The sequence below is a fragment of the Epinephelus moara genome, chromosome 3, assembly GCF_006386435.1.
Source record: "Epinephelus moara isolate mb chromosome 3, YSFRI_EMoa_1.0, whole genome shotgun sequence".
Lineage (NCBI taxonomy): Eukaryota > Metazoa > Chordata > Actinopteri > Perciformes > Serranidae > Epinephelus > Epinephelus moara.
The window spans coordinates 28,247,266-28,391,444 of NC_065508.1; the positions used below are offsets into that span (position 1 = coordinate 28,247,266).

A 144,179-nucleotide genomic window follows, 5' to 3' on the forward strand; every position below is an offset into this window, starting at 1 on the left:
AATCCCCTGAGCTGTGTGATCAGCCCATATGGTGTGCATGGGAGCCAGAGGGACAGTGTGCATATGTGTGTGTGTGTGTGTACTTATATATCTATCTTTGTGGGAACCAATTTGAGTTTTAGACCTTGAAGGTGAGGAGATTTTTGGAGAGTGTGGACTTTCAAAGGCCTGTTTGAGGGTTCAGACTGGGTGTAATGTTCAGGTTAGAATAAGGTGTAGATCAGGGGAATGCATTATATCAATGAGTGTCCTCACAAGGGCAGATGTACAGGGTTGTGTGTGTGTGTGTGTGCGTGCACGCATGTGTGTGTGATTAGGTTTCTGTGGCTGAGACAACTGATCTGTGAGCGAGGAGGCCAATTTGTGAAGAGAAAAGATAAAGTTATCTGAGCAGAGCTGAGTGTTACAACACTAACTGTGCTGCTCCAACAACACTGTTATAGTTTAGATACACACAGTCAGTGGGATTAATGCCATGTTAGCCGTGCATACCAGGGTTTTGGGTATTAATAATCAGACACTAGCCATTCGATTAAAATGTATTTGAAAATATTGTGAAGTTTGGTTGATTTAATGTGGAGGTCTTTGCTGTTACATCAACACTGAGACGTCATATCTCATGATAAATCACGGATAATTAAGTCAAAAGTTTGATTTGACCTCATATATTTTAAGCTATGCTAGAAGCACAGCTCTCGCAATGTCACTTACACGGTCCAACATATTCACTAGTGGATGGATTGCCATGAAATTTTATACACACAGTCATGATCTTCAGAGGACACATACGGACTTTGGTGATCCCCTGACTCTTCCTCCAGCTCCATAGTTACGGTTGATATTTTTGTTTTTGTCTCAACAAATAATACAATTACAAATGCATACATCCAATAGCTTATGACTTTCATGACGCAAGAAATTCAGATGGAGGGCAGGAAGTGATAAATTCATTTACTGCGTGAATTGAAAATAGAGGAAAATGAAGGGGTTGGCTGAACCTGCGAGCCCAGTCTCTCTCCAAAGTCGTCGAAATCTGCCGCTTGGGCAGGGACTTGCGGCATCAGAAACCAAAGAAAAACGGCGTCCTTTAACGTCAGTATGATACGCGGCCGGTTGCCGTTATAGTTTAATGACGCCTGGCAGCCTGTTGGATGAGTCCAACAACCACTGACTTTCACCTGGAAGAGCAGTGTTTGTGTCCCGTAAGATTCTAAAGCTAAACCCTGTTCTCTTTTTCCTAAACCTATCCACATAACGTTAAAACGTCAATTTGCGTTGTACTGAAGTAGTGCATTTATTTTCAAAGAGACTGTATGTAAATGGTACATTTCCTGTAAAAATGGAAGTGTATTTTGAAAACAGATGATGCATGTAACAGGCTGAAGTTGACACGGCGTCCCAGAACGTTGTATCTGGACGTGGACAGTCTATGACCAAACGTCAATATGTGACGAGGTTGGAGTGAGAATGTGTGTCGTTACAAATGACCTTGTCCTCCAGAGCTCCTAATTTAAAGTTACATGGTGAGCTGATGAGAGCATACAGGAGTCCAGTGGGCAATAACTATTTTGTGTGCAGTTGGGTCCACGACTGAAATGACTGCCATCTTGATTTTGGACAGGTTTGTAAATGTGCTTGAGTATAACTGTCCTCAATATTTCAAGTCCGTATATGGATGCACCGCTGTCAGGCTGATTTACTGGGTAACATTACTAGCTAACATTAGCTAACTTAAGCCACTATTTTGTACCCACTTGGTCAACCGTTCCCACAGGTCGGGTTAAACGCTGTTAAAAACCTGGATCGTGGCTAAAAACATGGAGAAGTTGTCACAGCACATTATAATTGTATCCAGCTCCAGGCATGTTTAACCGAAAGCTTTAACAGTAATGTTAGACATTAGTTGACTCCGCTCCTCCAGATTGAAGACGGAGGTTTTTGGTCTACATCAGAATATTGCGCCTTTATGCCGCCTCGCCGTTCTGTATAAAAGGTACGATTGCAGAATGGAGGGAGAGAGTTGTCTTGCCATTAACCCGGCAGCGGAGGTAGTAACAGCGCCAAATCAATGTCTATGTAAAAGGAACAGCTGATAGGACGGGTGTGACATTTTGACGTGTCATGAGTGCAACCCACCACAGGAGATTTGAAAAGAAGCTGTTAGCAGTAAGCAGCTAACTTGAGGAAGAAGGAACAGCAGCTGAAAATGTCTGCAAATTAGGAAAACAATGAGGTCTGAACTCCCTGAAATGCCATAATTATTGTATGGAAAGGGCTATCGATGCAAATAACAAGCATTTTTGCAGTGTCGGTAGTCGTTGCCTGCAGCTGCCTGCCCACCATCTGGACAGCACACCAATATATGATCTCATAGGAAAAGAAGCAATAACAAATATAGAAATATACACTCACTTATAAACTCTAATGAAAAATATTGTTACAAAAAATGGTCATTTTAAATTTGATTTTCATTCCTTTTTTGTTTTTTTATCCTTGCAGGTACATATAGCCAGGACGCTTCCCTTCTCCAACACACACACACACACACACACACACACACACCCACATACATTTCTTTGCCCCCAGGCGTTAACAAGCTCAGTGGCTCAAGGATAAGTGTTTCCTCAGAGGGAAGCGAGAGGAAAGATGGGGGTGGTGTCCACTGTAAACCTTTGGTTCTGGGTTACACTTATTCATTGGTTTAATTTTACTAAATTACACTACATTTTGTCCCTTATAGTACACTGTACCTTTTTAAATATCAGGTATGCAGTTGTTATTTTCTACCCTCATCTTTCTAAAACAGAATCTGAGAGTCAGTTTATCTGATAAGCCGATGGACTCGTGTCGAGGTCCTGACTACAAAAAACAAACAAAAAACACCTTCAACAAATATCAGCATTGGTCCACACCAACTCAATCTATGGGCTACACACTAACACCTCTTCTGTGTCCACACACACTTCATGACCACAGCACACAGCTCCCTCTAGTGGCTGTAGTGTGAAACCAGCACCTCTGTCAGATGGCCTTGTTTTAAGTGGGTCAAAGGTGTTTCTGACATAAATCCACTCCAACCATAATCTGCTCATTTAGCCTGGAAGTTCACAGATGGCATTTCACACTCAGTGACCTCTACTTGTTTTTCTGGCTATGTGCAGGACTGGTGATTAATATAGGAAATAGCACATTTTTAACTTTTGGTGTGTTGCTAATACTGCACAAATTACCAGATAAGGCATAGTTGAGGTTTATTGTTTTGTTTTTTTGTTTTTTTACATCACTAGTCAGTGTTATTATACCATCAGCTGGGTTACATACCATTATAAAGCTGCAGTTTATTTTATTTTGTTCAGGGTTCCAACACATTTTCATGGACAAAATTAAAGAAATGTCCATGACTTTTCAGGAAACCCACAATAAAAAATAAACAAATGTGTTTGCCCCACTTGCGCTGTGTCTTTCAAACATATCAGATTCAAACATATTTTCAGCTTGTGGGTATACACGAAGGAAGAGACAGAATGCAGGAGAAACAAAATATTGTCACACCGATGCATATTAGAGCTACTGTACTTATGTTGATTAGATTACTGCAACAATCTCTTTACACACAACAAAACTCCACGGCTTATCCAACACTTGGAGTGATTTTTACTAATTCCTTGACTTTTTCCAGGCCTAGAGGATGTGATTGGGAAATTCCATGACTTTTCCAGGTTTTTAATGACTGTGGGAACCCTTTATAATATCTATTTTGTTTTATCTAATAATTCAGATTTGCCACGTCTCATTAAGCCATTTAAATGCTACAACTTAAAGCTGCAGTAATTAATATTTTTAATATTGTTCCATTAACCAATGGGTGACTTCACTGTGTGTACTCAAAAAGGTGTCACTTGTTGTGATGAACCCACAGAGAATTATCATCCAAGAGTTCCACTCAACAATATGAGGCTTTTGGTTTTAAATTTTCAGTCCACAACTATGTTCCAATTAACCTCATTTCAACAGGCAGCTCTGATGAAAGGTATACTTCACCCACAAAACAACCATATATATATATATTTATAAATTACTCACCTTCACTTACGTTGAATTCGTGAAGAATATCTTGTTTTCCTCGCATGCATACACAGTCAGTACGTTTACATGCACAGCTTAATCGAGCTATGCTCAAAATTCGATTTTGGCGTCTAATCGGATTTCGGTTTCCGGTTGTCCTATTACGTCACTTAATAATAAACAACTGGAGTCAGGTGGCAGACCGGCATTTTCGAACAACAGCAAGATGGATAATCGTACAGCTTTGTTCATCTTGTACGTATTGTACGCGTTACTGATTGTGCAGATAAGGTGCACGCTATCCCTCGTGGTCATGGTGATTTCGAGAGGCAGACAAGAACGTTGTATGCTGTTGGAGGGCTACAACAATAGCATGTCTTGTCTGTTCCGGGGTCATACGCCAGTGCAGGGTGTGTGGAGCATGCACACATGCATTGTCTAATTTAACTCCGATTAAGGCGTATACATGCCGGAGAAAATCGAATTCCAGTCGCATTATCTGGGAGTTGGAGAACTCCGATATTAGTCGGAGTACCGCGTTTACATGCACTTCAGTTGTCCAGTTATAGTTGGATTAAGGCAATAATTCGTTTTTTTTCAAGTGTCATGTAAACGTACTGAGTGAACGAAGAATCCAAAAAGGCGAACATTCTTGATGAACTGAAGTTGTAGGGGTCTGTGTTTAACAACGGCAAAACTATATCAAAACATCTGTTTACAAGCTCTAACACAACTCATGCAGTGTAATCCAAAAGTAATTTGTCGTGTGCTCAGTACTGCTCAGCATTTTGCTAAAATCTTACTATTTAAAACACGGAATAAACAGATAAGTAACGCCCCTGCGCACTTCAATGGAATACACAAGCACCTTGAGTTAGAATACACCTGGCTACCTGTGTGTGCTACTCATGTAGAAGTTTTGATATGGTTTGACCCCCTTTACTTCAATTAACCAAGAATGTTTGCCGTTTTTGGATTCTTTGTTCACCATTGAGGCAGGCGAGAAATAACAACATAACACAGGGAGAGAAACTGATATACAAATGGTCATTTGATGGACGAAAAAATCCTTTCACAAAGTGTACAATATCTGCTCAGTAGCAAATACCAAACAAAATTAAGGTGAACATAATGGAGCATTTAGCCACTAAAGAGCCAGATATTTCTCTCAGGAGGTGGTTGAGACCAAAAACAGAGCTAAAAGGAGAGCAAATACAGGAATTAAACTCCATCATGAGGCCAGAAACATGACTGTACAAATGTTATTGTTGCTTCGTGTCTGCTGGATATATTCGCAGGTAACCATTTAAAACCATGTCAAATGTTGTGTTAACAGTTTGTTCTGCTGCCCCCAGGTGGCCAAAAAACCCCCAATTAATATTACTTTTAACAAGCTCAAAGTGATCGATAGTTTGTGTTTAATTTATTGTAGTCTTGAAACAAATTGTCTCTGAATTAGCTGTGTTTTTATTTATATTTCATATTTTTACCTCATAAACTCCTCCCAAACTTTTATTTGGCTGGCTGGATACATAATGGTTAAATAAAGTAATAAACACATGATGCAGAGTAAGTTAACATATAATTTTATTCATTCATATACTCTTGAACTGACTTACATGTCAAGTCAGCAACATTATTGCTGGGAAAGAATTGTTGATGCATTTTTATACAGCAGCTTTGGTAAGTCTGGCTTTCCCACAGTCCTCATCATTGGCGGTAGCTCATGATAGTCCCCCTGGGGCATCCATTTTGTAGGTCTCAAATGGCTGAAGAGAACAATTCAACAACCACAGCCACAAACTTTCTTGCAGTGTGGGCATTGATGTGAGGTGCTGGAAGTGGAATATGGAGAGTCTTTTTGGTGGGGACTCTTCTTTTGCTGCTGCTCAACTCTGGCAGCATTTCGGAGATTGTCTTTATGGAATGTGGCTCCTTCATGTAAACTGTTCATGGGGTTCTGTTTTTAGCATAATCTGTCCAGATAGTTTGATCTGTTTATGTGATTTTTGAGGCTGATCAAAATGTTGTTCTTGAAATGCCTTTTCTGACCTTGGGATGTTTGTTGGCCAACATTTAGTTGTGAGTTATAGGACAGTTTCTGGAGGCGTGTGTCCGATATTACATGGCCTGTCCATCTTGTCTGGTGTCAAATAATGTCGGTGGCAATTCTGTCAATGGTTGCTTCCTAATGAACACTGACATTAGTGCGCTTCTCCTTCCAGCTGATGCGCAAGAGTTTTTGTAGGCATCTCTGGTGGTAGGACTTAATGTCTCTCACGACTCTTATATGCTTACTCCAGATGTCACCGTATAAAAGAGTGGGCAAGATAACTGCTTTGTAGACCTTTACAAGCAAGTCAGAGCTTTCAAATACTCTTCTATGGAGCTTTGCAACAGCCCCACTGGCACAGCAGATGTGCTGGTGTACCTCATGGCCAATGTCTGCCCATGAGAAGAGGTGACTTCCAAGGTAGAGGACCTGGTCCACATTTTTTCTTTTCTTTTTTTTTTTTTTTTTTTTACAGAGATCCCATGACTGGGAGGCAAGGAAAACCCTTTACTATGTTGGCTTTGCTTTTTTACACAGAACCAAAAAATGCAAGCATAATGCAGCCCCACTCTATGATTTTAGAAAGCATTCCAGGGTTCTGCTGTTACTACCTTTGCTGCCGGCTTAAAGGCCAGACAACTCCTTCCCCGCATTCTGAGACTGAATGGCAATGCGCAATAATGGAGCAACATTCCCACCTTGAACAGGTGGTGTAAAAGGAGCTACTGTCGCTTGGTATTGTTGGCGGGATGCAGAGGAGTCTGGTGGGAGTGCACTGAAGATCTTTAATTGTGTGGACTATAATGATGTTATCGTCTGCATACTGCAGCACACGATGGATATGTGAAAGATCTTGGTCTCAAAAGAGCTGAGCAGCTTGCCATCTGATTTATAGATGATCTGGACACAGGGGGGAACTGTGATAGGTGAGGAAAAGGCTATGGGCAATGATGCGTCCTTGTTTAATGGCAATATCTACCTTGAAAGGTTTGGTCTCTGTGCCATGACATGCTGACGTGAAGGAGCCTCAGAATCCTAATGGAGTTTCTGGACATCCACACTTTGACAGGAATGTCCAGAGGGCCTGACGGTTCACAGAGTCGAATGCTTAGGTAAGGTCGATGGAGGCCAGTTCTATTGGTTGGTTTTGTTTCCTTTCATTTTTTTGTAACTGTCTAGCTTGAAGGATCAGGTCAGTTGTACCACAGGCAGGACGGAAACTGCACTATGATTCAGGGACGACTTCTTCTGATAATGGGAGGAGTCTTATGAAAGAAATGTGGGCATTAATCTTCCCAGTTGTGGACAGGAGTGAGACGCCACTGTAGTTTCCACACTCTGTCATGCCTCACTTTTTACAAAGGATGACATCTCTGAGGTCTGTGGGTATCGCCCTCTCATGCCAGATCTTCATGGTGAGTTATTTAAATCCTAATCATTCTCTGAATTGACTTGGATGTAAAATCAGCAGCATTATTGCTGAAAGAAGTCTTGTTGATGCATTTTTATACAGCTGCTTTGGTATGTCTGGCTTTCCCACAGTACAGTTACATTCACTGTGCTGTCCATAAATACTGTACAAAAATAATATGTGCTCTGACATAAAACATCCTCACTCCAGTAGTGGATTTCCACTGTTCTAAGAGGAAACCATAAGGCTTTGTTCAATGACATATACAGTATGCACTTTCAGTTACTGGCATTATGTTAAATAGAATAAATTAGGTCTTGCAGTTGCTATGTCAGGCAAATCTCTGCAATGTCATCACACAGTAATGTCCTTAAGGTTAATAGTCCATGTTCAAAGTACATTAAAAAAGAAAAAAAAAATCCACTCAAGTGGGTGTAGATTCAGGTCTAGGCACAGCTGTAAAATGTCTTTTCTTAGAGTGAAGGTGGTCTTCTTGATGTCCAAAAAGGCATTTTAATTGGACTAACAGCTGCCTCTTGAGCTGAATTTCCACACCCTTTTAACAGTATTTTCCCAGTGTCACTTAAGTTCCATTCAACTTATGAGCTCAGCTTGACATCCTTTAGTTTGAATGTGCTTTCACATCCACCCTTTTCTCAAAAACACACTGAGTGGAAGGTCAGATGGCGTTTTGTTCTCTTTGTGCTCCATATTCACAGTCTGTAATGGCAGGACTCTCTCCACCAGGAGGAGCTCCCTTGCAGCAGGCAGTGTCTGACTCCATTCTTGAGAGCAGTTCAGTGCAGCTTGTCAACTCCTCCACGGCGTCAGAGTCGACACGTCTGATATTTGCTGTGTGGGGTGGGGGCCAGCTCGTAGAAGAGGACGTAGGCGTTGCTGCTGCGAACCTGACTGGAGGACACTGGACTCACCCTGCACAGGACACACAGTACATACTGTAGTTAGTACACAAAATATCACAGAGCATTTTTCTCTGATAACAACCACAGGCACACACAGGCACTTACGTGCATACACCTAATGTGCACATTTGCCAAAGATTTGACACCTGTATGCAGCTAGAATGAGGTCATTTCCATTTGACAGCAGCTGCAGTCAATACAATTCAACTGCACAGCTTTCTGCCAATCTGATAAGAGTAACATGATGATATACAAGTAGATGTGAGAGGTGATACCTGGCGTCGTTGTAGTTGTACCACTCTCCCAGCGCCGGGTTCTTGCAGTAGGCTGTGTAATGGCCTCCCAAAGCGTTTCCCGTGTGGTTGGATACTGCGTACAGGTTATACACAGCACGCTCTGCAGGGAGACACAACACTGTCAGTCAACAAGACTGCAAACCTTACTCATCAGATCCAGCCGACCTTGGATGAAGCATGAAATGTCCTCCTCTGGTGACAGCGTGCGTCACCTTCGGCGAATACTTACCGCCACTCTCTGAGGCGAACTCCCGCAGGTCCAGCTCTTTGAGAGGGAAGTTGACGTACGTGGAGAGTTTGCTGGTTCGGATGTTGGAGTCTGAAAAACGCTTCAGGTCTGAGAGGAACACGGAGTCAAGGAGTCGACAGAAGCTCAAAATAACATTAATGTGCTTTAAGTGACATCACTAAGAAGCGATGACACATTTTAAGAGTCTGGAGAAGACAAATTTCAATGGTAGTGAGTTTTGATTTTCTTTTAGAACATTTTTTGGTACATTTTTATGTCAAAATCTTCTCTGTCGAGCACAACATACTGTATCCACCCCATCATGCAAAAACCATGGGAATTTAATTTTTAAGTTAAATCTTTTTGTATAAAACATAATTTTTTGATTTCGCTGCATGCTAGGCGTGGTTTTAGCTTTGACCACAGAGAGAATTTTGGCAAATTACTTTGAATCTTTTCACCCTGTCACAGGCTGATCTCTGGACATAATAGGTAAAAACTAGAAATACCGCCTTGCAGTTGTACGCCTCTGTGAACCAGTCAAGTTACACTTTCATTTTACGTCCATGTCTGTGAAAACATGGACGCTTCACACACATCTTCCCACCGGCAGCACAGACGATCTATACAATCAGCACACTTTCAAGGTGGACACTAAAGATTAGTGTCACCAATTCAGTATCTGATCAAATGACCTTTGGATGTAAAATGTAATCACTTTATCGTTTTATCCTGTTGGACATTTGTGTGAAATTTTGTCATAAGTCGCGAATGAATTCTTGATGGCCAAAACATGTTTTATGAGGTCACAGAGACCTTCGACCTTTGACCACCAAAATCTAATCAGTTCATTCTTAAGTCCATGTGGACAATTGTGCCAAATTTGAGGAAACTCCCTCAAGGTGTTCTTGAGATATTGTGTTCACCAGACTGCGACAGGCGGAGTCACAGTGACCTTTGACCACCAAATTGTGATCAGTTCATCCGTGACTCAAAGTGAACATGTGGGCCAAATTTGACCAAGTTTACTCAAGGTGTTCTTAAGATATTGTGTTCACAGGAATGAGACCGATGAGGTCACAGTGACCGATGAGGTCACAGTGACCTTGTCCTTTGACCAACAAAATCTAATCAGTTCATTGTTGGGTCCAAGTGGATATTTGTGCCAAATTTAAGGCGTTCTTGAGATATCATGTTCATGAGATGGATAGGCAAACGAATGGATAACCTGAAAACATTACACCTCTGGCTACGGCTCTCGACAGCATGGAGGCATAAAAAAGTGCCTTATCTTGCAGGTCTAACGTATTCTTCATGCTATCAAAAAACACAGTTCTACATTTGGTTATGATAAAAAATCTTAGAAATCCAAGGTCCAACAGTTTCCATGGAATGACCCGCCTACACTTTATCTTATCAATATAACACTCAGCCATATATTTCTGGTGTATCACTGCTGTCACTTACATGTGTACGTTCATGCTGTAATCTTTAAACAAATGGCACAAAGCTGAGAGGAAAGGATACGAAGCACGAGGATCTGAGGGAACTTCTGAATGCTGAATCTTTTGGTGCATTTCCTTCTGGTTTTGCATCTGTTGCACGTCTGAGAGAGAAAGAGATAAAACCACGGAGAGGGCGGTGAGATAGTGCAGCTGTAAAACCCATATATCATCTTCACAAAGGAACGTGGAGGGGGTTGTGTTCAGCGAGGCCTCTTACCGGTCTCTCTTCTCCGTCCAACACATCTTCTTTTGTAAAGAGCCTCAAGCAGTCTTTGAGAGTCACTTCGCCTGTGCTCTTCTGTGGAGACACAGAACATGTCTGATCAGGAAACAGCTACATTATATTTATAGTACACTATATGTCACAGCATGACGACACTGGCCTTTTTGTCTGTTTACCATCAAAGTATGACATGGTAACCAAAAGTAACCCTTCTGAAATGGTACCTAGACCCTTATATGTGTGTGTTCTGACCTGTGCAACAGGTATGGATAGGTCCCAGAATGGATCAAACACAGTGGAGCGGAAGCCACAGACAGTGCAGGTCACAGAGCTCTTCAGCTGACCAACAAACAGATCTTAAGGCAGAATGAAGAGATGGAGAATTATATTTAATATGCACCCTAATTCAAGGATGGTTGAAGGTAATAAAGCAGCCAAACAAGGTAAATCTCTTACCCACTACTTTGCTGTCTTCTCTCTCCAAGTACATGTTCCACATCCGCTTTCCTTTTTCATCGTCCCTGTGAATGAAGTCAAACAAGTCAATTATTTTAAATAAAAATCCAATGAAAAGTTTTTCTCAGATGCAAGCCACTTTAAAAGGGACATTTTGAGTTTGAGTTGCAGAGTGTCAGACTTATCGGCCATAGAGATGTCTGCCTTCTCTTGAATACAATGGAATTAGATGGCGCTTGGCTTGTAGTGCTCAAAGTGCCAAATAAATACACTTGAAAAACTCAGCAACAGCAACGTCTCTTTCCAGAAATCATGACTCTGTAACTAGGGCTGGGCGATATGTCCTGAAAATTATATCACAATATTTTTATCGTATGAACTGTCCCTTTAAGACACCATAAAGTTCCTTTCTCAGGGTTGGAATTCCAGGTATTTCAGTATGAAAAGGACTATTATGAATATTTAACATACATGGGGTAATGGTTCCTCTGCGGAAAAGTATGAGGTTCAGAAATGGCCACTAACTGCAAAATCTTGAGTAATTAATTACGTTATAATTATAAATGATTACACAGCTTATTCCCACCTCTCAGGTATGCAGCTTGGTTTATTGGCAGAGGTCAGCGACAGGGCAGGTTATGGGTGACTTATTGGGAGCAGAGGTGAGAGGTGGGGTTAAGTGCTGACTTACGAGAGGTGGTCAAAGTCCTCGACAGACACCTTCGGTCGCACTGTCACTCTGTTCACCTCGTTATGGAGGCCGTCCAATAGGAAACGCAGGAACTCCTGGGCATCCTGCTGACTGCAGAGACAAAAGCTTGTTACTTTCTGTTAGTTGAAAAGCAAAACTTTTGCCTGCATGAGTTGAGAGGTGTCGGAGAAGACCCTGGGCCAACTATAGTAGAACAAAGAGCACACCGTCTGCTACACTTGCAATTATAAGAGATTTAGTGGGAACAATGTTTGGGTGCAGAGGCCTTTGTCATTTTAATCAGGTAAAGCACCCTGATCAAAATCTCTGTACCAAACCTTGTTACCAGTAAATCTCTTTTAATTGCAAGTGCAGGAGTTCTTTGTTCTACTTTGTTTACTCTGAAATCAGCTATAATTCTTGAACGAGACTGAATGAAACAATCTGCTTGCAGGCAGGAGGATGGGGAGGCTTACTTGCAGCCCACAAATTTGGGAGCGTATCTCTGGATCTGGCTCCTGAAGTCAGAGGGACTGATGGCCTCGTTGTTCACAGTCGTCCACAGGCTCTGAGTCAGCTTGGCAAACTCTGAGGTGAAGGAAAGACAGACAGAAAATGAGACCACGATAATGCAACACCAAAATTTAAAGGTAAAGATTTTACTGATAAAATGATGACACAGACTGGATCCTCTTACACGCAGAATTTCTTTCCTCAGAATCAGCGTTTTGCTCCAAAGTCACAAACAGGGTTTTCAGAGAATCTGTGGTCTTTAGCTTAAGATGCAAAGCTTTGACCTTGACCAGGGCATTTCTTTACATCAAACTGTGCCGCAAACCAGCCTGAACTCGTGGGAAATTTGTACTTATTTGTACGAAAATAAATGTTTCATCTCACCCTAACTTAAAATGATTATTTAAAAGGCATCAAAGGGCATACCTGCCTTCAGCTCAATGTCCACTTAACTACATCTCAAGGTCTTCATCAGCTAATGGAGCTGGCTCAGGTGTCATGGTGTAAGAGTGATGTAACACAGTTGAGGTAGGTCACCTGAGGACACCTGAGCCACTTCTGTGCACTGATAAAGAGTCAACTGAGACTGATTGATTGTGGTTGAAAGCTCTGGAACAGCTAAGAAGTGGGACCTTGAGTTGAGAATATTTTGTTGCATAAGTTAATTGCAAAAAACACTAAACTAAATAAAAACTAGCTGAGGTAACTTTTTTGTACGAATCACAGAGACACACAACATATGGCCTTTTGTACTGAGCTTTGGAAAAGTAGGATTTAATTAGGATATGCAAACACTGGAGTCAGTGACCTGTAAGAACATGCTGCACAAACACACCCTCTAAAAAGCCCTGCAGGAGGACAGTAGTCCCTTTCATTTTGTGCCAGCACAATTCTAATTCTGCTGAAACTTATAATCTCAGTTCTGTATGATCTGATTGCAGTTTTGTCACTTCGGTGTGGTCATTCTTCCCACGCCAAATGATGATGGTTTAGTCGTCATATTTTTAGCAGTGCAGCATAGCAACATGTAGTTTCAGGATTATAAAGTACATATAAACTGACAATATACAACCTACTGCCGAGCCATAAAGTGACTCATCACTGACAAGTCACGGCACAGTTTCACAGTATTCCTCGTTATGTTTACATGTGTTGTCACGTCTCTCCCCTACCTTCCATGAGAGCGGCGTTCGTCATGCAGTTGTTGTTGAGGTCTGTGCGATGGACGTTTCTCAGGCAGTAATCCCTCAGCTCGGGAGTGTTACTCAGGCATTGTAGGATGGAGTTCATGAAACACTGGAAATCGCATAAAACGCAAAAATTGATTAAATGAGGCTCCAGAATCAGCAGGTCAAAGTGCAGCATGCTGTACGATTACACCACAAAGTGAATAGAAAGCACTTACTGTGTTGCCCAGGTTCCTCAGTCCCACCAGGCCTTGAGGACCTTTGTGCTATTCAAATAGAAAGAGAGGAGATTTTTAGTTTACAGCTGCATTTTTGGGGAGTTAGAAATTAAAGAGATAACAAATGAAGGTGTCACACAGCACGACAAAGACCCAGCAGAAACATCTGACAGGCAGCTGGACAGTAGATAACAGAGTATAACAAATTCATTCAAGGATTAAAGTTCTTTATATTATGCAAGCTGTTCTCATGCACTGTTGGTTCAAAAATGAATGTACCAGAATTCATATGACCTATGTAATAATGAGCCAGTAGTTCGTATATAACCCACATAATCGGAAGGCTGTAACCACATGACCACTGCACTGACGGGTGTAAAGAAGAAAGTAGCACAAAAAACGAAAGTCTATCTAAGTAGGCAGGTTTGGGGTGGTGGATTAGTCAAACAGATATAGGACTTTTCCCCACGAGAACAGTGTTTGTGTCCTGAGTGAAACCAAGTGAACTTTGAATTGTTTTCAGGTATGTTATCACCATGTTTCTTTTCTTAAACCTAACCTACATAACTTTACTTGCCTAAACCTAACCTGAGTAACTTCACGACGCCATTCATAGGGCACTAATTGGTTAGATATCATATGAACCGTATGAGGACACATTAGATTATGTGAGCGTGCTGCAAATCTGAAGCTCAATATGTGCGTTAATCCTTTATATATCAACACTTTTAAAAACAACAAAAGTGTTGATACATGCTGCAAAAATAATATTGCAAACATCATCACAGGGGGCCCAAATGGGAACAAGTCATACAGTAGTCATACATACCATAAAATAACTAATATAGTCTTTCTGAGCTGTTGTTTTGTGAGTTAATACAATCATACCAACATGTCAAATGATTATGTAACGATGTCCTGATTCTAAAGAGACACATGAAGCCATTTTCTAAAAGTGTCCACACAGATATTTATTGTTCTTTCCCTCGTCAGTGCAGCCTGCTGTGGGCGCCAACAGATCAGCCTGCACACGCTCCCAGTATGATGTAACTACTGTATGATAGCAACCCTGTTACTTTCTTTAAGTGTGAAAAAGCCTCGAAGGACCGTCTGGCATTTATTCAATGCACACCATCTGATGGTCACATTGCTGGCAGCACTGTAGCTGTGGATATCAGCTACTCTTCCACATGCTCAGATGAAATACCACAGTGTGTCCTGACCAGCAGCCACCACTCACACCACAGTGACATCACACCGGGCATGTGACACAGACCTGGAGAGAAAAGCTCTACTGAGAATCTGCAGAACACAACGTGGTGTCGTGCTGTTTGTGTGAAGAGTTTCACATTGCTGCCTGAGTCAAGGATCAACGAGTTATACAACATATCTGGAGCCACCAGCAGCGAAGTGTTAATCATCTGTAGGGCTGACTGATGCAAAGCTCTGAAAGCCATCTGCTGATGGATGTATGACTGAGAAATTACAGAGCAATCTCAAGCATCTGGCTTTTTCTTAAACTCTAGCTCTTGTCAGAATAATGCCTTCAAACAGCATTTAGATTAACTCAGTCATATCTATCAAACCTTTATGGGTGTAATGGATCTGCAGTGGATAATGAGATTATCATTTTAGTTAGAAAATTTGACTTGTGGATCAAAAGATGTGGAGACACCAGGATTAAAACAAATTAAATGTAATTAAACATGTCACTGGGACTGCTTCATACTGAAATACTGTCACATACAGCCTGTTGCTGCCTAGGTATTTAACATGCTTTTACACTTCAACCAAATTCAGACTAGTTTTAACCTCCATGTCAAAAAACAAGTGTTAGGTTTCAGTACAGGAAAGTGCCAAAAGCCGCAGTTCCTCTAATGGCCACTAGAGGCTGGCTCCACGAGCAAGTCAATCCCCATAGGCTCAACTTACAGCAGAAAAAAAACGTGTTTACAGCCTGGTACAAAAAACGGTTTTGGTGTCTGTGACTAATTTCCATGTTAATGACAACTTTACGGGGATGAATTTTCATATATGTCACCTGTTTACATTTTATTACGGCTTAAAGTTACGCACAATTAAGAACGTGGCCGCTTTGTGTGACAGGTGGATGACAAGTCTCTTCCCAGGCAACAATGTTGGATAGCTAATGTAAGCATGGAGTATAGGCTTAGCCGTAGCTGCTGTTATTTCTGTGCTGTTTCATGTCGTGAAAGTTATTTTTAACATTCTGGTCACCTAAAAAAGTCTTGTTCAGCGTTTGGTTGAACTAAAAGACCCTTAAAGGAGTCAGACGTTCAGTTTTTTTTAAGTACATTTTGTTTGAATGGTTTTAAGCCTGTCTTCTGCTGGCTAAAATTAGCATTAGCATTATCACAGTTAATAGTAATAGACTGTGAATGCATTGTGCTAACCAAGCTAGCAGCTACTAGTGTTAGGGTTATCGCCACCCTCTTGTCCAAATACAGTCACTTCTGACTCCAAAAATCCAAGATGGTGACTTAAGGCTTTGAAACGGGAATCCACAGACCAATGGGTGACATCATGATGGCTACTATAAGAGTTTACTATATTATTTATTCTGATATTACGGCAGAGAAAGCAACAGTGGTGCCATCGCAGATATGCAGGCCCCTAAGTCAAGCTTGCTGCGACCATGGCGAGTATATTTCTCACACTAACATCTGCCGCTCATGTGAATAATTGTTGTTAATAGATAAATACCGTTGTTGACATTGTTTTCTTTAGCAACACTGGTATCTGAGTATCAACAGGTGACACTCTGGCTTGTGACCTGTAGCTCATCCTTAATGAGGGAACAAAGTAACAGTGCAACGTGATCACCCGGTGCCAGTCAGCACCGTCATGCATCAACGCCTCTGCTGACAGCTGAAGAGCTGCATGTGGAAATATCAGCGTTGAGGAACAGGCAACAGGCAACACACTGACAGAAGCATACATGGGGGCACAAATATGTACACTGAGCAGCACTGTCAGCTACCCGTAGATCATGGATATCTACTGCAATCTATTCAAAATGTCTGCTGTATCTGTTCATTTGGTATTTCTAGGAAGGAAAAAAAACATGTCTCTGCAGAAAAAGGTGTGTGTTTGCTTTTTATTTTCCAGTGTGCCTCTCCTGTGGCACTTTATCATAGCCAACGCATGATATCAGTGTAACCGCTGCCAGACTTTGAGATATGAGGTGTGATTTGCAGCTAAGCAAGCCACATACAGCCTCTTAAAGTAAATATGGACAGGTTTGTATATCCTATGTGTTATCAAGACTTTCAGTGGAGAGGTTTGATGCCTCGTGATGGCCGTCATGTTGTTCCAAAAGCTTTCCAACCCTGAAAATAGAACTGTGACAATATAAACTATCAACAGCACTCCTTGGCTGAAATCTCTGATTTTTTTTCTCCCCTTCTTCTTCTCTGCAGCATTTGAAGGTGACCATATGGTGTTGAGTCCCAATCTGCTGTGCTGCTCTTGTGAATACTGACCAGCGGGGCTCGGCACGCTCAGCAGGCGGCTCCTGATTTAAAAGACCCGTCCAGAAACCGAGGAAGTGATGCGTTCAGGTAATCTCCGCGCTCTGAGCAACAACGCTCTCAACTGGTTGGCATGACTTCAGAGAGAAAGGAGAGAACGCTATGTCCTCAACCAGCTTTGCATGCCTGCTCAAGGCCATAGGGCACGTGACGAAAAGGAAGCAACGCTCCTGCACACACATGGTGCCAGCCATGCCACTCCCTCAGAGACAGTATAAACATAAATCTCTGCTACATACCAGCAGGGCTGAGAGAGGTCCAAAGTGCCAGAGCCAAGCAGAAATATTAGTAATCTCCTGAAACTGTACAAACTATGCAGAGGTTAAGTTATGGAGTTCATTTTTATATCACTGCCAATGTTTATACAGCTTGAGAAGACACAGAAATGTTCTTGTCTCAGCTGACTGCTCCTTCACTCATTGAGCAGCTTCAGATTTTTAAGGAGAGGTGAGAAAAGTTTCCCCTGATGTACGAGATGTGCTAAAGTGATGTTGTCAATGCCTCAGTTATCATTGACTCACTAGATGAGCTGGTGACAGAGCCAGCTGGTGTCAGACAGACATTCATAACGTGCCATGAAAGCACGTTCAATTTTAACACAATAAAAAGAAGACAAGTGGGCAAACGAACAGATGTAGTGACAATCGTTCGTCAAATCTTGGCGATAATGCTCAGCTCGGTTGCAATTTGCCAAGCAGAAGAAGAAAAGCTGTCAAATCTTGTGACCGTCACAACGGCCATGTTTGATTTGAGACAACAATACCCTGCCAAAATTTGCGCACTACATGATTAAGCTAAATGCTAATATCAGCATGCTAGCATTAAAAATAGAAACACCAAGATGCTCATGTCCAGTAGGTTATCTTGTTATCTTGCTTTGAACCTTGGGATCACGTCTGGTGTCACACTGCCTGTTTCAACTGGTCAGAATCTTTGGTCTGAACTGGGCTTTACCTTCACTTTGACTTTTCAGAATATGAGCTGTTTGATAAGGTGTGAAGCCAAAATCTATTTCTGTTTGCAAGCAGAGGTTTGTGTGTTAAATGAGCCAAGTCGTAGGTGAGCAGGTATGTTCGGGCTGCAGGCCAGCGACTGAAGGGTGAGGCTAATTTGCATATTGCCTGATCTGCAAATACTAAGTTAGGTAAAGGAGTTATACCCAAGCCATTCTAAGGCATGAAGGGATGTTTTTTATGACAAAAAAAATGTGTTTTTAGATTCTGAGATACGTTTTCAGGGGTTTGATCAAAGCGTGGAGAGGAACTTTAACACAAAGAGCAGCTGGGAACTGCCCATTGGTTCGACATCCCATTGGTTCGACATCCCATTGTTCCGACCATATTAAACTCATTGTTCCGAAGTCCGTTCCGAAATCATCATGATGCCCTGTGGTTAAGGTCTGGTTAGGTTCAGGCACAAAAACCACTTGGTTAGGGTCAGGAAAAGATCATGGTGTGGGTTAAAATGAAAAAGAAAGTGACAAACACATAAGCCGTGAGCCTGCTCCGCCTCAAGCCGGTCGCGGTGCACCATACGCCCGCCGCGAGCCGTTCAGCACCGCGGACAGTCGGACTAATGGGATGTCGAACCAATGGGCTGTCGAACCAATGACATGGACCCGAGCAGCTGAGGCCAATGGGAACGCCATCAGCTGTGCAGAAAGTTGGTAGTAAAACCAAATATCATACACATTGATGGGCACAAATTGGCTACAGTTTGATAATCGCTCAATCTTTTAAATCATTTTTCAAGCAAATATGCCACATTATCCTGGCTTCAGCATCTAAAATATGAGGACTTGCTGCTTTTCTTGGTCTTAAATGATGGTAGACTGAATATTTTCGGATGACGGACTCTTGGTTGGACCAAACAAGCTATTTAACTACATCAGATTGGCCTATTGGGACATTGTGACGGGAACTTTTTCGTAGTTTCTGACATTTTATAGGCCAAAAAATAAGCTGATCAGCTATCAGATTTATTAATAACTCTTCTGGAGTTTCGATAACTGCGAAATCTGTAAAACAATTGGAGAAATATGAATGACATGCACCTATGTATATATGATTTATTAGTAATACTTTGCAAAGAATCTAAATAAAAATGTGTTCACAGAAAAGCTGACGATGGTGCCCGATGAAAGTCAGAGGGTCACCATCATCACCATGAATGTCTTAACCAAATTTCATGGCAATCTATCCCATAATTGTGGAGATATTTCAGTCTGGACCAAAGTGAGGACCAATCAGCATCACCAGGAAGCACTATAAACTACAGTTACACTGAGTGCTGCAATCATCCACTGTAAACACATGTGTGCACACCACTGAAGGACCAGTAACACCCCCTCAAGGACAAAGACTTGCAGCCTGTGACCTTAAACAAACTCAGTGCTGTAAACACTCCGGACACGAGCATGTGCTGGCTGAGTGTTACCAAAATGTACTGTGCTGATGATGAGGCGACAGTCTGGATACATTCCTTCTCCGCAGCGCTCCCTCCTGTGACGCAACTAACGTCACACTTGAGTTGTCACACTGGAAGCATCAGTTTCATGCCACTGCCTAGGTGTGTGTGTGTGTGTGCGTCCAGCCCCCATCCTTCGCCACTTAAGGGCAGATAAGGGCTTAAAGGTCAGTCAAACCTGGACCAGGCTCTCTATAGTGTTACATAAGAGGACAAAGTTTGTGCCGGGGGGTGATTTAAAGACTGTGATTACATAATTTTGTCTGAGAGGCTGCACACAAGTGTCTGCACTGTATTTCATGGGGGCTATTTTTTTCTCTGCTTAAGCACTGCTGCAATATTTTTTAATATGAGTAACTGCTTATAGTTTTACTGCCATATTTGCACAGATATACCCTGAAATATTGGTCAGCATGCTATTTTATTAAAAACAAAACTTACAGGCACATGACACAAACTTTCACTTTCCTCTTCTTAAAGGGGAACACCACCCAGATTAGGACTTTCAATATGTTGTTTCCAGGGCTTAGGAACATTCAGTAAATATTTGTGAACATGCATCTCTTAAGTCTCAGACGTATCTGTATATAACATTTTTCTCAATTTATTGTCTTCGGAGCAGTTTGATATTTCAGATTTTTATCAGTTTTTGGATTTTGGGGAGAGTTGGTTATATTTAGTGATATTTTTGAACTTTTTTAGACTATAGAAATAACATATTTGATTTTAATCGTCCCCCTTTAAGGAACGAAGGTTTAAATATCTGAGTTAAATACATATTTAAGAAAACAATACCACTGTAAATGTTCAGACTGGGTGTTCATACTTGTCAGCTAAATAATGCCCTCCTGAAAACTACTTTCCTCTCGAGGGTGCAGGGCCCAGACCCTCTCCTCAAGGCTGAGCCACCTTACAATAAAACAGGCTGCTGGTATGACACACACAAGTACATATGAACTTTACAAACTCTGCACACCCAGAAAAAAAACATGCATTAAAAAGTTCCCAAATGAAAAGGTGTGAGGAAGAGGAGGATGCTGTGAGACAGGTGAGGCAGACAGGAGCAGGGGTGCAGGGGTGCAGCGGCGGGGGACTCACCTTGGCCTGGTTGATGATCAGACCCATGAACGTGGACACCAGTTTGGACCGGGACAACGACGGACTCTTCCGCCGCAGCTCGGGCTTGTCTGTGGGGAGAGCGGCCGGCTCCTCCGGTACCGTCACCGTGTACGAGTGTCGCAGAGAAGGCATGGCAGCGCTGTTGAATGTTGTGTCCGACACCGGGACGGTAGTGTGATCCAATGCAGTTGGACACAGTGAGATCCTGCTGACAGGCTCAAGTCACTAATCAATTAGTAATCGATCGATAGGCAGTCAGGCCGTGTGTCGTCCTGCTGTGTGTGCGGGTTGTGGGTGTCTCTGTCTCTGTCCCGCACCTGTGCACTACCTGTCTGTGCTGGAGGAAAACACACGCAGTTGTGTGTGTGTTGGAGTTTTTACTGCGTGTTATAAACACCCCCCTCCCACCCTGTGAGGACCGGCGCTGCCTTCAAGGGCTGTGGGAAATATCATAACTGCTCTTGGTGCATTGACAGGAACAAAGAAGATGTGGAAAGGTATATGTAGAGGAAGTATAGATTGTTTATTTAACCCGTTCACAGCCAAATTATGTTCGAAAACAATATAGTACTGGTAGATTTCTACTCCAAATGCAATCATAAATCAATCACGAAAATAATTTATTATTATCATTATTGTTATTATTATTAAATAATTAAATGAATCAATAAAAAAGTGATGCTTTAAAACACATCATGGGGGTTGTTCTGCATGGAGCAGCAGGTGGTGGCCTCCATCAGTGAGACCCCCTTTTTATTTATTTATGTCTAACTTTTGTTATTTTTTAATACTTTAATTTATCTATTCATTTTTTATATTTTTATATTTTTTTAATTTATTCATTTATTCAATTATTTATTTATTTTACATTATGTTTAACTTTTGTGACTTGTATGTATTGAATGTATTGATTTATTTGTGACGTTTTAAAAATGTATTTATTTTTAATTCTGTGATATTTAAAAAATTTTTTATTTATTTTTAATTTTGGGTTTTTTAAAAAAAATGTATTTATTTTTAATTTTGGGATTTTTAAAAAAAAATGTATTTATTTTTAATTTTGGGTTTTTTTCTTTTAAAAATGTATTTATTAAATTATTTTTTTTACTGTTGTTATTCTTAATTTTATTTATTTATTGAATTATTTGTTTATTTCACATTATGTTTAACTTTTGTGACTTAAAAAAATATATATCTATTTATTTTCTTCTGTGATTTTTCAAAAATGTATTTATTTATTTTTCTCTTTTCTTTCTCTAACATTATTTTACTTAATCTATTTACAACCCAGACTCTTCTCCTTTCGCTTGTTCCAACTTATTTACCCTTTTTACTGCTTCATCAACACAAACACAAACACAAACACTCAAAACGCCACTCAATGCTGTCGCCATACGTTATGCCAATATGCCTGTGTTTGTCTTTTCTGTCAGTTGTTTGTTACACCTGTCTTGTCTCCCACATTGTTCCTGTCATGTCTTTCACCTGCTTTATGCCTGCATCACTTATTACAAAAAAACATGCATCACGTTTCTATTTTGTGATAGATTCATCATCACAACTCAAAATATTCTTAATTTCTGAAGCATCTCCACAAAACAGTATGTTAAACCTCCTGAGATGAATATTCCGTGAACACAATCAATGAGATGCCTTATCAGCTGATTGAATCATAGGAGAATCAAATCAGAACAGTATTTCCCCTGATTCATTTCTTATCATGCATCTTTTCCAATGAATGATATATATTTTTTAATCCTGAGTAAAAAGCTATAAATCTTTTTATATTATTTTTGACATGTATCAGTAATATAACACCTCATATTTACTTTAAACGCAGTTTAAACACACATAATGTACTTTAACAATATGATTTATAGACAAACAAACCTTGAGGTCCTCCTTACCTCATGGTCGGCCATGTTTGTTCAGAAAAGGGGGCGTGGCTATACTGCAGTCCACTTTTGATGATGTAGTACACTGTGATTGGCTCATAAACATCGCATTAGATAAGTCTGTGGGTGTGTTCTGAATGCTGACTTTTTCTATTTACTTTTAGTAGGTGCTGCAGCTGCCTTTAAAAATTATGCAATATACACACAGACCTACTTTCTCATAAAATTACACCCTGAACTTTGACCCTCTTGCTTTTATATCCATTACCTTGCAGATAAAACAAACGCCCCTTACAGAGTTCACCAGACACGGAGATCAACCCAGAGAGCTCTGCTGTTGTTACTTTGCAATGTATGTAGTTTAACTTTTAAGTTATTACTGTACAGACTGTAGATTCTAACAGATTTGTGACAGTGAGGTTTTCTGTCCTTGTTATTTTCATAGTTACGTCCTTTTGTTGTTTGTGATATTTATGATTATTTTGTTTACTTACAATCAATATTTCTATTATTACTATTCGACTGATCATCAGTTGCTTGAATGCACTGTCATCCATCACTGCGGCTTCTGACAGAGGTCAAGCTATCATCTGAGCCAGGTGTTTCCCATGATGCCTTGGGTCTTGCAATCGAGGGAGAGCAACTGCGGCGTCTGGCTCTAATTCTGAATCTTTCCGAATCTTCTCGCTCTTGCTAGATTATCGCTGTCCACATTTGTATGACGTCAGAGCAAGTCGGGATGATGTCAGACACAAAACTAACCAGCATGCATTGTGCAGGGATGGCCGCTGATCCAATCTGCGCAGGCCTGGCTCATCTCGGACAAGCCTGATGTGACGAATCTTCCGCTGCGCAGAGGATTATGGATCAGAATAGCCAGAAAAGCATGCTGGCTTGGATGTGGTAGAACATCCTGGTATTATTGGCATACTGCATTTGACCTACGATGTATTGGGCCATACTAAATCTTTTTATGGCATACTATATAGTACGGTAGTATGGGTATTAGAACACACAAAGTTTTGTCTTTGGTTGATTCAAATTTATACTTGTACCTGTAGGACAATAGTTTTTAAGCACTTCTACTCTGATTGTTTGACATTTGTCTAGTTTTGCAGTAAAAAGATTCGGTATGGTCTTTTCCCTCTGAAGTTTAGTGTCAAGGGCACAAGTGTAGAGTTCAGGTTTACTCACCTCATCATTCAGCATGAAAGTGCTGATAATGGAGAAACAGAATAGGAAGTGTTTTAGCTGAGAGACCACATGAGCATTATTATCAGTGTGTTCTTTAAGGATGTATTAATGTCTCCAGCTACAGCACCAAAATGAGCAGAAGGAAATGTATCACAGTTTGCAGTTTTATAATCCACTCAACAAAGGATATTAACATTTCACTGACAATATGGTGTTAAGAACAAGGTGCAGTAAGCCTGGTCCTCTCTGGAATGAAATCTATTGTGTCGCTATCACTGAATGTGTGGGTGGTTTTTTAAAAAGGGTATAAAAATAGAAAGCATTGGCAGAAAATTAAAGCTCTCATCAGGTTTGTTCAAACCTCAGCCCCGTGCAGAGGGACATGCTGACCTTGACTTTGATCCTTAGACTGTGGTTCTGTCTTGACACAGAAACTGAGTCTGATAAGAAGCTTGATAGCCGGCCTTGTAAACATTTTACAGGTCCTCAGAAATGACTGAGTCCAGTGCTTTCAGAGTCATGTAACACTCCATACTAAGCTGATGAATCAGACGTTATACCTATGTATAGAAGCGTACATGAGGAGGGGTGAAACCACACAATATGTCTTGAAAAGAGCAGAAACCTTGTCGATTACATCTCGATTTCTCTTATGTAAAATGGGAATTCTGGCTTGATTGTGGCTCTAGAAGAAAAATCATTGTGTCACCAATAAAATTAGGGTCTATCCTCTGGAGATTGGGAATACTAACATTAAATTTCATGGCAATCTGACCAGTAACCGATAAGTAGGGCATAACATTTAAACATGCAATCCCATTCACACCCGACTGCCACACCATGACATAACTACAGTGTACACAGTGCGTCATTGAGGAAACACCTAAGCTATAGTCGGACAAACCCATCAGGATCACTGGGTGAGGGATTCCCTCTCTATAAACCCCATAATTAATCACCCACATGCACAGAGGAAGAATGTCACTAGCTAACTTCAACACATTCCTCTCGCTGCAGGTTGGTACTGTTTGTTCTACAGCAAAGATTATTTTGTAAGATCACATTCCACATCTGTCACGTCAGGAAGAACTTGTTCGGGAGCACGCAGTGCCTGTATTGTGGCAGCGAGCTGCTGACAAAGCTTGACATTTTGTTCAACCACGCAATGAGGCTAAGGACAGATGGTCAGGAGCTGGTTATTGTCCCATACAACATGTGGGTCTCTGGTCAACCACACTAGCTGAATGCTAAATGTGAGCATGCTAACATGCTGATGTTTTGGAGGTGTAATGTTTACCTCAGTCATCATGTTCGTGTGTTACCATGCTAACCTTTGCCATTGACCACTAAACAAAAAGCAGGGACAAATGTTGATAGGACTGCTCTTGTATAGCACCCTTCTAGTCTTCCAACCACTCAAAGCGCTTTTACACGTCACATTCACCCATTCATACGCACATTCACACACTAGTGGCCGAGGCTGGCATGCATGGTGCCACCTGCTACTCAGTGACAAATCACACGCTCTCAGGGTTCTTTCAGACCTAGAGTTGTCTTACTTTGGTCTGAATCAGGGACTTATTTTGTTACAAAGTTGTATAATTGCCTAGAGTTGGTTCATGTTCTCACGGCAGCATTTACAGGAGGACCAGATCAAATGCCTTGAGTGAGAAAGCTGCTCTTGATTGGTCAGAGATCAAATGCCTTGAGTGAGAAAGCTGCTCTTGATTGGTCAGAATTTCCATGTGGGAATAATCCAGTAAGTAAACAAATCGTTGAAGAAGAGTACACTTGCAAGATAAATGTGACACTTTCTAATGTCACAATGGAGGGACAACTACGCAGGTTGATTTTAGCGCTGCTCATCGTGGACTATATTGCTGTCATTGTTCATTTTAGTCAAACCATACAGTTTGAAAACGAGGCGCGGCTCCAACTAGAAAACAATGTTTTGATGCATTGGATGTGCTGAATGTGCATATTAAGGCAGTACAGGAGGAGGTGCACATTAATAATCCTCCAGGACTGTAACATGCTCATGTTTAACCTAAACAATGTGTCATGTGACTGCAGCTGGTTCAGATCCAGGTCGGAACACCTTCTCACCACAAATGAACTGCACCAGAGTTCATTTGTAACTGGACCAAGACCACCTCTTCAAGAAGGTCTCGGTCCGGTTGTTTTGTTGCGCACCCGAGTGTGATTGCTGTGTTCACACCTGCCCAAACAAACTGCCCTTAGGGGGCAAACGAACTTGAGTTCCATTTAACCAAGCCAAACAGGGCAGGTGAAGTTTGGACACTCAAAATTGCCCAGTGTCCTACGATATTTCAAAATCGGCAGATGAATGTTTTTAAATGACCTCTGTGGCCTTTTGTTTTAACACCTCTCTAAAACAAACTTGACTGAATCATTAATCATTAATAAGTGATATCAATAAACTTAACAAAAGTGACATTTAGGGGGGATTGAACTCAATGACAGAGATATGATCAAGATAACAGCCATGTGCCACACACGTTGATAAGAGCTGTTGTTAATAATCACCTCTGAGTGCCATGTTATGTAACGAGCCGAGAGTACATGCATGCAATGACCATTAATCATCTCACAGACACACAGGTTCCAAGTTGCTACTATTTGTGTGAGAGAAAATCTCTGTGAAAGCACTCCACCAAATAATTACAGTGATGACAACTTTTAACACTTTTTCCATTGTAAAAAAGCCAATCCCTTTTTGTTCAAACATGCAAATCTGCGAGTCCACTTTGCTCCTCCGCCCTCAGTCGGGGTGAGGCAAGGTTGCACACATACACGTCAGTGAGGGAATACCTTAAGCAGCATTAATGACTGCACAAACAGGGAACCCTTTTCTATAAACTACACCTTCCCTAAACTTTACAGTGAGTCACCCACTTAGCTGCCTATATAAAGAACAGTGAATCATGCTCGTGATGACGAACACCAGCAGCATGACGACATAACAGATGCATTGAAACCACTCTTTGAGAGTGGTTTGAGCAGCACAGCTAATTACAGTAATAATCTATGTTAACTAATAATTGTTGCAGTCTTATTGTGAAAAAACATGCTTCAGTAGATACAGGTATGTAGGTAGGTACTGCAGGGCTACCTCGCTGCCCTGCTCAAGGTTACCAGTGACCTATTAATGGCTGCTGTTGACGGCATGTGCTCTGTCCTTGTGCTCCTGGACCTTAGTGCAGCCTCCTTAGATACAGTCGATCACAGCATCCTGTTTGACAGACTGAGGCACTGCGTGGCGAAATCCGTCACAGCGTTAGAACGTTTTTCATCTTCTCTGACTAACAGGAGGTTTTGTGTCTCTGTAAATGACCATTTCATTTTCTTCTCTTAAGTATGGTGTGCTGAGCTGAAAGGGGAAGCTTTCGATTAACTGGTCCATCTACATCCCAACCCTCACCTAAGGTCATGAGTTCTGGGTAGTGACCGAAAGAATGAGATCACCCATACAAGCGGCCGAAATGAGTTTCCTCCATGGGGTGTCTGGGCTCAACCTTAGACATAGGGTGAGGAGCTCAGACATCCAGAGGGAGCTCAGAGTAGAGACGCTACTTGTGTCGAAAGGGGCCAGTTGAGGTGGTTCGAGCAGCTGATCAGGATCCTCCTGGGCGCCTCCCATTAGAGGTGTTGCGGGCATGTTCTACTGGTAGGAGGCCCCGGGGCAGACCCAGAACATGCTCGAGGGATTAATGAAATTTTCATTGACTGTATCAGTATGCTGTGCCCACCCATTTCTGAATGGGAATTACAAGTGTGTGACACATCAAAAGCTCTGATTAGCAGCCATTGTGAGGGATAATACACTTAAAAGGAGTGGTATGATGGATCGCTTTATTGTACAGAGCAAATTACAACAAAGCACCAGCAAAGACGACCTACCACCAAAAGAAAAGAGAAAAGGAAACTGTCAGTAGACAGTATCATGAAAGCTACCTATTTAATTTTTTCTTATTTTTATTATCTTATGTTGTGATAAGAGTGATAACACACATTATTAAAGCAATTGTTCACAGATATAAATACAGGTGTGCCTTGAGTTTCTGGCTTGCCTTTTGGTGTGCCCTTTTGGGACAAAAAGTTTGAAAACCACTGCTTTAAATAAATGTTGCTGCTGATGGCTTTCACACCTGCCCTGTTTGATTTGGTTCAGTCAAACTCAAGTTAGTTTGCCCCCTCAGTGCAGTTTGTTTGGGCAGGTGTGAACACAGCAATCACACTCAGGTGTGCACCAAAACAACAGGACCCAGACCTTCTTGAAGAGGTGGTCTTGGTCCAGTTACAAACGAACTCTGGTTCGGTTCATTTGTAGTGAGAACGTGTTCCGACCTGGATCTGAACCAGCTGCAGTCACATGACACATTGTTTGGGTTAAACATGAGCATGTTACAGTCCTGGAGGATTATTAATGTGCACCTCCTCCTGTACTGCCTTAATATGCACATTCAGCACATCCAATGCATCAAAACATTGTTTTCTAGTTGGAGCCGCGCCTCGTTTTCAAACTGTATGGTTTGACTAAAATGAACAATGACAGCAATATAGTCCACGATGAGCAGCGCTAAAATCAACCTGCGTAGTTGTCCCTCCATTGTGACATTAGAAAGTGTCACATTTATCTTGCAAGTGTACTCTTCTTCAACGTTTGCTTTACTTCCTGGATTTTTCCCACATGGAAATTCTGACCAATCAAGAGCAGCTTTCTCACACAAGGCATTTGATCTGGTCCGCTTGTAAATGCTGCCATGAGAACACGAACCAACTCTAGGCAACTAAATTAGTCCCTGACTTGTTGTGGAGTAATGTTAGGCTGAGCCTCTGCCACTTACACTGAATATCTGAATACTTCCTCCACCACTGATGGTAATAACCTTAACGTGGAGAAAGTCTCATTTAAGTGACAAATATTTAGGATGAGTAGTAGGTGACAATGACCAACAGTCTGACACACACACACACACACACACACACACACACACACACACACACACACACACACACACACACACACCCATAAACACATTTACACCTACATACTTATGTAACCATAGATACACAACAGAGCAAACATTCACCACGAAGGGAAGGAAACGAGGACAGGGGACAATAAACCAGCGTGTCAACGGAGCACATTTGAAAGGCATGTATATAATCAGTGGCCTGACTGCCCTACATGTAACACAGTATGACTGAATGTTACTTGCATGGTCTGGCATGTAAGTGTGTCTTCTGCTTCAAGAGAGGAACAATGTGTTACATGCTGCTGAATACTGCAACTACTATGCAGTCCTATCAGTAAGAAGGGTTACTCAGTGTTTCCCAGGTCAACCTGCCCTCTACAGACACTTTGTATTTTGTGTTCCGACAGAAATACACTTTAAATCAGTCTTAATTAAAATAATGACAAGAGGAAGTTTCATTATCAGCTGTAAAGTGCATTTTTGATTGTGTACTTTCTCTTCTTCAACCTACTTCCTTTCACACCCCCTCTCATTTCACATAGCATCTATCAAATGTCACTGACAGCTGATGGATGACTACAGTGTACATTAACGCTTTGAAGGTATGTCTCACTGCGGAAAGAATTTACTTGAATAGATTTTGCAACTTCCAAGTGCCTGAACACAACCACAAGGTGTGGACTGAGTGACACAGATCATTTAATCGGAAGCTAGGTGACAGCTGCATTGTTTACTTTACTTCCTGTCAGCTACTGAAACAACAGGACATACGTTGGGCACTTTTTGGTGTAATGTAATAAAACTTTGTGCCAAGAGGTCGGGATGAAAGTCAGCAAAACCAAGTCTTGCCAAGAGGTCGGGATGAAAGTCAGCAAAACCAAGTCTGAGGCCATGGTTCTCTGTCGGAAACCAGTGGATTGCCCCCTCTGGGATGGGAAAGAGTTCCTGCCCTAAGCGNAACTTTGTGCCAAGAGGTCGGGATGAAAGTCAGCAAAACCAAGTCTGAGGCCATGGTTCTCTGTCGGAAACCACTGGATTGCCCCCTCTGGGATGGGAGAGAGTTCCTGCCCTAAGCGAGGGAGTTCAAGTTTCTCGGGGTCTTGTTCACGAGAGAGGGTAGAATGGAGCGTGAGATGGATCGATGGTTTGATGCAGCGTTTGCAGTGATGCGGGCGCTGTGCTGGACCGTCTTGGTGAAGAGGAAGCTGAGCCAGAAGGCAAAGCTTTCGACGTCCCAACCCTCACCTATGGTCATGAGCTCTGGGTAGTGACCGGAAAAATGAGATCGCGGGTGCAAGCGGCCGAAATGACTTTCCTACGAAGGGTGGCAGGCTCAGCCTTAGAGATAGGGGGAGGAGCTCAGACATCTGGAGGGAGCTCGGAGTAGAGCTGCTGCTCCTTCGCGCCAAAAGGGGTCAGTTGAGGTGGTTCGGGCATCTGATCAGGATCTTCCTGGCCGCTTCCCGTTGGAGGTGTTCTGGGCACTGGTAGGAGGCCCCGGGGCAGACCCAGAACACCCTTGAGGGATTATATATCTCGTCTGGGAACACCTCGGGGTCCACAAGGAGGAGCTGGAAAGCGTTGCTGGAGAGAGGGACGTCTAGAATGCTGTGCTCAGCCTGCTGTCCCGTGATCCAACTTCAGATAAGCAGTTCAAAGAGGGATGGATGGATATACTGACTGTGTTCACTGAATGGACATGACTACAAACTACGCAACAAATAAACTAGACTCACATTGACTTTGAGAACTTCTTCATTTATTCAAAGTCGGGTGGTGCTGCTCTCAAAGAATATTTATTCAAAGTCGGGTGGTGCTGCTCTCAAAGAATAAAACATCTTTTGGTCGTGTTTTTAAACATAAAAAAAAACCATAGATACTGATTATTTAAAAAAAAAAAAAAGTCACGACATAAACCACCAAACTGACAAGGACTGTACATTTGTACATAGAAGGTAGCAAAACAGGCCTACCTATGAAAAACTGCTACTCACTGCATAACTTACCCAAAACTGAGAATTTCAGTGGGCTTCAGTGAAGAACACTGAAGGGTTACATAAGATGTTTGATGACATATATTGGTGCCAAATAGAAAACCAGGGACCATATTTAGAGAACCTCAGTCAATGTCTTCAAATGTCCGACCTAAAAGGCAAACTGTTGTCCAGAATCAACGTCAGAGCCAACAGTCAATATTAATCAGAACTGATTAGGATAGAAATTCAATATTTTAATGGCACAACTGATTGCATATCTTACAGATCTATGACACCAAAATTTGAGTAGTATTAATTTCACACTGCGCTCTCCTCACACATTAATACTCACTGCATTCATAAACTCCACTTTGACATCCAAGATAAATGTAGGCCACCCATTCACAATATTTCTCCCACTGTTTGCATCATTAAACACACTATCCAGTTTTCTTCTTACATGAATGATGATGTAAATTTTGTGGAGGTCAAACAGTAAGTAAGCTGGCTGGTGTGTTAAGTGTCTAACTGACAGTCAGGAGAATTTATATTCAGACACTTTTAATTCCACAGCAGAACATGTATTATATTCTTGAGGATCCAGGTCATAGTTTTGTCTGTAAAATGTCCAAAAGTCATAATACCCCAAGGCCCAACAACACCAGGGATGCCCCCGGAAATCTTTCACAAGGGTGGCTAGATGGGCCTCTGAAAATCTAACCAAAAAACGTAACTGAATTTCAGGCCAGTTTCCTTTATTATGCTACTGAAGCATATTGGCTCGTCAAAACCTTTGTGTAGAGAGTTAAGGAATCGCATACTGATATACTTTGGTTTCTTATTGGTTAATATTACTAATTATCAGATGTGCATGATATCGGTATAGTTAACATTCTGAGTTCCACAACAACCCGATTTTCTTGTTTTTTGTACTTTTACCTGTGAAGCAATTCATTGTTCTTTACATAGACTGGTTGGTCTTTTCCTGAAAAAGACAAATGAGTTTTAATTTGAAGATCTACTCTGGTCGTAAGGAACAAAACATTTACTGAGAACAAGTTTTCACAAGTTTATGGGAGACTTGTCAACAAAGTCTCACTCCGACAGTGTCACGTATCGACGTTTGGTCATGGACTTTCCACGTCCAGATACAACATGAAAGGTATTGTGGGTGCATTGGTTGTTGGTGTTCTGGGACGCTGTGTCAAGTTCTGCCTGTTACATGCATGTCTTCTTTCAAAGTAAATTTAACGCTGACCAACAACTAACGCACGTGGTTGGGTTTATAAAGCCAAACCCTGTTCTTTATTCCTAATCTTGCGGGATGCGAACGCAGCTCTCGCGGAGGAAAGTCAGTGTTTCTTGGACCCGTCCACCACCCTTACACCTGACCTACTCGGACTTTTGCCCACTGTGTTTCCCCCCGATGCAAACGAGCATCGTTAAACTATAACTGTACGTTCAAACCAACCGTGACCAGAGCTTCCAAAACAGCGCAAGTCATTAATTTTCAATGAGAGCCCGGCAACTTGGGCGACTTGGGCGACCTGGTCATCAGCCGCACATCTTGGGCGACCAAAGCGACCAGAGTGGGTCTGGAGGGGAGTTAAAACTCGTTTAACTTTATGGTAATGAGCTCTGACGCGGTTTGGCGACAACTAATTGGAATGCTGATGTGCTTTGATGAAGCGGGTCCCAGAGAACCAGCCATGCAACTTTAGTTCCTACAGCACACTTGTTCCGACAGTGGATATCGAGAAGTTGATTACTTGTGATCGCGCCCACTCAGTCCTTTATAATGTGTCGCTGTTCAGTTACAAAGACCAAAATAAAAAGAAGGAGGCTTGGGACCATGTCCCGGAGGTAGTTGGTTGGTCTGGTGAGTTTTAAAGTGTGTAATGTTAGTAAGAGAGGAGAGAATTGCAGGCTAATGTTGCAACGTAGCATGCAAGTCTTCCTTGCTTGGTTTGAATGGGATGACATACTGCAAAGCAAAGCATTTTATCAACACAGCAGCAGCTACGCTGCTTTCAAACCAGTAGTCCGCTTTGCGGCTCCTTTAAATTGACAAGCATGATTGAACGTTCGAATGAGTCACGTGATGAGCGACTAGAGCGACCAAAGCTGCCACAAATATTTTTGACAGTCATGCTTCTTGGGCATTCGCGAGAGACTTTGCCTCTTTGGAAGCTTCTGGTTTGAACATACAGTAACAGCGACCGGCCGTGTATCATGCAAATAATAAAGGACAGCTTTTTTTCATCAGTGTCTGACACTTCAAGTCACTGCCCAAGTGCCGCATTTTGACGACTTCGGAGTGAGACCGGGTTAGAATCATGGGTATCTATAGAACCCATTTCCATTCAGATATTTTGAGATGAGAGTTTAAGGGACCCCTTTAAAAATGACCATGCCTGTTGTTCCCTCGCCAATATTTAGCCTAAATTTGGAGCGTTAATTGGCCCTCTTCCTGACAGGCAATGCAGACATCATTGGTACCAATGAAAACCTTAGGTAGCTAAAAAAATGAGTGCACCACAGCATCTTAAAGATAGTAATATTGGCCTGGACATCTTTATATTTCTTGTTTTGACTAACAGTCCAAAATACAAAAATATTCAGTTTACTGTCACATTAAATGAATTAAAGCAGAAAATCCTGTTAGTTGAGAGGCTGGAACGAGATCATCTTTGGCCTTTCTGCTTAAAAATGATAAATTGTTTAACTGATTACCACATTAAATGGCAAATCATTTTTCTGTCAGTCACCTGATCAAGTGCATGACTAACTGTTCACAACAGTTTATCTTATTTTTTGTGCATTTTGAGATCAGAGCACAATGTGGGCAGAATCAGGATAAGGAGATTATTAATGATATCAGGTGTAAATGCAAAGCCCTGTAACCAGATGTCAGTATCCAGATAACGCTGATGCTGACCATTATGCAACTTCAGTGTTATTGATTAGTTCTAATGCAGAATATATTGTGTTCATAGCAGGGTGATGTTAGAGTGTGGAGGTCAGGAAGTTGGGTCAGATGTTTGCCTTCAACACCAGTGTTCTTGGGTCAAGTTGACGTTGAATATGACTCAAACCAGCCAACATGTGTGGGATTATAAAATGTCCTATTCTGGTGCCATCTGGTGGCAATATAGAAAACACTCTGGCAGACCTACGCATTCATTTTTCTACAAACAAAAACCACCAGATAAATTTGCAATGTGTTGTAATCACGTTGGGGTGAAACTTACTTTTTTTGTTTAGTTACGTACATTCAGTTGCATTATGAATATGTGGTCACTGTGAATGTACAATTTACTCTGTCTACATCTTCTGACTGGAACGCAGCTGATCTACTCTGACCTACCAACGCTGATAAACTTTGTGCATCTTCAAGTCTTTTCTGTGTTTGATTCTGTTTGATGTGTTGCCCTCCTTTGCTTGCAGGGTGTTAGGAGAGGAGAGTGTGAATACGAGCCGGGAACATGGAGATCACAGCACTGATGCTCAGCAGAGAAACGGCAGGTGTGAGGTTACAGCTCGAGCTCACAGCTGGGAAGAGAAGAAAACATTTATTATGTAGGATGCGCCATGGCATTTTTTTTCTCACATAACATAATGTGTTAGATACATATATTTATTGTGTTGTTTCTTTATTGTTTATATATTTATGTTCACAAATTCCAACCAGATCCAAGTGTGCATTTTAGTTAGTTATTATTGTGGGTCTGTTGAGTTATTCTAAAACACTGGAAGGCAACAGAGGCCCCAGGATTGAAAGAATGTGTTAATGCAAGGGTGGAAATAGCATCTTATGGATGATGGTTGCTCAGCAGTATAAATGGCAATCAGGAGAAAGGAGAATCTCCTTGGGACTGGTACTAGACTCAAATCAAAATGGAAGATAAGCCTACATAAGTATTTATTTAGACTGATATATTTATATGATTTTATGCTGTTAAATATATATTTTATATAATTATATTTCCATACATATGCATGACAGTGATGTGCAAAGAGGGTCACATCGCTGTTTAGCACCTGTCAGCATCATTAGCTCATTCCTACCTGAATAAAGAGTTACTCATATGTAAATTAACTCTCTAATGCACCCAAACTCAAACTGAAGGGCGCAGTCCATGACAAACATCCTGCACTAGAGGCCGTGTACACACTGGCAGTAGAGGTGACTGAGATAAAACAAAAAGACTAATTTCTTTATCACATCTCAATCACAGTAGTGTTACGACAGCAGTGTGTAGTGACGCACGTCGCAGGTTTTTAATGCCGTCTCTCTGCATCAAATGTCCAGCTTGTGTTACTTATTAATCAGCAAACGTCAGATAGAGTTGTTCTGCCTAACTCTTGTTAAATATCCACAGCAGTGAGGTGTCTCATAAACAGACTGAGACAAGCAGGAAATTCACAGACAGCCACAGAGCAGCACAAGTTAAAAATATGAAACACAAGAGGAGATTAATTCAGCACTCATTTTGTTGCATTGTTCTGCCTTTTAAACGGGTCGTCTTGGATTTTGAATTTTAACCCAAGAATAAATAACTTTGAAGTACTCTTTGTGTCTTGTGTGTACATGTGCTCCTGGGGCTTACTTCGGCAGCTTTTCCCATCCCGTTGCAACATCCCAGTCACACAGCTGCAGACCGGTCCGGTCATCTTACTGGTGCAGATCTGCTCACAGCCTCCGTTTTCCTCCTCACACCAGTCTGATTCTAAAAGGAAGCGTCACAGATGAGGCACGAAACCCTTAGAGAAGCTTTGGAATTTGACTAAATAGCTCTGGAAATGGCTCGACTTTTGATTTTGGATATAATAACTTCTGTAAAGTTAAATACAGTGAACTTGGTTAACATCATTCCTGTTTTTAAAATGTATCTCAAGGATATTAGAAATTCACTTATGAACTGTTTTGCTCGAGGTAAAACCCAAAGACAACTATAAAAGAAACTAAGAAAGTAAGTACGTCAGGACCAGAGGTGGAAGTAAGTCACACATGTGCAAGTCTCCATCAAATCCCAAGTAAGTTCTTGTGGTGAAAATCAAGTCAAGTCCTTGCTATAAGTCATTGGTCAGGTCACAAATCAAGTCATACTCACAAATTCATAAAGATAATAGAACATAAGCTGCACCCAGTGATGGAATGTAACTGAACACATTTCCTCAGATACTGTATGTACAAATCTCCTCTCCTCCAGTACATTTATCTGACAGCTTTAGATACTACTTACTTTACAAATTAAGATTTTGACGACAGAAAATAAATTTGCTACCATTTTGATCATCTAACTTGTTTTTAATGCAAAAACATTTCCTGGTTGCAGCTTCTCAAATGTGAAGATTTTTTTTTGAAGATTGAAACACCTCCTGCTCCGAGCCTTCTGGTCAGGGTGAAAGACTCCACACACATAACACACCTGCTGCTGTGAGAGAGCAGCTGAGATAATAACGCACTGTTAAAATCCCCAAATGAGCCGAGCAGGAGCGGGAGGTAAAAAAAAGTAATTGGAGAAACTATATCATGGCATGTCATTAACCCTCAGCAGACTGAGGGGGTTTCAGGGTACTGTGATCATTTTGGCACTCTCTAATGTTGTTGTACGATTTTATCAGCATTGTCAGAATCACGTGACTTTTAGGGAGAATATATTTCTGCATCATACTTAAGAGTAAGAGTAGAGTAAAAAAAGTAAAGACAACAGCTGAAGAAAGTTCTAAACTATCATTAACAGTATGAACACAGACTCACACACACAATCACTGCAGTTCCAAAGTGTTCCATATTTTATGTGTGTGATACACTATTTTACAAATCTAATTATTCGGCAGTGGACACGTTGCAAAGTGTAGATGATGAGGTTTCTGTTAATACTTTTTTCACTCTTGTATGATAACTCGTGGAGATATTAATCCAAATGAATAACATATTAATCTAAATCCTGCCGAGCTCCGCTGGCACAGGTTTCATTGAAGACGCCCCGCCTTCACTTCCAGCAAATTATGCGCAAAGCATTGTGGGGATTTTCTACCAGCAGAGGATCCACACATGTAGCCTTGGAATTTCTCTGAAAGAAGGACTCAGTCCTTCATGAAACTCGGAAGGATCCTTGACATTGGAACAGTCCTTCGGCGGGGGTCTATGACGTAGCTTCCTTGAAATTTGGCCCTTTGAGGATCCTTCCTTGACTTTGAGAAACACCCAGAGTGTCACAGGTTGCAAAGCACGGTCAATACTAAATGAGTTACACTTAACTGACATGTGTCATGCAGACAGAACCGAATGAAACCACGCTGTGAAGCTCATGATGTAGCCATACATACTGCCTTTCCTCCGAGGGGTGCTGCAGGCAGGAGGACAGAGCTGTGGCAGAGTGGGTCCTCCCCCGCAGCAATATGTGCGTCATCATATTTTAAAAGCAAAACGTGACTTCTCAATAACTAGAAAAATATAAATATTAAATTTAAAAAGTCATCTGCCACAAGTCAAATTCAAGTTGAGTCTTTCATCAGTGTTAGTCGAGCAAGTCTCAAGTCCTCAAATTTGCAACTTGACTCACACTTGGGTCAGATCATGTGACTTGACTCAAGTCCCCCACCTCTGGTCAGGACTGGACTGGACTCACCTCTCCTTCTGATGGGGCCCACAGTCAGTATGTGCTCTTTATGGTCATTGTCCTCCGAGTACATTCTTCTCTTGTGCGGACAGTTCTGAATACACAGCACACGTATATTAATACAGCACATGTTGTTTCATCGCTGCTTTGACCTTAAAGGGATAGTGCACCCAAAAATGAAAATTCAGCCATTATCTACTCACCCATATGCCGTATTTGCGCGCGAGACCTGCGAAAGCATGTGAATGCACATGAACGCGGGGCCCATGTCTCACGGTCTCGCGCAAGTGCACACACGTGAGCGTGGTGCGCAGAGAGGCAGTTAGAGCTGCAGGCTGCAATGAGGCTAAAAACAGAGTTCAAATGACGTTTTTCCAAACAACTTTTTATGTCGGGGCTTCAGGACACTTGGATCACTATGGACGAGCAGTATGGAGATATTTTGTGGTTTCAATTATGTGTTTTTGGACGTTTGAATCTGGGGCGCTGTAAGCCTCCATTAGGTGGAGTTGTGTTGCTACCCCCTCTCCCCTTGGATCTCCGCAAGTGATGTGAGGACTCTAAAACTTCACCTGAGCCTCCATCAGCATGAGGGTGAGTAGATAACGGCTGAATTTTCATTGTTGGGTGCACTATCCCTTTAAAGATCGTAAGATTTTCTCACCACTTTGCAGGCGTTTGTTTCCGAGTCACACAGGGAGACGTCACAGTGGAGGTGCACCTCGTCGTAATCCCCGATGAACTTGAAGACGGTGACGTGGAAGCGACAGGTGAGGGACACGCCGTTCTCTGCCATGCCGATGGTGTTGTCCTTAATGTTTGGACACCTGGAAATAGTCATCATTAGTTTATGTCATTTCCCAAGCAAAAATTCACCAGTTCCGGTTTCTCAGGTGTTTGGATTTTCTGCTTTATATCATTTTGAAAGGCAATTTTCACCAGCCTACCCTCTCTCTATGATGATGTAGCGAAGCCGGTCACTGCTGTAGCGGGATGGTGTGGCCCAGCACATGTTCACAATGAGGATGAGCTGGTTTTCATCCGCCCCTTCCACAAAGACGCCCACGAACAGGATGTCTCGCGTGCTGAGCACCACCTCCCCCTCCCTGTACGGGTTTCGGTACGAGGAGTTCTTATACAGAGCCATCTTGGTGATGAAGTTTCCCTCCTGGGTCGGTAAGGTGAGATTTATCACACTGGAGGAAAGAAGAAGGAGAAATGTAGCCAGGTGTTTTATTTGAAATGAACATTTTAATCCACTGTGTCGATGTGTGCTCCGTCTGACCTGAGCATGGGCTTGAGGACAGTCTCCAGAGAGATCTTCAGGTCCAGTTCGTAGGCGCAGGAAAACTCCACGTTGATGGTTTTGTCTCTGGTGATGATGTTCCCGGTGTTGTTCACACTCTCGATCCACACGGTGTTCTTATACATTATGTGTGTGCCGTTTGACTGCCAGAGAGATGTTTCAAAGATTCACAGTCAGTAAACAAAAAGGCAACAAGGCTGTAATTTGATATTTTGGTGTTAATAACTAAAGGAACAGTCACAATTTGGGAAATACGCTTGTATTCTTCTCATAGTTAAATGTTTTGGGAAACATTTCTGTATTCGCTTTGTTTGAGTGAGATGAGGTGATCAATCAATCTCATGTCTGTGTTTAATACTGAACTAGAGTCAGGACCTGGTTAGCCTGGCTCAGCTTACACCTCTGAAACTCATTAATCATTACCTCTGCCCAGTGGTGGCCTGAGCACGTGTTGAGCCGCTGTGGAGGCATGATTGTACAAACTTGACAACCCCACTGTGACTCGCTGTCACAGTGGGCGTGAATTAAACAATTCACAAAGTCAATGTAAAGATGGATTAGATGCGAATTGCTGCTGGGAGGTGAGGTGGACGCACCACAAATAACGTATAATACAGGAATTAAGTAGTGCCAGTGAAGCGAGTAGCTGCCAAAAAAGTGTAACAAAACTGAACTTCAGCAACCTATTCGTGCCGCAAAAGCCAATCAGCATTGAGATCTTCCAGGGACGTATGACGCCGATGACCTATCTGTGGAAGTTCATTCATAGATTCAGCGATTTCACGCATGTATGAAGCGAGTCAGCACAAAATATTCTAGCATTCAAACTCGTGCAACAGTGTACTGTTGTGTTCACACCAGGCATAAATAAAGCAATTCACACTAGTGAATGACATGTAAAATCATTTCAAAGATGCGATTAGATGTGAATTCCCCCCAGGTGGCACGATGGGCACGACGTGAATGATGTGAAATACGCAAATTAAGTGGCACAAAGTAAGCAAATAGCTTGATTTCGTGTCATTTGCGAGAGTTGAAGAATCTGAACACATCTTCCAGGGACATATGACACGGAGGACGTATTGTAGCGTTCGAGCTCACACGAGTAACGCAACGCGAAAATTTGCTTTGCGTTTGGTGTGAACACACATCATTGTTAGAGCTCCTTATGAAATATATTTTTTATTCCAGATTATAAAACAAGTGAGAGGACAGAGGTGTGTTTAGGCAGTTTGTATTTTACTTTTTTTTAGACAGAGCCAGGCGAGCAGTTTCCCTCTGTTCCCAATCCTCATGCATGCTGCGCTGACCAAATTCCAACTTTGGAACAGCTATTGAACTTCTCATCTAACTCTTGTTTGTTAAAAGTGTAAACTATTACTTCTTCTCTTATAGAGATGGAGTATGGAGCTTGTCTCCCCCTTCTGGCAGTGAGAGAAATTACACTCTTAATGCATGCTTATGCCTCCAGGGGAGCACACTGCATTTCTCCCAGAGGCGCAAAGGTGGTTAAATGTCAGAAACCAAATGCAGGGTGTGTTTGTGTGCAAAGGAACTGTTTCCAAAACAACCCATCTAGAAATCAAAGTAACCAGAACAGTCAACACGCATTCATCCAGTAAGAATGGGGGCCGAATGTGAACTGACCAGTACGATGGAGCCACAGTGCCCCTTGGTGTTGTTGATGCGGAAGGAGATGAAGTCCTCTCCCTCGATGCCTGCGCAGTGCTCATCGTTGATCCTGACGTCCTCTCGTTCAAAGCCCAGCTGGAAGAGCTTGCACTTGGAGATGGAGACCTCCATCTGAGCGTGCTTACAGGTCACCTCCGCCTGGATGATGTCATCATCACCTGCCAGACACAAGGACAGATATCAACGACTGTACATGTCAGTGTCAGGCAGATATTCATGATGCTCGTACCCAGAGGCTATCCCCACCATTTACAGCTCCAGTGTGAAGGATTTAGGGGCAGATATGGAATACAATATAACAATTTAGTTTTCTTCAGTGTGTAATCAGCCAAAAATAAGAATTGTTGCGTTTCAGTTGCCTTAGAATGAGCTGTTTATATCTACAAAGGGAGCAGGTCCTTGCCTACAGAGACTGACGTGTTGCACCGCCATGTTTCTACAGTAACTGAGAACAGACAAACAAAACACTGGATCTAAACAGGGTCATTCACGTTTTCACATCGGCAGGCAAGCTGCCCTCGCTGCCCCAAGCGAGGGAGTTCAAGTATCTTGGGGTCTTAAATATAGTCTATATAGGTGATTATGTTAATACATCTGAATTGTTATTAATTATGCAAATTTAGCAACATATGCAAGTTAGCATCCGGCAGTTTCTACTCGTGATACTCCTCACCAAATTTCATACTTGTGTGACTATTTATGTCATCATAGTGCCCTAATATTTGCATTAACATCATTATCATTTCGCCAGAAACATGTCCCCAAAAAAGGGGTTTTGGGCCTCTTGAGACCAGACGGCCCCGAGTTGGGGGTGCTCATTATCAACTTGTGATGACAATGCCCAATGTACAGGCTTACAGGAAATGATAATGAAAAAAAGGTAACATCATTAGGGCTGGACCTAGCTCCCGGCCTATTACTATGAATTCCAAATTCAAAAAAGGAAATCTTCTATCTTGTATATAATCTATCTTTACCTGAAAAGTTGACTGAACTCAGCTGAAGTGCGACCATATTTCAGAATGGTAGTTTGTTTATATCATTTACTGCATACTGGGAAAGGATTTAAAAGAGGTGGGGATGGATGACATGGCGACATTGTTGCCCTGTGAAGCGCTCACCTCCAGTGCTGGTGGGTAACTCCGGGCAGCCACACAGGTCTCCTCCGTTCTCCAGCTCACAGGTGAAGTTTGTGCAGATCTCTCCTGCACAGGGGTCGTAGATCCATTCTGCTAAAGACACGTCCACACACAATGTTAGCTGTCACACACACTGTTAGCTCAAAGAAACATGCAGATTCAGTACAACGACTCAACCAGCCAAACTATGACCGATGAAAAGCACTGGGTGAAATTTCTGCCAAGGATATGTCACTTTCAATGTCCTCTCAAATTTCATAGTTTTAGCTTATTTTTCTCTCCTTAAATCTTACAGTGTCCTCTTACTGTCCAGCCAGTGAAATCCAAGTGAGACAAGAGGAGTTGAAACATCAATACACTCATCTGAAACTATTCTTGTGTGTGTGCCATGTGGCTGAGAGAGGCTGGTGCCTCGCGGTGCCCTTACAGCAGTTCTCCTGGGCGATCCACTTGGTGGTGAGGGTCCCCATGGAGCGGCAGGCCTCTGCGTAGGCTGCCAGGGAGCCGCAGACCTGAGCCTTGCGGTGATTATAGCAGCCGTCCAGGTAGCAGGACTGGTAGAAGGGCCGGGGATCCAGCAGGCCATGGCACGGCTGGAAGAAACCCTTCAGCTGGGTAAGCTTCTGACAGGCGTCCTCACCTTGCAGCGCCAGCACCGCCGTGTTGTCACAGGACTGAGCCAGAGCCACGTACTGGGTTTCATCACAGCTGGAGGACAAAGGTAAACATCCGTCACAGCTCAGTAAATTCCAGCTGGTAAATCTGAAGCCTGTTTGTCTAGACTAAGGTCAGTTACCATGTATTTGGATTTATGTTTCTGTTCACCTGACAAATTTAGGTCCAATAGCCATTTCCCACCAACATTAGTGGATGAATGTTGGCTGATGAAAACTGGCTGATTTTTTTTTCATGGATTATCTGTCTTATGTACTTCTGTCTGGATAGTAACAGTTTCAGCAAATACAAAAAAAGTTATAAAAGATACCAATTACAGCTTCGATGTTAAACGTATGAGGTGATCTCCAAAAGATTTTAAAACGATTGTACAATTCTGTATCTGTAAACCTGACCCACCTGTTCTGCATACCGTTGGTCTTCCAGCTCTGAGCCAGCTCCAGGGCGCTGACAGCCGGCTTGCCCCTGGACGTGATGTAGTCGTCACTTGGGTCTCCGTTGAAATTCCCACAGAGTCCGCACACCTTGTTCTGAAGCCGCTGGCCCATGGTGATGCTGAGGGTGTTAAAGCGGTTGTATCGAACCTGGATGTCCTGGGGCGTGTCGATGACAATGAAGCCCTCAGATGTGGACAGACGTGTCATCAGTCCAGTTAGAAACGGTACAGATACTGGTGTACCATTGACCTGTGAAGACACAGGAGATGGAAGTCTTTACATCTCTGAGATAAGACACACAGTCATTTGTATTTCATTCATTTTCAGTGACCAGCATAACGTCAACGACATTTCTCAGCTCTCACCGAAGGTTGGAAATGGAATTTCAAATCCACTTTTAATTGTAGGTGCTGATTAGTACCTCAGTGTAGATTTACCATTTTACTGGCACTGTAAATCCCTAAAAATTGCAAGATTTTGGACAGCAGTAAGTAACACAAAACACAAATAAATATTTTTGTGGAGTCTAGTCCAATGTTTTATAGCTGGGGTCGCTGAAGGCGGATTTATTCTTGTGCGTCAGCTCTATGCAGTATCTAAGCTGTCGCCTACGCAAGTTGTGAGCATTTATACTTGTGTGGTGGCGTGTCTGTGTCACTCTGCAGTTACACCTCCAGAACACTAGTCGGTAGCGGAGGTTTCTGTGAAGTGCTGTAAAGTTTAGTCGATTCAAAACACACATTAAACACACATTAAACATGGCTTAGTAGAGACATTTTCAAACACAAGTACACAAATCAGCTTCACTATAACTCGCAGCATTCACAGACAAACACTTGTCTTTAACTGGACACATTTTCCCCACAAATTAGGCTGACCAAACGTCCTCTTTTGCCCGGACATGTCCACTTTTCACGTCCCGTCCGGGGCGTCCGGGGCGTCCGGGGTTTTTTTATAAACTGATGATAATGTCCGGTTTTCCTTGTGTGTGTTTGTGTGTGTGTGTGTGTGTTAGAGTGCGGCATGGGCAGCATATTTCTGTCCGAACCCGAACCGTGCCCGACATTATTTAATGACCAAAGCACTGAGTTTGTGTCACACAGTGGTTACAGGCTATTTAACAGGCCGGGCGTGCGCCGTGGGTGCTCAGCTGCGGAGAGGGAGACCTCCGTGTTTGAGACGGGAGCGGGAGGCGGGAGGTCCGACGCTTCTAGCGAGAGGAGAGGGAGAAATAAAACAAAATAAGATAAAATAGGAAAAACCTGTCTCCCTCTTTTATTTTATTTTCAGCGTTTAATCAAGGCGGAGGCGGGCGGCTGGAGGTCCGAGACTTCCAGCGAGGGGAGAGGTAGAAACAAACAGCCAATGTGTGTCTGTGTGTGTTATGTTCAGGTGTTGTCACGTAAATAACAGTGCCCAAGCAATAAACAGGACAGACAATAGGATTTTATTTATTTTTACACTACATTTTCACTGAAAGCTGACCGAATCCGACCCGAGCCCGAATACAATTTATAGCTACATTTTTGACCAAACCCGGCCCGACCTGTCGGGTACCATCCGGCTCGGATCGCCACACTCTAGTGTGTGTATGTGTCCCCTATTGGGGCCTATCTGAATTTCTGTCTTTGAGAGATATTATTTTGTAATATAACTGAACATTCTATCCATACATATAAATTTTAAATGATAAGGCATCTTTGAGTAAACTGCGAGTATCATTTAAGTAGGCTATGTCGTGGCCGGCCGAGTGTCCTCTTTTTTGGAAATCAAAATATGGTCACCCTACCACAAATACAACATGCTAACTTTATAAGCACAAGCATATGGCTTTTTACATTGTATAAATTAGCCTAGCAGCTAGCAGAGATTTCCTCTTCTCATATAAAACCAGGGACAACAGCAACATTTAACAAAGGTAGCGTTACAAAATTCATCTCCATGACAACTCCCAGTGTTCACTGACAAAACAACTGTCTAAACCTGTTTTCCAAACAAATACAACATGCTAACGTTATTATAATAATGTTAGCATGTATTTGTTTGTGCTATAGCACAAACCTATGGCATTTTACTTTGTATGAATTAGCTTAGCGCTAGTGGAGATTTCCTCTGCTCATATGAAGCCAGGATAGATCACACAAGACATATAACGGTATTTTGTGCGTGTGTGTGGGGGGGGTTGTCCTTACAAGTTATTGTTTGAAATTAAAGTAAATAAAAGCTTTGTTTTTCATCTTACATAAATAGCCAGAAAGTCTGCATCGCCGTGACATTTCTGGGGAGGTGCGTGTCAGGCTACGCTGTAGGTACGGCGTCAATTCAACACGGGGGTATAAATCCAGCTTGAGACTACAAACAGTAATGGACTTTTAAAATATGTAATTTGGTCAAAATTATGTTCAGAAGCCATTCTCACGAAGTTAGGAAACATCATGGAAAAATAATTTAAGTATGTTTTTTGAGTGGTTAAAGAGCGTCAGAGCCTCCAGGACCCTGAACAGAACATTAGGATTAAGAATTAAAGCCAAGGTTATCCTACAGTGTAGTACTACAAGTCTGACAACAAGATATTACACATTTTCACAAAGATATCACTGAGGGGTAGCAGGACAGAAAAGAAAGGAGAAACAGACAGCCCAAAGCAAAGATTGTGACAATCTGAGTTGGTGCTGTAATGACTGTTTTTGTGACCTGAGCTTATTGCCACTGATCCCAACACAGCTCTTAAGGCAGTTTAGAAAAATGTTGCTCATTCAGATCAAGTAGGATTAAGACTCACTGAGAGTTAAGAGCAATCAGCGAGTCATTATTTACTGTTATTTAGTGCACTTTCAGTGGAATGATACGGCCTTAAGCCCGGAGGTGCTCTACCAGGCTATTAGTGATAATTGGTAAATTGGACTGCAAGTACTCTGGCAAGAAAAAGGGAGGTTTAAATTGGATCTGTTTGTTTAGTTTCTTGAGGGAAGCTTTGATAAAGGCATCTTTGACGACAGACGGCACATTGCCAGAGGAAAGTAAGATGATAACATAAACAAAAAAAACATACACTGATCAGCCAAAACATTAAAACCCTTGGTGAGTGAAATGAGTAACACTGATTATCTTGTTACAATGTTCTGCTGGGAAACCTTGGGTCCTGGCATTTATGTGGATGCTACTTGATGCGCTCCACCCACCCCAACACCGTTGCAGACCAAGTCAAGGCATCGACCTGACCTCCAAATACCCCAGATCCCAATCTGATCGAACATTTGAGGGACATGCTGGTACCCCAGAGGTATCCCGATCCATGGTGGGTCTTCCTTGGACTGGAATTGGCTCTGACCTGTTAAGGCATGGACACAGGGCCTCTGGGTGGTGTCCTTTGGTGCCTGGTATTGGGGTGTTACCATCAGATCTTTTGAATCCTGTGGGCTGTGAGGTGGGGTAACAGTACGTCCCATATATGTTTGATCAGATCGGGATCCAGAGAATATGGAGAACAGGTTGACGCCTTAAGCAATTTGTCACGTTCCTCAGGTCATTCCTGAGCAGTTTTTGTGGCGGGACGTGGTGCATTATCCTGCTGCGGGGCCACAGCTACTGAGGAGTGCCATTGCCATGAGGGGGGGTACCTGGTCTGCACTGATGTTTAGGGGGGAGCGTGTCAGGTGGTATCCACATGAATGTCAGAGTCCACGGTTTCTCAATAGAACACTGCACTTTAACAAGATGGTCAATGTTGTTCACTTCACCTGTCAGTGGTTTTAATGTTTTGACTGATGAGTGTAAAGCGAAAAGCAGTAGTGACCCATCGTCCAACATCTGCAGACGTGAGGACGGAAACAGAGGGCTCGGCGGGGACGGAGCACCTGCTGCAGCAAGCGAACATGCCATCTGCGGTCATTTTGACCTGACCAACGAACTTCACTACAAGCTGATTGGCTGTTGAAACAGGTGATGTGCTTTAAAACCAGCCGGCTGAGTTGCAGGTGACACCATCAGCCGGCTTGAGTCGAGCTCAGATCAGCCACCACTACAGCTTTTCTTCACAACATTCTAAAACGGTTTTGTCTTGTCGCGAATGTTTGGTCTGAACTGGGCTTAAGACCTTATTATTCAAAACACTTCAGATAAACAGTATCAAGTACAGATGAGTGGTGCACTGTGGCAACTAAACGAGAGTGAAGCAGTAAAAGCGAAGAGAAAGGTTTCCAGGTACACAGTTAATAAACCATCCCCAGGTGATAAACAGGTGTTGTTACAGTAGGCTGATATACTGACAAACCAATGATGGTCCAACGCTTCCCTCACCTTGACAGTGCTGCCAGAGATGAGGATATTCTCCTCGTTGATGTAAAGGTAGACATGAGAGATGGTGGTGAGGTTTGGTGTGCTCCATTTATCAAAGTTGGCGATGAGCTGGAAGGAGAGGTCGGGCAGCTTGTGACAGTTAGTGGACAGGACGAAGGAGCAGGAGGCCGGGAGCCGTAGGGACGCCCCATCGAAGGTCCTGAACACCCCGCCGCCGGATGCTATGCATTGCTGGGAGCGCCGCGCGAAGCAGCCCCTCACTCCGTAGCGCAGGGTGCACTCCTCCTCTGCCTTACAGCGCCTAGGGTCACACTGGATCAGGTTTCGTCCAATGCACTGGCAGCGTTTGGTGCAGTCGCTGTTCCAGAACAGCTGTTTGGGCTGAAATAAAGACTTCTGTTAAAATCAGAGCTGAAACAATCAGTCGACTGACTGATTAATTGAAAAGTGTTTGTCAAAATGTGAAAAAGACAATCAGTCTAATCATAACCTCAGATTTATTCAGGCTGAATAAAGTTTCCCTGCAGGTTTGTAACACCAGCCTGATTTAGTGTTCAGTTTTGCTTCCATACATCAGTGAGTTTATTCCGTGTGGTGCTGGATGTGAGACTGACCTCATAGTACTTGCCATCAGTGTAGCAGCCACAGTTCTGAGGCAGGATGCAGCTCTTGCCATTGAGCACGTAGCCCTGGTCGCACTGGCAGCCCTCGACACAGTCCTGGCTGCAGTCCCTCTGGCCGCGGGCTGGGGCACACTGGGGCGGGCAGACCGACACACAACTGGAGTAATGGCTGTTAGGTGGACAGCTCTGGACTGGGAGGAGGCAGGTTGGCAAAGATATTAGCTAACGATCGCACCGACTCCACTGTGCATATAGGACATATTTCCAGTATACATAGGTGTTGATTTTTCAGGAGTAAATATTTGTGGAGAACGGTTGACTGGAGAGTACACTCCGGAAGCTGTTTAAAGGGATAGTTCTACATTTTGATGACGAGAACATCAATATCAGTTTGAAGCCCCATTTCCACCGAACATCTTCAGTATGGTAACTTTGGAACCAAAACTAACCCTTCAGACATGGTACCTAGAATCTAGGTCCATTTCGAGTTTTCACCACAAACAGTGCTGTTAGGGTTGTTGTCACTCACTGCTCCGTCCAGCACTCACTGTATTTCCTCATTACAGGTGACACAGCTGGAAGTCTGCACCTCGTTTAGCGTCCACAAAACAAAGTTGCATGCCGACATTTTCAGAGCAAAATAAAACAGGCTGCAGTGAGAGTCTGTCTCCATGGAATATTTAAAAATATCATGTTTGTGCATTAACGTTCCACCTTAAAAGTCGCCAGCAGTCGGCCCAGTGAATTAGGTTATTTTTTCTCAGTCTACAGCTGCCGTGAGAGGCAGCAAAACATCCTTTTATATTTTAGTTAAAGTTTACTTATGTATGTAGACTTGCCACGGTATGAACAGTGGTTACATGAGCCTCAAAACCAGCCACAACTCAGCCCTGATCAGAGTGACTGTCCTCTATTGACCAGTCAACAGACTGCAATGTTCACAGCTCCAGATCTGTGTGCTAGGTACCCCAACAGAGGGGGGACCAAAAATGGGGACGGTACGTAATGGTTCCATTGGTACCATCCACAACTTCTCACAGTGGAATCAGAAAAAAAAGCGTACCAAACTGATTTGTGGAAACAGGGCTTAATACTTGCCTGTTAAATACGGAGCTGGAGTCAGGGTGCGGTTAGCCATGCTTAGCATAAAGACTGGAATTAAATGAAAACCCTAACAACACCTCTAAAGCTCACTAATTCGTTTAACCCGCACACAACCATAAATTTAAACTAGAATAACCCGTGCAGATGTCCCCGTGCACAAGTCAAGTTTGTCATATAGTTTACATCCATATCTGTGAATACATTGGTTGCTTCACACACATCTTTCCCCCAGCAGCACAGAAGATCTATACAGTCAGCACAGTTTCAAGGTGGACACCCAAGATTAGTGTCACCGGTTAAGTGTCTGATCAAATGTGTCCACTTCTGTTCCTGAGATATGACGTTTAAAACCAGCCAAGTACGTGTTTTATGCAGAACATTATGATGTCACAGTGACCTTTGACCTTACGGATATGACATGCCATTACTTGATCATTAAATCCTTTTGGACATTGATGATAAGTTTTGTCATAATTAGCGCAAGAATTCTTGAATTATGGACAAAAACATGTTTATTGAGGTCACAGTGACCCTGACCTTTGTCCTTTAACCACCAAATTCTGATCAGTTTATTCCTTAGTCCAAGTGGTCGTTTGTGTCAAATTTGAAGAAATTCTCTTTCAGTGTTTTTGAGATATCCTATTCACAAGAATTAGATGGATGCAAGGTCACAGTGACTAAGACCTTTGACCACAAAAATCTAATCAGTTTATCTCTAAATCCAAGTCAGTATTTGTGCCAAATTTGAAACAATTCATTCCAGTTCTTGAGATATGGTGTTAATGAGACAGACAAGGTCACAGTGACCTTGATCTTTGACCTATGGCCACTAAAATCTACTCAGTTCATCGCTGAGTCCAAGGGGATGTTTATTGCCAAATATGAAGAAATTCCCTTAAAGTGTTCTTGAGATATCGTATTCATTCACAATTAGATGAATGCATGGTCATAGTGACCTTGACCTTTGACCAAAAAAATAGAATCAGTTTATTTCTGACTGCACGTGAATATTCCATCACTACATCATTCCATCCTATTAGACATTTGTGTGAATTTTCTTTTTCTGAGGGCACACTTTTTTCTGAGGTCACACTAACCTTGACCTTTGACCACCAAAATCCAATCAGTTCATTGTTGAGTCCAAGTGGCCCTGAGAGGCCTCACTCCAAATTATATAACAGATCTAATATTGCCCTGCGTTCCTTCTTGCACCCTGAGATCCTCAGATGCATCTTTTCTCCTTGTTCCTAGATTAATTCCCAAAGGTGACGGAGCCTTCGCAGTCAGAGCTCCAGGATTTTGAACGACCTGCCTGAGGAGGTCAGGGCCACAAACTCAGTCTCATCTTTTGAAACAAATATCAAAACTTCCTTTCAGTGATTTTAACTGCTTTATTATTGCCTGTTTTACTCTGCTCTGTGTATTCTGTTTTTATTGCTTTTGTCTTTTATTCGGTTTTGTAAAGCTCTTTGTAGCTGTGTTTTGAAAGGTGCTATATAAATAAAGTTTATTATTATTATCAACCCGAAAACACAACGCCTCCGGCTTCGGCTATCGCCAGCGCAGAGGCATAAAAACACAGGGGGAGTTTAGGGGGAGTTGAGTGATGGAACTATTTTCTGCAGCAGCAGCTGGCGCAGTGACTGTGCCAAATGTTTATATTCATATCTCCTCATATTGCTGTTTTAGCCAGTTCACCCAAATGAAAAAATGATATGTCCTCTCACTTTGGGTTTTATGTGCCCAGGGTTTGAGATACACTTTCCACCTTAAACCAAATACAATGGAGCTGACTGGATTTGGTTTTTGGTGCTCATTGTGCTAAAAATTGCATGAACATTTAACTGTAATTTCAACAGTAGGGTATTTTCACACTTGGTCCCGCACTGCAGTGCCACGTCAAAGTAAAAACAAAACCATGTCAATATCTATCATATATTATATATAGGCTAGGCTATAGTGTGAACAGAAAGAGGGCTGAGGCCCCATCAGAGCTGAGGTTGACCAGGAAGAGAACTGAGTCCTCTTTCAAATGACCTGACAATGTGAGCACAAAAAGAACTGAGTCCCTTTTCTGTTGGTCCACTTTTTGGTGCACTTTAAGAGGACTGAGTTTGGTTCATTTAAAAAGGACTATATGTGAAAACACCCTACGAACAGTCAACAATGGGCCCCTTTGGCGCAGGTATACATAAGGCCCCACCACCTCTCCTACATAGAAGCAAAGACACACAGACTTGGTGGTGGTTTTGCTTCCCTTCTTAGTCGTTATGCATCTTTTTGTGGTCTTTAGTCTGTTTTAGGTGTTTTCGTGTAATTTTTTATAGTTTTGTCTCTTTCTGATTGTTTTGTGTCTTTTGTAGCCGTTTGAGTTTCTCAAAGGTAAATTTGTGTCCCATTAAGATAATTTTGTGTCTCTTTGGGGTAATTTTTGTATCTTCTTGTGGCTATTTTGTGTCTTTTTGTAGCCATTTTTTATTTTTGGGTGTTTTGTGTTGCTTTGTAGTTATTTTTTTTTCTCCCTGTGGTTGTTTTGAGCCTTTTTGTAGCAGTTTGAGTAATTTTGTGTTCTACTGAGATAATGTTGGGGTTCTTTGGGGTAATTTTGGGTCTCTTTTGGTTGTTTTGTGTCACTTTGTCGACATTTAGTTTCTCCTTGTAGTCGTTTGGTATCTTTTTGTAGCCGTTTGAGTTTCTTAATGGTAATTTTGTGTCCTATAAAGATATTTTTGTCTCTTAAGGGTAATTTCAGGTCTTTTTTGTTGTTTTCTGTCGCTTTTTAGTGATTTTGATTCTTCTTGTAGTTGTTTTGTGTTTTTTTGTAGCCGTTTGAGTTTCTTTAAGGTAATTTTGTGTCCTACCGAGATAATTTTGTGTCTCTTTAGGGTAATTTGGGTATTTTTTGGTTGTTTTGTGTCACTTTGTAGTCATTTTGTTTCTCCTTGTGGTTGTTTTCTGTCTCTCGTAGTTGCTTTGTGCCACTTTGTGGTTGTTTTTGCCTGTTTTGTTATTTTGTCTCTTTACTGTTACTTTGCAACTCTTTGTGGCGTTTTCGTGTGTCCTGTAGTATTTTTCAGTGTCTTCCTCACTGGTGCATGTTAATTTGAAATGTAACAATTTGCAGGTGAAGGCCGAGGGGCTCCACTGACACTTGTAGGCCGGTTCAGTAATCCATCCATGCCTTCGACAGAAACAAAGTTCTTGTTACTGTGAATAATCAACAGACTTTGCTGTCCAGTTTTTACCGGAACTTCTTTTTACCAAAGAAATAGTCCCTATTTATGCTGCTGACAGTGTGCTCTGTGGATTTTTTACAGTAACGGACATTTTCCTAGAGAGGCATGCTGCTGTTGATATTTTAGTGACATATCTTAAAGCCTGGACAAATGAAACTAAAATGTCTGCATGAGTAGATACCACCAGAGGTAATAACATACGTTCTGTAATACAAGGGGAGACCTTTGTACCACTGCACACATCATCAATGCATATGGTGAAATTACGGTGAGCCCAGACTTGCACTCACCACACGGCGTGTCGCTCCTCCAGCCAGTAACAGGCACCCCTTGGGTCTGACAGGTGCCGGCATAGATCTGCAGCCAGTTACAGATTGTATCCTGAGCTCCCTGGTCCAAACAGGTGTCCTGCAGGCAGCTTTGATAAAAGAACGCTGGCGCCACCTTGCTGTGACAACGTGCAAACACACCTCCTCGATCCACAATTAGCCCACACAGCCTCACTGCCTCGGGCTCCACAAACACATACAGTCCATCCCCGATGTGGAAACGTATGCCATTGCTGACTTCATTAGCTCCATTGTCTGTGTCTATGTTAATGTTGGCATCGGCCACCATGAGAGGGGCGTCATTTAGCACGCTTGTCTCTCCCAGGCCGCAGCGTGGGCAGGAGTCTCCACAGCCCACCTGGCAGAAGGTGTCCCTCTCGGCCCAGGCCATGCCCCAGTCTGTGGTGGTGAGGGTGGGAGGGGATAAGGGCATGCCCTGGCAGAGGCCGCACGAGGTGTTGTAGAGGTCACGGGGCAGAGTCAACAGGAGGAGGGTGTTCCAGTCAAAGGCCACCTTTAGGCCAAAATCTGTCTCCAGAATGAGCTGCATGCCCCAGGTGAAGACGTTGACCTTCCCCGGGCCCAGCTTCAGAGGAAGGTACAGACGCTCCTTATTCACCTGGTTGAAGAGAAATTTAATAAAAGGGTCATTCCTGTTCAGCAACATTACTTTGGGAAAAAAATGGTACACATATTTCATGTTTTTTTTTACACTAAATAAAAATAGTGACATGTTTAACTTTTAGGAAAACATATTGATGATCAGTCTATTAATTTTTTATTATTTATATTCCTTTATTCCACTGAATAAAAGGTTACTCCGGTTTCCTCCCACAGTCCAAAGACATGCAGGTTAATTGGTGACTCTAAATTGTCCATAGGTGTGAATGTGAGTGTGAATGGTTGTCTGTCTCTATGTGTCAGTCCTGTGATAGTCTGGTGACCTGTCCAGGCTGTACCCTGCCTCTCGTCCAGTGTCCCCCAACAGAATAAGTGGTTACAGAAAATGAATGGATGAATGTAAAAAAAAAAAACATTAGTAAGCTTTATGCTACTTTTTTTTTTTAAGATTTTTTTTGGGGGGCATTTTTAAGCCTTTAATTGATAGGACAGACAAGTGTGAAGGGGGAGAGAGAGAGGGAGTGACATGCAGCAAGGGGGCCACAGGCTGGAGTTGAACCCGGGCTGCTGTGGCAACAGCCTCGTACATGGGGTGCCTGCTCTACCACTAAGCCACCGACGCCCCATGCTCACCCTACTTTACTCGTTTCAGTTCCCTCCCAAATAAATATGTCACTTCCTGAAAATGGTTTCAATGGAATTCTAGTCTTTTTTTGGGAGGCGAGAGACTAAAATGACTTCACAGTACACGCTGTAAATGTCGAAAATGATAGAAAATAACTTAAGTTCTTCAAAATACTTTAAGTATTTTGTAGAGGTTGATTACTTTGCACTGGGGACATGGGAAAATCCACTGTCCAAAAAAGACCTCAGTTAAGTAAAAAAAAGAAAAAAGAACATTTTAATGTGCATTACTGTGTGTTACTTTGTTAAGAAGACCTGAATCTATAATTTAAGCTATGTGTTATAAATATTTGACAAATTTTAAGAAAAAATATGTAAAATATGTCACTCCTATGGTCATGAAACTGGGCTGTCTATGCAGTAGAAACACAGATACTTTTGAAATTGGTGCGACATGACCAGTGAAAACAGTTAAAAAATCGAAGGCTGTGGCATTTGCTTTAGCTCAAGAGGTAGAGCACCTACAACTACCAGAATGCACTGCGCTGCACAGGTATGATAAACACAGCAGCTGGTGGACGACAAGATGTGACAGCACTATCTGGAAACAATATGGTGGCTTGGTGGCAACAAATGATCTTGTATAGAGTGCCCCAGGGATGTTTTTCTGTCGGCCAACACGGAAATAATGATTTTTGAAGCCCAAATGCAATCGCCAGAAGTAAAAGCTAACTTTTGGTTGTAAACAAACTACACCACGGTTGCATGACCTAATGTGACCACTATGACAAAACCATAAAGCCATGCTCAGCATGGTGACATTCTGTAGTCTCATTTTAACACTTGTAGCACAACCACCTTTTTTAAGACACTAAGACCCAATCCCAATACCCCCCTTGTCCACTACCCGCAGCCCTTGGCCCTACCCCTTGGCCCTAGACATGAAGCAACGAGGCGTAGGGGTTGAAATCTTTCCCTAGGAATTGGGACACCACTCACTACGTCACCGCGTCGGTTACGTTCACGCATACGTAACTATTTTAAACAAGAAGCTGCGAGCCATCTACATTTCCAACCGGCATCTACAACGGAGTCTCTGGTTGAGTTCATCCTACCGATCGCGTTTGCTGTATTCATCATGCTTTGTTTGATGAATGATATACGACAGGGAACTTCTGCTAACCAGCTAATATTACAAGGCAGTATAGTTATACTAGCTGGCATGTTATCCTAATGTGAAAAATCCGACAATTTTGCAGAACAGGACAGATGACAGACGCCAGATAGTGCGAGCTAGCTAGCTAGCTAACAAGCAACCTGACGATGGGGGGTGGGGGTATTGGGACAGGCCCAAAGAAGTTTCACAGTTCACAAGTGGGGTATTTACTGACGTATGTCGTAGAACAAAACGTGAAAGTCTCTAAGGCTTGTGTTAACCACAGACCTTATTTCAGGGATGGAACCAAAAACCCATTCAAAAAACGCACTGACTTCCAGACGAGGGAACCGTGAGGGGTAAAATGCTAACTCATCTCCGGGATTTAGGACTCTTTCTAAAAAATCAAGGTGAGAAATAGACAACGCAGTATCAGAATCTGGATTCATATTTGATCAGCGCTGCTTAGTTTCACCATTTGATCTCATTTTTTTTCAGCCACTGTTTACACAATACAGGACACAGTCTGGCACCCACTTCCTGTATACAAACCCTCATAATAGCTAAACAGTGCGCTAAAATACATTTCTAAAAACATTTTAGGTGAGAAATAGGCAAAACAACGACATAATCTTTGGGAGAGCGAGAGGCGTCTGCGGAGGTACAATCTGTAGTTCGAGCAACAGCTCTAGATCCAGCAAAAATATGCCAAATGATGTGAAATGTGTCATCCAGCAAATTTGAGCTGGGAGATGAGCAGGGAGATCTAATCGCTGGCAAGATGGAGAGAAGTTTACCATAGGTCATTTACACATACTAATCATATTGCTGTGATACAGAGCTGGTTGAAATTCAGCAAAGTATCCCTCTAACTGTTATTCTGGGATCAGCATCAGCTCGAACAAACACATTCCTACAGAAGCATTTTTAGGCATAGTTTCTAATCCATGTGACCTGCACGTTGTTATGTGGGGAAGTCCAGGTAATAAATAACATGAAGACGCTGAAAGGAGCTTTTATGTGTTACTCATATAATCTAATTGTATAAGAGAGAAAAGACAGAAACAGAGAGTATGAGAGAAAATGTGTGAGTGTGAGCGTTGGTTCGTGTGTGTCATTTCTGTTCCTCCTCAGATCTTTTAGTCGGTTTGTGAACCCAGTCCAAATGTCGCTCAGGGTCGGGGTTTTGTCTGAGCCAAATCCAGCCTGATAAAAGATGCCCATTGAAATTAGATCCACCTTAAGCCAATCAAAGAGGAATTCACCCTCTGCCTGGTTATTCAATCGGCTTGATTAGAAATAACATGCCCTCACAAATACAACAACTATGACCTTCAGGTTTCACACAAGAAAGTCACGTTATCCTGATCACAGGTAATAATAATCATGTCTGTTGTTTCATTCACTCTTTGTGCACTCACCGTCACAGTGTTTTTGTAGCTTCGAGACACCTCAATCTCATACTCGTAGACCTCCAGTACGAAGCCCCTCACCCAAATCGCCTGGCCTGTGTCCCTTTCCTCGTTACGAGCTGCCAGTTTAAAAGGAGGAAAAGCTCCAGTGATGGTCGCCGGGTCCCTGTTCCCTCTCCCACAGCTCGTGGTGGCCATCCTAAGCGTACAAGAGCTCTGCAGCTCAAACGGGACGCCACCAAATGGCAGAAAATGTCCATAACCTGCTACCACACACAGGGCCTCAGTGCGTGGCTGGCAGAAGTACAGGCCGTCATTCTCCTGGCAGTACTCCTCAGGGTGACAGGGTGCGAGCTGACAGTACACACTGTTGTCAGAGCCATTGCAGTAGCAGCGCTCCTGGCACTCCCAGTCTGTCCAGAAAGTCTGATTAGTGGCCAGCTGGCGCCCGTGGCTCATGCAGCCGCAATCGCTGCGTGCCACACACAGGCCGTCGCGGAGCGCAAAGCCGTCCTCGCACTGACACCCCTCCTGGCACGGCAGAGGGCACGGCTCTTCGGGTTCATCTAAGTTGGCACAGGTCAGAGGGCAGGCAGTGGTGCACTCGTCGAAATGACTGTTTGGTGGACAGGGAAGAGCTGAGACAGAAGAACAAGGTAGGAGAAGGTGAGACAGCGGCAAAGACAACAGCAAAATCCATATTACAACTATACTCCAAAACCCATTGTTTGGAGTCACTCACTGTGGGACTGAGCGGTGGCTCTGAGGAGCTTTAACACTGCCCTTTGGCAGCAGCTGTAGACAGTTTGGACTCACCACTGTAAAAATGGATTCTACTAGTGACCAAATTTGTGGCAAATAAAAAATGTCTGTGTTCTGAAACCACTCCTGCACTTTAATCCAACACTCAAGTGTTTGTCCAAATGCTCAGTATGTTTTTATGCCTCCGTGCCAGCAACAGCCATGGTCGGAGAGATTATGTTTTCAGGTTGTCCATCTGTCCCATTCCTGTGAAAGCAATATCAATTTTGTGACTTCCTTGTCACTAAGATATTTCAAACATTGGACCTGGATGTAACTAACAACTTACAATGGAGCCACTTTAGAGATTACAGTGAAATTCTTAAAACTTTGAAAGTTTGAGGGAATTTCTTAAAACTTTTAAAACTGTCCAAATTTGGCACAAATGTTCACTTGTACTGAAGTCTAAACTGATTCGATTTTTGTGGTCAAAGGTAAAGGTCACTGTGACCTTGCATCCATCTAATTCTTGTGAATATAATATCTCAAGAAGAGTGGGTGAATCTCTTCAAATTTGACACAAACATCCACATGGACTGATTATAAACTGATTAGAATTTCGTCGTAAAAGGTCAAGGGTCAAGGTCACTGTGACCTCACAAAAAATATATTTGGCTGTAGCTCAAGAATTCTTACACTGATTACTTATTATTTTACAGAATCTCACACAAATGTCTAATAGGATAAAATGATTAAGTGATTCAACTTTATGAACTCATTCAAAAGCACATGCCCCGTGCACAACACTGTCAACTTGGTGCAGGTGATGGCAGGAAACATCAGACTGATAGTAATAAGCAGATACGCTGCATAGAAGAAAGCTGAATTGCTTCTTCTTTTAATTTAGTCTTCATTTGAAACATTTCAACTGAAGACTAAATTAAAAGATTAATATCAAAAGAAGAAGCAATTCAGCCCTCTTGTGTGCGGTTTATCTGCTTATTTACTATCACTCTGATTAAATTTTTAAATTTTGCATAAAACACTTTTCTGGCCATCACTCAACGTCATATCTCAGGAACAGAAGGGGAGACATTTGGCCAGATACTGAATTGGTGACACTAATCTTGGGTGTCCACCTTGAAACTGTCCTGATTGTACAGATCTTCTGTGCTGCCGGGGGAAGATGTGTGTGAAGCATTCATGCTTTCACAGACATGGGCGTAAACTGTAAGTGTAACTTGACTTGTGCGCAGAGGCATACAACCCTGGGGCTTTTTTTTTGTCAAAAATATGACTTAATACAAAGCACAACTAGCTGTGTCAGACTTGACGTTTTCTCATGTTGGTTGCGAAGGACACATTTCAAAGCTAACTGAGCTAGCAACAAATGGAAGCAGTAAATCAAACCATATTTTGGCATAAGTACGATTTTTGGGAGAATATGGAGCACATGAACAGTCAGCTGGGAGGTGGATTCTGCTGAAGCGGTGGGTTGAGATGTTTCAATGGACATTTTGAAACTGGATTGTTGTTGGAATCTGAGTAAATGTTGTAAATCATTTGGGGTCCTTGTAAGAACAAGCCCTTAGCCGACAAGGCGTGAGTGATAAAACAAGTTTGTGGTGGCGTCTACGTTTAAGGAAGAGGTATAAATTAGTGAGACACTACAGAGCAGCTGTGGAGTGGAACTAAAGAGGAATACAGACAGACCTTTTTCCTTTCACATGTCAGAGACAAGTATGACTAATAACTTAATTAACTGCTAAATTGCATTTCAATAATTGCTGGAACAGACTCATCATCATTATTAGTTCCACCTGGGCGTTTCCTGCTTTGACAAATGACTGCTGTGAAACAGGTCTCTTAATCTGATTTATCTGGGAGCAATAAAGGAACAAGAGTGCTCTGATGGGAGCAAGGAGGATTCAGGTTAAAGGGACAGTTCATACATATTTTTCCTCTCACCTGTGAGTCTGTTTATCAGTTTAGATTATTTTGGTGTGAGTTGCCAAGTGTTGGAGATATCCGCTGTAGAGATGTCTGCCTTCTATCAATTACAATGGAACGAGATGCACTCAGCTTGTGGTGCTCAACACACCAAAAAATACATTTCAAAAACTCAACAGCAATGTCTATTTCCAGAAATCATGAGCTGGTTACTAAGTATAGTCCACAGACCTTGTTGTGAGCAGTTTCATGTGGGAACTTTTTTTTTTTTTTTTTACCAAACTCCACCCACCAAACGAATCACCATGTGGAAGGAAATGTGGATCTACACATGGATGAGAGGCTACTGCTACCCCACCTTAGCCAGCTAATGTTAAAGCTCAGCTGAGGAGGACGCCATTACTGTTTTTAATCTTGCGCTGTCACAACCATGAGCCTCTCGTCCATAAGTAGATGCACGCTTCATTCTGAGCGGTGATACTGTTGGGGGGTATAATTCGGTAGAAAGAATATAGTTCCTACATGAGGTGCTCACAAGAAGGTCTGTGATTTATCTTGAGTAACCAGGTCATGATTTCTGGAAAGAGACGATGTGGCAACGCTGCTTGATGCCAGACAACCAGAATACCAGTGTATTTCTTTAAAGAAAAGATATATCAACTCACGGCAGTTGGTGGCACTCCTCCAGGAAGCGAGGCCGACTTGAGCATCCTGACAAGCGGTGGCATACGCCTGCAGCGAGGAACACAGGGCTGAACGATTCCCTTCCCTCACACACATGTTATACAAGCAGTTCCTGAAGAACGGCGAAGGGTTGACCACTGCATGACATGCCAGAAATGAACTATTCCCCGGGTCATTGATGTTGCCACACATCCAAGGACTCTGGTAGAGACGCAAGTCTGTGCACATTCGATACAGGTCATCGCAGTCACCGTTACAGGTGAGGTCATCAGCAATGGACCGCCAGCCCTCTGTGAACTGTTCAGTAGACTCCGCCAGGCGTCCATTTGGAAGGCGAAGGTCATCGGTGGCATTGCTGTTGAAGACACCACATAGGCCGCAAGTAACATTGTAATAGAGGGTGGAGAGGGAGATGTTGAGGAGCCCCTGGCGAGTGTACTGGACACGAAGCAGACCACGGGACTCCACCACTGTAGCATTGCCTGGTGCTCTGTAGATCATCATTGTCTCCATTGGATGGACATATGGGAGAGCCACTGGTTCACCATTCACCTGGAACACAAAAAGGTGTCAAAGCCATAGGTATGCAACCGCTGAAAATACCCTGCACAAAGATTTAAATGCAACACTTTTGTTTTTGCTCCCATTTTTACAGGTTTAAGTTAAAGATCTAAGACTTTCTTCATTGACTCAATAGATATATTTCTCTCAAATTTTGGTCTTAGTTAAAGTCCATGTTAGTGAGCACTTCTCCTTTTCCAAGATAATCCATCAACCTGGCAGGTGTGGTATATCAAGATGCTGATTAAACAGGATCATTACGATATAGATGTGCTTTGGGGTGGTCTCAATAAAAATCACGTTGTGCAAGTCTTTTGTGTGTATAAAAAAGAAGTCTTGGATCTTTAATTTAAACCTTTAAAAAATGGGAGCAAAAACAAAAAGTGTTGCATTTAAATTTTTGTTAAGTATAGATAACAAAAAGGTTTTTGCTCTGCAGAGAAAATACTAACCTTTACTATATCAAAATCTGTCCCTCCCATCTGAGCTTCCAGGTTAGCCACTGTAACGATCACAGGTCTTTTCCAAGTGGGGCCTTTGTTCATCAGCCGCCTGCCAATCTTCACCTCCACCATGGAGCCATTAGCCGGCACTGCGCCACACAGCTTCAACAGGTAGTAGGAGCTGTCGTCTGGGAACAGCAGGAAGGTGCCATCAAAGGAAGACGTCACTGAGTTCTGAGTGATTGAGCACACTCCCTCCCTCCGAGGGTAGCAACCCAGCAAGCCCACCTCCGCCACGCACACCTCGCCCTCTTTGCAGGACTCGTTGAAGCAGGAGACTTCCCCAGCAGGCCCACAGGTGCAGCGGAGGGCACATTCACCTTCCTCACCACTGGGACCTGCCCAGAAAGTTTGATTAAGGGGGTAATAGAGGCCGTTATGCTCACAGCCACAGTCTTCACGCTGTACACAACGACTGCCGCTGAGAACGTAGCCTTGGTCACACTGACAGCCCTCAGTACAAGGGTGAGCACAGTACAGGGGAGCAGTGAGGTCGGAGCAAGAGGCTGGGCAGGCACTTGTGCACACTTGGTAATGGCTGAACTCCGGACACGACAAAGCTGAGAACCAGTAAGAGAAATAATGATGTCAGATGACACTAGTACATGTAAGATGAAGAATCTGTGTAAGCTAATTCAAACTGAAACTCACCACAGAAGGTGCGAGATCTCCAGGGTCGTATCGTGACACCAAGGGCCTGGCACGCCAGAGCATAGGCCTGGATGGCCTGACAGAGTGTGGTGATATTATCCCTGTTGCTGCACATGTCATATACACAGCTATACACAAAGGCTGTAGGGTCCACTACGGCTCTGCAGTCCCTAAAAGGTCCATCGGTTTTGTTGATGAGCCCACAGTAGTCTGAGCGAAAGTAGAAGGCTTCTGTAAGAGGGTCACACACGCTGCAGTTCTGGGCGCAGCCATCTGTACACCTCCAGTCTGGGTCCTCTGCTCGCCAGCTGCCTCCTAACTCCACCACGCTATCTGCTAGAGAGCCGTCAGGAAGCACGGGATCATCAGCAGGGTCGTCATTGTAGTTGCCACAAAGGCCACAAGTGTTGTTGAAGTACGAGCTGGGCAGGGAGATAGATGCATAGTGTTGACCGTCATAGGTAACTAAGAGTCCAAAGTCTGTTTCTAAAGCAATGGCAACCCCAGACTGGTAAACCCTAACAGCACCAAGTTGGAGTTGGACCGGTAGAGTCTTCACCAAGCCATCCACCTAGAGAAAGAACAGAGGGAAAATCAGAAAAGGAACAAAGGATGAAGGTAGAAAACTTGTCCATTGTTAATATATGCTGGCATCCTGGATCGTCAGCATGCAGCCCTCTTCATCCCCCTCTGTGTGTGATAATGATGCCAAAGGCACCTGTTAGCATCTTTATGAGACGCACCAGGCTTCAACTAACTCAAATGTAAACCCACCTGCAGCAAACTTGATGCTGAGAGCAAATGATATAGTATAAAGAGCAAGAGGAAGCAATGTGTAGGGCAGGAGGGACAGGAGGTGGATGGGTCAAACAAAACAAGATTTGCAAATTTGCGCCCTGTACGTCACTATGAGACACCTGGGGGTGGGGACGAAGTGTCTGTGTTTCATGACCCAGGAATGAGAACAGGTTGCATCCAACTTGTATTTTGATATCATGAAAAACAGGTAGATGCATCCAAAAGGTAATTATAGATCTGTTTACTGTCAAAATCACCCTTCAAGGTAGTCAAAGAAGATCTTCACAGCGAAGTTTAAATGCAGCCACATAACCCAAATCCAAAATTCACATCGGCCAAACCAAGAGGCAAACACAAGAAAAATATTATGGCAATTCCTCACATAAAAGGAATCCACAGATTCTCACCTGGACTGTTCCAAAACTGCCTTTGGGTAACGTGACTCGGTGTCCGTACACATCCACTGTCACGTCTCTGAGCCAAGAAACCGAGGTGACCCCACGGTTCTCATTTTTGGCCTCCACAGTGAAGAAGGGCAGCCCAGCCACCTCCCAGCAGGGCCGAGCCAGCAGGTAGGAGCAGGTTCCCTGGAAGTGATAGAGGAAGCCATCGAAGGTGTGGTAATGAGGGTCGCCAAATACCACACAGGTGCTGGTGCGGGTCGGCTGGCAGTAAAAGGCCCCCTCCTGCTGCTCGCAGGTCTCCAACTGCCCGCATGGAGCCTCCTGGCAATGCACCTCGTTGTCAATGTCAAGGCAGCGGCATCGCTGTGAACACTGGTCAGAGAGCCAGAAGATTTCCCCTCGTCTGTAAAATCGCCCTGGAGAGGATGTAGGAAGGACAGAAGAAATATTTACATACAGTTCTGCATGAGACAAATCCACATGGGCATAACTGGAACTTAAACTTGCCATTGTAGCTGCAGCCATTGGCAGGATCGATCAGTTCAGTGTCAACGCGGAAGAACCATCGCCCAGGGATATTAACATTGGTTGTCTGTTCAATGTTCACCACATCATTTGAGCGTGATCCTGGCAGATTGAAGAAGTGACCAATGTCTCCGCCATTAAAACCTGACTGAAAAGGGGAAAGGTGTGAGGGACGTAAGGTGAAATGTTTATCATACAATGTCTTTAATATAAAAGGATGATCAAATGTATAAAATGATCTTGGGGACTTTGTGAGAATACCTGAGCTGTCGTGCCACCCAGTCCTGTTAAAGGATCTCCACCGCTGGCTGTTCCTGTGCTCCATGTGATTTCTCCGTAGTTGAACATACTGAAGAACCCCACGCCATCTGAGATGAGTACAGTTTGGAATGTGTTCACCTTTTAATCAAACAAGAGGATGAAAATAGTTTTACAAAGAGAAAAACAGACATAACATGCAAAAAACAAGAGTACCATAATGGAGAAGAATCACTTCAACATTCAAAAAATGTCCCACTTGTGAAGGACTCAGAGCCACAGCTGCAGCTCTATTAGCTATAGCTGGTAGTTCTGTGGAGAGAGGTGTGAGTGGAGTCAGGAATGGTTGGGCAGCAATGTAGAGGGTCTTAAAGGGGATTGGTTCCTTTCAAAACTTAAAAATTCCCTGTAGTTTCCATTTCAATATCTCTGTTGGCACCTCATGACAAGGCTGTCACAGCAGGATTAAAACTGTAGGCAAGCTCTCCCTGTCAGAGAGCATCTGGCAGTCTCTATTGGCTGGTGACTTGGGCAGTAACACAGTGGTACAGCTTTGGCAGCCTTCTGCAGTTTCAACAGGCCGCTTTGACACTCTGTGGTGAGCTATCTGCAGTTACATTTATAAACATTGTGCACGCACAAAACGAGGCCTAAAGGAGGCAAAAGTTGTGATCTATTAAATCAGGCTTGATAGGAGAAACTTTGATCCATGATTATGAACATTTTGGAGACAGGAAATTGGCGATGCAAATGGTGAGGTGGAAGCCTGACTGTAGAACTGAGCGCACACCATTTTCAACTTTTGTCTGTACGTACAATTTTTGGTATGGATCCTACGCACTGTTTTATAAGGCTGAAGCTCGGAAATGAGTTAGCATTTTAGCACTGCCGGTTCCCTTGTCTCAAAGTCAATGGGTTTTTTGGTTGGATGCCTTAAATAATGTGGTTAACACAAGACTTTCACGTTTTATTCTATGAGATAAAATACATCAGTAAATACCCCACTTGTGAATTTTGAAGTCTTAAAAAAAGACAGTTGCTAACAAGTGGCTAAAAAAGGCTGCAGGACGTCATTCCAGCCTTGTTGTGTTGGCGACACTGAAGGCATGCAACCGTGGTATAGTTCGTTTAAAGCCTAATGCTAGCTTTTTGCTTCTGGCGACTGAATTTATGCTTCAAAAATCTGAAAAGTGGTGCTCATATGTGAAGAATATCTTGCTGAAATAAACATTTAAGTATTATAAACAGAATGGAATAAAAGATAAAGTCCGCACACCAGAAGCTGCTCCTTGAACAATTTATTCATGTGTTACGTTTCGGGCCCCTGCCCTTCATCAGACATGAAGTGAATGTGAATACACCTCCATATATACACACACAACCCCTTAGGGTCACCTGACACAATCAGGTGATAAACCACAGGTGTGAGAACAATAATAATAATCATCAAACAGAAAAGAAAAATATGTATTTCTGATTGATGAGAAACAATCTTTAAATGCAGTACAATGCAACAATGCTAGAATACCACTTTACAAAGATTCTATAAGAAAATCTTTAAGAAAATCTTTAAGAATTTGCGCAGGTATAAGGCCTGCAGTGCAAATATAAATATAAACAAATCCCACACACTTTAAATATCACATAAAGAGAAACATCAGGTGAAGACCATCATAAATTTATGCGATATTAAAAGGGAAAAAAATGTTCTGTAGAGGCGTCTCTAATAAATATCAAACCACAGCGATATGGCAAGTGCAGACAATATGAGAAACATGGCTCACACAGTAGTAGCAGAAAACAATCAAATCCAACATCATACCAGCTACTGAGGGAACAATGTAAACACAAATGACAAGTTCCTAGACCCATAGAAATGAAGCGCACGGACCACACACATCATAAAAAAGGCCTCAAGTCAAAATCAACATTAAGCCCTTTGGGAGCCAAAGTGTCCAGGGTATATATCCAAAAAGCTTCTCTTTTAAGTACGAGAGAGTTAATGTCACCACCACGTGAGGGCTGTTTAACTAGTTCTATACCTATGTATCTGAGAGAGGAGACATTATGCGAGGCTTGTGTGAAGTGCACTGCCACTGGACTTCTGGTGTCGTGGTTTCTAATGTTAGATCTATGTTCTAGTTTTTAGTGGTCTGGTGGTTTTACCAACATATGCCAGGCCGCACGGACACTTAAGCAAATAAATAACATTTTTGGTATTGCAGGAAATAACACCCTTGATGTTAAAAGACTTGCCATTCCGTGGATGATTCTAGCATTGTTGCATTGTACTGCATTTAAAGATTGTTTCTCATCAGTCAGAAATATATATTTTTCTTTTCTGTTTGATAATTATTATTATTGTTCTCACACCTGTGGTTTATCACCTGATTGTGTCAGGTGACCCTAAGGGGTTTTGTGTGTATATATGGAGGTGTATTCACATTCACTTCATGTCTGATGAAGGGCAGGGGCCCGAAACGTAACACATGAATAAATTGTTCAAGGAGCAGCTTCTGGTGTGCGGACTTTATCTTTTATTCCATACTTTTACCTGTTATTGAAGTATTATAAACAGAGCCACAGAGCTTATTTTCTGCAATAATCCAAAATCTAATGGGAAGATCTCACTGGCTTTTTGTTGCGGTAACAAGGAAATTGCTAACTTCCGTGTTGGCCTACGAATAAATGTCCTCCCTGCAGCACAAGATTTGCTTTTTTGATGACCTAGCAGTTGTTAATACAGGCTAAACAGTATATTGAAATGTGTAACCAAAATATTTCATGCAGCGTTTGGACTATACCGGTGTTGTCTGGCTTCCTCCGTAGAAGGTGACTTGATGCCATGTTGCAATAAAGACCCAGGTAGCCGTGAAGGTGGGCATGTTTTTAAAGTACTTCCGGACATCTTGTGTTGCCCTCTCCAGTATTTCTGGTTCTGTGGTCTCTCGGTAGTACACATCTCCGCGGATGCCATTGTGCACATCTGCCCAGAGCGGAGCAATGAACGATCTGCTGTCACTCAGGGGAAAAGCCTCCGGTGTGAACTGGCTAACCTGCACGTTGAAGGAGATCACGCCATTGTTGTTGACCTGTGGACAGAACAGGCAGGGTTGTACTTCAGCATCAGATGGATTTGTCAATGGTTTGTTACAAGAGTTTGAGAGTTTTGATCAAGGCTTACATAGATGGAACGGTATGGGATGTTAAAGAAAATGAATGGAATAAGCAAAGTGATTTCAGCAGAACTCCCATCATCCATCTTTGGGGTCTCTAGATCTCTATGGCCGGGTCCATATGGATACAGGATATCCTGAGAACTAGCTAAAAGGAGAGTAATGCATAAGAGCTCATTAAATCAGGGTTCCCACACATTTTCATGGACAACATTTCAAAACTTTTTCATGACTTTTCAAGAACCTATAATAACATTTTATGAATTTTACTGTGTCTGCTGTCTGGTTATGGTATTTGTGTCACTTTCTTGGTGTAACTGCAGATTCTGATCTCAAATTTAAAGCTCATTTTGATGCAATGACCAAAACTATTTTGTCATTTACACAATATAGCTAAGGTACGACCTCTGAGAGGCTTGTTCATGCTTTTGTTTCCAGTCGTCTTGATTATTGTAACGTTCTATACACTGACCTACCTAAAACTGCCATTGCAAAACTACAAACCATTCTGAACACTGCTGCTGCCAGGGTCTTAACAAAAACTAAAAAGAGAGACCACATAACTCCAGTTTTACGTAACGTACACTGGCTCCCAGTATCTTTTAGAATCGATTTCAAAGTCCATCTGTTGGTTTTTAAGGCTCCTAATGGCGATGCCCCTCTAATATCATAGACTCCCTATCACCTTATGTCCCTCCACGAACCCTGAGTTCCTCCACAGCTGCACCTCTAGCTATTCCTAATGTCACTACAAAAACCTTCGGGGATGCTTCTTTTAAATACTATGTCCCAAAAATATGAAACACCCTGGTTTTCCATGACTGTGGGAACTTTGTTAAATGTACTTATCTCCACCCTAAAGGTTAAATGAATTGATGTGGATGCCTTATACCTCCCGTCTGTACCAAGATGCTGAAGAGGTGGAGCAGAATGACTGGACAGCCTGGCCTGACCATTCTAAAAAACAGAGAGACAGAATGAGATGAGAGATCATTACGACAGTGTGATTGATTTGCTCATTATGTTACCATTTCCTGAGCAACCCCGTTTGAGCAGCTGCTACATTATCTGTCCTGCATTGTCCAGCTAATGGAAATGCAGGTGGACATGAGTCATAGGACAACTTCTTATAAACAAGGCCGTTAGACAAAAGTGGAGAGGAGGGAGAACCATCAAGCCAACGTCACGTTACTTCTTTAAGATCAGGCTCCCAGGTCTCCCCTGAGGGGCCCTGAAAAGGCCCTATTATGCATGCCAGAACAATGTGTCAGGATCACATTTGCCTTACAGTCCCATGTGAGCCAGCAACAGTGGACTACGGGCCTCTCTGTGCCTCGGTTCCCTGCAGCTGACCGAACTGGCCCACTCTGCTCCAGTGTCTCTGTGTCTGAAGCCGCGAGGCTGCTTAGGACCTCATTACCACTTCTGTTTGGGATCCATCCATGCCTTGTTGGCTAGAGGGAGAGCAGCGTAAACACTGGGGCACTAATGGGTTTAAGTGAGTAGGTTTGAATTGCCGAGGTCCTTGCAGTGGCCCTTTGGGGCTGTTCAGTGCCTGGCTTGGCAAGTTTCCCACTGGCAAAGTAGAGTGTACAGCCAAGTTGGCAGATCTTCCAATCACCATATAGCATTTAAGCTTAATTGTTTAATGAAAGAATGAAACTTTAAAGGTGCTGTCTGTACATTTGGTGAATTAACATTAATGAGTCTAAACATCGCTGCCAACTTTACCCACAAGTTAAAACTGCTCTCTTCTGAATATCATAGATCTTGTTAAACATTTAATCTATATCTGCATTTTCCTCTGTTATTGTGATATTTTCAAACTGTGAAACTGTCACATGTGAAGTCCTCACCAGTATCGAAACGTCTCCCGCTTAATTCCTATAGTGTTTATTGTTCATAAAGTTTTTTACCAGGAGCCGAATTATTCACAGAGGTCTCTTCCTCTCCAAAACAAACGAACCAGGTGATTCTAATCGGTAAAAACACTGAATAAAGCAGGTTTACATTACAAATCGGGGTTTTCCAATGCAATGTGGTTTGGCGTGTCAGACAGGCTGCTAGCCCAGCACCTGCTAATGTGTGCTCAACTATTTTCTTTGATTACTTAAGATCCAGACGTTCAGGGAGTTTTTACCAGGAGCCAAATTATCTGCAGTAACCAAACAGACCTGAAGATATAAACTGGTAAAAACACTCAATAAAGCAACTTCATGTTAAGAAAAATGGAGTGGCTTCTAACCACAGTGGCCAATACGAAGAAGCAAAGATGTGAGAATGACCCTACAGCCAGTGTTTAGTTTGTCCATTCTGGGCTACTGTAGAAACATGGTGGTGCAATGTGGTGATTACCGTAGAAGAGGACCCACTCCCTGTGAAGATATAAACGACTCATTCCAAGGTAATAAAAACACAATGATATTTATTTTCAGGTGATAATCCACTAAAGAAAACATACTTATTATATTATATTCCATTTCTGCCAATATATCCCCCTAAATCCTACACACTGGGCCTTCTAGGTTCATACATAGTCAATTAATCAAAATAATGTCTACTAAAAAATTTAAGACATTTTGGAAATATAACGAGGATCCACTAGGCAGCCTGATAACTACCAGCTAGTCAGCGTTATCTCAGCAAAGTATTACTGGAAAGTCATTGTTAGCAATGATGTCTTTGTAGTGTTTTAAACGTTAGATATAATTCCTTTTGGTAGATAAACTTTAGCATCTGGGTCAAAATTGAATCAATTGCTGCTGGCTACTGTTATTAATGTTTTTATCAGGCAGTTTATGTCTCTGTAGAGTTCTCGCGAGAGCACAATTTGAATTTGCTCAGCGAGTCACTCTGGCAATCAGTAATGATGCTCATTACCTATGCCCATGAAACTGAGCTGCACCAATCACATCGGTGTATCTGATATAGGCGGGCCAGAGGCGAGCTAAACTGATGACGACAGTGCTGCGACGACGAAGTGCGGAATCAGTCAGTAAACATTGCGAGATGGCTACGGATGAACACCAGTTGTTTGAAACGGCTTTGGCCGCTACAATGAACAAGTTAGACTTGGCTTTTTCCCTAAAAGAGGAACTGAAGACGGCGCTCGAGTCTTTCCTTTGCAAGAAGGACATTTTAACTGTTTTGCCGACCGGATACGGCAAGAGTCTAATCTACCAGTTAGCTCCGCTGGTAGCTAAGCGTATACGTCACCTCATGTATTGTTCTGATTGGTCGTAGTGTTATCCAATTGTGTGCAGTGATATTTTCAAATGCATGCTTGGTGCCGCCCCTCGAGTTGGGCCATTTGCATTACTCATGGCCAGACCCTAAATCTTTCTAGATTTGGGTCTGGATTTCCAGGCTAACACCTTACTTCAATAAAGAATAATTAAAGAGGAATTAGTATGCTCATTTCAAGGTTTAAACTTGTATCTTGGGATTCAACTGGAAAATGTATACATGGTTTAATGTCCATATGTTCAGTCTGTCTTTAAGCCCCCCTGCCGAAAAAGCCCAGCCTGCTCTGATTGGTCAGCGTTTCTGGGTCTTCTGTATCTCGGCATCAGTATAACAGTACTTTCTACTGTTAAAAAATCCCCAATAAAAGCTTCTAAACCAAAATGTTCACAACCAGACATCACAATTGACAACATCAGCAACATGATCACATATTTTCCGGACATTAGCATGTAGCTACATGTAGCAGTGTATGGTCACACTTGCAGTAGTGTGCCTGGGGCAGATGACCATATAAAGAAATCCTTCATGAGCTGATGTCAGCTTGTCGTGAAAGTAGAAAAATGTTGGAAACAGTATTCAGAACAGTCTGAAGCCTGAGGTTTCTGCTTACATGGATTACTTTTATATATGTTTACGTCATTATATGAAACATTGCCCACGTTTAATATAAACATCTGACATTTTAACGTGATATATATGACAGAAAATAAGAAAGAGAATGATAGATCCTCTTTAGTATATATTTTTAAATATATACTAAAGAGGATCTAGTATATATTTCAAAAAATATATACGAAAGAGGATCTATAGTATATATTTTTAAATGAATATGAACCCAGCATGATGGTGCATGATGTAATTTTTTGTTTTTATTATCCATACAGTGACAAAAACAGGTGTTATCTGTTAAATTCAAGCTATATGACGCCATTGAAAGCCTTGGAAAAAGTTAGTAAGTGGACCTTTGAGTTGATATTGGCTGTGTTTAAGTGTTTAAATGTTTAAATGTAATCACTAGGGAGGGGGGGGAAAAATCAATACAGCATAGTATCGTGATAGTTTTGTGTGGCAATATCGTATTGTCACACAGTGCCAAGTATCGTTTTTTAAAATTATTTAAATTTATAACATTGGAAATACAAACTAAACTTTAGGTAGCCTCCTCGCATAATATAATCAATTGCTTTTTCATTCCTCTAGATACATTTTGCTTAAAAAAAATGGCTGAAGTGATATGAACAGACTGAAAACTTTATCTTATTAGATAACACATATGTTGACTAATTTAAAGTTGAAAAAAGGTAATACACCGCAATAAATTTTATCACAATACTCGTCATATTGCAACATATTAAAATCAAATGATATTGTATCGTGACTTAAGTATCATCTTCTGGTGATTCCCCACCCTTAGTAAACACCAAATCCTGGCCACGCAGATGTCTGGACCAGCCATCTTTGCTTTAAACACTGACCAATGAAATTCAGGAAACTTCTTTATTCAATTTGAAAACTGAACTTTGATATCTATGTGTAAACACCTGCAGCCTACACAGTTAACTGTCCTGAACACAATACTGTTGATCTGAGAGCTACGTGAGGTCAATTGGAGACTTAATCACCTCTCTAATGTGTGAATTCTATTCAGCTTGATGCTAAATTGTGTTCAGGTGTGCCAAGCTTAGTGAGCACCGCTGAGAGAGGTCTGCTCTAATGTCATCAGCCTCTCATCAAACATTGTCAACAGAAAGATTACCACAATTGCTCTTTTGACTCCTGTAGCTCACCATCTTATCTGACTGGCATTAACTCAGCACCTTTTAGCATGGCAATTAAGATAAAGCCCCCGGGACTTAAAAGATGAACAAGACACTTCAACGTGTTTATCTCTGGGGTGACACTCAAAGAGACACTACTCTTACTGTATCAGGTAAGCCACATGCTTTATCAAAAGTTAATTCACTTTCCTATGTACACTTAATTTACTTTTCTTTGCATATAAGGCTTGAAAATGAGTTGGAGTTGTGAAGTTAAGAAGTGATATACATTTTAATAGTCTACTTTTATAGTCTTAATTTTAAGGTTAGTGGAAATGTACCTGCAATAGTAAACCAGTGGTTCCCAACCTGGGGTTTGGGACCCAAAACAGGGTCCAGAGATAAATTTGAGGGGTCACAAGATGATTAAAGGGGAAACTGACAAAATTTCTGTGACACAAAACTTACTTACTTTACTAATTGTTTCGATTTTTTTTCTTGTGAAATATGTGATACATTTACCTCTTTGGGTTTCTAAAAATCCTTACAATTAAATAAGTGGTTGAGCTGGTCATAGCTCATGTCCACACTTTGACCGTAATCTGTAATAAGGGGTTGGACGTGGATTATGTTTTGTTTTAAGGGGTTTGCGATGCCTTAAAATGAAGCAAACAAGGTTGGGAACATCTGTGTTAGATATCAGCAGTTGTATTAGATCATGAAATGATGATGACATCACCAACAGCAGCCTGTATACTAGATACTTTTTCCTGAACAGATCGTAAATGACCCCAAATACCTGATATATGGGCAAAAAAGTGCATGTTTGAAGCATCAAAAAGCCTAATGAGGAAAGTTCAAGTTCATTTACCTCACAGTTGTGTCATAAATAAAGTAACTACTGAGGAGCAGGGGAGGAAATGATGCACTCACCTGCCTTCAGAGGATGGACATCTAGCACCTCAGTAGTCTGACCTGGCAACCTCCTTATAGCAGTGTCCCATCCAGCACAGGACCATCCACAGAGTGATGGTGGTGATGATGAAGGTAGTCAAAACAAGGCAGTGGAGGTGACAGAGATTAAAAGAGGAGAGTATGTGTAGAGGGGCTGGATTTCCAAATAGAAGAGAACTTCTTGTCCAATTCCAGCTCCGCAGGGTTACCAGCAGAAGCAACAACAATCCAAAAAGTCTGTCTGTGTGTTTAAATAATGACGTCCTTACAGGAGAAAAGTGGAGATTAAAAAGCACCTGTTGTAGCTGTGCCTGAAGAAGCAGGTGCAAACTTTACCTGGGATACTGTTCAACTTAATCTGAGATCAGTGTTTGGGGAAGGGGGTAGGTGGGGAGGAGAGGGAAGTTGAGGGGAGGGACGGCATAGGAATCTGAGGAAGAGAGGGAGTGGAAACGGAGCAATATGTAAGGAAGGGGGAGAGGGGAGGTCAGAGATGTGGAAATGATGGAGGTAGAAGTGGAAAAAGCAAGGAGAAAAAGTGCTTGCAGACATGTTTTAAAGGCAGGAGAAGAGGAATTTGTTGCACAAAGAGAGGCTCTCATAGAGGATGAATGTCAGGCCTTTTGGGCAGGATCTGTCATTTACACCTGCAAGGTGCCAAATGATAAAATATGTCTTTGGTGGAAAATTTGGGGGAAACACTGCAGCCTTTATCTTGTGGAACAATGAATAACCAAGGCCTCAGCAGCATTTAAAACCATTTAGTGGTAATTTCTATAAAAAATGACGGTCAGTTTTCTTCCCTATTTAATTGTTTGTTTGGCAAGTCCTTTGCGGGTATAAATCAGACACTCTGCCTTTGGATTAGGCCTCAATTATGGTAAAGACTTTGCCAGAGTTCAGTCGGTGCAGTTAGGGCAGCTTCAGGGCACCCGAGCACACAAACTCGCCAAAGAAGTACAGTCTCACTCTGGGGCATTTATGGACAAAAAACAGAAACACACACACAGTCTGAAACCTTGCTTTTCAAGCTCCATGGTAGGTAGAGTTACAGAATTAACATGAGTCACTTTGGATACTGTGTACCCCCTTTTTTTAATTAGGAACAGCCTCATTTACAGGGTTATACAAGACACTTCATCTCCATAGATGCTGGAGAGATAGGGAGGGGAAATCTCAGGTGGATCCACACTGATAGGGGTCTGGGAAGGAGAGGGCAGTCAGTTGGGTCTTTGTTGCAGGAGGACAGTGGAAGTAATTGGAGAGGCAGGGAGCAAGATGTGTGAAAGGCTCCAGGACTGAGGGCAGGCCCCGGGCTCCCATTAAGCAGCACCGAGGCTCTCTGCGGAGGCTTCTTTATACCTCCCACGTCTTGTTGTGTAAATGGACACATACTCTTAAGCAACCTGTGAAAGAGAGTGTCGCACAAAAAGGGACAAAAAAATCAACAGTCACAGGTGACCTACTGGGCCGGGGGAGCCTCTTGATGTTGGGTACATGGTTTGGGAAATGTCGTGCACGGAGAAGTGGGAAGGATGAAGATGGGCTGATACACCTGCTTTCTCGCACTTACTGCCTTTCGTTCCTGTTCACTGACACCCACAACAACTCATTAGGAACAGAAAACATGATAGGAAATGATAACGCTCCCATTTCCTCTCCATACTTGGGTGGTCAACTTGAGGGTATAGTATGGATTTTTTGAAGTGGAGTACTTATAATGAGTCAGTGCATTACATACAGTAGATGTCAGTCGGCATGCTCTCAGTTTGGAGGAACAGGCTGGGGTCTCATACAGAGGCTAAGGGTGCTTTCACACCTGCCCTGTTAAGTTCGGCTCAATCAAACTCAAGTTTGTTTGCCCTCTAAGTGCACTTTGTTTGGGCAGGTGTGACCACAGCAATCACACTCGGGTGCACACCAAAACACTCGACCTGAGACCTTCTTGAAGAGGTGGTCTTGGTCCAGTTACAAACAAACTCTGGTGCGGTTCAGTTGTGGTGAGAACATGTTGTGACCTCGATCCGAATCAACTGCAGTCGCATTAAGCATAGTTTGGTTAAAACAAGCATGAGCATGTTACAGTCCTGGAGGATTATTAATGTGCACCTCCTCCTATAATGGTCCGCTTGTAAATGCTGCTGTGAGAGCATGAACCAACTCTAGCCAATTATACAACTTTATAAAAAATGAGTCCCTGATTCGGACCAAAGCAAGACAAGTCTAGGTGTTAAGGAAACCTAAGTGAAACTTTTCTATATTCTACTCAAAGCCAGACTCCATTAATTCTTTTAAAGAGATGGTTCAGATTCACTGAAGTCACACAATAAAACAAACTACTGATCTTGGCAGCAGTAGACCAGCATCTCCCATGTTCAGCGAGGTAAAATTGCTGTTTTTGACAATGGAGTCTGGCTTTGAATAGAGCATTGATAAGTTTCACTTAAGTTCAGTTTTAAATACTAAGGTTTTCGGAAAATGCATGTGGTGGAAGTAACCTACAGAACATATGTCTGGATAAATGAGACTTGGAATATACTGCACGAGTTATGTGAGAGTTTGTAAACGCATGTTTTGATATAGTTTTACTGTTGATACATGCCGACCCCTTTGACTTTAATTCATCAAGACTTTTCTTTGTTTTTGGATTCTGTGTTCACCACAGCAGCATGCGAGAGAAAAAGTTTTCCTCAGGAATTCAAAGAAGCATGGGGTGAGTAGCTGATATACACACGGTCATTGAGGGGTTGAAGTATTCCTCTAATTAATGTTCATATGTTAACAATGCATATAAGTAATGTAGACAGTTTTTGCTTGTAGTGACGAACTTACCGACAATTGTCACCTGACTCTTAAAGATAACAAAGCGTTTTAGCAAAGTCTTTCGGCTCATTCTATCAGTTTTAAGGCCCGTACACTTTAGGCTAGGACAGCAGACACCCAAACTTTGTGTGGCCATTTTGAACAGGTCCAAACACCTTTGCCTTAGGATGTGGTCAAGTGACTCATTGTACACGTAAATTATTTGAATCATTCACTTACATCCATCCTTTCTGCAATACTGCTGAAGTGTGAAAGCTTCTTCACCTTAATGACACTGAGTCTTTGACTTTTGTCTGGTTGTTGGATGGGATGATTTAAACTCTTAACAAGAGCAATAAAAATCACCTTTGATACTGAAAGATTGACTAAAGCATGAGATAAGAGCAGTAGCTCTTTGAAGTAACATTGAGTGGAAGGGCCTGAGCTCTTGCTCTCAGTTTTTCAATGAAATGTCTTAACACAGAGTTCAACATCAAGAAACTCCACTCAGTGAAGACGCAGACCGATGTCAAGGATGCTGCAGAGTTCAAGAACTCAACTCCAAATAGAGGTGGCCCAAGGGCTTTGATCCCTGGAGAAGAGGCAACAGCAGGAGCAGTTATAACCAAATAGTTAAAGTATCTGTGGAATAAGAAAAAGTTGCAGTACTGATGTTAGTAGCACTATCCTGGTTAGAAATGGGAGCGGCTGAGAGTATCAGTGTGGCTTGAAATGCCAGTGGGTGGTGCAGCTCATACCACCTTTAAAATTGTTTGCAAGAGATAGAAGACAGAAATGACATCAAAGGTTTCTGTGCAGCAGGAGGGCACCGTGTGGGAACAGGGTCAAAGTATCCAGCATCACACGTTCTGGAGAATCCATCAAGCCTGACCTTCACAAAGAAGGTCCTGGACTGGATACCCGCTGAGCTCTGTTCGGCAGTCACCTAATCCGTGGAGTGGGCCACTCTAATTCAACCCGTATGCCCAGCGGTTGGCTCTGCCCTGCCCTCCTTTCCTTCCTTTCCATTCACAATGGTGAACCTCCTTCCAGTAACCCAAACCTTCTTACCCCAGTGACTCCTTCACCTCGGAGCACAAAAGACCCTGTTCAGCCCTCCTGCCCTCAATCCCACTTCATAATGCAATGGGGCAGATCAAGGGCAGATCAGAATACCAGCCATGCAGCTAGGTCCTGTTTACGCAGCGAGGTGCTAGGTGCGATCTATACAATGCAACCGCATCCATCTTCCAACCTCGGTCTGACCTTGCATTAGTGAACATCTCCAAGCTCAGTGACAACAGTTTGGCCTTGGCCATGTTCACTGTTGGTGAAATTACACAGAGGTTCACAGCTCTACCCAGAAACTGCTGTGACTTTTCCAGCAAAGCTTTCTTATCCACATCTTAATGCAGCATATCTGTTAAAGGATAACTTCAGTATTTTTCAACCTGGGCCCTATTTAACGAGTTGTACCTATGAATCATACGCACACATACACATGGGGAAATAGGGCCCAGGTTGAAAAATACCAAAGTTATCCTTTAACAATACCCTCTAATAGTTACATTGAAATCATCGAGAAATTTCCATGTAGAACCCACATGCAAAACAAGACTAAGAAATGCAAACGGCTCTTTAGCCCCGTTTCCACTGAGCAGTACGGTACAGTCTAGTTCAGTTCGGTATACTTTCATTTGTTTCCACAGTGAAAAGTTGTGGATGGTACCAATGGAAACGTTCCGTACCGTCCCCATTTTTGGTCCCCTCTCTGTTGCGGTACCTTGCACACAGATCTGGCACTAAAAGGTGGAGCTGTGAACACTGCAGTGAAAACATGTTTATAGCCTGGTACAAGAAAGATTTTGGTCCTTCTAGCTGATTTCAACGTTCATGACAACTGAAAGGGGGTGAATCTTTATATAACTCACCCGTTTAAAAGGCATTAAGTTACACATGATTTAGGGCATGGTTGCTTTGAGTGACAGGTTGTCTGTGGATCGTGTCCACAGGTTCTCTCAGTAAGACACACCCCTCACTCATCCACAGCTCAACCCTCTTGTCCAGGTATACCCCTTCACCACCAAAATTAGCTCATGTATGTGGGTTTTTTAAACATGGGAAAACCTGCTAAAAATAGTTGTTTGACTCCTTTCCTATTGTCAGTAGACCAGAGCTGTATGGAGACGTATTTTGACCACCACCATTCATTCTGTGGGAAACGTGAATGTCTGAAATTTCATGACAATCCATCCAGTAGTTGTGAAGACATTTCATCCTGATCAAACAATGCCAACCTGCTGTTTTTGATTTCCCTTATCCGCTGCGAGGGTCCTAAGGACAGAGGGATGGTGTATGCTGTAAAGCCCTGTGAGGCAATTGTGATATGTGATATTGGGCTTTATAAATAAAATTGAAATTGAAGTAAATGCTTAAAAGTAGTCAGGGGATCGCTAACGTCCATCGTCTGGGACATAGCATGACCTAAAAGACCTTAAAGAAAAAGTCGACTTTATGTTGGTACTGGAGGAAAAGTCAGCGAATCATCAAAGTCACTGGGAATCATCCTTTGGTAATCATGAATCACCAAAGAAAGTCAGGATTAATTTAGTCATTAATATTGAGATACAAATTGGATAAGCTCCTTAACACTCCTGAAAGACAGACTTAACTTGAGCAATATCAAGAACACCTTTATGCTTTCCTTAGCTCCCAAACCCTAAGAGGAGGGTCCTTGATGGTGACAGTGTTTTGAGGGGTGGGTGGTGGTGGGTTGCACAGATATCCCACACAGGATTAGAGCCACGCTGCTGGAAGAGGAGGAGGGGGAAAATAGAGGGAATGCCCCAGAAACGCAACACCGCCTGACACATATGGAATGGACTCTTTGCAGCTCGTCTAAGACGCCTGCCAGAACGAGAGGAGATCTGCAGAATCCCATCTTCTCCACGGCCAAGCATTCAGCCTGTGAAACGGAGCTGTACATGCTGAGCACGTGTACATTCTGCCTGTAACATGAGCGATGTCCCACTCCATACCTTGTCTTTCAGTCAACACTCTGAAATGCTCTACACAGTAGTTTACATGTAAGCAGGCCAATATACACTGTATTTTATGCAGAACATTATGATGTCATCACTTCATCATTTTATCTTATTAGACAATTGTGTGAAATGTGTGTCATAGTTAGCATAAGAATTCTTGATTTATGGTCAAAAACATGTTCTGTAAGGTCACTATGACCTTGAACTTTGACCTTTGACCATAATATTCCAATCAATTCATTCTTGAGTACAAGTGGTCGTTTGTGCCAAATTTGTGGAAATTCCCTCATGGCCTTCTTGAGATATTGTGTTCATGAAATGAGACGGATGTAAGGTAAGAGTGACCTTGACCTTTGACCACCAAAATCTAATTAGTTCATCCTTGAGTCCAAGTGAACATTTGTACCAATTTGAAAAAAATCCCTCAGGGTGTTCTTGAGGGTTATTATATAACTAGAGTATGGCCAAAAACATATTTGTAAGGTCACAGCGACCTTGACCTTTGACCACCAAGTTCTAATCAGTTTATTCTTCAGTCCAAGTTTGTGTCAATTTTGAAAAAATTCCCTCAAGGTGTTCTTGAGATATTGCATTCACGAGAATGAGATGGATGCTGGGGTCACATCTTTGACCACCAAAATCAGTTCATTGTTGAGTCCAGGTGTGCGTTTGTGCCAAATTTGAAGAAATTCCTTCCAAGCAATATTGAGATATCGTGTTCATGAGAATGAGACAGTTGAGGTCACAACAACCTTGACCTTTGACTTCCAAAATCTAATCAGTTCATCCTTGAGTCAGAGGGAAAGTTTGTGCCAACTTTGAAGAAATTTCCTCGAGGCATTCTTGAAATATGTTCGCGAGAATGGGATGTACGTATGGACGACCCCGAAAACGTTATGTCTTCAATCGCAGTCTTCGCCAGTGCGGAGGCATAAAAATGTACCAGTGAAATAAACTGAAATAATTATAATTTATTCCTTAGAGAGAAGTGAGAGCACCATTACACAGTACAGGTGGAGTTAAAATGGCAACATGATCTCAAGAAAGAAAACAAGGAATTACCATTAGAATATCGAGATAAACATTTGAGAAACTACAGAAAGCAAACGTGATATAAATTAAACACCATATACTAAACAGCACAGGGCAAACTGTAAAACTGTATCGCAGATTAGCAACTATCTTTAAGATTTTTTAAAATCTGTTAATAATCTTTGTTTTTGGTATGACTGAAGGATAAAAGTTAGGATGACTGAAGCACAGATAATATTTTCAAAGTTTTAAAATTACAAAACAACACAGTTTCCCTGAAATGTCACATCTCATACACATTTTTAATCAACCATATCAAGAAGTATCACAACATGCAAACCACCGACTTACCACAATATTACTTTGGAAACAAAATGCTTTATGCTCATCCCGTTACTTCCCATGTAACCACACAATCATAATATAGTAAAACGCATGTGTCAAGACAGAAAAAACCCAGAAGAGATCTCCAGTTATCGACTACACAAAGTAAGTTGTGTGTCGGAGGAGCAGTCCGGACGGCACTTTACGGCTGCCACAGGACGATGGCACCTCAACACATTTTCACACACTTTCAGTAATGCAAGGCTTCACTTATAATTGGTAGAAATGTGCTCAACTGAAACTATTTATCGTGGCAGCTCACTTCACCCGACATGATCTAAAACATGAACTCAATTGCAATATTTAAAAAAGTCTTGCTTGTGGAAGGCCTTCCTTATTTTTAACAATATGTATTCATCAACAAATGCAAATATTGGGCCTAATTTACTCTGCAGAAAGGTCAGGGAAACTTCAACAACAAATTTTATTTAGAGTCTACCATCAGCCTGACCTGCCTGTCTTTGGACAGCAGCAGGAAACCAGAGTGATTCTTCATATGAAGCTACACAGACCTCCCGAAACATCATTTCTTAGCCACCAAAAAACTGTTTCTCAAGATGTGTCAGTTTCTTAAGATGTTTATGTCAGCTTCTGAAACTCAGCTTCACCAAAATCTACATACAGGGAGCCCACGTCCAGCAACCCAGCAGGTTGGTGGTACATTATATGAGAAGTTACTATAGGGCAAGTCCATGTCCCCAGCTTTCTATGAATGCAGCATTCCAGCAAAGAGATCCTTCCACTGATTACTGAGGCTGATTGTAAGTGGAGTTTTCAAGTTCTCCCCATGTCTGAGAGGGGTTCCTCTGAATGCTCCTATTTCCTCCTATTGTCCAAAGACATGCGAGTCAGCTAATTGGAAACTCTAACATCCCTTTTCCACTGTAAGAACTTGACAAAACACAACACAACGTGCAGTCACGATCGGCCTAGATTCTGATTTTTCCTCCAATGTTCTCCAACTACTCACTGTACGAGTTCCTGGAAATTAATTTCAGCACTGCTCTGGAGATCCTAAACACAAGTTGCAGGTACTTGCAACTTGAAAGATAATTGAGAACTCTCAATAAAAATATAAGGTCTCCAGGCCCTCATTAGTATTTGGGGAGTGGAACCATTCAGAGGGAGCTAGAATCAGTGGCTGGAGAGATTTTTCGGGGTCTGGCAGAGGCAAACACAAAGTAAAACATAATATCTAAACCTGACAAGGTTCTTAAAATTTCAGGTTGTGAGAGGTACTGGGTTTTGGGCTGTTACATGCCTACAGTGGAAACGGCTGTCAACTGACCCTTCCCAACTCCCTCCCCTCTCTGCTCTGTGATCCAATAACAATTGAGCGGGCTTGGTACCCGATAGAACTTCAGTCAACTTTCCTCTTTCCTGTTATACTTAGATAACGTTATACTATGTGCTTGTTAAAAGTGTTGGAAAAAACTGAGTAAAAGATGTGGCTGGGGGACCTGTAAACACATTACACTGGTGTCATGATGGACACATACATTGCGTAGACACATTTTAACTGAGCTACTGTTAGCAAAACACTAGTTAACTAGCTGGCTAACGTATAGCTGTCAAGGGAGTTAGCCTAATGTCAGATCACCAGGGGCCGTGCACATGCCGAACTTTTTGCACCCTTAAATTTATTGTTTTCAATGTAGATGTGCGGCAGGTGCGCTCAAATGCTAAAGAAACACCGTTGCAGCATGAACATGTTCCTGAGCACCTATTTTTCTGGGCAAGATGGCTGCGCCCTGAGACTTTTAGAATGCATCAGAGCACACTGCATGTCATGTGACGAGGACTAACCAACCACAGCTAACAGAGCTTTACATCTGTCCCATGAACAATAGGCCTACACACAAAGAGTGCCTGGAGGAAGATCAGCTCTGCGCTCAGGATTTCAGATAAACAGGCTGTGATATGGTGCTTGTCAAGGTTGCTTCGTAACATCAGACGCAACCTGCTGCCGTGCTCTTGAAAGCTGGCACAAAAGTAGCACCCAGCACCTGACCTTGCGTTTTCCAGGCAGGTTTCCTTCCTCCTAATTTCTATGGTAATGTTTAAGAGATTTGAAAAAGGGCAGACAGTTTGGTTGCTGACATATTTTTAAGATGGCATGACTTATTGTTAGCCAGAAAAGAAAAGGCTCACGCTCCTTTGGTCATATTATCTCTGTAAGGCTACGTTTCGTGCGGCCCCAAAGAAACTTTTGGTGTTATTAATTTGGATATCGATAATGTCTAGCATCCCATCGTGAATCTGTCAATCACATAATGTAGTCCTTGCTGTTGTCTTGTTAAAGCTATACTGCCTGGCGCCATGAAACTATCTAATAAACACTGCGGCACCTGCCTGAATGGAAGCGGTGTCACAATGTTTCTTTTCATCAATGTCTGACTCAGCGACAGCAACTAAAGTGGGCGGGACTTAGGATAGGTCAATTGCTGGTAGGTGGGACTGTGTTTTTACATCTATTCTTTGATTATGAAAACAATCTATGCCAATGTGAGCCACTGCACGACCCCACGTCCTGTGAAACAACAGCCTCTAGAAGTGTCAGGAGAGACTGAGGTAAATGGGTGAGGGTCAGGAACCTGCTGGTTGAACCCATTCTAACCTAAATGCAGCGGAAGTGTCCGTGACACAGCAGCAGGTGTGTGGTTACCATACAGGCTGGGCCTCAACGTTTCTCAGCTGCCTCTGCAGGGGGACAGAGAGTTGCTCCATTCACGGGCTGAACGGCCAGAAGACCTGCAGTAACTTGAGCGCTAACGCTCCCTCTTTTCTGTCCCAGACCCGAGCTCACCTCAGACTTGTCTCGTCTTTCTGCCAGGGCGTCTTGACTGAGTGGCAGTCATGTGCTCTGTGTTATCCCCCAACACACTGCATTTGTGAGTTCAGCTCGGGGGGGTGGGGGTTATCCCAGGGCACTTCACTGCTATCAAGAGTCATGTGGAGACAGAGTGATCTGAGTGACAGGAAGAAACGGGGAAAGATCTGTTACTTGTGCACACACTCCTCATGTTCCTGGAAAAGAACTTCTCATGGGCAAATCTTCGATAAAAGTTAAAAGAAATGAAGCCCCTTTGAGCCTGTCATGATCATGAAAATGTAAATAAAATGTAATGTTTTTTGTATGTAATGCAAATATAGACTGTACTCTGGTCACAAACAATTGGCAATATGCACAAAATAGTCATATGACTCAGCTTGGCTGCAATCATTTCTGCATGATCAAGGTTCATTGTTTGCCACTGTCTTGGCTTTTAAAGAGTAGATTCAATCAGCATGATTTTCACCCAACTGTCTTCTCCGAGGCATAAAATGTTTCACTGTTCCCTGCTGCCTGAGGACACTGTTCACAGCTTACAGGAAACACGCCTCAGAGTTATCTTCTACTCGCAGAAAATGAACAGAAAAATGAGGAGAAAACACGAAGGGCTGCTGATTACGGTGCAGGAAAGCCAGACAAGGCATTCTGGAAACTGTGAAAGGTACGCACATAGCAGATGGTACTTCTGAAATCCAATTTCCATCTTAACTATTTTTTATCGTCACCCAATTTCAATTTTTTTTCAGTACTCAAAAAAATACTTAAAAGCCCCATGCATGGTGTAAGCCAGGTTGAAGTTTTTCATCCTAAAATCTCAAATCTAATCAAACACTCGAATTATAAAATAGTTTTTAAAGCCAATGTGCAATTTGTGCATTCACTTGGTAATTGCGGCAGCTGTTTTCTTTCTTTGCACCACGTCCGGATTTGCATATTTTTCATAAACTGCAGTCTTACGTCAAGCAACTAAATCACAGAAAAGTGCGACTCAAGATACAATCTTGGTGAATGTGGAACTCCTATGTGCAAATAAACTATTGTATAGGTTTGTTCAATATGGTGGACAGCAAACATCTTTACATTCAAGGCTGTAAAATATTGCCTTTCTTTTTTTTGTCTGAACAAAAAACAAGGCTCAAGTCAAAGCTTAGTATCCAGTAAGTGTTCATCTATAATTTCTGATGTCCCAAACTAAAGAGCCCTCTGACTCAAACTTCTGAGGAGCTACAGCGGCTTTTCACTTTGGGCACCACTAGAATCTCATCCCCGTCTCGGATGCTGTAGGAATGGAGGGCCCGGCTGGCAAACTTCAACTCCTCTGGTCCCAAGACTGAACACATCTCTCGGTTGATGTAGAAGAGCCTGATGCCATTCGTGGGCAGCTGCAGCAGAGTTCGAAGGAGTTTCTTCAGGTCGCCCACCGTCTGCTCCAGACGAAGGCTGACGGCCTCCACCCTGTCGCCCCAGCGAATGTCCACCATGGTGCTGCGGGGGCTCAGGTCCACCTCCGCCAGCGGGGCCAGTTCACCGTACTTGGATACAAGAATGTGGTACCTGGAAGAAAGCAGGGCTCAAGTCAGATCACTGAAGGGTTTGTTTTTTGTTGTTGTAAACATTACTGAAAAACAAGTAAGTTTTCAAGAAAATTTTAAAAATGTTAAAGTTGCAATTACAGTTTACATCCATGTCTGTGAAAACATGAATGCTTCACACACATCTTCCCCCCTGGCAGCACAGATCTATTAAATCAGGGCAGACTCAAGGTGGACACCCAAGATTAGTGACACCTATTCAGTATCTGACCAAATGTCTCCCCTTCTGTTCCTGAGATATGATGTTGAGGAATGGCCAGAAAAGTGTTTTTGCAGAACGTTATGATGTCACAGTGAAGTTGACCTTCGACCTTTTGGATCTAAAATTTTGTCATTTCATCATTTTATCCTTTTAGACATTTGTGTGAAATTTTAGTCATACCAAAACCAAGTTAGTTGGTTAGTTAGTAGCAGTTTATTTCCACATGTAAGTTGCAAATAAACAAAATAGTCATACAATGACAAACAGACATTAAAAAAACATGTTAGTAAAGGAAGAATGAAAACTGAAAACAAAATATAATGATTTGATTTACATGTCCAAAAAGGAGCGGGAGGAAGTAAGAATTCTTGAGTTATGGCCAATAAGATGTATGTGAGGTCACGATGACTTTGAACTTTTATCTTCGACCACAAAATCATTATCAGTTAATTCTTGAGTACGAGTGGACATCTGTGCCAAATTTGAGGAAATTCCCTTGAAGCCTTCTTAAGATATCATGCTCACGAAAAGACTGATGGAAGGTCACAGTGATCTTGACCTATGACCACCAAATTCTTTTTTTTCTTTTCTTTTTTTAAAGATATTTTTGGGTATTTTTAGCCTTTATTTGACAGGATAGGCAAGTGTGAAGGGGGGAGAGAGAGAGAGAGAGAGAGGGGGAGTGACATGCAGCAAAGGGCCACAGGCTGGAGTCGAACCCGGGCCGCTGCGGCAACAGCCTTGTACATGGGGCGCCTGCTCTACCACTAAGCCACCAACGCCCCAATGACCACCAAATTCTAATCAGTTCCTCGTTGAGTCTAAGTGGACCTTTGTGCCAAATTTGAATAATTTTCTTAAGGCGTTCTTGAGATATCCCATTCACAAAAAACAGACGGACAGATGTATGGACGGACGGCTAGACAACCTAAAAACACAATGCCTCCTGCCACAGCTATCCCGGACGTGGAGGCATAAAAATGCAACAGAGGAGTGAGGGTGCAACTCTTGTAGGAGACTACGTAGACACATAGTGTGTGACGTGGGGGGTCAGGGGACATGGGGAGACTGAAGCCCTGATCACACAGGACGCGTAATTAGTATTTAGTTCCTAAAATGTTGAGGCAGAGGGTACTTGCTGTAGCTCTGGTTGAGGGTGAGAGGCTGTCAGCAAATAGTTTGTTGGGCACAGGGAAACGGAGATCTGTGTGGGTACACAAGACCCTAAAGAAGACAGTGGATCAAGGGGAGTACCACCAGCTGGTCGAGGAACGTCTTCAACAAATGCAAGAAAGTCCAGTTGCCTTCGATATAGCATTTATGACTTAATTCTCATTAAAAACAATTACAAGCTGCAGCTGTGGCTCAGAGGTAGAGTGGGTCGTCCACCAATCGGAAGATCAGTGGTTTGATCCCCGGCTCCTCCAGTCTGCATGTCGAAGTATCCTTGAGCAAGATACTGTCCCGATGATGCTTCCACTGGTGTGCCAGTGTGTTAAAAACTGAGTAGCAGGTGGCACTTTGTATGGTAGCCTCGGCTACCAGTGTATGAATGTGTGTGTGAATGGGTTAATGTGATTCGTAGTGTAAAAAGCGCTTTAGTGGTCGGATGACTAAAAAGGCGCTATCTGGTGCAATGCAGGTCCATTTACATCTAAAACGCGTCCTGTGTGATCAGGGCAGGACTGACCAGACTGACTGACCAGTACTCAGTGTTGCAGGGATAGCGAGCTGGTAATCAGAGCAAACCAGCCACGAGAAACTACATTCTGTTTCTCTGCTGGTAAGTAGTAACATTTCATGTCTCCGTCTACTGGTGGGCCATCATGATTAGAGTATGCATGCATAATATGATGTTAACTCTACAGAAGATGATGATCACTAAACTTAGGTGGGGTAAAGAAATGGATATATCGATATAATTATTGGCCAAATGAGTTGTTATATATCAGCAAATCTGATATCGGCAAAAAAATCCAATATCTTGCATCTCTTATTATCGCCACACAAAACTCAATACGAGACAGATTCTGTGTAGCATATAAGAAATCTCACTTTACCCCGCCTATGTGACACGTCACATCCGTGCCCGATGTAATTTGGCTGAAAGACACAACATGTTAATTAGTGAGCTGGCAAGTGTATTTTGATCCACATGTACCCTGTGGTCTTTTTTATCAGTCCCTATGGTAATGCAGAGGAGGGTGAGATGCAACAGGGGCCCCCGTCTGGACTCAATCCAGAGACATTGCAGTTATGCAATCTTTTATACTTTCTGGTCTTTCCGGCCAAGTGGAGGCCTGTAACAGTGAGTGATATCATTTTTTTTGTCTACCATATAAGAAGCAGAGGGAATATCAAGGTCTATTTATAAAAAAAAACAAAAAAAAACAAAACAAACATCTGTTCCCATCACCCACTATTGCTTCTTCTCTTTTTCGATGTGCCAACTCCTCCACCTCAGCCCAAACTGTTTCATGCTAAATTTCAGCTATTTCCTTTTAGTCTTGATGTTTCCACGCAGGTTATTTTAAAAGCAAATTAAAAATGGGCATAAAAACAGGTAAACGGAGACCTTGAGTGTGTTTAAGAGGCAGAGAAACACTGCGTTCTCTGCCTCTTGCTTGCCGTGAGAAAGCTCTCAGCCACCTCAGGGGAATGCGTGTTCGAGATAAGGACCCAGGAACGATTAAATAAAATCCAGGAGAAAAGGCCTGTGCTTTCAAAGCTACTGTAACAGCTGGGCCAATCAAAGCAATTTCCCTTCCCTCCCCCAAAAACTCCCCCACAAAGCCATTCCCCCTGGCCTGGGGTTTCTGGCCAAAACTTGTGGTCCACTATGGGAATTCTCCTCTAATGCCACAGTGCACAAAGTGCCATTCTAAGAGAAGCCATTTAGCTAAAAGGCTTCATTTAAGGTGGTAAGCATAGTATAATGGGGCAAATAATGCTGCAGGTGATAACAAGTCAGCATTCCGATTGTCTTTTCCAGCATTCTTCGGTAATGGGCAGTAAAGTAGTGGCGGGAATAACAAGTTTTGGAGCTGATACAGGAACTATCTAGCCCAGATCTTAACTGACTTCTCCTTCGGTGTTTCGTCCTGCCTCATTCTCTCATTTCTCTAGTTGAAAGATGACCTGCTTCAAAAGTTAAAATGTTGATTTCCCCCTTTTCCCTCTCAGACTGGCCCTCAATATCCACTGTTCCCAGTCCAGTCCCCTTTCAGTCCCTCTCTACTTATTCTACTGGATACTCCGACTCTCAGATTACTTTTTCAACCCAGTCCTCTCTTTCACTCTTTCCTTGCAACTAATCCTCCCTGTCCAGCCAACACATTTCTTCCTTTATATTTCTGTCTCCTAGTCCCACAACCCCCACCCCTTTCCCAGATTATCCACCATTCTCTGTACGTCCTAAATGGATTATTGAGGTATATCAGTCTCTATCAGTCTGATTTATGGTTTGAGCTACTGAGTTGAGTTACTCAAAGCCAGGCTGTGTCAGATGTGTTCACCTGAGAGGCTGTGACCCACCCTGCAGAGCTCTGATCTCTCGGGGTAGCAAGGCCGCAGCCCTGTCCGAGAGGAAAGGGGATAGCGGTGTGTTCACTGCTTACCCAGCGTGTCCGACACCCCCATAACACCCACATGCTGTCATGGTAATCCCTAACCTTGGACCTACACTGAGAACCTGGCTCCAAACCAAGACCACCAATGCATAGAGGCAGTTTACAAACAGGAGGAGAAGAGGAACATGGGGACTGGTCTCTGAAGGCCTTTGGATGGTTTGTGGCAAAGTATGATGGACATGTGACATGGTTTAAAATATGCACAGCACGGGGTGTACAGGTATAAGACACTTCAATGCATTTTAAGATTATTTTTTAACAAAATTAAAGATATTTTTGGACAAATTATCTTCGTATTCAAGCACTGTGGGTGAGTATTAAGGTAGGAAGTATGTATGTAGTGCCAAGCAGAGTAGGGCTGCACAATTACAGCCAAAAGATTACTTTCTTTGTTACTGAGATTATGATTATTTATTGTTTTTAGGGCCAAAATGATTTATCTATTGCACTTTACATTTAAATCAACAGAGTAATACTTTCACATTCATGTTGTGCTTCACTTCATCTTCTACGGAAAAAATATGAATAAAATTATGCCAAAAGTTTTTAATTTCATTTCGTTTCCAAGGACATGGCGTGTTACAGTGTTGTAGAGAAGATGTTTTCATGGACTACTGCATACTCTGGAGCTGAAATATGCAATCCCATCGAGACAGCACTTCAGTGAAACTTAAATACCAGGTCTGTCCTATCAAGTAAAAGATGAGATGATTTTTTATTTAGACATCTGGAAGAGCTCAGTGTAGTTGCTTTTGGTGGGTTGATACGAATGTAAATGATTCTGATAAAAGGCCAGATAATATAGTCTCATGTCAATTGCAGGACCCTGAATTAATCGAAATCGTATCGTGGCAGACTTTGTATCATTGTCCAAAGAATCAATATAATATAGATTTGAGATTAAACTTGTGATTTACACCCCTATGCACAGCATAATGATCAAATACATCTTGGATCTTCACACGCAAAAGAGCCAGGAGATCCAGTTCAGTTCAAGTGACTTCAGAAAACAAATCAATCTCTCAACTTAAGGTTTGAGGTTGACAGAGAAGGTGTATACATAAAAAAAAAAAATCAACCTGCTACCTTCTGTATCACTTTTCCAATCAGAGAATTCCCAGCACAAAGGACTCATTGAGCAGGGAGAGACTGGTGGCATTGTCTCCCAAAGGTTAGTTTCCCCCAGTCAGAGACTACACCTTCCTTCACAAATCCCTCCAACATTCTGCCCAGGTTAAGTGGAATGCAGTCGGAGAAGAGCGCTGGCAATTATTTGCCCGATGTCGGCCCCTCTGGAGGGATTTCCAAATATTATATCACATATTGTAAATGTGTCGAGGACAAAGAGTGTTGCTGTTGTTACAACATTACAGGTGTTCACAGAGGTACAAGCCCTCAAAGTGTTGACACCTGGTGCTACATGTTAAGGCTCCCGATCGACATGAGCTATGAAAACAACTCAAGCCCACTAAAGTCACCCGAATCATGGCATTAATGACCTGGTATATATAAATACACACAAAAGGTCCATGTCTCAGGGGCAGTGAATGCATAAAGTTTATTCTAACATCCAAAATGAAAGCCAAGTTGTAAATAACAACATCTAATGACTCGCCTTTTTATCTTGCTTTAAAAGGAAAATAGGGCTGGGAAAATTATTGATGTTATATTGATGTTGTGATATGAAGCTAGATATCGCCTTAGATTTTGAATACTGTTGAATAATAAAGATACAGTTTGCTGCAGTAAAAGGGACTTAAGTGAGATAAGCAGACTTACTGGATAAGACAAATGGTGACAATCATTTTATTTGGGGACACAATTAACACCTGACATGCTCCACCCACCTAAAAACCAGTGCAGACCAGGCACCACCCATTATGGCAACGCACTCCCCAGTAGCTGTGGCCTTCCAGCAGGACAATGCGCCATACCAGATAACATAAACTGCTCAGGAGTTGTCCGAGGAACGTGACAAAGAGCTCAAGGCATCAACCTGGCCTCCAAATTCCCCAGATCCCCATCTGACCAAACATCTGTGGGACATGCTGGTTCCCCACCTCACAACCTACAGGACTCAAAAGATCTGAAGCTATTGCCCTGGTACAAAACACTATAGGACATCCCCCAGAGGTCCTGTGTTCATGCCTTGACAGATCAGAGCCAAGTCCAGTCCAAGGAGGACCCACGGTGGATCGGGGGTACCTCTGGGGTACTAGCATGTCCCTCATATGTTTGATCAGGTTGGGATCTGGGGTATTTGGAGGCCAGGTCGACGCCTTGAGCTCTTTGTCCCATTCCTATGGTCATGCCTGAGCAGTTCTTGTGATGTATGTGATTGTCCTGCTGGGGGGCCACTGCCATACAAGTGCTGTTGCCATGGGGGGGTTTATCTTGTCTGCAACAGTGTTCGGGTGGGTGGAGCACGTCAAGTAGCATCCACATGAATGCCAGGACCCAAAGGTTTCCCAGCAGAACATTGCACAGTAACAAGATAATCAATGTTATTCACTTCACCCACCAAGGGTTTTAATGTTTTTGCTGATCAGTGTATTGTCAGACGGATGTCTTCCCAGCATAAAATTATTTTATATTATGAAGCTTAGCCACACCTTAATACTGCATTGTAGTGTGTGTAACTAACTGATGATGGAGATGAAAGATAATCTTTTTCTATGTTAACAGGAAGTCACACCCAAACCACATCAGCCATCGGTAAAGTAAAGTGAAAGTGTAATACTGTGCGTCTCAGTACCTCTCAGGGAGCTTATGTTCTGGCCTGTCCTGGTGGTACCGGATGAAAAGCCTCTCGGCATCCTCTCTCTCCCCACGAGACACTGCGCTCCCATTCAACACCACTACAGACGGCAGCCTGCAGGCAGGGACATTTGGAGTATGGAGATTAGAGAGGAATTAAAAGAGCATGCTGTACTGCATATGTATGGTGATAAGGATTTGATGTGTGTGTGTAAGTTCAGACTCACTGTGCTAAAAGAAGGCAACGTCTCTCATGGGTGGAGTAAGGCTCTAGAAGAGGAATCCCCATTGCTTTGACTTCTTGCAGCTTAGGGAAGAAGTTCAGCCTTTCAATGTCCTCCCATTTACTAAGCCCTGAATGACATCACATCACAGAGTTACAGGGCCGTAGAGAATATTTACCTAACACCACTGAAGCACTGAATATTGAACATGATGGATGAAACATGTGCACATCCCTTTCATCCCTCTCAGACCTGAGTTGTTGAGGTTGATGCAGCGCAGGTTGGGGAAGAGTCGCTGCAGTGTTTCCTGAGTGTCATCAACAGAGTCCACGCTGTTTTTGGCCAGAACCAGTGTGCTCAGACTCGGGTACATCTGCCCAAACTTCCTCACTTCTGCCCATTCATGCAGCTGGTTGTCTGTGATCTGCAGCAGGCGGAGTGACGGACAGGACGTCTGGGATAGTGACACAGTGTTGTAGCCGTTCAGGCACAGGAAAAGCTCCTCCAGCCTGGATGATGAGGGGAATGGGTGAAGTTTGAGAAACATAAATGCAGACAACAATAAAACATTGTTCAGGCTGATAAACTTGTTGTGCTTACTATGAGCTTACTGTTCTTTTTAGACAGAGATTGCGCTATTGCTGCTATTAAGTCCCTTCTTTATGACTCCTTTTCATTTTTACACAGAACCAAACGAAAGCTGCATCATTACACTTCAGAGTGTGATTACAGACTGCATGCCAGCATTGCGGAATCAAAAGAGGCATGATGGGTGTGACAGCTTTGACCTCTTGTGTGACATAAAACAACTTTATTAACAACAAGGGCATAACATGGAAATAACAGTCATTTACCATCCCTGTTATATGGTGGCTGATCTCGTCCTCTACGTGAAGGGTAAGGAGCTCCCAGACCTCATTGTTTTCCCAAGTCGCCGACATTGTTGACCACTGTTCTTTGAGTTTGCCGCTAACTGCAAACGGCTACTTTTTAAATCGAAATCAGGCACGTCTAACACGTCACAGAAACGTCACATCCATACCGATCATGGTCCCGTCCTGCCGGCCGTCTTGTTTATACAGACACCATTTCAGTGCAGTTAATACCTCCCATGGCGACCTTTTTGTTTGTATTTGTCTATAGAGTAACATCAGCCATATCATTGAAGCAGATTCAATGTGTTAGCATATTTCTCAAAACTGTTCACATTGGTCAACACTAGGGATGCGCATGATTAGTCATCTAAACGATTAAACGTCAGCTCCCTCGCTAGTCGGCACCAGAAATATTAGTCGGTTAAACCTATTAGTGTTTATTAATGTACAATGCCGCTTGACTGTCATGCAGATGCCTGCCACTAGTGGGTGCTACAGAGCCATCAGACAGCAGTCCCCCTCCCCACGGTAATGCTTGAGTAGACTGGAGTTTTAAAACAACACAAAACCAGCGTGGTTTGGCAGTACTTTGATCTAGAAAATGAATTCAGCAGCAATTAATCTTTATTGAGATGTTATATTATTTGTTAACTTTAAATGAGTTGTTGTCAGATAATGTGCAGTTTTACATTCATACTGCACGGAGCAAAATGCCTCTCATCTCAGCTGAAATTCAATTATAATTTAGATGTTGTTTTATTAACTTTAAAGTGAATTGCTATCATTTCTGTCAGATAATCCGCAAGGTTCAATGTGCCCCACATTTCAGAGGCAATTTATTCATTTTAGATGTTATTTAAATGGTTAACTTTTGAATAGTCTCTATATACAGACTCTACATTCAGTGAATGTAGAGTCTGTAGGCAAACCCCGGAGATCTTGCCTCCGGAAGAAAAGCGGAAGAGCCCTGTTTCCGATTGTAGGCTGTTTGTAGTCTGCGTGATATTGACCAATCACGTTTGAGCCAGCTGCAGTTGTTGCCAGGTTAAATGGTCCGTGCGGTGAACTAACGAGGCGGAACATAATTGGCGTCACTGCAAACTCTGAATCCATCGCAATGGTGCATGTCTTCTTCATGCATATGTTTATACTGTTTCATTTTTCCTACGTGTTTGTAAGTTTGTTGTTACTTGACATCATCCAAGAGATTTACTTTCACTATAATCTCACCTTCAAAGACCGTCCATTGACTGTCTAACAGATACAGACGATTACCTAACATGTTAAATAATAGATTACAACAGGTATGTTCCTCTGATGTAATCAGAAAACATAATTAAATCAGGAAAGCCCAAGAAAGCTACGATTGATTTCTTCTTGTCGTCTGAGTGTAGATATAAAGATGCCCTGTATTCACTGTTCTGGGCACAACCTCTGAGCTCTGAGCCTGAGGTTGCGCCTTCTCTATAGAGAATAAACTCTCGTGCACAAAGCTATTCAGTCTTGATTGCTGACTCCCAAGCAGATTGGCTAAAAATTGCCACAACACGTGTTGTACCTTTTATATGGAAGACGAGGCAGAATAATGGTGAAACATTACCGCCTTGTGTAAAAGAGGTTTCTGACACTCAGCCCCAAGCCCACTGGCTCATGATGAAAATGTTAATCTCTAAGAACAGGCCACAAATCAATATTTTCAAAAGTAATTTCCTACAACAGCTCGGCACTGCAGGTTTCAGCAAACTTTACTTAAACAGCAGTTCACTGTGCATTTGTTGGGGACTATTTTCAGGTGCGGATTAATACACGTTTGGGGCTGTAGTGAGTATTTACAGCAGCAGGGGGGTGTATGTGGGACTAACTCAAAAAACTTGCAGCGTTTTTTTGTGGATACACCAACAATAATGATGGCTTTGGTCTTTTCATAGGATTTGTTGACAGTAAGAAATAGGAATATTCCTCGCTTTATCCTTTAAGCTTTTTATCAGTTCAGTGAACAATCTGTCTCACCTGCTCCCAGCGTCAAAAAGTATTCTGCACATTCATGTTGCTTCCAGTGACTTTGTATCACCATCTTTGACATGCTTACCGTGGTAGAATACACACAACTTTTTAAATAACAAAGGAAAAACATCAGCTGTGTATAGAGGACTTCCCTTACTGTACTTCATTGTACAGTCATTCCATTGACAGCACGACCACAGGCAACATCTCTGTTTCATCACTTACTCTGGTGTGTGTCGTGTGAGTGTGTGGACAGTGTCCCAGCTGATCTGTGTGTTAATGAGGACAAGCTGTCGGATCCTGGAGAACACCCCAGCCATGCTGGGCTCCAGCGACACGCCGCTCAGAGGGTTCATGCTCAGATTGAGGAAGTCCAGCTGAGGGATGCTGGAGACAATGGAAGAGATCTGGCAACCCACAAGCATCAATAGACAGACATTAAATACAATACTTGTAACTCTGGTTTTGTTATTCACTTATTGAAACTATTTTTAAACTAACACATTTGTGCGATAGACACTGGTGTAGGTTCACGTATCAATGGTGTACAACTCTGGCAATGTGACCTGATACGATACAGATGATCTGATCTTTTTTCTTCAGTTGGTAACATCCAATATGATGTTCTGCTCACCTGATCTGATCATCACGGTTTCTTAATTATCACGACTACTCACAGGGTTTTATTTGGTGTTGTATTCTCAAGTGCCAAATTACAGATACATAGTTGATGTCAGTCAGCACACAACCAGTTTAAAGAAGCAATGTCCTACTGTGAACAGCTGCAGCAGCAAAACATATTATAGCCACCCAAAACTAGAGATTACACTTTGAGGTTGTATGCCTCTGCGAACGAGTCAAGTTGCAATTACTGTTTACATCTCTGTCTGTGAAAACGTGGATGCTTCACACACATTTTACCCACTGGCAGTACAGAAGGTCTGTACAATCAGCACAGTTTCAAGGTCGACACTAAAGACAAGTGTTCTTGAGTCAAAGTGAATGTTTGTGCCAAATTTGAGGAAACTCGCTGAAAGCCTTTTTGAGAAACTGTGTTCAGGAGAATAAGACGGATGCAAGGTCACAGTGACCTTGATCTTTGACCACCAAATTCTAATCAATTCACCACTGCATCCAAGTGAACATTTAAGCCAAATTTAAAAACATTACCAAAGTGTGAACCAAAGTTCACAAGAATGAGATGTACCTACACAAGTACGGATAACCCGAAAACATACTGCCTCTGGCCATGGCTATAACTGGCGCGGAGGTATAAAAATCTACAGTTTAAGTGTACGCTATAGTGAGAGTATTTTCACTGCTTATGTCAGACCTTTATGTCAGACAACCCTTTCCGACGGGGAAGACGTTAACAGCTTCAGTTCCCCATTTATGCTCTCGTCCAAAGCCACCAGACTCCATTGACAAAACAATAATTTTGGCTCGCTGATATCAGGAGCTGTTGTCTACTGCTGCTTTGATCAGTTACTTAGTTTGTGTTATTGTTGAATCCAAACTAACCTCTATAAATGCCAAAGTCGCACAATAACATCAACAAACTAACTGATGGAGGTAGTGTTTGACCAGCAGTTGCTGTGTTCAGCGATATTAAATCAGTGTTTTTCTCAATGGAGTCTGGCTTTGAAGATAGCGGTGAAAGGGCTTCAGTTCCTTGTCAGAAATCACTGTCTGATAACAAGATGAAGCAGTGAAAACAGTCAAAGTATTACACTGGTATTGATTTGTTTAGGCGGCGAAAATACATTTTGTTGCTGACTCCTCCACAGCAGTACATTGCCTAGCTCTCACGTAGGACTCTAGCCTGCTTCTCCAAACTGGGGGCGTGCCGACTGCCATTTACCATATGTATAAATACCTCATACAACCCTTCTTTAAAAGATCCAAATGATTCCTTCAAAGCTTACACAGACTCATCTCACTGCAGGTATTGTAACTTGTCTGCAGGAGAACCACAAGTACAACTACTAACATCAATAATGTTAGAGTGCGACACTGTCCCAAACATGTCTGTCACAACTAATGGTGTCTTGTTTAATAACTGAGCCAGTTGTGGTCAGCACAAACAAACAAAAAAAGAGACCCATGAGATAACTGTCTCTGGCTTGGCTCCACTTTTTGAAGATATTAAACTGTATTACTAAGCAGAAAGTCTTTAAAGGACACCCACCTCTGCCCAGTCGTTAAGTTGATTGTGGGACAGGTCCAGCTCGACCACGTGGCCACAGAAAGCTGCAATATCTGACCTATCCCCAGATTTACTGATTCCAGAGTCACTAAGAACCAGTATGCTGGGCAAGAACAGGCGATCTGCAAACACACGTTAATTAGTCAAGTTAACTTAACTCCGCTTTTAAGACATTCAGGAGGTTGACATGTTCATGTTCTCTTGTTCTGAGATGAAAATGTAATGATGATGCAAGTGCTCACTTAGCACGATCGATATACTGGTGTCATGTGTCAGTATCACCTCTCACCTTTGACAGGGGATCCTGGGGGGCTGGGCATTACCATGACTCCCTGTCCATAGGGGAAATTCTCTGGGTTGTATTTCTCACTGAGGACTTGGATGAAGGTGCGCACCTCCTCTTCATCAGAGGACGGCTCCATGGTCCCAGCCCTGAGCCGGTAGCCGAGGGAGAAACAAAGAAAAAGAGGGTGCAAACAACACAGTCAGTTAATTTGTTTGGCTTTGGAGCCTTTGACACCCTGGGTCAGTGTTTGAAGAAGACGACTGGTGGCGCTACATACTGTCTGTTGTTATTGTCAACAAAACCCACGAAAAGACAAACTAGTATTCTGACATCCTGCCCTGTCTGTGGGACTCACCCAGTAGTAAACATCACACAAACTGGAAACTTAAGTTCAATGGGACTGTCACTGTCTACAGATATGAGGCTGCAACAAGGAACTTTGCATGTCGACAGCCCCACATGGCATACATGTGGCATACTGAAGTTCAGCAAAATTTAGAGGAACAGGAACCAGGTCGTAGATATGATGCATGTTTTGGTTGATGAAATGTTAAAACATTTCTTAATTTGATGTATAGGCTACACAATTTTACAGTTACACAATGCAATAATCACTCTAGGCCAAAAACAATGAAAAGGAAAATCTGAATGTTAAAAAAATAACTTCAGGTCAAAGCCACAGGGAGCTAATGGAGAGGGTCCAAAGAGCTGCGTGCAGCTCCAAAGTTGCAGGTTGCCACCCCCGATCTAAGCACACACAAACTCATCATACTGTGAAAATGTTTACGTACACATTTGTAGTTTTTAAAACATGAAAAACCAGTTGTATGGTCAGTGACTGTGGAGGCAGTGGGACCAGTTCAACTCTGTAGGATATTTGGCACCTTCACTGGGCTTAAGTGCACCTTCAGGGTAATAAGGAAGCCTTTCATTTGAACAACTCTCAATTTCACTTGCATTTCACAGGCCTGTAAAATAACAACTAAAATAAAACATTTTGAATACTGTTTTTGGGTGCACATTTAAATGAGCTGCACATACAAATTTGATGTATGGGGTACAAGTTTAGTGTTGTCTGTCTGACTAGGTGGGTAAGGGCAAATAACAGAAGAGCTCGGACAGTCTGGAGAGGTAAGGCAGCCTTTAAAACCAGGTAAAAAACAACACTTACAATATTAAGATATCCAAAATCTAAGATGACATCTCATCTTAGTAATCTCAAATCATCATGATAATGATATATTGCTTTGCCTTATCTCAAACTATTTCACTTGTTCTTGTTGCTCCTGTTGGCAGCCATTTTTCCTCTGAGTATGTGTCGCATAAAAAGGTCTAAAAATATCCCATCAACATCACAGAATAACCTCAAAGAGACAGAAGCAGAAACGTGAGAGGCAGAGCAGCACTGACAGGAGCAGGTGCTCGGCTGACTCCAGTCTTCCTCTTGGTGAGGCTGAACCACCTGTTCCTGCCTAAAGTCATTTTGTGTAGTGCTGAAACAATTAGCAAACTAACCCATCAGTTGATTAATTGAAATTAACTATTAATCATTCTGATAATCGATCTGATTGTTACTGTTTTAAGTAAAAAAGCTTAAATGTAGCTTTTCCAAAGTGTGGATTTGCTGCTTTTCTGTATTTTTATGTTATTGTTGCATAAAAATCTTTGAGTTTTGTACAGTTAGCTGGATAAAAGAAGCAATCTAAAGACATATTTTTCTGAATTTGTTGACATTTAATGACCTAAACAACTGATCAACACATTTACTGACCTTAAAATCAATATGATCAGCTGCAGCCCTAACTCTAAAACCACACTATACTTGTATACTTATTGATAATTCTTGGTAGCTGATAGTTTTCCTTTAAGGTGTGGGGCATAGAAAACACAAGACTATTATCACTCCAACTATAAATAATTAAAATACAGAAACCATCCTGTCAACTTTGGCAACTAACAGCTGATAGCTGATAGCCAGCCTGGCAACCATAAAACGTACTGCAGCCCTGCAGTAGACATAGCAGCACAGGGGAATGTCAAGTTCCCTGATTTAATCCATGTTGTATTTATCAATTAGCAGGCTGAGAAAGTTTTCTGTATTTGTAGTAATATGATTAACATATGATGTGATAACATCACTCATAACAAAGCATACAACCTCGACCTTGTGTACCCCCTGGTTAGCCCAGGACTCACGCCCTCTCCTCAACCCTGATCAGCCCTATCGCTTTCAGACAAGCGGGGTCTGATCATCTTAAACTCGGCCGACCTGAGGTGGTGCGGTCGCAAAATGACTGAGCGCTGCGTCCGGACTCTGTCTGATGTTTCTGTCATAGATAGTTTCTCGTTTCACAGATCCCCAGATTCAGACCTCTGATGTGGCAGAGACCAAAGGAAAGCCTGTTTTCAGCTACACGTCAGATCGCATAACTCCTCTGCCACTGAGAGAAAACGCTGATGACAACTTTGATGAAACAAGAAGAAGAAGAGCATCTATAAAAAGAGCTCAACTGAGTTTGGGAACCAGAGAAAACTCTTTTACACTCATGCACATATAAAATGTCTGAAAGCTTTAGGGACTGTTCGTCATTAATGAGGGCGGAGGGGGTGGTGCGAGAAGATGGAGACATGTCAAATACTTCTTTAAGCACTGGGGAGTGACTTGTGTTTTTTATTTTGTTTTAGGGAAGAGGCATGCAAATTTAAATATCTATATTTTGTATGTGTTTTACCACAGAAAACACAGCATATTTTCTTATCATAGCCAGAACTATAAATATAAATAACTTGAACCACTTTAATGTCCGAAAAAGAACGTAGGACAACTGAACATCAACAGCAATAGTGGTATCTCACATCTTACTTATTTGTCAAATCATAATATATATATAATCATAACTCTCAATACCTGCACATAAGGTGCGGGATATTAATAGTTCCAAATTTAACATAAAGAGGGAACTCATTCAGCGGCTCCTCTGGCAGCAGCACAGCGTCTCTCCCTCTCCTCTCTCACCGTGCGCACACGGGAGTCGGTGTCGTCAAGTGATTTTGTCATAAACCTTTGGTAATGTAAACCTACGTGACGCTTGCAGCTCAACAAAAAACTCCATATATGTGAATGTGTGATAGTTGTGGTATCATAAGAGCCTGTCACAGGTTACAGCGTGATGATTAGAGGAGAAATGGCAGAGCATAAAGGTCCAGGTGGATTTTACTAACAGAAGAAAATCCCCTGTTGATTTAGATCCCAGGGGATATTTTTTGTATTTGGGAGCTGTTTAAATATGTAATTTGTGGTAGATTTTATTTAGTTGAACTATTAATATTGTAACAGAATCTGAATCTCACTCTGAGTTACTGTTGTTGTTCACAAACTAAAGAAATAAGAGATCATTTTAGTTTTTACTTAATATTTGAAGCAAACTGTAAAACTATATCACTTATTTTGCTGCAATTTTATTTTCTTACATTAGTAATACACTTTTTTTTAAAACTTATTTGTCATATCATGATGTAATATTGTTATCGCAAAAATACCCTGACATATTGTGATTCGTGAAAAAAAAAAAAAAGTGGACTTACTAACCAGCGTAGAGTGAAAAACTAGGGCTTTTTTTCAACTCCAGGATTTCGTTTCCAACTTCAACCCATTTCAACTTTCAAACATCAAAGGTTAAGTTTAAAAATCTTGTAACTAATTTATGGTGGGGTGAGGGTCGTGCATTTTCTGCCAAGTCACTCAGGGAGGCCCAAGGAAGAATATTCTTAGCTTTGGTGAGGGACATAATCACAAAACGAAGTCACACCCCAGCCACCCTCTCCTCTGATAAGTAGAGAAGAGTCCCTGATGGTGCATGAATGGAGAGAATACAGGAAGGCAGACGTTGCACCACATAAAAAGGGATGAACCTGCATTATAAAACTGACAAAGAAAGGTAGAGTGACAGCTGGTTTCCTGGCAGGGCCGAGAAAGACAATACAGACGCTTTCAAGAAGGTTTGATAAACATACGCCAGACAAAGCTAACAGTATTATACAGAGAAACACATCCCATTTAAACCTTATCATTTAATGTTAAGTCTCTCACCCTGGGGGTTTTTCATATAAAATGACAGACTGAAATGTTACTTTAGCTTTTCTTCAAATCGGCACACCTAACAAGCACCAAATTATTTTTCTGTGTAAAAGCTCACCTTTAAAACTACTCGCTGCTGCCCTCCGCGGTGCAGTTAGTGGCAACAATACTAAAACAATTTCAAGATACAGTTTAACAGGAAGTAGCAAGTAAGGTTTTACTGATGCCGAATTGAATGGCGACCCACAACGATTAAAAATAACCCGAAAGTAAGACTGTATCTATTACATAAGCTTAGTAACAGGCGACGCTACATTGAACTAACAGGTTTGTCAACGGGGTTTGGTGAAACATCCTTCAAGCGAGATAAGCACGGCACGTTTGGGGGGGGGGGGGCGGCTGGTTACGACCGAGGCCTGGCTGCCTGATGTCGCTCGTGCAAAAACAAATGGCCAAAATGTTGATTTGAAGGTCAACATTTTTAAAGTAACGGTCGGTACATTTATATATTTAACCGCTGCACAATTACATGGCAGTGTCAGTGTTTGAGGTGCCAGTGTAACTTAGCTACCTTCACCTTTACCGTCACATCGTAAAAGGTGTTTTGATTTAAGTGGCTGTTAAAATGGAGTCGTGCTAATGTCTCGACGGTCTAACGCCCCATGTTAGTATCCATATTGCATTTTGTAATGGGTATATTTGGAGACCATTGCACTCACCGTCCCCGGAACCCCCTCGATGTTGTGTTTGTGTTTGTTGTTCTTCGGTTAGTTGACAGTTTAAGACACGCCTACTTCTCCGGAAGTGACGTTGTTTAAATGTTTAGGTTTTTTTCCCGTCTTCCTCAATGTATATTATTCTTTTAAAAACCATACACAAGAAATAATAAAGGCATTAACCGGCAAAAAATAGAAAATTAAATTAAATTTTAAAAAAAACTACATAAATTAAAAAAAATTAAAAAATCCTCAATTTCCCTCGCATTTTCATAGGCTTTTAAAATAACTAAAATATATATTTTTTTGTTTTGTTTTTGGGTGCACAAGTGAGTGTGCTGCCCATACAAATGTGATGTACAGGCTACAAAATGTTGTCAACAATATTTCCTAAGGAAAAGAAAAAAGTCATTTTCTTTGTCAACCCAGACAAGGAATATAAAGAGTGACGTTGCGGGCGCAGTTGGGAATGATTATTACTATTACTTACACTGATTACAAGTATTAGCAGTAGAAATACGGTAATAGTACCCGACCCACACACTGGTAGTTTTTTTCAAACATGAAAAACCAGCTGTATGGTCATTTAAAGTCACACAGTGACCAGTTCAACCCTGCAGCATAACCCTGCAGGATATTTGGCAAATTAACTGGGCTTAAATGCATTTTCAGGGTGATAAGGAAGCCCTTCACCTGAACAGTTCTCAATCACTTGCATTTTCACAGACTTTTAAAATAACAACTAAAAAAAAATGAAAATAAAATACTGTTTTTGGGTGCACATTTGAGTGTGCTGCACATACAAATTTGATGTACAGGCTACCAGATGTCAATAACTATTTCCTGAGATAGAAAATAGTAATTCATTTTCTTTGTCAACCCAGACAAGGAATATACAGGAGTGATCTTGTGGCCCCAGTTGAGAATGATTATTACTATTACTTGTATTGATAGGAAGTATTAGTAGTAGTAATAGTGCAGCTGGGCGATATGGAGAAATTTAAATATCACTATATTTTTGACTGAATACCTCAATATCTACACAGCAACAATATGTAGGGCCAATATGTACTGGCTTACCAGTAATGTGGATATATCGACTAAGTGGGTAAAGTCAAATACCATAACAGCTAGAGGAGTCTGTAAAGTTAAGAACATTACATCACTTTACTGTATTGCAGCCTTTTAAACCAGGAGGAGACAACACTTATGATATTAAGGTATCCAAAATCTAAGATAATATTTAGTCTCACTAACCACAAATACCTACTTCAAACCCTTTCACTTGGTTGCTCCTAATTTAGTTGTCAAATTTAGTGGTTAAAAAAACAAAAAAACAACAACTATGGTTTATAATATAATTTCTGAAGTTTGATTCAAGGCACTTGTAGCCTACATCACATAAACAATAAAGAAAGCTAAATAAATACATATCATTGTTTACATTTGATGTTCAATGCAGTGATGGAAAGAAATCACTTTATTTCGGTTATGGAAAAACATGACAAGGGAAAAATAATCGGTCATAAATTCAGTATTTTTAGCCAAATTGTTGCACACATACGTAGGCTACACACTCCAATGTAGCTGCTTGGTCCCACTGACATTTTTGTTCTACTCTTGGTCCTTTAGACCAGTGGTTCCCAACTGGTCCAGAGCCACAGGGTCCAGATTTCTATTCATCAGTTCAAGATCTACAAAGTTTAATATATTGAGTGTCATACTTCAGCATTTGGCCAAGTCACTGAGGTAGTTTGATGTCTCTGTTAAGCATTCACTCCCTCTACAGCGAGAAACAGCACTTCAAAATAAAAGCTGTGTGCTGGAAATTCACTGTACTTTAAAATAAAGTGTGCTTTTTACAAAATTGGTACATTCACGAGTCACTTGCGGTCCATTAAGAATGTAACCGCAACCCACTTTTACACCATGTCCCACCAGCTGGCAACCACTGCTTTAGACTGTACTTGATAATATGTTATTAGTATTTAAATGTTGTAGCTGACTTAGCAATACATGGCTCCCGGTCGTCTACTTAAAACTGCATGCATGTAGGTCAAAGACAACATGAAGTTCATCTCCTTGGTGATGTAACTTTGATTAAATAACATTAACTCAGCTTATTTTTCCATAACTTCTCCAAACAGTTAATTAAGATCAAATTAAAACATCTGACTGAATTTTGCATGAAATATGACGCAGATCTCTTCATGACAGGAAGTCATTTCACAGGTTAATTAAAAGGTTACAATGACAAAATGATTCAATTTGAAACTAAAGTCATTTTTACAATAGAAAATAATTTAATTGATCTTTAACAGTCATAGAGACCGTTCAGAAAGAAACTGCAAGAAGCTGGATTAACGATGTCTGTTATTGTTTGCATCATTTATATGCCCCTAAACTGTAGAACAATCTGCCTGAAGGAACTAAACAGCTCTACCACATGCTGCCACTAGATGGCAGTCATGTTGTGTACAGCCAAAAAGCACTGTACATGGAGACTCTGCCACCAAAAAGCAGTGTTTGAAAAAGTACAGCAATTTTTAAATACTCCATTACAAGTAAAAGTCCTGCATTTCATCAAGACATCAGGTAAATATACTTTATTTAAAGTAAAAGTAAAAATTGCCTCTTTGACTGATGCATATTAATACATTTATATTGCACATACTGATGCAGCAATACATAAGTAGCATTTTACTGTTATAGCTGAGTAAGGATTGTTTAATTCACTTACAGCCAGTATTGTTTATCTGCTACAGGAATGTGAGAGCCACGAGAGAAGAAGAACTTGCTGGCTGGTTTAGACACATTTAGTCGGTGTTAACTGACTCTAATGTCTTCTTTAAGTCACTTAGTTTTAAAAAACTATCCAGTTCAATCTTGCACATTTCCAATCCATTGGAAATCACTTAAGCAGAGGCTGCCAAGATGTTTCTACATTCTATGATTTTCACTTATCTGATTCACTGTTTAACAGGCTGGTTACAGGCCAACCATCGTACATCAAAACCACCTGGCTCGCCATAAAAGCAGCACTTAAAACACTAGGTTAAAAAAATCAAGGCATTTCCATCAATGTCCAATTCTATAAATATATCAGATTTTAAATTGGGATGACCCAATATAACATGCCAACTTGTGCTTGGTATGCGAAGTCGTCCATCACTGTAAACCTAGTGGACCGTGATGTCACCCACTGGTCTGTGGACTCTTTTTGAAGCCTTGAGTGTGGCACTTTGGCTGTAACCATTTCGTTTTTTTTTGGAGCCAGAAGTGACCATATTTGGATGAGTGGGTGGAGCTATGGAGGAGCAAGGGATGTGACTAAGAAGCTGAGGACACTATTGGCAGACAGCTTGTCACTGTGGCTTGTCCTTGATTATGTATAACTTTAAGGCTTAACAAAACCCTCCGTACAGTTTTCATAAAGGGGGAAATTAGCCACAGAGACCAAAACTGGTTTATGAACGAGGCTGTAAATATGTTTATTTCTGCTGTAAATTCAGCATTTTAACATGGGGCCTATGGGGATTGACTGGCTTCTGGAACCAGCCTCAAGTGGCCGTGAGAGGAACTGCAGTTTTTGGTACTTAAATAACTTTTAAATAACTTTTTTTTTTTTCATTTTTATTTATCAATGTTATAGCCCTGAAGGAATTCTTACATTCTCCAATTGTAAAAATGTGTGGCCTATGTATTGAATTTAAAAAAAAAGAAGGAAAAAAGTCTCAACAATTCTCTAAATTACTAAACGTCAAACACGGTAGCTTGTCTTGAACCTTCCGAGCTCGGCAAGCAATGGATTCCAAATCTATAGTGGTAAAAGTCTCAGAGGAATATACAGAATTTAAGAGTGGGTGCACAGATTTGTTTGCTTTCAGCGCAAACACTGAATGCACATTTAGACTTATTTTTAATGTTGATAGGCTAATTTAGACTTAATACGCAGTGTTACAATGATGTGTGTTTCAAATATGTTCTGCAGCTCCAGGCAGATTTTTAAAAAAAATCTTTTTAGTCAAAAAATGGCTCTTTTGACAGTTTAGGTTGCTGACCCCTGCACTAAGGGGTCTATAAGAGGAAACAGCACTATTCTGTTGTGGAACAGTGCCTTCAGCCAGTCAGCCTGGTGTGTCACAGGTCCATGAGAGTGAAATATAACTCCAATTCACAATGAGACAAGAAAACATTGACAGATCTTTGAGTAACCATTTAAAACTACTTCTATGTCCTGCTTATTTGCAGTGTTGTGCTGTATGTACCACTTCTGCAACTGTGTCTTTTTTCCAATCTTGAACTGCATGCCTTGTGTTTGTTTTTGCTTTGATGTATTTTAGGAAGTGTTTTTTTAAAAACACCATGGCCAAGGACTGCAGATTAAAAATAGTCTTTCTCTCAGATAAACTAAACTAAATGACATCTATGTGACATCCTGAAGGGTCTGCGGCTCACCAGACTCCATTAGATTTACAACTGTTTTAAGAAATGGGACCTTTTCTGGATAGTTAGCTGTGTCATAGTTCATTACACAGTTAAGATACGTGGTGGGAGTTTGTTTTTGAAGAAAGTGTCTGAACACAAAGAGGAAGCTATGATTAATATACTTTCCTACTATCAAAAGTAAAAAAGAAAGGGGTGTGCCATATCATCTAGTTCACGATAATACCTGTATAATTTTTAATGATATTAAAAATTCATATCATGATATTGGCAGTATTTTGACTTTCGACATATTGACGTCATACTGTTACCCACGGCAACAACAAGCATGGCTAAAAGTGAAATTTTTACCGTTCTATGGTGGTTCCAAAAAGAGGAGCAGCTTCAGTAGCGTGGAATAAACTGTGGCGTCCTGAATGTTTTATGAACAGCCCCGGACTTCTCAGACTCTTTTAGTGACTTACCGCTCAGAGGGAACTCATTCAGCAGCTCCACTGGCAGCATCGCATGGCAGCGTCTCTCCCTCTCCTCTCTGATGATTGTGATTTTGTCATAAACCTTTAGTAATGTAAACCTACGTGATGCTCACAGCTCGATAAAAAACTCCATATATGTGAATGTGTGATAGTTGTGGTATCACAACAGCCTGTCACAGGTTACAGCGTGATGATTAGAGGAGAAATGGCAGAGCATAAAGGTCCAGGTGGGAAAAAATTTGGGAGCTGTTTAAATGTGTAATTTGTGGTGGATTTTATTTAGTTGAACTATAAAAAGGAAATGATGTCATCAGTGCATCCCAGGCAGCCCTGCAGACATCCTGGAAAGACTCTCATAACTGACCCGGGGACTAATAGGCTAATCCTCATGTTGTTATTTAAGTGCAGGGATTAACTTGTAAAAGCATGCTATATATGTGTGTGTATAGATGAATGGGGCAGGGCTCACATGAGTTTAGTTTATGATAATGTAAGAAAGGTATTCAACAGTAAGGAGGAGGAATGGCTCACGGTGGGAGAGTAAGGAGGAAAATCAGTCCAGAAAGAGTGAGGAAGATGAGACGGGGCGAGAGGGAGTGGCAAAACACTCCTAATCCGGAATGATCCAGTGAGTCAATCTTAGTCCAGATTATTCTACCAGTGCCTCAGTGTCTGTGGGACGGACGGGACACAGAGGCAGAGAAGTCTGAACAAGCTGCTGGATCACTTACTCTCATACACAGAATTACTTTTCTTTTTCTGCTTCCATTGGATTATCATCATCATCATCATCATCATCATAACCAGAGGGACAACAGCTGAGACGCATGGCGCTCCTGAGGTCAGGCTGGCTGTGGAGACAGAGTGAGTTCATACATGATGGTTTTTAATAGTGATCAGCAGGGCTGTTTGACAGCTCTGGCTGTTATGATAAGGAGCACAATTCCAATTTCTCCAATGTGGGGTTGCAGCAGTACCGGTTTTAAGGTACACCGTGATATCAAAGTTAAAGGTTACCATATTGTGTACATTTGCTTATCTATGATATTTTTAAAAAATGCAACTGGGCGGAGAATCTCAACTTTATTTTAGTATTTTCTTTTCAGAAGGGGAGACCTTTCACACAAACTTACATTTAAAAAAAAATGGTTTTCTGTAGGGTTGCAGCAGTCAGTTTTAACTTTACTGTATTTATTTTACACATACTTCCATTAAAGTTTTTTATAGTAATAAAACAATAACAATACCATGAAACCACAATATTTTCTGAGATGGTTATCATACCATTGCAACCCTACACTGATGTGAGGATTTTCAGTTTTCTCCATTTTTTTATTAACTGTTTCTTAGAGAAAATAAACAACTGACCTTTCGCTAAGCCCCGCCCCTTTGTGATGGTAGAGTTAGCATGGAGCCTACACTGTAACTAACTGCACTCCCTGAAGGAATATTATCATATTTTTGGAAAAATGAAAGAGTGATTCCAGAGAGAAGCAGACAGAGGGGTCTACAGTCTGTGTTTGAAGGATATATCCAGGATGTCAAACTGACTCAGCAGCAACAACAGGTTAAAAAGACAAAGATAGTTAGAAACTAAAGCCGAACTATAGGCTACAGATCACAGTGTAAAAGTGAACCACCACATCACTGCTGATCGCCACAGAACACAATGAATACAGTGGTATTCATGTGGTGCTGCCAGCACCTGGACCTCAGGGATCTGCGGGGGAAGTCAAACAACATTCATCTGCACACACTGCGATGACACACAGCTGGTTGAATATCAGCAAAGTTTCCCTGCTTCCCTTCACTGGTTCCTGTACAGCAGGGTCGGCCTTTGTTTCACTGTTATAATCATTAAAAAGCAAAATCAGCATGTGTATACATTCAGTAGGCTATATCTTCAGTAGCTAGCTAGCTAACCCTACACTTTTCAGAGTTTGACTTTGGAACAGGGAAGATTGACATGGTTGGTGACAACGCCTTTCAACTGGAGAGTCTTCAACACTGGATCACCGACCAGTATCTGCTATTCACCCTGATGAAGACTCCAGTTGAAACGCGATGGTTTATCCGTGTATCAATAGCCCCTTTTCCACCAAAATTTCCAGGAACTTTTATTACCAGGAATTTATTTAACTGGGTAAAAGAATTCCTGGTAATCTGTGTGGTTTGCGTTTCCACTGCACCTCAAACTCAAAGTTCCGGGAAATTTATTCAAATTAGCGTGATGACATAGATGATTTGGCGTGTGCTCTGTATTTGGCTCCACCAGCTTGGCTGGTTACGTCAGAGATATTGGATGAAGTGAGATACTCCACCGTAGGCTTATCCAATGTTAAGAAAACAGTTATTCTTCCTGTCTCCTAAGTGGGCGTGGTTAGCTCTCCCTCCAATCAGAGCCTGTTCTCCCTCCAATCAGAGCCTGTTCTCCCTCAACCCCCCCCCCCCCCCNNNTGGCTTGTGGAAAACGAACCCAATATTTACTTTAGTGACTATAAGGCGAAAGAATTGACCATAAATTGTGATCACGTTCATTTTCCTCATTGACGACAATACATTCAGAGCTGCCGTAAGTCTCCTACAGGGGCGTGGCGCTGACGTCACTGAATCAGGATGTGAGATAAGTGTCAAACTAAGTTAGTCTACATACAGACAGCTGTCATTTGAGCTTATTAGTAACAATTCACTATCAGCTGAACTCGCGTGCTGTCCTTGTGTAAGACATAACGTTAGTGTCAGTGGATGAGAGACTGTGGACGGAGCATATTGAATATCACTGTCTACATGTTTACATGTTCATGCTTGCTGAACACATGTATTGATAAAGTACTGGCTTCTTACTCGCTAAGGTTTAATGTCACTTACAGTAACGAGTAGCTGCCGTCAACGAGTCATTTTTGAGTTATCTTCACTTCATTTCCACCACGGCAGCTCACCTGTTCACCGGTTACCGTGTTGTATAGGCATGTGTATGTGTGTGTGTACGTATGTGGAGGAGTTCAGCGCCGGCACAGAAGAACCGATACCATTAGTGCTGATCAATACTACGGTCTTTGATAATGTAGCCCCGGGGCTAATTTAGTACCGGGTGTCGGCACCGATCCTTAATCAAAACACAAACTAAGTGAAGCACACTGCATGTGTGTGTTCCACCAATCAGCGTTCTTCAGCACACAGCCCCGCCCCTCAAGAATTCCGGGTAATCTGAAAAGTCCTACCCCCTACTAGGTACTTTTTCAGGGAAAGTTTGAGGTTGAGGGAAAGAAAGTCAAAAGCCCGGGTAAATGAGAAAAGTTCCTGCGGTGGAAAAGAGGCTAATGAAGGATTTTTAATTACAGTCAGAGTACCTTGGATGTACTTTTGGACTGCCTGCCTGTACCATGGACTTTTACACTGAGTGAGCCGGCCAGTCGATGTTTATTATCGTTATGTGACTATTTGCCCTGTTCTTGAAGAGCACCTGATTTTTTACAATTAACCACAGTGCCTTAACCCAGTGCAGCACTCCCGATTTTTTCCTCATTATTATGAGTGTGTTTTCTCCTTTGTTATTTTAAGAAACGCTCTTTAAAATTTTAAAATACATCTCAGTAATGAAAGACATGTTGGCTGTCACAGGAATCAAACATTTGATTTTCCAGTTACAGAACAACAGCTGATTATGTACTTTAGACCAACCAATACTTGGTTTGTGGGGCTAGTGTCGATATCTGACAGTTTTTTAAAGAATGAATATTCTTTAAATAACTAAACATTTTCAAAAAGGATCTCTTAAATAATAAACTTGTTGGTGCTCTCAAACAATTTAACAGAGACAAGACATTTTCTTAGCATTTCTATACTGCAGTTTCTTTCTTCACGTGTAGATATCGATGTATCCATGAGAGGATAATATCAGTCGATGTATCACTATTGTTTCTGTGGTTTTCAGGATTTTTCCACACCCAGTACATCTTAATCCTTAAACAAAATCCTCACCTGACATTCATCATTCAATATAAACTTGGCTTCAAACAGCTAACTGGGCATTTTCTAGAAAGTGAAAACTGTACTGGTTATGAAACTTCGACCTTTGTAACTTCTAATCCCATTAATTGTCCCTGGCCATGTCCTTAAGTGGCTTACCCAGGACAGTCAATGGGGATGTATCTGCTGGAAAACACACTACATCCAAAAAACACAACCAGGGATGCAGCGATTTATCAGCTGAACATCGGTATCAGCTGATATTCTTCTTATTGAACGCCATCGGCCTGTTGGCATATAAGAAGACATTCAGCAATAGCAGTGGCCGATGCTTTTCTGCTGCGTCACATCTAAAAAGCAGGGCTCCAGACTCATGGCTACAATCTTAAATGAATACTACCTGCCCCTTCAAGGACAAACACTAAAGGTTCACCCTGACATGTGTCTCTTCTCTAGCTTCTTACCTAAAACGGTGGAAGTTAAACTGGTGTGACCTCTGGATAGATGGGAGTCTTTGCTTCTACAAGACTGACAGCAGGCGCGAGTTGGAGCACCGCGTCAGCCTCAAGACATCATGTGTAGATGTGAGATCTGGCCTGGAATGTGGAGGTAAGGCACGCTGCTGTTTAACCTGTATTAAAAAATAATGTTTTGAGCCAACAAGCATTGGTCAAACCCACAAACATCCATCTTAAAGCTGTACTGGTGGACACAGTGGAGCATTGAGCAGATGAAGAGACAGATATTTGCTGCAAGGCCACTGTTTAGAGATGTTATGATCTAATAGGTTGGTTTCAATTTAGAGAAAGCAAAGACTTTAACCAACAATGTGCCTTTCCAGTTTTTCAAGACCGGTAGTGCAGACAGCCATCATGCGAGAGTATTAGTATGTACATATACACCGATCAGCCAAAACATTAAAACCAACATAGATCAACATAGATCATCTTTTTACGATGCAATGTTCAGCTGGGAAACCTTGCATCCCGGCATTTGTGTGGATGCCACTTGACATGCTCCCCCACTCAAACAGGAAATACATTTACATGCACAAAGTTGAACTACGGGTACAGCTCAACCAGGCCATTTAATTGGACTACTGTCCTTGTCCCAGTATACAAGCATGGGAGGGGAATCAATTTATTGACTGAAGTATGTTCGACTCTGCTATGATAGGTGGAGATACGCCCCCTTTCAGCTTGTTAGTATTGGACCCTTTTCTGGTTGACCCATTACGTCACAGACCAAACAATCGACAAACGAGTTAGCCACGGTTAGCTAGCAGCTAACTGGTACCATGGTGGACAACTTTACAGCTCTGTATATTTCGTTCGTCAGAAAAAGCATGACTCTGGTGGCAGATTTTGCCATGTTGTTTTCGGCCTCTTCATCTGTTATGCATTTAATGCTTTCGACTTCTGGGTCAAAGCTCGGGGCGGAAACGTTGGAGCATGCTCAGAGCGCCTCGGCAAGTTTGAGTCTGATTGACTGCATACATGCAGGAGTAATTCAACTCCCAATCACATTATCTGGGTGTTTTAATTCGACTTTGAGAAATTTGATGGAGTAAAATTTCAGTCGGACTAACACGTTTACATGTATGTTAAGTCCAGTTTTAGCCTGACACAATAAATCGATTTCTCTAAAGTCATGTAAATGTACTGACTGTTGCAGACCAAGTATCCCCTTCATGGCAACAGTACTCCCTGGTGGCAGTGGTCCCCCAGTAGGACAGTTCGGCCTTTCTATTCATTAAGTAAAGACAATTAAATCGACTAAATGTTTTCACCACCATTTAAGTAATCATGTCTTTATGTTGAGTGACAGCAGACTGCTTGTTGCGCCAATCAGAAAAAAATTACCGGTTTTTCTCAGCTGATTTTGTAAATCTTAACGTGAGCATCTACTGATTCTTAGTTGAATAAAATATATAATAGTAAATATATATCTAGGGATGCACGATAATATCAGCACATCATTGGTATCGGCCAATATCGGATTTAAAAGAAAAGTATTGTATTTCATGTCTCCACCTGCTGGTCGGTATGGGTTATCGATCAAGTAAGTTGTCACATATCGGCATATCGGATATCGTCAACAAAATCCAATAGCCTGCATCCCTTTATAGATCAGCCAAAATGAAATATTTTATGTTTGACCATATGACTTCCATATGTCTCTGAAGTTTGAACAGACAAAGGACTGTTCAAAATCTGCTCATTTTTGGATGAATTACTTCTTTAACTTGTTTCTGGGCTGCAGGTGTGACTCCACCAGAGAGTAATCCCAGGGAGAATCTCATTGTGGTTCAGCTCGCAAACGGCTCAACAGTCAATCTGTGTGCTAACAGCGAGGACGAATCCATGTACGTACCCTCACTGCACTCATGTCTTGTATGCTCTGCCTCCCTTTACATCGATCCACCAGTTCCTCACTCCTGTTCATGTCTTTTTTCAGAGCGTGGAAACTGACTCTGCTGGACACCAGGAGAAACCCGGTTAGTGATCGATTGTTCTCTGTCAGAGCTGAGACATTATCTGTTCGATGTTTTTGTTATTTCCACCTCAGTGCTTAAAGTTGTCTTTCTGTAGGTGTTCACATACGACCCATACGATGACTCCTACCAGGCTGTGCCCATCAACAGCTACCAGACTGTCTACATCACACCGGGAGCAGGACCAGGTATGTTACCATAGTGATGCAGGAACACGAAAGCAAACCCCAAGCCAACAAGTATCTTCTACTTGTGCCTTCCAGAAGACTTTGAAAAGACTTTTTAATAGACTAAAGTCTGACACTCACTCACACCTGAAGACAATGTGATGTTTTTAGTCACACTGTAAGATTTTTCAAAAACTGGAGATCTTGCAGGATCACGAACTACAAGACTACAACTAGAATATTTTAAAGATTATTTCGCATCCTGCTTCTGGTTGAAAATATTACACCAAACTTCCTTTAAGAAATATGAGATATTGCCTATACCTCACATTTCGACAGAAACACATAACTCTTGAAACACAAGATAAAAGGCATCATATGTCGACAGTATTATCAACAATTCGGCATCAAAATAATCCATAAAGATAAACTGTATTACCATAAAAACTTTACATTTTGGATTTTTGTTGCTTCAATTTGCCACAAGCCTCTGTTGGTTAGCTGCGCTATTTTAGTGGGACTTCTTGTTTGGTGCTGGTTGTTGGAAATGTTCACCCCACCCCACTGAACTTCACTATTTGCATGAGCCATGACTAAAAACTTACAATAACATCATTTAACATGTTTGATTTTAGCAGAGCATGAAGACGATTAAAAGATGGATTTAAGGCAGCTCAGGCTGAGTTTCATGTAGGGCTGCAATGGTATGAGATTCTCCTAGTGCATTAACCGTCTCAGAAAATATTGTGGTTTCATGGTAACACAGTTTTACAGAGTTATTTTTGTGAGTCAAATTGACCCTTAAAGGAATGAAACCAGAGGGGGTATTTTTGGTTGAACAAGTGTTTTTTTTTTTTTTTAACTATAACTGAAACTTGAAACTATTTTTTAAAATTAAAGTTTGTGTAAAAAGTAAAATAAAGCTGACATTGACCGCTGCAACCCTTCCTAAAAACTTGGAAGTTTGTAGAAAAAGTCTCCCTTTTGAAACTAAAGATGCATTTTTTTTTTTACAGTATCATAGATAAGCAAATGTACATGGTATGATAACTATCAATTCTAATATCATGGTATGCGTTAAAACTGGCAACCTAAGTTTAATGACCTCCTCATGGCAAACAATGAAGATCACAGGGGCCTCTCCTTTTTTCTCTTAAACACAGGTAATTTGTCTGCAACAGTGATACTGCTTTAAAAGTTGTTTGGTGTAAGGCCCGCATTGGGAAGACTCAACATATTTAATTTGGATTACTTTTAGGCCACCAAAATTAAATAATCTAATATTTCCACATATAGAGGAATTTCAGCCTTCATGTTGGGAAAAAATGCTGTAGCCTAAATCTTCTTTTTTTTTAAGTTAACTGCACACAAAATATTATAAATCCAAACATTTAAAAACTTTTGAATTTAGTCATTGTTTTGGTGCACTGGGGGAACCTGAATTCACCACGTCAGTCTTTCTAAATTCCTGGCTGAGGCCCTGGCAGTCAGCAGCAACAGTGTTCCTCAGTCAGTTTCCTCAGAACACTCAACACTGAGCAACACGGCGAGTAACGTTACGCATGCATCGATCAAATACAAGACTATCACATAACCCAGACAGCATCTACACCGCCTGTAAGCAGCACTAAACACACACGCACTTAACTGACCTCTCCCCTGCAGATCCCTGGCTGTCTCCTCCTCTCCTCTGTTTCCTCCTGTTTCCTCCTGTCCACCATGTAAACTCCAGATAATCCAGCGGAGTCCGACACAAATGTCAAGCTTCAGTTTAACTTTACTTTAGTACGCCAATTTATGCTTTTCAAGGTCCGCCATTTCCCCCCTCTGTCCTTTGTCCTTTCCCACGTAGCTTTACCTGCACAGTGCACACCTGCCGGGCGTGTCGCCTCATTAAACTGTGAGGCGTTCGATTTGTGACACTGAGGGTGCCAGGCGGGCGGTGCATTAAATCAGTAATGAGTAACATCGAACGAAGCAACATTTTTACATAATGTGATTGTAGAATAATAATGACAAAGCCACATGTGTTACTGTGCAAATGTTTGATATTGGTTCATATAGAGCAGGAAACAGGAGTGTAAATATAGACAGTGCAGGTAGTGTACACTTGTGTTCAAAGACAAAAAAAAATTAAATTAAAAATGGTGCCACTTCTGCCATCTTCTCTTCTCTTTGGTAAAATAGTCAGTAGCAGTCTATAACACAATTAATCTACATGAACTAGAAAAATGATGAATAAACTATATATAAAACTTTTCAATTGAATAAGTATTTTCTTTGATATTTATGTCATATGGTGGCTCAGAAGGTAGAGTGGGTTGTCCACTAATTGAAAGATCAGCTGTTCAATCCCCGGCTCCTCCAGTCTACATATTGAAGTATCCTTGAGCAAGATACTGAACCCTAGATTCCTCTTGATGGCTGTTCCATCGGTGTGTGAGTGTTTAAAAAGTGAGTAGCAGGTGGCACTTCATATAGTAGCCTCGGCCACCAGTGTATGAGTGTGTGAATGCGACTTGTAGCATAAAAACTGCATGGGGTGGTGGGAAGACTAGAAAGCTGCTACACAAGTGCAGGTTCATCCATATATGCAATGATGATTGTTGGATCACATGTATGCTGACGTTGCCTAAAGTCAAGTCTCTATTTGATCATGTGACAAGACGATACATTACAGTAGCTAGTTTAGGTAGCCTCGCGTCACCAGGCTCTTAGCCTGGTTTCTATTCACTCTGAATTTTGTCTGGATTCTGGTTCCGGTCTAGAGAGCGGATCCGGAATTCACCAAATTCACCAAAGTAAAAGTGTTCACCAAAGTAAAACTTTAAATTCTGGCACACCATCGATTTGGGGTGATGAGGGGTGTAAGAAAATCAATTAACTTAATGGCTTGGGGCTTTTCTTGTAAATTATATTCTTTAAATTAAAAAGTTTCACCGCATTTTTATTAGCTTGGTGCTTTTATTTTGACAGAAAGGCGCATCCATCGAATTCCGGATCTTGACTCACTCGCCCTGGTTCCGGTTCCTTACCAAAACGGCCACTAACGGCCCCAGACTAAGTTTAGGTGCAAAATCTGTCAAGACTGATAAGCTAACAAAAACAAAATATCAACTGGGCTAATAAAGCCAAGACACCTTCACAAGGAGCCCCATTATATTTATGATCAGTGCACAATGGACCACATTTAATTGACATACAGTAGGACTAAAAAGGTGTAGACTGTTTCTGGTGAAAATCAAACATGGCATGTGTCTCCCTGTGTCTTTTCTCTCAGGAACCCACCAGGTGATCGTGCAGAGGGACCCGTTTGATGGAATTTTAGAGAACATAGCCCTGGGATTACTGGCAGGCATGGCAGCAGGGACGGCCATGCGATCCTTCCTCTGGATGCCCTTCTTCTTCTGCTGAGATCATTATCATTACCAACATGATGACGCTGCACGCCGCCCATGTGGGAGCCTGACATCAGCATGTGTAGAAACGCCTCATCTTTTGTATCGTCTCTTTTCAGATCATGTCTGCTGTAACAAACAGCTGCTCCTCTGGTTGTTCCATTTACTTCATGTGCACTTTTGCATATAAGAAGCTGAGAAGGACGCTATGTAATTATACATTCCCTGTGCTTGTGTGTACAGCACACTGAATCTATGCATGTGCATCTGCAAACATCTGGAAGGTAATTTTGTATCTGAATGTTCTTCAATCTGCTGCCTGAATTTTACACTTCATAGCTTGATCAAAGTGTAGTTTATAAAGTATGTAGCCTATAAAAGGAAATAAACTGATGTATTTAAATCACAAACAAAGCTGTATTATCAATTTTTGAGCAATATTATTTTAGTTTAACAAAATCATCCCAACTAAGGGTCGACCGACAAGCTTTTCCCCGAGCTTTCAACCATATTACAAGGTCTTCATCGATGGATGGAGCTGCCTCAGTTGTCACGGAGATAGATCTGTTGAAACACAAACTGTTCGGACTTCATCCAAAGCATTTCTTTAAGGACTTCTAGCCTGAATTGTGTTGACTTAAAAGTTAAAGATCCAAAAGAGGCGACCTCTGTTGATGAAGACTGTGTGATATGGTTGAAAGCTCAGGAAAAAGGTATCATTCGTCCAATTCAAGAATGAACTTCAATGGTTATGTCTTAAACCAACACAGATGGGAAGTCGCAAAAATGCTTTGGATGAAAACAGCTTCTGAACATGCTCCATGTGCTAAGGAAGACCATGAAACTGTGTTTAAAAGCTCTACAGAAAGCTAGTAAGTAGACCTTGAGTGAAGATTTATATGCCTCTGTGCCAGAGACAGCCGTGGCCGAAGACATTATGTTTTTGGGTTGTCCACCCGTCACGTTCTTGTTAACAGGATATCTCTAGAATGCCATAAGGGAATTTTTTTGAAGCTGGCACAAACACTTGCAGGGATCCCACGGTCATGGAAAACTTGGAAGGGTCATGGAATTTCCTCATCACTTTTTTCCGGTCTGGAAAAGTCATGGAATTAGAAAAATCATTGAAAGTTTTGTAAAAGCCATGGAATTTTCATGTGTGATGAAATTCTTACAGTAATCATCGATGGATAACCTTCCACATAATGTAACATAATGTACTTTACAGACCTCTAAGCCGACTCAGAGTGGTGACTCAGCATTTTTTGCGCATATGTGAACACTCCAAGAGAACTCAGACCCCTCTGAAGCGAACCGAACTCAGACCCTTGGGAGGTGGTCTGAGTATGGTTCACTTCAAGTCCTTAGTTCCGTTCGCTTAACCTGTGCCCTGTGAACACAAAGCGCTCCAGGTTCACTTTGCAATTTCCAATTGTATTCAGCCATCTAGATCAAATGCTGTTGCACCGGGACGCATGAAAAAACAGAAAAGACCACGTCAGCCTGTAATGCTTGCAAGGACGCAGGATGGCCCTAAATACGCGTTACTTTAAGCCTTCATGAAATGTAAACAGGTGAGTTATAAAAAAATACACTGCCTGTACAGTCGTCATGAATGTTGAAATTTGCTACAGAGACCAAAATCATTTTTTGTACCAGGCTGTAAACATGTTTATTTCTGTTGTAAAGTTGGGCATTTTAACACGGGGGTCTATGGGGATTGACTCTCTTTTGGAGCCAGCCTCAAGTGGCCATTTGAGGGACTGCAGTCTGTGGCACTTCAGCATTGGCTTCAATTTTCAGCCTCGGAGGTTGCTGCTTGAGTAAGTCACAAGCAGCAACCTCCGAGGCTGAAAATTGAAGCCAATTTTCAATTTTCAATAAGTCACAATTTTATATTCATTATTGATTATATCCAAAAAGTTATTTTTACTCTGTTTGTACGAACGCATTGATAACAGTACTAAGAGGAAAGGGTTTTTTTTTCATTCTAATCACAATGCAATCACCTCAACAGACAGACAGAAGAACCTGAAAATTTATTCCAACATGTTGACAATTCTGAGAATTCTTGAAAAATACCAGAATTTTCTGTTGAAGCAGTTGTTGCTTTGCCACATTTTCAGATTCAGTCTGAACTTACTAAGATGAACTACTTGTTCAATCTAAAAAAAAAAAAATTCTATCTCTGCGATGCCAGTCCCATATCCTAATCCTGAAGTCAAACTCCCATTCACAGCTGGTGTCGTTCTCTGGTAGCGTAGCAGCTCCCATAGCTCCAGCCTTTCCAGTCTCTGAGCTCTGTTGTTTCTTGATTTGCTGAAAGCAAAAATTCTCCAGTGGCGTATTAAGAAATGTAGCAATCCCAAAGCTTGCCTCTAATCGTATAAATCCAGTTGAAGCCATCTTGCATCTTATCATCTACTGTTTAAAATCTCACAACAGTATATTTGGCAAGTACAAAAACTCAGTGATTACAGCTGAAATTTAGTGTAGTACATTGTCTTTAAAAAAATAGAGATCACTTGAAGCCTTTAACCAGAACTTCCCTTCTGTTACTCCTCCTTACATGTGACTCCTCTCTGAGCATGTCCATTCACTTGCCCTTTACCCTTCACTCTGTCGTCTCCCAACTTTCCCTCTGCTTCAAGTTTCCGGATCAGATCATGAGGACCCTTCCCCATCAGAGCCGACGGGTGCCTGTAGGAGCCTCCCAGACGGTCCCACAGGGTGAAGTATTGGCCGTAATTGTACTCGAAGAAGAGGTGGTGGTCGGTGTGGTGAGCTGAGCCGTTGATGGCACCCGTCAGAGCGCCAGGGACGCGATAGTCACCGTCGTGGATCGAGATGGTCCAGATGTTGACAAAAACGTACAGGGCCAGGTATAGCACCTTGTGGAGGGGGAAGAGGAAGGGATAGATGTGGTATGGGAGTCCCTGCATGAAGCCGTCGACTGGATGGAAGGCGTGGCTGGCGAAGGGAGTGGGGATCTTCCATATGTGGTGGGGTTTGTGAAACAGCTGTTGAGCGGAAGAAAGCAAAGAGGGTGGAGAGAGAAAGTTATTGTGTTCTTTAAGAATCCTTACAACTGTGATTTTTATCTGACACTTTCATATGGTTTCCATTTATTTAAGGTACGCATACAAAAAGTGTTTAATAGTGCGTGGTATAAAGAGCCTAAGTTAACAACTGTAACTCTGTCAAATACACCATGCTTGATTTCAACACACTTTACAGACTATGGGTTGTAGCCACAGCAGTAGTGGGCAAATCACATGTTGCATTAAATCAAAGAATGCTTGCAGTGATTGGCTACAAGCAAAATCATTAAAATAGCCTTTTTTTCTAGATCTGCTAGGAAAAGCATCAAACATTTTACATAGCACTAGCACTAGATGTCTACTCTGGAAATCCAGAGTTCTCGCGAGAGCACAATTTGAATTTGCTCAGTGAGTCACTCTGGCAATCAGTAATGATGCTCATTACCCATGCCCTTGGAGCCGAGCTACACCAATCACATCGGTGTATCTGATATAGGCGGGCCAGAGGCGAGCTAAACAGATGACTACAGCGGGGCGACGACGAAGTCCGGAATCAGTCAGTAAACATTGCAAGATGGCTACGGATGAACACCAGTTGTTTGAAACGGCTTTGGCCGCTACAATGAACAAGTTAGACTTGGCTTTTTCTCTAAAAGAGGAACAGAAGACGGCGCTCGAGTCTTTCCTTTGCAAGAAGGACGTTTTAACTGTTTTGCCGACCGGATACGGCAAGAGTCTAATCTACCAGTTAGCTCCACTGGTAGCTAAGCATATACGTCACCCCATGTATTGTTCTGATTGGTCGTAGTGTTATCCAATTGCGTGCAGTGATATATTCAAATGCATGCTTGGTGCCGCCCCTCGAGTTGGGCCATTTGCATTACTCATGGCCAGACCCTAAATCTTTCTAGATTTGGGTCTGGATTTCCAGGCTACTAGATGTCCCAAATCCTCAACAATCTTTTTGGATTTCTGTTTTGGGGTTTGTGGCAATTTGGATTCTTTTTGGATTTTTAGCTTTGTAATTTTTTTTAACAGATTGTTTTGAGGTGTAACAGAGAGTTAGACCTCTTTGGGGTCTAAGTGACCCCAAACATAGCTAACATCACAATGTAAGACAATGTAATGTGCATTTCTTTGTCAGTAGAGGACTTTTTGGCAGACAAAAGGAATTACATTTCTTCATGCATCGCCAAAATAAAATATAAAACATGAAATGTGTCTTTGTTTGGTGTAATAGTAATGTATTGTGGTCATTTTTGTCCATTTTGTCATCTTACTTAAATGTACAAACCCAGTGTGTGGCAACAGGAAGTGAAAATGATCTGCACGACGAATTATATAAGAAAATATATTTTTTAGGAGTTTAGGTTTTATATAGTATAGGTTTTAGTTTTAGTTTTGATGCATTTTATGTCTCTGTTTTAGATCATTCTTACCTAGCTACTAACTCAATTTATGAGCTAAATAGCTTTTTGTTGGGTGGGAGGGTTGGGTTTTCTCTTTTCTTTGTGTTTTCTGTTTGGATCTTTGTTGTTTTTAACCTCTGTGAGGCACTTTGTGTTACTGTTGTATGAAAAGTGCCGTATAAATAAAGTTGATTTGATTTGATTTAGGTAAAAGAACCCTTTAAACATGCCTACTGTAGATATTAAAAAGGGAAAACAAATCAGTGATTTATCTGTGTCAAATGACTGAACTGTTGGTATTAAATGCATCATACAGCCTTTAAGTGGAAAGATGAACCTAACAGGTTAAAATAAAGCACATACTCACCTTGTAAATAAGCTTATGATGTAGGAAGCGATGGATCCAGTAGATACACATGTCAGTGAAGAAGAGGAAGGAGATCATACTCAGGAAGAGCCCAGGCCAACCTGAAAGCACACAGGCCGTGTCACCACAAAGAGCTCGGTGCATTCAGGGCTTCAGACGCATTGAACCAACAAGATAACAGAAGCTCGGTGAGGTCATTCTTCAACTTACCCAGTGGAGACTCATTGACGTTATCGTATAGTTTGCTGTATCCTCTAACTTCAGCGAAAAACAAGGCCACCGTGGGGATGCTGATCCAAGGAAGAGAGGTCATCGCATATTTGATCTCCCTCTGAACCTGATTCTAAGAAAGAGAAAATAACAAACAGCTGATTTAAAAGAAAGAAAAAAGGGAAATGTATACACATATAAAGATATAGCAGGTATGTAGATTCCTGGTGATACTTAAAGCTACTCTTACCTTTCTTGCATTTCACACAGCACTTTGATTATTTGAATATCCACAACTCCCGCCTCCCTCCAAAGTCCCATCCTCCTCCTCCTGCAACCCCACCTCCCTCCAACGGCCTACTCCCCCCTCCTCCATTACGTCCTCATTACGTCTATCATAGACGTAGGCGTTGTAACCAAGACAGTCAAACGCAACCCCAGAGGTTTAAAACTCAACCGGAGTCAGTGATGACTGATGAGTTTTAGAATAAGGTTACAGTGCTAACGTTAGATAGTAGCGTTACGTTACTAGTAAGTGGTAACGCACAAGGAAGATAACGTTAATGTTTCAGAGGCTACGCTACAGTTGGCTAACGTTAGCCATTAGCAACTGGATGCTGTGTTGTCATATAACATTAGGCTATATGTTATATTAGAAACAAACTAAACATAATGCAACCCCGGAGTTTTGAAACTTATCCTGGGTCAGTGATGACTGATGAGTTTTATAATATAATGTAAACGCTAACGTTAGATAGTAGTGGTGACTGACAACAAACAAGGAAGACAATACAGAGGCTCAGGCTATGTTAGACTACATTAGGCTAACGTTAGCCATTAGCAACTGGATGCTGTGTTGATATACATAACGTTATATAACGTCCGAATGCAGTGATTGGTCGGAGTTTTCTTAGAACCATATGAGAATGGTACAATTATGAGTTTTTGACTCTGGTGGAATTCACTTACATTTCAGTGTGCCATCAGCTTATTAATAGCATTTTAACCTACACAAAGAGAAGCATAATACCCACACTGATACCCACACCAAAATATCATGTGATAACCATAGCTGAATCTGGTGGCTGTGTGATCATATTTGATTGGTTTACCCTTTTGAAACCTGGAGCAACATCACTTTTCTTGCGCTGCTTTTGGACGCCTTTCGCAAGTATTTAAACCTTTGAACCCTGAGCTAATTGGTCTGATTCCTGTCAAAAACATGGGAAAAAAGGGACTGAGTTACTTGGTATGAAATGTCCCCAAAATTGCAAAACAATTAATAGATTCAGAAAAATTATTTAAAAAATAAACTATCGGGATGTCAGATGGACCATGTTTTGTGTCTCAGTACATATTTCTTAAAGTGGTCTATAAAGGGTTGCCAGACCTGGTATAATTTGTTTTCACACCTTCTTAATGAGCTTCCCATGTTTTTAAAAGAAATCAAGCCAATTTGCCCAAGTTTCAAAGGGTTAATTCATCTGTAATAATGTTGAACAGCTGCCATAAACACAGAATCCGAAACCCTATTGAGAGAAGTATTGAGAGAAAGACTGACTCACTGTTAATGCTCCCAATGCTCCTGATCATTGTATTCTGGGGGATTTACTCAAGCTTAAAAGGTAAGTTAGTGTTTTTCAACCCAGGACCTGTTTTCCCATGTTTTTGTATCATCATTCATGGTCACATTCACACCTCACCGGCAGTCATGAGTTCACCTGCATGTCTTTGGACTGTGGGAGGAAGCCGGAGTACCCTGAGAAACCCATGCTGACATGGGGAGAACATGCAAACTCTGCACAGAAGGACTCCCTCACCCCGGGATTTGAACCCTCCACCATTGGCTTGAACCAGGAACCCTCTTGCTGTGAGGCGACAATGCTAACCACTATCGCAAAAATACCCTAAAACATGGTGGATTATTTTAGGCTATGTCCCCCATAGTAGATGGAACGCTATGTCACTCAGCAAAAACAGGAGATCCAGGCTTCGTACCTCTAAAAAGTGTGGGTGTTTCATCAGTTTGTGGTCGAAGATGAAGAAGTAGCTGACGGCCCCCAGGCCCAGGTACAGGACCGCAGCCCCGAGGTTGGTCAGCACCAACAGGCTGAGGGTCTGCCGCAGGGCCCCGTCCTCAGGCCACGACGCAGGGTACACATACGGGGTGAGGACGTAATAGTCGGCAACATTCAGCACAAGATCCATGGTTGAATCTGTAACATGTGGAAAAGAGACAAACTAGTCTGACGTCCAAACATCATGTGAGGACGCATTATTAAAACAGCACTTCATTTCCCAGAAGCCCTGCTGTTTCCTGTCATCTCTTGTATGAATCATTTGAGACATGTTTAAGGTCAAACTTTACACCTGCTTCACTTTATGGCATTTAGAAACTGCATTAACAATTAATAAATTAAAAATAAAATAAAAAATAATAAATAAAATAAAATAAAACTTAACTTAAATAAAAAAATAAAATAACATAAAATAATTTAAAATGTAATAAGATACGATAAAAACATAAAATAAAATACTGAAAATGTTAAATGATAATGACAAAAATATCGAATGAAAATAATAAAACGATGAAATCAAGTAAGTTGAACTTGAGCTATTATTTTATTTTGATCTTTTTTTGTAAACTACTGTTTCTGAGGTCAAGAACGAGCCTTCACACTCTACATGTCTTTATAACATTTAATCACATTTATAGAATATTTAAGCCGATTATGTAAATGTCCTGAAAATAAGAAACATTGTGCAGATCTTTGGAGCACAAGTATAACTGGATGATTAACTGAATAAACTATTGACCAAGCACAGGCAGCTGTATTGCACACACGAAGCCATTACATTAGTAGGCAGTATGTGTATAAATTTAGTTTTATATATGTTTTTCAAACCTTTATCGAGCTTACTGTGCTGATGGCCTCTGGACTTTCGATTTTGGCCTCCTGATCCCTGGACAGTACCCACATCCTAACTCCACCACGTCAGTTTTACCACAACAGATTTAATTCCTGCAGCTACAATAAATAAATAACTATGCCTAAGTAACCATGAGACACAAATTCATATAACATAAAGTTATAGGCACCATACGTGTAAGTTATGTCACACTGTTACTTTAACTGCCTGACCGACTGTTACAACTTCACTAAACATGCATATTATTATCACCACATGCATTAACAAACACTAAAGACTGCATCACACGGTGTCAGTAGCGATTAAGTCAGCTGCACTAAGTTATTAATATAATATTATGTCGTACCTTGTGTCGGTTGCTCGTCTCCCAGTACAACGGCGAAGGGATCAGTACTAAACTAAAGGTGACCAAGCGACCAATCAGTGCTGATTTACCTCTGACGCCGTAGAAAAGGCATCCAATGACGGCGTAGCTTCTCATCACGGCAGGATTGTTTGATTCCCGATTGGCCAATTGGAGGATCTGATCATGGGGCTACAGAGACAGCAGTACCTCGCTTAAAGGTGCTGCCACAGCTGGAGCAGAGAGCGGAACGCCCCCAGACTGTTACACAAAGCCAGATGATGCTGTGACATATACTGTATAAGCCTTTTGTTTGTCTGCACATGTGTCAGTGGGACCTGCTACAACCAGGCCAGATGCACTCTATTCCTTCCTCGTAACCAAACCTCCTTTACAAATGCACGGATTTAAAGTTGTCTCCTCCTGGCCCAAACCCAACATCGAGGAAAAAACTTTATAGGTAATATAAAGCTTTTGGAGTCACTCTCAAATTCGGCATCTTCAATTACACCCAACACCGTTTCCTCCCCTTCGATAATGGTTCAAGTGTAACTAATTAAATGCACTCTTTTCTTACTCGTAACCAAACCTCCTTTACAAACGCGCAAATTTAAAGTTGTCTCCTCTCGACCCAGACCTATACACATCGAGGAAATTTTTTTTATACGTCATACAATGCTTTGGGAGTCACTCTTAAATTCGGCATTACACCCAATGGTTTCTTACTTGTAACCAAACTTCCTCTACAAACGCACGAATTTAAAGTTGGCTCCGCTTTACTCAAATGTATACAATATCGAGGAAACAACTTTACAGGTCACACCAAGCTTTGGAAGTCACCCTCCAATTCGGCATCTTTCATTACATCCAGCACTGTTTTCCCCCTCTTTGATAATGATTCAAGTGTAACACACACACTCAATCTTGCTGTAGGTTATATGCTTGTAAACAGGGTTAAGTAACGGCTTAGTCGACCTTCTTATTCAAAACCTGTAACGCCGATTTTTCCAAAACAGCCTTCTTAACAGTTGAAATGTTGAAATCAGGCCATGTGAGTTGTGTGTGTTAACAATTCAGCCAGGCAAATATTATTATGCAAGATTTCTTAATGGAGTTTGGTGTGCAGCTGACAACTGCCTCTGGTGCGTTTTAAAAATAGTATGTCCTTATATTTTGCATCAACTTTGTCATCAGGTTTTAGCACTGAATCATACTTTTGATGATAATAACTAAAAAGTCTTTTAAGCTGTATGCACTGGTTTCCCTTTTTGTGCTTTGTTGTATTTTAGGTAGCCTTGTGTAACATCTTGGCCAAGGGACTACAGATGAAAAATAGCCTTTTGGATAATGGCATTTTCTAGCATTTTTATACCATGTGTATTTATTAATTTGCACTGCCCCTTTCTAAATAAACTCAACTAGACTTGCATGGACGGCACTGATTTATTACTATAAAGTACTGTTTCTTGCATCTACAAATTTGAACTGTTTGGTTTTTTTAATGGCAGAGATAACAAACTGCTTTTATTCTACTGTGACACCTACACTTAACCAGCCACAAGGTGTCGCCAGTGCTCCAAGGTAGAAGAGGGAGTAGCCTTTGAAACACTGTGCTGTGTTACAGTGGACTACAGGTGCTGTGTCATACATAAATATTATAGCAATACTGCTGGAGATTAATGTTTCAAAAGCAGAAATAAATTTGACATTAGACACATTATAATCTCCTTTATTAGGCCGGAGGATAGTCGATTATGGGAATATTACAGAGGAGGAAAGGTTATAGCCCTCCATTAACTGCAAAACTTTATTTCACTTATCTCGATGAGGTTTATAAGATTGATTAGATGAGGGCTTATCAGTTGACTTCTATTGTGAGGATAATCATTTCTTCATAACCTGCATGTATTCTCTGCTTTGTCCAGCAGGCTACAGTGGTGCATTGTTTTTATACATTTACATGTTGACAAGCCACAGACAGAAGCTTTTAAATTATGTGTCCCTTCTGTTGGTGGAATTTCATGTTTAAAGACCAACAGTGGTTGGTAGTTTTTGTGCTCTTTCTTTCTTTCTTTCTTTCTTTATCCACTTCACTCATTTCATTCTTCACTGTTAAACAGAAGCCATTGCCAGTCGTCTTTCTGATCAATTTTCATTATGATGTTTATATTACCACGAGGGACTGCCAAACATTTAAAATGAAACCTCTTCACCGACCGCAGTCCTTTAACTGCCACAAGGGGTCCTCACTGAACTTAAAACCCTGTAATTAAAAATGTTTTGATCCTCTGTTTACTTGCAGGAGTCATGTCCTACTTAGAGTACGGAGAATGCCAGGTGGTATTTTAATTTATTCCTATTTTTCAAGAAGCACCTTTATAGACGCTTGGAACACTTTCCTGTTGGATGGAGGGGTCATTCACATGGCAACAAAACTAAAGTTGCAAAAATCAGTGACTGTAACTTACTTTAGACTTTTTTCCGAATTTCTATGCCTCCGTGCTGACAATAGCCGTGGCCGGAGGCATTATGTTTTTGGGCCATTTGTCCGTCCACCCCATTCTTGCGGGAATTTCCAGTTGGACTCAACGAAGATCTGATTAGATTTTAGCGAACAAAGGTCAAAGTCACTCAGTACGTTTACATGCATAGTTAATCGAGCTACGGTTACAGCTCGACGAGGCCATTTCATTGAACGACTGCCCTTTTACCAGTATACCAGCACAGGAGGGGAAACGATTGACCTAAAATATGTCTGACTCCGCTACAATAGGTGGAGATATGCCCCCTTTCAGCTTGTTAGTATTGGACCTTTTTCTGGTTGACCTGTTACGTCACAGACCAAACAATCGACAAACAAGTTAGCTACGGTTAGCTAGCAGCAAACTGGTACCATGGTGGACAACTTTACAGCTCTGTACATTTCTCTTGATGTAGATTTCGCCATGTCGTGACCAGCTTCTTCTTCAGACACTGTGGAGCATATGCTGAGATCACATTATCTGGGTGTGTTTGTCCAACTATGAGAAATTCGATTTAGTACGATTTCAGTCGGATTTTAAAAGTTCGGTTTTAGTCAGACTAACACAAAAAATAGATTTTCTCTAATGTCATTTAAACGAACTGACTGTGACTTTGCATCTCATTCTTGTTAATGCAGCATCTCAAATGCCTTGAGGGAATTTCGTCAAATTTGGCACAAATGTAGGCAGCATGGGGGTCTGAAAAGGATAAAGCAGTCCAACATGCTTCAGGTTTTCCTCATAACTTCAGTGAAGTCTGAACACAGTTCAGTAAGTCAGCCATTACACCTGCTCAATCCCCTACCAGCTCTACCCTCTCCTTCCCTTTTTTAACAACCACAAGAACTACCAGCTGCCTGAACAGCGCCGACCCGTGGAAATGCTTGATACCAGAACACCTTAACATTACTATAAAGACTAAGTATGTGTAAACAAGATGGTTTTTATGTTTACATCACAATTTTACTCTTACACAAAAATCTAATTGGACTCAACAATGAACTGATGATGGTCAAAGGTCAAGATCACTGTGACCTCACAAAACATGTTTCTGGCCATAATTTAAGAATTCATGCACTAATTATGACAAAATTTCACACAAATATCTGACAGGAGATGATGATAAAATGATGGCATTATTTATATCCAAAAGGTCAAAGGTCAACTTCACTGTGACATCATAATATTCTGCAAAAACACTTCTGGCCATTATTCAACGTCATATCTCAGGAACAGAAGGGGAGACATTCTGAACTGGTGACACTAATCTTGGGTGTCCACCTTGAAACTGTGCAGTTTGTATAGATCTGTGCTGCCGGGGGGAAGATGGTGTGAAGCATCCATGTTTTCACAGACATGGACGTAAACTGTAACTGCAACCACTGACTTTGAATTTTACCTTTAAGAAAATATTCATGATTTACCTGAAAAGTTAAAAAGGATAAGAAGAAAAAAATGATCAAATTAGATTCAGATTATTAATATTTTATTCATTCACTGAATGCTGCGCTCGAATATTTAAAGGGTCAATTCACCCAAAGTACAAAAACCCCCGTCCTCTCCCTTTTTGCTGTTGGCGCTGGTGGTATCAAGCCATGCAGATACTTTTAATCTAATGTGCCAAAGTTTTGAGATATCACCCTTGAAAATTGTGCTTCCACCCCAATAATGTAAAAACTGAATGGAAATTAGTGAGTGCTGCTCCAAGCATTACATCACCCAGCTCCACTCTGCAAGTGAAGCTAGATGAGAAGTTTGGAGAGTTCATGTGATCCACATTACAAATAAGTAAAAATCCTGGTTTTGGTGGCTGCTATGTTAAGTGCCTAATATTTGTCTCAGACTGTATCTACTGATACATATTTAACAGCTTTTCCACAGAGTGCAGCTTTACTAGTGTTGGGCAAGCTACTTGGAAAATGTAGCGAGCTAAACTACCAGTTATTCAACATCAAAATGAAGTTTCACTACATCGAAGCTATCCCCAGAGAAATGTAGCAAGCTAAGCTACGAGAAAATGGCATAAGTAGGAACTGTTTATTATAAAATAACAGACTTAAATTAAAATTTCTTCTTTTTTGAAGACTTTGTGACATTTGAACATGTCCGCCAATAACATGAGATCATCAGTCGGCCTATTGGGCTCTCTCTTTCTCCCTCCTGTTCGTACTAAGTCTTCCTAAGCTTGAAAACATCTCGTCATGATCCGCGAGCTACATGTCCTCTGAATATGCTGTGAAAAAGTCCGGTCTCTGTAGGCAGCCCAGGCTCCGCAAATGGCAACCAAAACACTTTGGTCCAGGCTGCACCAACCAGCCAGCACAAGACCAGCGAAAGCAAGCACACACATGAACGCGGTGCCCATGTCTCACGGTCTCGCGCAAGCGCGCACACGTGAGCGCGGTGCACAGAGAAGCAGTTAGAGCTGCAGGCTACAATGAGGCTAAAAACAGAGTTCAAATGACGTTTTTCCAAACAACTTTTTATGTTGGGGCTTCAGGACACTTGGATCACTACAGACGAGCAGTATGGAGATATTTTGTGGTTTCAATTATGTGTTTTTTGGACGTTTGAATCTGGGGCGCCACCATTAGGTGGAGTTTTGTTGCTACCCCCTCTCCCCTTGGATCTCCGCAAGTGTTGTGAGGACTCTAAAACTTCACATGATCCTCCATCAGCATGAGGGTGAATAGATAATGGATGAATTTTCATGTTGGGTGCACTATCCCTTGAACAGGTGCGTAAATCCAGGGTAACTAGCAGCTATCGCTCGTTCATGACAGAGCCATGGAGGACAAGGAGGGATGAGCTAGCTTCGTTATGTTTGATAACATTGTTGAACGTAAACAGAAGTGACACCCAACGGTGCTTAGCGTGCCTTTAATATATTTCTCTGTCTTGGCCACTTTCAGCAGGCTTTCTGGCTCTGTTACTAATTCATAAACAGAATTTATTACACGGCTCTATTAAATGCTGTATTCTGATTGGTCAGTCGCGACATTCAGCGGTCTGATATTACTGTGTAATGTCCATTGCTAGTAGCAACGGTCATTACACAGTTGCTATGTAGCTCAGCGTTGCTAGGGACGCTGCCCTGCAACACTGCAGCTGTCAAACATGGGAGGGACAAAACAAACAGAAATGGCTGATTTTCACATTTCTTTTAACTTATTTGGAGAGTAGCTACAAGGATTTTGAGGAATGGGATGCCGCTGAAGAAAAAGAAATGGAGAAGGAAAGAAAAAAATCAAGCGAAAAACGGCACAAGGAACTGACACCTGAAGAGCTTCAAGTGATAGAGGAGGAGAAAGATGAGATAAATAGCCTACAAAAAAGACAACAAAATGGGCTACTTCACTATACTGTACTGTACTACTACTACTATATTGACGGACTTTCTCTGCCAAAAACAAAAGAACACGGATTTGAATACACACTCTGCAGTCATGCTTAATGACATTTTACGCGAGTTTTATGCCTCGGTTCAGTCCACTAAGCCTGGGTGAGTACAAAACTTTCACCAAAAGTTGTCGAATCCGGTCGGTTTTAATGCACTTCACAGAGGCAGACAACATTATTTATTAAACTGATAATTAGCCGTGTAATAAGCGGGATAATGTATAATGAGCCGGTGAATACTGGGAAAACAACTCCCTTCAGGGGAATAGAACCCCTCCGCGTCGGGAGTTATTTTCCCAGTATTCACTGGCTCATTATACATTATCCCTTACATATTATTCACTCAATAAAACTATAATAAATAAAGGACATTAATATAAACAATAAAAATAACTAGGGTCGCCCCCTAATAGTTGACCAAATGTTAGTCGACCAGAAAAGTCATTAGTCTGCAAGATTTAATTAGTTGCTTTAGTTGCAAAAACCCCCCCCAAAAAAACAAAACAAACGTGAAACTCTATTAGGAACTGCACCTTGTCAAAATAAATGAAAACCTATATGACTGGACCATGTGTGACTTTAATTTGAAAGGACAGACACAGGAAGTGTCCACGCTCAGCAGTCAGACAGGAGTCAGGTTGATTTCCAGGGCTGGTACCTGCGGTTATTCCACAGGCTAGTAAATGATGACTATTGGTCGACTAGCAATATTCTTAGTCGGGGGCAGCCCTAAAAATATTTAAAACTTGTCTTTTTGGGGGAACATTAGAACATGAACATGTCCTGTAAATAACACCTGTCATCAGTATGTCTCTGTCTCCTCTCTTCATTCTTAATACTGTTCTCAGGCAGAGTAGGGCGGGTCTTGCCAAGACAAGCCAATAGCGAAGCAGCAAGCAGAGTAAACTTTAGTATTACTATGTGATGTCATGCAGAAGTGGCACTGGTGTCAATAACATTCCTTATCCTCAGTTTTATTATCCTTACTATTATCCAGAACTCCGCAGCAAAAAAGTCTGCTGCACTTGGGAAAAGGAGCTTGTAACTTTTGTGGACGGTAATGTCGCTGCTTGTAGTGACACTACTGCCCAACACTGATAATGACATAGCTGATAACACAACATACTACAGTAGCAACCAAAAACTGGAAATGCAGCCCATATTCAACAACATTGCAGAGACTTGCATGAACTGGACATTTTTCCCAGGCTGCTGTACTAAATAAAAATGTGTTTTCCATGGCTTTGTGGACAGGGTTGTCACATTCAGGCACTGGTGTCAGAGTGAGCCACCTCTACACACTCTCAAATTGGCTCACTGTACTCACTGGCAGTGATCAAGTTTCTGAATTTTCATTAGCATGACATGCAGCACGGCTGCTGCCCTTTAAACATCAAGCTCTTCTCTGCTGCTCTGCCTGTGCTGTGAGGACAGCAGATGGCCACACTCTGTATTTATCGATATAAAGCTGTGGCTGTCTTATATCATAAATACGACCTCCTCTGTTCACACATACGCCCAACGTGTGCACATGTACAATGTTAAGATTAAATGGCTGAATTTATACGACACTTCCATCCAAAGTGCTTCACAATATGCTGCTCATTAACCCATTCACACACACTTACACACTGATGGCAGTAAGCTAGCATGCAAGGTGCCGGCCGGACCATTGGGAGCAATTTGGGTTCAATGTCTTGCCTAAGGACATTTTGACATTTGGGCAGGAGGAGCTGGAGCCTGAACTGCCAACCCTGTGATTAGTGGACGATCTGCTCTTCCTCCTGAGCCACAGCCACTCAGTACTGAATTTTCTTCTATGCAAATAAAATTACAGAACAAGAAAAGTATAACCTAAAGTGTAAAACGTAACAACTCCATTATGTTCTCACACTAAGCACAATTTGGCTTAATGAACAGGCATATGTGTATTAGAGGAAATATTAAAGCAAAATACACATGTAATAACATTCATTCTGATTATATCAACACTGTATTCACACACTGAATGCATCAATTGCATCCTGTATGAGTCTCTTTTCTTTAAACAGAGCGTTTGCCAGTGGAAGCTCGACTGGAACCGTCTCTACTTTAGAAGAAAGTTGGTGTCTTGAGCAGAGCATGGGGCTGTTTAACAGGCTGTGAAGGCATCTCCCTCTGTGTGCAGACACACATCAACCAATCAGAGTATCTGCAGCGAGGCAACCCTCATGCTGAGCCCCAGATAACCTGCTGCTCATCATCTCCTCAGTAGGCAACAACAGTGGATGTGTCACTTTGGGAAATGTAATCAAAAACTGGAGAAACTTGTCACAAGTGGAGACACGGTGGCTGTTCAACTTTTGACACCATCATATATTTGATTATCTTGTCATGGGGCTGATGGGATTAAGATGAATATGACCTTACCTTTCTGACAATTATATTGTCCATATATGGTAATATATATCACGGTGTGGGTGATAACTCGATTCTGATTGGCTGCAGGGTGTCCGTTAGATACTGATAATGGACACCTAGTAAGTAGTTCTGATAAAACTGTGTTCACTGTTCTAAATTAATGCGCTGACTACATGATATTATCAGTCTGGATCTAATACAACAAGAAGGACTTTGCATCAGCTCTATGCAGAGACTACGCCATAGCCTACACACGTGGCCTATGCTGTTGTGAGCATTTATACTTGTGTGGTGGTAAAAAGTTGACTTTTTAAAAGACTTGTGGTTCTCCTAGGACAGCGACACTTCAAACATATGATGATCTTATACACTAACCAGCCACTTTATTAGGTACACCTTACTTGTACCAGGTTGGACCCCCTTTTTAATTCATGGTGTCATAGATTCAGCAAGGTGCTGTAAACATTCCTCAGAGATTTTGGTCCATATTGACATGATGACATCACACAGTTGCTGCAGATCTGTCAGCTGCACATCCATGATGAGAATCTCCCGTTCCACCACATCCCAAAGGTGCTCTATTGGACTGAGATCTGGTGACTGTGGAGGCCATTGGAGTACAGTGAACTCATTGACATGTTCAAGAAACTGTGAGCTTTGTGACATGGTGCGTTATCCTGCTGGAAGTAGCCATCAGAAGATGGGTACACTGTGGTCATAAAGGGATGGACACGGTCAGCAACAATACTCAGGTAGGCTGTGGTGTTTAAACCATGCTCAGTTGGTACTAAGAAAATCTCCCCCACACCATTACACCACCAGCAGCAGCCTGAAGCGTTGATACAAGGCAGGATGGATCCATGCTTCCATCTGAATGTGGTTTTTCCAATCTTCTATTGTCCAGTTTTGGTGAGAAAACCCGTGTGAATTGTAGCCTCAGTTTCCTGTTGTTAGCTGACAGGAGTGGCACCTGGTGTGGTCTTCTGCTGCTGTAGCCCATCTGCTTCAAGGTTGGACAAGGTGTTGTTGCTTCAGAGATGGTCTTCTGCACACCTTGGTTGGAACCAGTGCTTATTTGACTTCCTGTTGCCTTTCTATCATCTTGAACCAGTCTGGCCATTCTCCTCTGACCTCTGGCATCAACAAGGCATTTTGGCTCACTGGATATTTTCTCTTTTTGGGACCATCCTCTGTAAACCCTAGAGATGGTTGTGTGTGTGAAAATCCCAGTAAATACTCAGACCAGCCCGTCTGGCACCAACAACCATGCCACGTTCAAAGTCACTTTTAATCACCTTTCTTCTCCATTCTGATGCTCAGTTTGAACTTCAGCAGATCGTCTTCACCATGTCTACATGCCTAAATGCATTGAGTTGCTGCCATGTGAATGGCTGATTAACTATTTGCTTTAACGAGCAGTTGAACAGATGTACATAATGAAGTGGCAGGTGAGTGCAGAATATGATGCATTAATGTAGATTAAACTGCCCAACAGTAAATAAAGGAGTTAAAATGAGCATTAACATCTACAGTAGTAAAATGAAACGTGGTCATTAATGCAGCAGTAGTAAAGTAGTAAAACACTGACAGAATGTTTCACTGCATAGCGACTACTTTTACTTTTCATACTTGTAGTAGGTTTTGCTGATAATACTTACACACTTTTACTTAGGAAAGCTCTAATAAACAAAAATGACTTTAATTTCCCCCAGAAGATAAATCAAGCTCACTTTTTCAGCAGCTCCCAGCTTCATATTGATAGCGTCTCACGTGCACATTGACATCCACATATTTCATATTGACACATTACTTTCCCAGCTGCACCACTGAGTGTGAGATCCAGGCCAGCGCACACAACGCAGCGTTCACAGTTCAGACCTGCCACCAAAGACTTGTAAATGAGATGGTACATAATCGCATGCTCATTGACAAAATTAGGCTGTATTCTTGGTCACCCTGGTCTAAAGATCTGTGGGATCAGAGTATCCTGCACATAAAGCCAGCCAGCAGTGAGAACCACTTCACCTCCTCTTTGGGTTTGGATGATGCAGGCCACAGCTGGTGTTGTTTAGTCAGTTTGGGGCTGGGGCTGCATCTGCTCATAAATAACACAGTCTCATAAAATTTCATGGAATGAGAATTAACTCTGAAATGAGATTATGTTGTGTGAATACTGCAAACGTAATTTTCCTCGACCATGAATGGATTTATGTGACAAACAGCACAAATTGGAGGCCCATTTTCTGCTGTCACATGAGATGTTCAGGTAACAGTTTATAATCGGACGTATTAGAACTTTGGATTGAAGCTGACTTAACAGCAATGATTGCAAAGGGAGCAAAGGGAGTGTTTGTTATTTATGAGGGGGGAGGGGTTGACGCAAAAAGGGGGAGGCATGTCAAATAATCTTTTTAGCACTGGGGATGGACTTAAGTTTTTCATTTTGGTTTAGGGGAGGGGCAGGCAACATTAAATGGCTGTATTTTGTATTTATTCTACAGCTAATTTTTAAAGAAAACATGACTTTTGAACCAGCAGCTTTGGAAGGCATGTTGTCTTTAAACAAAAAATACACAATTTTTCTTAGCCAGAAACTGTAAAAACAGAAAATATCACTGGATTTTCAAATTTCTAACTATCCTTGGACACATCATGCGCAACGAACGCTTCTGTCAAAGAAAAACCATAACCAAATGTGAGTTTAAAATAGTGATATTTCATAGAATTAATTTATTCTACATGTTGTACTTAAAATTTGGCTAAAAATAAACAGCTTGCATGACAAAAAAAACAAAAACAACAACAACAAAAAACAAAGCATTTTTCAACTCAAAATTTAACTTACAAACAACAAAGGGTACATTTTAAAAATCTGATAAATAATTTATAGTGGAGGATAGGTCAATCATTTTCCACTCAGGGAGGCTCAAAGTAAAATATGACAGCTTCAGGGAGGGTAAAAAACCCCAAAACAAAACAATAAATAAGTAAATAAAGTTACACCCCCATCCACCCCTCTCATCTGATAAGCAAAGAACAGTCCCTGAAGGACATTAAAAAAAAAAATACCAGAGCAAACATTTTGTCAAAGCTGCATGTTCATTATCTCTCTGCACATTTGTAACTCAGGATTTTGCCATAATTTCACAAACTTTTACGCAACCGATAAGTTTGTACACTCCTTTGCACGACATGGCTCTGAACCAGAGTGGTGAACTTGAGCTACATGACATGACTCGAGTGAGAATCAAGTCATAAATCTACTGACTTTAGACAAAATTAAAATAACTCTTACATGGACATGACTTTGCACTCGTTGATCTTGACCACCCACTTTGAATGTTACAAGTCAATTAAATGGGTGTTATCAGTGGATATTGGCCTAATACATACATAATGTATTACAAGGGGCCTGCTACACCTATTAGTATGTTCATAAGGCCTTTATCAGCCCATTAAATGGCCGTGTTTTTTTGTTAGGCAGCAGTCTCTAGTGGCTGTAGTAATTATGAGGGGTGCAAGGGAGGAGGTCAAACAAACACAGCACTTTCACCTAGGAGACTGGGTTTTGTGTCACGTGTGAAACCAAAAGTCAGTGTTGACTTATTTCAAGTGATGTTTGTAAGTTTGACACATAATGCTCAGCAGCAACCTCTGTGGCTGAAAAATGTTTACAGCCCGATACTAAAACAGTTTTGGTTTCTATACTTAATTTCCCCCTTCATGACAACTGCACAGGGGTGAATTTTTATATATCGCATCTGTTTACATTTTATTAAGGCTTAAAGTTACGCATAATCAAGGGTGGGCTGCTTTGAGAGGGAGGCGGTTTGCCGATAGTGTCCATGGCTTCTCAGTCAGATCCAGCCCTCACTCCTTCACAGCTCAAGCCTCTTGTACAAATATGGTCACTTCTGGTTCCAAAAACACCAAGATGGCGACGACTGAAATGCCAAACATGAGGCTTTGAAAAGGAAGTCTAAAGACCAATGGGTGATGTTATGGTAGCTACGTTAATTATATTTTACACAGAGATCGTGCTATAGGGCCGCTACAATAAACCAAAAGACGACGGCATCATTCCGCTCCACTGAGTGATTATAGACTGGTGGCATTGTGTAATAAAAGGAGGTGTCACGGGACTGACAAGTAACACAACAGCATCGACCTCTGGTGTAGCATAAAACACATGCATCGGCAGCACTAAATAAACAACAACTAGGGCATAACATGGCCAAACAATCATTAACTGTGCCTGTTATATGGTGGCTGATCTCATCATCTGCTCAAAGGGTAAGGAGCTCCCAACTCACATTGTTTTCCCAATTTACAGACATTTACAGCTGCTGTTCTTCTTTGAGTTAGCCGCTAACTGATAGCAGCTACTTTTTAAAACTCCAGAAATGGGCCGCACACATAACACAAAGTCACACCTGTCCTGCAGCGTTTAGCCACTGTTACTACCTCTTATGACAGCTTAAAGACGGGACCACTCTGTCACCTCAATCCGCGGTGGTACTTTGTACACAGCACGGCGAGGTGGCATAACAGTGCGATATCCTGCCTTGAACAGGCGGTGTAAAAGGGCTATGCTACATCACGTTAGGTAACAACCGTACTTATTCTAACCCAAATCATTATAGTTTTTCAAAGTCTAACAACGTAGTATTGGCGCCAAAACACAACAAATCTGCTCCTGATGACAGCTGATAACAGCCATTTAATGGTCTGATAATGACCTTCTGAACCTCCTGGCGCGTAGCAGGTCGCCTCTAACCCATATCTGTGAGGCTACTAACCACTGATAACACCCATTCAGTCGAGTGATAACATTTGACTGGGTGTTGACCTGAGACCGAACTCCTTATAGCTAAGGCTCGAGACTTACTTGTGACTTTGAAAATAAGTTTGTCCCACCTCTGCTCTGAATCACGAGAAGAAATGAAACTCCTCTTGCCTCCTGTCCATACATGTTGACTTTGATGTAAGCATCCAAATCTTCTACAGATGAAAAAAAGAAAGATGAAATGAATGATGAAACTGAAGGAAAATAAAATGCCAACAGAGTAAAGGTGTTTCTGTTCAGGACATTTTGTGTACTTTAAGAAAGAACAAAATTTAACCCTGGGTTAAAAAATAATTAAGACAGCCATCTGTGAAAAATACCGTGTTAATCTAAAGACGTTTCTATTTATGATCTTTTGATGAAGAGGTCCACCGTTTCAGGTGTGCTGTGAGGAATTCAAAATGTCACTTAGCTAGGGGAGTTCATTTTATTTACAGAGAGCAGTAATACAGAAGAGTCAGGTTTTTTTTGTCAGTATTTCTTCCCAAAATATTCACCCCTGATGACAAATGCTGCTTTCAAATTAAACTTGTGAGGTTGTGCTTTCGACATGAGCAGTCAAGAGTTTGGCATTCAAGAGGTTTACGTTGTAAGATCACTGTTGCTAGGTGACTGACAATCAAGATGGACGTTGCCTTGTTCCTTTTTCAAAAACGGTGACTCACTTGAGGTTCCCTGCATTTCAGTGTCAAATTCATTTTTCATGGCCTCGCACATTTAAAAAAAAAAAACATACAAACTTTTTCAGATCAGAGTATTTCCACATATGATACCATAAATACATCAGTGGGTCATTCAAACGGCCTAAACACGACCCCACTTGAAGGCATCACAAGCCCTCATCAGTGTGTTTGAATTATTTTTCAAACTATTATCAGTTAGTGAACTCTCCAGTGAGCCATGAGATTTGGCTCCTCCAAATATCCATACACTGTTGAATCAAACAACTTAAAACATATTAAAATGCAAATTGCCTTCTGGACACAACATGCTCCACCCATTCCACTTTGATGATTAAAGTTCACTCATCACACAGGTGGCACATCCGTCTCTTTGAAGCTGTCTATTTGTAGATCCTGCACATCCTGAGAGGCACAGTCTGATGTAATTCTTCCTCAAAGAAGGGTAAAAGGAAAAATTTTTTGGGAGGTAGCTCTAAGCAGCTGCAGTTCACTTTGCTTTGTATTTCCACAAATGTTGAAGGCCAGTGTGTGACCAAAATGTGTTGGCTTTTATTTTCACTAATATCTGAACTAGCAAGGTAATAAAAACCTTTCCTTTTCGTTTTGTCAGTGAAGGTGCAGTTTTTTTTAATTTTTTTATTGCTTTTTAGACGTGTTGCCAACAAATACGGACTGAAGTTAAAGCACTTGAGAGAACAGTGTTGACATATAGAGGTTTATGCTTGCAAAATGAAAACCTCCATTTATTTTTTCAATTGATACATCCTCAGCATAATTAAAGGTCATGATTTTCACAAGAAGCTGATGCTTGTTGTTATCATGTGCTCACATTTTCAGTGCCCATTTTTAGCTGCTCTCTGAGGATGTATAAATACAGAGTTGGTTGTGTGAGAGTAAGCAATACTGTGCATTGGCAATAATTCTATAGCCATTATTTAATCACCTTGACTGAAGGACTTTGGCTGATGTGAATCATGGCGAGGGTATTATGAAGAAGAAAGGCCAAATTACAACTTGGATGTGAATGGTTTTTACAAGTTAGCATCCAGTAACTACAATAACTCTGATCTATACGTGGCATAAGAACAGCCTCACAAAGTCGTGGTTATGTCTCAATTCCATACTACACACTATTTCCAAGCAGGTATTGTGTGGCAACATAAAGCACACTCAAAAGAGTCAGAGTGTGCGCTACAAAATGGATTTTTGAATGTGACGCTGATGCACTATATTCTCTCACAAAGCAATGTACAAAGGACATAAAGGAGATGGACAATCAAACATTTTGGGCCAAAAATGGCCATATACACCGATAAGCCAACACATTAAAAAATTGAAAACATTAAAAATATTGATCATCTTGTTGATAGGAAACCTTGGGTCCTGGCATTGGTGTGGATGCCCCTTGACATGCTTCACCCAACCAAACAACACATTCTCACTCCAACCTCGTCACATAAAATAAACTCACCACGAATGTACAACACAGTGAACTGACGCATTTTTTCCTTCAGCAACAAATGCACGTGTTTGGATCTAGGCAACAAAAGCACATGGTTGTGTTTAGGACAAAAGAACACTGTTTGGGGGTGTCGGTGGCTTAGTGGTAGAGCAGGCGTCCCATGTACAAGGCTATTGCCGCAGTGGCCCGGGTTTGAATCCAGCCTGTGGCCCTTTGCTGCATGTCATCCCCCCCTCTCTCTCCCCCCTTCACGCTTACCTGTCCTGTCCATTAAAGGCAAAATGGCCAAAAAATATCTTAAAAAAAAAGAACACTGTTTGGCTTGTCAATCTTATGGGACGTGAACACCGGCCTCTCGGTAACCCATCCACCACCCCTCCTGCCGGCCCTGCTTGGACTTCCACTGCCTTAACTTTTGTTGTTGTCCCGCCACGTTACCCCCCAACAATGCCAGGTGCTGTTAAACAATAACAGCAACTGGCCGCGTATATTGCCGACGTGAAAGGACGGCTTTTTTCATCAGTGTCTGACTGCGGAAGTCACTGACCTATCGCCTGATTTTGATGACTTTGGTGTTAGACCGGGTTGACCCAAACACTGTTGTGGACCAAGCACCCTCCTCAATGGCAGTGGCCATCTAGCAGACATACTGAAAAAACTGTTCAGGAATGGCCCAAGGAATGTGACAAAGACCTAGCCTTCAACTTCCCAGATCCCAATTCAGTGGAGCATCCTTGGGACATGCTGGTACCCCTCTTCACAACCCACAAGACAAGGATCAGCCACCAACACTCCGGCGCCAGACACCACAGGACACCCCCTACAGGTCCTGTGTCCATGCCTTGACATATCAGAGCCAAGTGCTATCCAAGGAGGCCCAACTGTGGATTTGGGGTACCTCTGGGTATCGGCACATCCCACAAATGCTCAATTGGATTGGGATGTGGGGAATTTTGAAGCTAAGTTGATATCTTGAGCTCTTTGCCACACTTCTTGACATTTTTGCAGTATGGCATGGTGCATTGTTCTGCCATTGCCACACAGTGTGTAAGCTGGAATTGGTCGCCTCGGCTGGCGAAAGTCTCCAGTGTGCCTGCTCTATGGGCCACTTAGTGTGGAAGCATTGCAGATCTTCCGCACAATTTTACATGCAGCAGTTGAACTTTTTTGGCTTCATGCGTCCCTGAGCCACTTTCATAGGAATGAACAGGGTTTCACCTCCGACACTGTATCCAGTTCTCTTTATGCATCCATAAAAAAAAGTCTGTGTAATGTTGTACAAAGACGGAAGAAAACCCATGGTGGATGAGTCAAACAAGCACAAGACTTTCACCCAGGAGACTGGTTTTTGACTTCCTTTGTAAAAATGTTGCTTAGTACAGTGGTGTGAGATGTGTTTGCCTTTTTCAAGGGTATGTCTAGCTAATGACACTGGTTTTTCTTCAATGAGAAAACATGCATATTTCCAAGGTGTCAGTCACTCATAAGGGCCCATTCTCTCTATGGGCCCCCCCACCTCACACCCTGTGCAACCACACTGCCTGCAATGTCTATATTCACGTCCCTGGTGTAATATGCTAGTATGTGTAGCATATCATCCTGTGACGAATGTGAAGTCTGTCATGTGACACATGTGGGGTTAGGTTAGCAACAAAAACACTCTAAACCTTACCATGAAGTTTTATAGCATAACAGTAACCATTTTATAAAGTTAACAACATGTTTTAAATTGCGACAGTTGGGATGGTAATATGCAGAGCTGCCCACCTCACTAAGAATTTTCCTAGTAGACCAATAGTCATCATTTAAGGCCATCAGTCATGTTTCCGATATTAATTTGATTATTAAATGACATATTTTGGTGGTTTGAGTTGAAGGTGTGAGAAAGAATAGTATCAGTAACATTGTTAACACTGTGCTACATTACAGAGAAATACAAAACCGTACTAATGAACCTTCATTAATATAGGCCTATATTTTATCTACAAGTGCACGTCACACACTGAGCGAGCCGCCTGTTAATGACGCTGTGGGCTAATGGGCATGTAGCTACTTCCATGTTTCAGATGATACGTCATGTTTGTAGTCGACCAATGAAGATGAGTTTACATATCACCTTGGGTTCGTCCTTCACCTTCTCAAAATGATCCCACACTTTGGATTTCCTGCCCGACATGTTATTAACTAGCCTGTGGAATAACCACAGGTACCAGCCCTGGAAATTAACCTGACTCCTGTCTGACTGCTGAGCGTGGACAGTTCCTGTGTCTGTCCTTTCAAATTAAATTCCCACATGGTCCAGTCATATAGGTTTTGATTTATTCTGAGAAGGCGCAGCTCCTAATAGAGCTTCACGTTTGTTTATTATAAGCGACCAATGAAATCTTGCTAATGACCTCTCTGGTCAACTAATGTTTGGTGGATTATTGGGGGGCAGCCCAAGTAATATGTCTTTTTTTAGGACAGACATATATGTCGTTTTCATTTTGGCAGTCAGTGGAAATTGACCTTTTCTGTTGTTTAGACGTGAGAACGTTGAACATTTTGCTGTCTTTTTGTCAAAGCTGAATTGGCCCTGCTTTCCAAAGTCGCAGTTTGGCTTATTGTATAATTTCCTGTTAGTATAAGACTTTAAAGTTTGTTAATATTGTGAATACTACCTGCAAAAACACTACACTATAAAGATTAGTATTTACTACAGCCTATACAAATCTATTAAGCACTCAAATATTATTAAGATTTGCACTGTTACCACCATTAAGTGTATATTTTCAGCATGTATTTTCTGTTGAGTTTAGACTCTGTGTTCTCTACGCACCATTTAACATTTTAATTTTCTTCTTCTTCTTCAAAACAAAACACAAAACAATGAATAAGACTCCATTAAGCCCTACAGCAATGTGTCACCTGCTGATTTTGTTTTATTTAAGTAAAGAGTTGCCTCATACATCATCCCCCCATTTTCACAAAAGACCGTCACTTATGAGGAACAAGAGTCACACAAAGCGAGGAGAAAAAAAGGCAAACAAAGCCAATCCTCAGCGCTACCACATTAAACACCTACTCTCTTTGTGACGTGAATGGGTCAGCGTACAACAAAGGTCTTAAGATGAAACAGACTAATTTTGCTGTCATTGTGGCCTTTCACCAGTTTCACAGAGTGAAAGTTAGAGCCTTCTTTTGGTTAGATCTGTAATCACTATCCAATCCCCCTTGAGGAGAAAAAGAAATTTAATTTGACAAGGAGGTAATGAACCCGTGCAGCCATTATCTTAGATAACCCATTTGAGAGACTGGTTGAGCACTGATGAAAATTCTATTAAACATAGCTGGCTGATTTCTCTATTTTGTTCAGTGGCAGAAAAGCCTTTTTTACCCTTGCCAATTTACTTTGAACTCTCTGAGTTGCCAAGGATCATTATATCAAGGCGCTTCAAACACTCACCCTTTACTTAATGATTCAAAGGCAACAACCCTAGACTGTGGGCTAATAACCTCTGTGATGCATACACAAGACACCTAGGCAAGCGCAGGAAATACTTTTACTTTTAGTTTCTCTCTGGAGTTTGAATCAGAGCAGGATTCTGGTCTTCGACAAAACTTTTCTGGTGTCTTAGAACTTTCTTTTTTTCGATCCACTTTAGTTCGGACTCATCTTGGCCTCAATTAAATGCTGACTCAACTTTTATTTAACTTTCCAGTAAACTTTGAGGACACATTTTCTAGTATTTTCTCCAAACTGCAGATAATTCAGTTATTAAGTGCAACACGCAGAGAGCACTTCACCTCATTTGATACACATCATTTGATGCTCATAGCATACTGCGGATGCCACATATAGAAGGAAGGGCTGAATCCAAACATACACTGAGACAGAGCCGTCACAAGCTTTTGTCCTTTTTGAACCATCATCACGTCAAGTCAGAAATACTTTATGAGATGGAACTTAAAGTGCCAGGTCCTTAAGTGTTTCAGTGGTAATTACTGAAAGTCATGACCCTGTAATTCATTTTAAAGTATTTTTCTGAATGGTTCCTAACTGTATACTGGAAACATTCACATGATATGCGCAGGTCTGCTGCTCTCCAGGTGTGGTTATTGTTACATCTTTTATTATGCTTCATAGAATGGGCAGAGTATTCGCAACAGCCGACTTCCGCCACCAGAGCCGCCTAAGGACTTGTGCTGGCTAGGCTACGGTCTACTGCACAACAAAGACAGGAAAGCTCATGTTTTGTCATTAGCACTGGCTTTTACCATCTTAGGTCACTTGCAAAATTAAAACCTTTCCTGCCGATCAAAGATTTAGAGATTTTAGCCCACGCTTTTATTTCCTCTTGCTATTACTATTGCAGTTCCCTCTGTGTAGAAATCAATCAATCAGTCAATCTGAACTGTGGAACTGTCTCCCACTTACAGTTAGATCTTCCCCCTCCACTGCCACATTTAAAACCCATCTTAAGACCCATCTGTTTTCCTTTTAATTATCAT

At 41.7% G+C, this 144,179-nt stretch overlaps 5 protein-coding genes across 6 annotated transcripts; 1 reads left to right on the forward strand and 4 right to left on the reverse strand.

The window, feature by feature from the left end:
* Positions 1-5,670: 5,670 nt before the first annotated feature.
* Positions 5,671-21,350, reverse strand: LOC126385437 (ubiquitin carboxyl-terminal hydrolase 2-like). Its single transcript, XM_050037153.1, has 12 exons — positions 20,886-21,350; positions 13,771-13,818; positions 13,538-13,661; positions 12,329-12,440; positions 11,853-11,963; positions 11,162-11,226; positions 10,958-11,061; positions 10,700-10,780; positions 10,505-10,583; positions 8,978-9,085; positions 8,728-8,848; positions 5,671-8,462 (listed from the first exon to the last, which is right to left on the reverse strand). The coding sequence occupies exons 1-12, from the start codon at positions 21,036-21,038 to the stop codon at positions 8,357-8,359; spliced, it is 1,212 nt and encodes a 403-aa protein (XP_049893110.1). The 5' UTR covers positions 21,039-21,350; the 3' UTR covers positions 5,671-8,356.
* Positions 21,351-30,902: 9,552 nt separating this feature from the next.
* Positions 30,903-76,582, reverse strand: tecta (tectorin alpha). Its single transcript, XM_050041023.1, has 24 exons — positions 76,530-76,582; positions 67,397-67,461; positions 66,513-66,652; positions 66,133-66,420; positions 63,332-63,469; positions 63,053-63,218; positions 62,549-62,961; positions 61,344-61,914; positions 60,642-61,252; positions 59,610-60,180; positions 56,263-56,891; positions 52,402-53,059; positions 47,763-47,962; positions 47,149-47,529; positions 42,812-43,098; positions 42,165-42,445; positions 41,720-41,830; positions 40,554-40,756; positions 38,886-39,049; positions 38,548-38,796; positions 38,265-38,427; positions 37,610-37,694; positions 35,582-35,701; positions 30,903-34,523 (listed from the first exon to the last, which is right to left on the reverse strand). Exons 1-24 carry the CDS (start codon positions 76,580-76,582, stop codon positions 34,423-34,425), a joined length of 6,648 nt encoding a protein of 2,215 aa, XP_049896980.1. The 3' UTR covers positions 30,903-34,422.
* Positions 76,583-79,258: 2,676 nt separating this feature from the next.
* Positions 79,259-101,198, reverse strand: LOC126385424 (tubulin-specific chaperone cofactor E-like protein). 2 transcript variants are annotated; one of them, XM_050037142.1, is made up of 8 exons: positions 101,129-101,198; positions 96,335-96,477; positions 96,028-96,167; positions 94,065-94,246; positions 91,213-91,469; positions 90,964-91,090; positions 90,735-90,851; positions 79,259-84,110 (listed from the first exon to the last, which is right to left on the reverse strand). In XM_050037142.1, exons 2-8 carry the CDS (start codon positions 96,465-96,467, stop codon positions 83,765-83,767), a joined length of 1,302 nt encoding a protein of 433 aa, XP_049893099.1. In that variant the 5' UTR covers positions 96,468-96,477; positions 101,129-101,198; the 3' UTR covers positions 79,259-83,764. The 2 variants fall into 2 exon arrangements, with proteins under 2 accessions (XP_049893099.1, XP_049893090.1); XM_050037133.1 differs by lacking the exon at positions 101,129-101,198 and adding an exon at positions 100,528-100,679.
* Positions 101,199-106,485: 5,287 nt separating this feature from the next.
* On the forward strand, positions 106,486-118,445 carry plekhb1 (pleckstrin homology domain containing B1). The gene is made up of 6 exons (XM_050037255.1): positions 106,486-106,911; positions 110,473-110,625; positions 112,279-112,381; positions 112,474-112,513; positions 112,608-112,698; positions 115,958-118,445. Exons 1-6 carry the CDS (start codon positions 106,875-106,877, stop codon positions 116,089-116,091), a joined length of 558 nt encoding a protein of 185 aa, XP_049893212.1. The 5' UTR covers positions 106,486-106,874; the 3' UTR covers positions 116,092-118,445.
* Positions 118,096-124,520, reverse strand: sc5d (sterol-C5-desaturase). Its single transcript, XM_050037205.1, has 5 exons — positions 124,380-124,520; positions 123,101-123,318; positions 121,103-121,235; positions 120,893-120,993; positions 118,096-119,095 (listed from the first exon to the last, which is right to left on the reverse strand). Exons 2-5 carry the CDS (start codon positions 123,308-123,310, stop codon positions 118,631-118,633), a joined length of 909 nt encoding a protein of 302 aa, XP_049893162.1. The 5' UTR covers positions 123,311-123,318; positions 124,380-124,520; the 3' UTR covers positions 118,096-118,630.
* Between the last annotated feature and the right edge of the window lie 19,659 nt (positions 124,521-144,179).

Excerpts from the sequence above, each read along its gene's own strand:
- LOC126385437 (XM_050037153.1), bottom strand. The coding sequence starts at position 21,038 with ATGCCTTCTCTGCGACACTCGTACACGGTGACGGTACCGGAGGAGCCG. Across the intron at positions 8,849-8,977 it reads GTTCGCCTCAGAGAGTGGCG|AGCGTGCTGTGTATAACCTG; the intron begins GTAAGTATTCGC and ends GTCTCCCTGCAG. Across the intron at positions 8,463-8,727 it reads TACAACTACAACGACGCCAG|GGTGAGTCCAGTGTCCTCCA; the intron begins GTATCACCTCTC and ends TGTCCTGTGCAG.
- LOC126385424 (XM_050037142.1), bottom strand. The coding sequence starts at position 96,467 with ATGGAGCCGTCCTCTGATGAAGAGGAGGTGCGCACCTTCATCCAAGTC. Across the intron at positions 94,247-96,027 it reads AACTTAACGACTGGGCAGAG|ATCTCTTCCATTGTCTCCAG; the intron begins GTGGGTGTCCTT and ends GTGGGTTGCCAG. Across the intron at positions 90,852-90,963 it reads CGTTGCCTTCTTTTAGCACA|GCTGCCGTCTGTAGTGGTGT; the intron begins GTGAGTCTGAAC and ends CCCTGCCTGCAG.
- sc5d (XM_050037205.1), bottom strand. The coding sequence starts at position 123,310 with ATGGATCTTGTGCTGAATGTTGCCGACTATTACGTCCTCACCCCGTAT. Across the intron at positions 120,994-121,102 it reads CGTCAATGAGTCTCCACTGG|GTTGGCCTGGGCTCTTCCTG; the intron begins GTAAGTTGAAGA and ends GTGTGCTTTCAG. Across the intron at positions 119,096-120,892 it reads ATCATAAGCTTATTTACAAG|CTGTTTCACAAACCCCACCA; the intron begins GTGAGTATGTGC and ends TCCGCTCAACAG.
- tecta (XM_050041023.1), bottom strand. The coding sequence starts at position 76,582 with ATGGCCAAGGCCAAACTGTTGTCACTGAGCTTGGAGATGTTCACTAAT. Across the intron at positions 63,219-63,331 it reads TGGGTGGCACGACAGCTCAG|TCAGGTTTTAATGGCGGAGA; the intron begins GTATTCTCACAA and ends TCCCCTTTTCAG. Across the intron at positions 61,915-62,548 it reads GCAGTTTTGGAACAGTCCAG|GTGGATGGCTTGGTGAAGAC; the intron begins GTGAGAATCTGT and ends TTCTTTCTCTAG.
- plekhb1 (XM_050037255.1), top strand. The coding sequence starts at position 106,875 with ATGGCGCTCCTGAGGTCAGGCTGGCTGTGGAGACAGA. Across the intron at positions 110,626-112,278 it reads ATCTGGCCTGGAATGTGGAG|GTGTGACTCCACCAGAGAGT; the intron begins GTAAGGCACGCT and ends TCTGGGCTGCAG. Across the intron at positions 112,514-112,607 it reads TGGACACCAGGAGAAACCCG|GTGTTCACATACGACCCATA; the intron begins GTTAGTGATCGA and ends GTCTTTCTGTAG.